The sequence below is a fragment of the Parambassis ranga genome, chromosome 1 (genome assembly GCF_900634625.1).
Source record: "Parambassis ranga chromosome 1, fParRan2.1, whole genome shotgun sequence".
Taxonomy (NCBI): Eukaryota; Metazoa; Chordata; class Actinopteri; family Ambassidae; genus Parambassis; species Parambassis ranga.
This window is the reverse complement of record NC_041022.1, coordinates 20710623-20826052: the sequence shown is the minus strand read 5'-3', so window position 1 is coordinate 20826052 and position 115430 is coordinate 20710623. Positions and strand designations below refer to the sequence as shown.

At 42.0% G+C, this 115430-nt stretch overlaps 12 protein-coding genes across 14 annotated transcripts; 8 read left to right on the top strand and 4 right to left on the bottom strand.

Moving 5' to 3' along the window:
- The first annotated feature begins 6752 nt into the window (after positions 1 to 6752).
- LOC114435461 (histone H2B 1/2) lies at positions 6753 to 7271 on the top strand. The gene has a single exon (XM_028405141.1). The coding sequence runs from the start codon at positions 6769 to 6771 to the stop codon at positions 7141 to 7143; it is 375 nt and encodes a 124-aa protein (XP_028260942.1). The 5' UTR covers positions 6753 to 6768; the 3' UTR covers positions 7144 to 7271.
- A 2993-nt stretch (positions 7272 to 10264) lies between these two features.
- LOC114431891 (histone H2B 1/2) lies at positions 10265 to 10810 on the bottom strand. Its single transcript, XM_028399570.1, has one exon. It carries the CDS (start codon positions 10792 to 10794, stop codon positions 10420 to 10422), a length of 375 nt encoding a protein of 124 aa, XP_028255371.1. The 5' UTR covers positions 10795 to 10810; the 3' UTR covers positions 10265 to 10419.
- Positions 10811 to 11787: 977 nt separating this feature from the next.
- LOC114431901 (histone H4) lies at positions 11788 to 20623 on the bottom strand. 2 transcript variants are annotated; one of them, XM_028399584.1, is made up of 5 exons: positions 20230 to 20623; positions 17975 to 17998; positions 17414 to 17431; positions 15184 to 15521; positions 11788 to 12160 (listed from the first exon to the last, which is right to left on the bottom strand). In XM_028399584.1, exons 1-5 carry the CDS (start codon positions 20513 to 20515, stop codon positions 11840 to 11842), a joined length of 987 nt encoding a protein of 328 aa, XP_028255385.1. In that variant the 5' UTR covers positions 20516 to 20623; the 3' UTR covers positions 11788 to 11839. The 2 variants fall into 2 exon arrangements, with proteins under 2 accessions (XP_028255385.1, XP_028255380.1); XM_028399579.1 differs by lacking the exons at positions 15184 to 15521; positions 17414 to 17431; positions 17975 to 17998 and having other exon boundaries at positions 11788 to 12151; positions 20516 to 20581.
- On the top strand, positions 15882 to 16293 carry LOC114431883 (histone H2A). The gene has a single exon (XM_028399558.1). It carries the CDS (start codon positions 15891 to 15893, stop codon positions 16275 to 16277), a length of 387 nt encoding a protein of 128 aa, XP_028255359.1. The 5' UTR covers positions 15882 to 15890; the 3' UTR covers positions 16278 to 16293.
- On the bottom strand, positions 16887 to 17906 carry LOC114431874 (histone H1-like). Its single transcript, XM_028399546.1, has one exon. The coding sequence runs from the start codon at positions 17882 to 17884 to the stop codon at positions 17285 to 17287; it is 600 nt and encodes a 199-aa protein (XP_028255347.1). The 5' UTR covers positions 17885 to 17906; the 3' UTR covers positions 16887 to 17284.
- Positions 20624 to 25475: 4852 nt separating the features above from the next.
- Positions 25476 to 32752, top strand: nptxrb (neuronal pentraxin receptor b). The gene is made up of 6 exons (XM_028408214.1): positions 25476 to 25595; positions 25781 to 26493; positions 28415 to 28838; positions 29648 to 29889; positions 30609 to 30788; positions 31755 to 32752. The coding sequence occupies exons 2-6, from the start codon at positions 25786 to 25788 to the stop codon at positions 31998 to 32000; spliced, it is 1800 nt and encodes a 599-aa protein (XP_028264015.1). The 5' UTR covers positions 25476 to 25595; positions 25781 to 25785; the 3' UTR covers positions 32001 to 32752.
- Positions 32753 to 37827: 5075 nt separating this feature from the next.
- Positions 37828 to 40868, top strand: LOC114436139 (dynein light chain 4, axonemal). The gene is made up of 4 exons (XM_028406255.1): positions 37828 to 37925; positions 38397 to 38476; positions 39251 to 39334; positions 39491 to 40868. The coding sequence occupies exons 2-4, from the start codon at positions 38405 to 38407 to the stop codon at positions 39653 to 39655; spliced, it is 321 nt and encodes a 106-aa protein (XP_028262056.1). The 5' UTR covers positions 37828 to 37925; positions 38397 to 38404; the 3' UTR covers positions 39656 to 40868.
- A 6150-nt stretch (positions 40869 to 47018) lies between these two features.
- Positions 47019 to 73277, top strand: LOC114426009 (extracellular serine/threonine protein kinase FAM20C-like). The gene is made up of 10 exons (XM_028393139.1): positions 47019 to 47530; positions 47900 to 48075; positions 49678 to 49756; positions 50257 to 50349; positions 50556 to 50671; positions 50803 to 50983; positions 51472 to 51581; positions 72637 to 72718; positions 72823 to 72882; positions 72998 to 73277. The coding sequence occupies exons 1-10, from the start codon at positions 47019 to 47021 to the stop codon at positions 73275 to 73277; spliced, it is 1689 nt and encodes a 562-aa protein (XP_028248940.1).
- On the top strand, positions 52634 to 72336 carry dnhd1 (dynein heavy chain domain 1). The gene is made up of 44 exons (XM_028414713.1): positions 52634 to 52691; positions 52768 to 52975; positions 53145 to 53342; positions 53443 to 53646; positions 53753 to 53863; positions 54010 to 54166; positions 54285 to 54536; positions 54752 to 54853; positions 55185 to 55275; positions 55411 to 55610; positions 55692 to 55935; positions 56109 to 56266; positions 56818 to 56943; positions 57076 to 57352; positions 57539 to 57666; positions 57852 to 58050; positions 58126 to 58214; positions 58335 to 58389; positions 58686 to 58811; positions 58907 to 59004; positions 59105 to 62162; positions 62304 to 62427; positions 62536 to 62692; positions 62791 to 63049; positions 63131 to 64673; positions 64866 to 64968; positions 65111 to 65225; positions 65320 to 65506; positions 65686 to 65764; positions 66035 to 66163; positions 66207 to 66413; positions 66571 to 66993; positions 67088 to 67511; positions 67661 to 67759; positions 67850 to 68026; positions 68251 to 68429; positions 68686 to 69705; positions 69790 to 69964; positions 70084 to 70158; positions 70281 to 70506; positions 70613 to 70704; positions 70785 to 70934; positions 71196 to 71803; positions 71914 to 72336. The coding sequence occupies exons 1-44, from the start codon at positions 52634 to 52636 to the stop codon at positions 72334 to 72336; spliced, it is 13113 nt and encodes a 4370-aa protein (XP_028270514.1).
- A 999-nt stretch (positions 73278 to 74276) lies between the features above and the next one.
- On the top strand, positions 74277 to 80698 carry baiap2l2b (BAR/IMD domain containing adaptor protein 2 like 2b). Its single transcript, XM_028413462.1, has 14 exons — positions 74277 to 74399; positions 74547 to 74622; positions 75242 to 75328; positions 76128 to 76189; positions 76732 to 76803; positions 77308 to 77397; positions 77516 to 77647; positions 77966 to 78058; positions 78322 to 78424; positions 78696 to 78903; positions 79416 to 79481; positions 79675 to 80008; positions 80095 to 80138; positions 80482 to 80698. Exons 1-14 carry the CDS (start codon positions 74346 to 74348, stop codon positions 80555 to 80557), a joined length of 1497 nt encoding a protein of 498 aa, XP_028269263.1. The 5' UTR covers positions 74277 to 74345; the 3' UTR covers positions 80558 to 80698.
- A 442-nt stretch (positions 80699 to 81140) lies between these two features.
- Positions 81141 to 105982, bottom strand: pvalb7 (parvalbumin 7). Of its 2 annotated transcripts, none has more exons than XM_028401739.1 (5): positions 105791 to 105982; positions 82527 to 82595; positions 82231 to 82360; positions 82017 to 82126; positions 81141 to 81767 (listed from the first exon to the last, which is right to left on the bottom strand). In XM_028401739.1, the coding sequence occupies exons 1-5, from the start codon at positions 105795 to 105797 to the stop codon at positions 81742 to 81744; spliced, it is 342 nt and encodes a 113-aa protein (XP_028257540.1). In that variant the 5' UTR covers positions 105798 to 105982; the 3' UTR covers positions 81141 to 81741. The 2 variants fall into 2 exon arrangements, with proteins under 2 accessions (XP_028257540.1, XP_028257530.1); XM_028401729.1 differs by lacking the exon at positions 105791 to 105982 and adding an exon at positions 85155 to 85283.
- Positions 90064 to 111143, top strand: ncf4 (neutrophil cytosolic factor 4). Its single transcript, XM_028401715.1, has 10 exons — positions 90064 to 90476; positions 90788 to 90872; positions 90968 to 91127; positions 95971 to 96041; positions 96687 to 96814; positions 99631 to 99682; positions 105899 to 105997; positions 108566 to 108717; positions 108804 to 108869; positions 110802 to 111143. Exons 1-10 carry the CDS (start codon positions 90448 to 90450, stop codon positions 111007 to 111009), a joined length of 1050 nt encoding a protein of 349 aa, XP_028257516.1. The 5' UTR covers positions 90064 to 90447; the 3' UTR covers positions 111010 to 111143.
- Positions 111144 to 115430: the final 4287 nt, after the last annotated feature.

Genomic DNA, 115430 nt, shown 5'->3' with positions numbered 1-115430 from the left:
AGATGGATTATTGCAAATTATTTCACGTGTGTGGTATCAACATTCTATAATGTAGCCTTTATGTTACAACACATTAGTTGTACTTTGTATTTGTTGTGTCCAGTACTGGACAATGAGTCCCACCCCCTGCAGGACACCCTGTCAGCACTGCAACAATATATTATATAGTTTCTTTTGATGATGTATTTTACAACCACTCTAGCTCCACTCATCTGTGCAACATGTATCCTGCTCTAATTTTTACTTATATTTTTTTGTGTGTAAACTTTATTTTAATTAGTAACTGTTTTTGCTCTTTTCACAAAAACACACAAACATGCAAAATTATTCACCGCAACATCCACAAAGAATCACAATGCACAATGTATGAATCAAGTACCCACAGAAAGTGTACTCTTATTTCTGTGTAGTCAAAGATTCTTACATATTCCACCGATATATATACCAATTGAAACAGACTTAAGGATTTAATTATATTATTTTTCAGGTTTATCTACACAGGAGTTTGCAAAGCATAAATCAGTCACCTACTGCATTTTAACTGAGTATGTTGCAACTAATCATTTCATTCAACACCTGCCTTTTATTCATGTATGTGCTGGTATTAAAATTAAATTTAACCACATATTAACTACAATATAATATCCATATGCAGATTTACCTATCATGTTTGTCATGATAAATAAAACTACACTAATCTAAATAGCTTAAATTAAAATATTGTGATTGTGCTTTATATGGGTTTGGTAAAAATCCAGGACACAGCTCATTATGTGAGAGTGTGCGGCTCTTAAAAGAGCCTTTGGGGGTTTGTGGGTCTCCGTCTTTACTTGGCTTTGACGGGCTTCTCGGTCTTCTTGGGCAGCAGCACGGCCTGGATGTTGGGCAGCACGCCGCCCTGAGCGATGGTCACTCCGCCCAGCAGCTTGTTGAGCTCCTCGTCGTTGCGCACAGCCAGCTGCAGGTGACGGGGGATGATACGAGTCTTCTTGTTGTCGCGGGCAGCGTTTCCAGCCAGCTCCAGGTTCTATTTCGTATAGGCTTCGCCCTTTAAGGCTATCGCTAGTGGGTTTCATCCCTTCGCGCGCATGCGCAGCACTGAAAGATTTAATCACCGCCCACCTATTACGTGGGCCTCACCTCGGTCTCACCTCGAGTATAAATTGGACTGAGACCGGACAATCGGCTCCCATTTTTCTTCAGCGTAAGCTGCAGCACTAAGAGCAAGCTAAGAGCGAGCTAAGAGCTAGCAATGACGAGCAATAGCGAGCAAGAACGAGCAAGAGAGTCCGCTAAGTCCTCGGATGGCATCAGGATCTGCCCGGTGTGCCAGATCGGCTTCATCATGAGCTTTGATCTGCATGCCCGTTGCGAATCCTGCCTTGGCCCGGAGCACGCCGGCCTGGCGCTAACTCCACTGGCAGCGTGCCCCTATTGCAAGCTCCTTCCCGAGGACGAGAGGCGGTGGAGAGCAGATGCTTTCACCGCTGCAGCAGACGCAACTTTTCCCGTGGCAGATGACTACCCGTTAGAGGACGCTATTGCTCTTTTTGCAGAAGGGTCGGAGTCGGACGACTCTGCCCCACCTTCACCACATTCTCCTCAGGTCGATCCCCCTCTCCGGATGGAGGGGCTGGATGATGATGATGATAAGGAGATGCCTGGGGTTCACTCGGGAGTCCCCGAGGTCCCCGCTTTAATCCTTTCTCCCTTGCCGGCAATAGGCGCTCTCGTCAGGGATCTTCCTCAAATGATTCAGCGTGCGGCAGCGCTCAGGAACCTGACGGTGCCGTCGGCCGAGGAAGTAATTCCTCGGGACGAGATGGGAGGGCGTTATGCTTCAGTACACGCGGCTAGACGGGACCCTGTCTGGCCACGTTTTCCTGCTATTGTGCCGTATCTGTCGGGGGCAGCGGCAGAACCTGGGAAAATAAAGGCGCCGGTCTCTACCTATTCTCCCATCACCAAGGTAGATGGGCTCACCGCCTCTGGTTTTCCTCCCGTCCCTCCCCTCGACCCCAGCCTCACATCTCTGTTTGGAGTCAGGGCCAACGTGCTGAGCGGACGCCGGCCAGCCCTGCCCTCCGGCAGAGATCAGCTGATCGCACGTTTCACTGACCGTTCTCATCAGTGTGCTTTTCAGATTAAAGCGGCAGCCAACAACATTTCTCTCCTGGCGTTTGCTATCACTAAGCTGACGGAGGATTCCGATCACCTTTCTGAGCAAGCCTTGGAGCTCGGCAACCTTGCCAGCGCCATCCTGAATCTGTGTGCATCAACTGCTGTCTGCGCGGCCCGGATCGCAGTGTGGCAACAGCTGATTCAGAGGAATATGTGGCTGCACCTGTCATCCTCCATTCCCGATGCTGTGAAGAAGGAGTTATTGGAGTGTCCCATCAGCTCGGACGGGCTGTTCGGTCCTCACCTCCAAGTGTTGGTGGATCACATGCAGAAAGCTTCTGAGGACGCAGAGAAAATTAAGAAGCATGTTGCTCGAGCCCAGCGCTCCTCTGGTCACTGGCGGGACCGCCGGGACCCGCGCCCCAGGCAGAGACGCCCCCCAGTACCTATGACGGCTGCGTCTCAGCCACAGCAACCACTACCTGCTTCTTTCAGTGCTCCACCGCCGTCTCACCCGGTGCCCGCGGCGGCACCCCGAGGCAACAGACAGCGGCGGCCGGCATGCACTTGGTCTAACCCTCCTCTGCAGCCTCCCAGGAAGCAGCCCAAGAAACAGTGACGGTGCGGGGGGGATATGTGTGATATTGTTTGTAAGGATGTTGGGAGTGTTTCTCCCCGTTTTGAAATAAAACACGTACATCCTGTTGAGAGCAATCCTACAGCTCAGGCTGTCGCACACATGTCTCCCACACAGTGTGAGCCTGCAGTCTCTAACCTTTCGGTTACGATACAGCAGGAGCTCATATCACACAAGCAGCACGTCTCTCTGTCTTCACCTGTGCCTCTCTCTGATGAGCCGTCACACACACAGACGCTCTCAGCTTTGCACAGTCTCTCTCCTCCTCACTTACCAGTGAGCGGGGATGAGTCTCCCTCTCTGTGTCATAAGCCCTGTCTGTCAGCACAGCGGCACATAAATGACTTTTCTGACGCCGCTCCACATCTCTCGGGGATGGCAGCGTGCGCTGCGTCTATCCCACAGACACATGACTTGCCCTTTCGATCGGAGCCCCCCATGGGTTGCCATGGCAACGGCGGCAGGGGCTCAGACAAGGGGCGTCTCCGTAGTAGCGGCGGAGTGTCAGACAGGTGTACGCCCGCTTTCAGAGCGTTACTCAGAGTGGCGGCGCGTATGTTCCCTGGACAGATGGATGGACAGGCTGAGCAGCAGAGGTTACACTCTACAGTTCGCCACAACACCTCCGCCCTTCAACGGCATTCTGGAGACAGTTCTCTCCTCCCCAGGCCAGCGTCAGGCTCTCCAGGCGGAACTGGAAGAGCTGCTGGTGAAGCGGGCGATTTCCAGGGTTCCGCGGGGACAGGAAAATCAGGGGTTTTACTCCCGTTATTTCCTGGTTCCGAAGAAGACAGGGGGAATGAGGCCCATTCTCGATCTGTCTTACTTCAACCAATCAATAATGAAAAGACCGTTTCACATGCTGACTGTGAATCAGGTGCTGGAATGTGTGCGTCAGGGAGATTGGCTCACATCCATAGACCTAAAAGACGCGTATTTCCACGTCCCCGTTGTTCCAAAACACAGGAGATACCTGCGTTTCTCTTTTCTGGGGATCCAGTACGAGTACAATCGCCTTCCGTTCGGCTATTCTCTGGCTCCCCGGACTTTTTCAAAGTGTGTGGAGGCGGCGCTGCGGCCGCTACATATGTCAGGGATGAGAGTGCTGTTTTACCTGGACGACCTGCTGCTGCTGGCTCGGTCCAGAGAGGAAGCTGCGTCACACACAGAGCGGCTAGTGAGCCACCTGTCGAACCTGGGGTTTATGATAAACTGGGAAAAGAGTTCCCCTGTCCCTGCTCAGACGGTGATTTATCTGGGGGTGGAGCTGAACACAGCCGTGATGAGAGCGCGGCTCTCACAGCAGAGAGTGGAGGCGCTGACGGCGCTTCTCCATCGTGTGTCACCTGGCAGCGTTGTGACAGCGCTCTCCATCATGCAGCTGTTGGGCATGATGTCAGCGGGTCATGCCGTAGTTCCTCTGGGACTGCTTCATATGAGACGACTGCAGAGATGGTTCATCCGTTTGCGCATCGATCCCGTACATCAACGGAGACGCATGGTGTCGGTGCCTCCCTCCGTAAGTCCCGATCTTTCTTATTGGAGGAATCGACAGGTCCTGTCGGAAGGTGTGCTTCTGGGAAGGGCAGTGTCACACATCTCAGTGTTCACAGACGCATCTCTGTCAGGATGGGGAGGAACGTGTCTGTCTCAGGTGGTGGGAGGACGGTGGCCGGCGCGCCCGTCACTCCACATAAACGCGCTGGAGCTTCTCACCGTGTGGAAAGTGATCCAGCATTTCGCCCATGTACTGCAGAATCAGCATGTTCTGATTCACACAGACAACAGAGCAGCAGCGGCATACATAAATCGACAGGGAGGAGTGCGCTCCGCCCAGTTGTTACACATAGCCAGACGGCTGCTGCGCTGGGCGCACACACACCTTCTCTCTATCAGAGCGGTGTACGTCCCAGGTGTACTGAACAAAGGAGCGGATGTGATGTCGAGGGGAGGTCCTCGTTCCGGGGATTGGAGTCTCCATCCCGATCTGGCCGGGCAGATCTGGAGCAGGTTCGGAAGAGCGCAAGTGGATCTGTTTTCCAGACGCGAGAATGCGCTGTGCGCTCTGTGGTTTTCTCTGAGCGCACGGGACAATCCTCCACTGGGAGTGGATGCTTTTGCGCATCGACCGTGGCCCAGGATGCTTCTATATGCGTTTCCTCCAGTCACACTTATCCCTCAGTTTCTGGACAGAGTGAGAGTGGAGCAGCTGTCGGCCATTTTAGTGGCGCCAGTGCGCACGAATGCGTCGTGGTTTCCCTGCCTACAGCAGATGTTATCAGGCAGTCCGTGGGAACTACCCTGGCGCGGGGACGCGCTCTCACAGGCAGGAGGAGCGATCAGGAGCTATCCCATAATAGGCCAGCGGCTGTGGGTCTGGCCGCTGAACGGGAGCGCCTAGAGAGACTGGGTCTCTCCCGCGAGGTTGTGGGGACTATCCAGGGTGCTAGAGCTGAGTCTACCAGAGCCTCTTACTCTGCAAAATGGTCTGCTTTCCAGCAGTGGTGCATTGACAGGAGTGTGGATCCCACCAGCTGCCCCCTGCCTCTTGTGTTGTCTTTTCTCCAGCGGTTGCTGGACAGAGGCTTGGCTTTTAGTACAATTAAAGCCTACGCGGCTGCGGTGTCTGCCTGTCATGAGGGTTTTGGTGACAGAACAGTTTTTAGCCATCCTTTAACAAAGCGTTTTTTGAAGGGAGTGCGGAGACACAGGCCTGTGTCCCGCTCCTTTGCTCCCCAGTGGGATTTGGCGTTAGTTTTACGCGCACTAACCAGGGCGCCCTTTGAGCCCCTGGATACAGTTTCACTGAAGTTTGTGTCTCTTAAAGCTGCTTTGTTGTTGGCTTTAACATCTGCAAAGAGAGTCAGTGATTTATCTGCCCTCTCTGTGGCCCCCTCCTGCCTCAGGATTCAGGGGGATGGCAGTTCAGCTGTATTGCGTCCTAATCCGACTTTTATACCTAAGAGCATCACTAGCTCTTTCAGATCCAGGGTGATAACGTTGGATGGTTTTTTCCCTCCTCCTCACAGTTCTGATGAGGAGAGGACATCTCATCTTCTCTGTCCGGTGCGCGCGTTGTCCTGTTATGTGGCGCGCACAGCTGCTGTGCGCCGCACGCAGCGTCTGTTTGTGCATTACAGAGTTCAGTCTTTGGGTCTTCCTTTGTCTGCTCAGCGCCTGTCACACTGGCTGTGTGAGGCGATCTCACAGGCATATCTGTCATCTGATGCTGTCCCTCCAGACAGGATCAGGGCACACTCCACCAAGGGGATCTCATCCTCTGCGGCTTTGCACAGAGGGATGACAGTGGCTGATATCTGCTCTGCAGCATCCTGGTCCTCCCCCTGTTCATTTGTGCGTTTTTATCTGCGGGATGTTTCTGGGTTATCCATGACCCGCGCTGTTCTGGGTTTTTTGTCAGAATGAGCTGTGCTGTGTTCCTCCTCCCGGCCTGTTGGCGGGTGGGGCACGTCTCTCTCCCTGTGCTTCCTTCCTCTGTTTTTTCGGCACATGGTGATTGTGTGACTACACTGCTGTGTTATTGTTTCGGTGTAGTGATCTGGCAGGTGTGTGGTTATGCTTGTGGTACCGTACGGACCCAGTGAGGCATGGACTACATCCTGCTTCGCCTTTAACCCACTAGCGATAGCCTTAAAGGGCGAAGCCTATACGAAATAGAACGTTGGTTACGTATTGTAACCCCAGATTCTATGAGTATAGGCGCAGCCCTTTAAGCTGTGGGCCTCACTGGTTCCTATTTTTGGCTGAAGAAAAAGCCGTTTTTTATTTGGGAGCCGATTGTCCGGTCTCAGTCCAATTTATACTCGAGGTGAGACCGAGGTGAGGCCCACGTAATAGGTGGGCGGTGATTAAATCTTTCAGTGCTGCGCATGCGCGCGAAGGGATGAAACCCACTAGCGATAGCCTTAAAGGGCTGCGCCTATACTCATAGAATCTGGGGTTACAATACGTAACCAACGTTCGTTGCTGAGAAGTACCGAAGAGTCAACATGCCTGAACCCGCCAAGTCTGCGCCCAAGAAGGGCTCCAAGAAAGCCGTGACCAAGACCGCCGGCAAAGGAGGCAAGAAGAAGAGAAAGACCAGGAAGGAGAGCTACGCCATCTACGTGTACAAAGTCTTGAAGCAGGTGCACCCTGATACCGGTATCTCCTCCAAGGCCATGAGCATCATGAACTCCTTTGTGAACGACATCTTTGAGCGCATCGCCTCCGAGGCCTCTCGTCTGGCTCACTACAACAAGCGCTCCACCATCACTTCCAGGGAGATCCAGACCGCCGTCAGGCTGCTGCTGCCCGGTGAGCTGGCTAAGCACGCCGTGTCTGAGGGCACCAAGGCCGTCACCAAGTACACCAGCTCCAAGTAAACAGCTGCTGCTTCAACCACAACCCAACGGCTCTTCTAAGAGCCACCCACTTCTTCCAAAGAGCGAGTCCTAGCTGACATTTTATGTTTTAGATTAATGGGATGTTGCAATTATAACGCTACAGATCTTGTTTAATTATTAATTCTCTAGTTGCACATAAAATACATTCTATAAAATATCATATAACCCTAAGGGAACAGAGTGATATGTGTTCCATAGATTATATGTAAGTAAATCATGCTGCAAACAAAAGAGAACTGTATAACAATGTCAGTGATGCTCAGTGATGGTAACAGTTAATTTTATCTGCATGTAGCCTAAATATTGTGAATAAATATTTCAACAGCTTCATTATATTAACCATAATGAAGTATATTATATGTATTTAGATTATTCATTGGATTTATTATAGAATTTGAGTAAGGTAAAGTAAAGCAATTAAGATTTATTGCAACTAGTGATATATGTTAGGGGTGGGCGTGAAAATTTCAGTATTGACCAGATACCAAGTACAGGGCCAGTATCGCCGATACCGATACTTTTACTTTGGAAATTTCATGATCATACAATGATTATTTTTTGCCGTCTTTTTGCCTCTAATTAGTTGACCATGATTAGAAGAATAATAATACACAAACATTTGTTAGCTGCAAAACTATAACTTGTATGAAATTATAACTTCACAATCATATCAGCGATGCTCCTTGTGACAGCCATGGCTCTTTATGAATCATTTAGGTTAAATAACATAATAAAGATGATTTGATAAAAGTCACCTATATGCATGTAGCCTAAATATGAAGAATAAAGGTCCTTCTACAGTTAATAATAATTATACTAACCATACTGAAATACATATTATATAAACTTATATAATTATATTATTAGTTATATTTTGGAATTTGAGAAAAACATTTATTTCAGCTGGTGATATATGATGACTGTTTAGTCGTTCTGCTAAAACCACATCTTATCACTGCACTTAGAAAGACATCATTAATTCATGCTGCAGATTACTCAGTCTGAACTTTCACTTCTTTAAATCATCTACCTGGAAATCCATGAGTGTTTTGCAGTAAAGCCTTTGTCAGTGACCACTGTCTCTGGTTTATGTTTGGGGATCAGCCTCCTCCTCCCTCTGTTTACTCTGCAGCTCGAGGTCTTCGGGCTCTGCTGCTTTATGTTTGTGTAAATTAGTTGTGTTTCCACAGTGGCAGGTCGCTTTCCTGCACACATCACAAATTGTAGTTTCGTCTCATCTGTGCTGTGGACAATCACTTCACAGCAGTTACACAATCAATGTCTTGCTTGAATCAGTTTATAATGTATAATGCAAAACACTGAAAAAATAAATTATGATGGATTTTCATAGCAACAAGCAATTTTATAGCAACAACAGAAAAAAAAACAAAGCCACTAAAAACTGCTGTTAAAATGCTATTGTGCAATTAAGGCTTTACCAATGCACCTAAAATCAATGTTCCCCCTGTTTTTATTTTATAATTACTCAATTATGCTATGCTTATAATTGGCTATGCTACACATTCTTGTTTTTTTACTGTTAAAATCAGGTTTGTTACTATATAAAAACTTTGTAGTGTACACAGTAGGGGTGGGCGAATTGATCTAAATATCAATAGTATCAATACTAAAGTTGGGATCAGTATTGAATCGATACTGGTGTGATGAGATGGATTTCTCTCCTGTACCTTCAGCACATTTGTATTTACTCAGTTTATGATAAGCGCAAAGAAGAAACTGCCACTTGTGTGCTGTGTGCAGAATATGTCACTGTGGCAACACAAACATGAAGGAGGGAGATCCCCAAGCACAAACAGACAAACAGCCATGACTATCACAAGGAGCATCTCTGACATTGTTATAATTTTAAAGTTACGGTTCTGCACATTTGTTCGTAGCAAGTGTGATGCAGTCAAATAGTCCATTATGGAATAATTGGACTCTACTCCCTTGGGATTATCTAATCTCTTTCATAGAATCCATTTTATGTACTACTAAAGAATTAAAATTAGGGGTGGGCGAATCGATCTAAATATCGATAGTATCGATACCAACGTTAGGATCAGTAAGTACTCGATACTAGCGTGCTGAGATCGATATTTCTGTGGAAGTTTCTCTTCTATACCTTCAGCAACTTTACTTGTATTTACTCCTCTCTCCTCTCACTCCTCTCTCACTCTGCTCAGTGCGCAGGCACCCCCGCCCCTCCCCCTCATTCCCCACTCTGCCGGAGCAGACGGAGCTCCTGATTGGCTGTAAAGTACAGCTAGCATAATGGAGACAGCAGAGAGGAAGAGGAGCGCTGTTTGGAGTTATTTCACAGCGACAGACGAGAAGAAGAAACTGCTACTTGTGAGGTGTGCAGGAAAGCGACCTGCGACCTGTGGAAACACAACTCATTTACACTAACATAAAGCAGCAGAGCCCAAAGACCTCGAGCTGCAGAGTAAACAGTGCGGAGGAAGAGGCAGATCCCCAAACATGAACCAGAGACAGTGGTCACTGACAAAGGCTTTACTGCAAAACACTCCAGGTAGAATATCCAGGTAGATGATTGAGTAATCTGCAGCATGAATTAATGGTGTCTTTCTGAGTGCAGTAATAAGACATGCAATTTTAGCAGAATGACTGAACAGTCATCATATCACCAGCTGAAATAAATCTCGTTTTTCTCAAATTCCAAAATATATCTAATGATGCAATTATATAAGTTTATATAATGGTATGTATTTCAGTATGATTAATATAATTATGCTTTGGTGATAACTGTTGAAGGATCTTTATTCTTCATATTTAGGCTACATGCAGATAGGTGTTAAACTTTTATAAAAGTATCTTAGTCATGCTGTTTCACCTACATGATTCACAAAGAGCCATGGCTGTCACAAGGAGCATTGCTGACATGTGTGTGAAGTTAAAATTTCAAACTTATACAGTTCTGCACTTTTGTTTGCAGCTTGATTTACTTAACAAATGTTTCTTGTGTATTATTATTATTATTATGCTAATCACGATAATCTATTTAAAGGCAAAAAAATATTTATGATCATGAAATTTCAAAGTAAAGTATCGGTATTGGTATCGGCGATACTGGCCCTGTATTTACTTGGTATCGGATCGATACTGAAATCTTCAGTATCGCCCACCCCTAATTAAAATTGAATAAGTTTATCTGTAGCTTTATAGGACTCGCTCTTTGGAAGAAGTGGGTGGCTCTTAGAAGAGCCGTTGGGTTGTGGTTGAAGCAGCAGCTGTTTACTTGGAGCTGGTGTACTTGGTGACGGCCTTGGTGCCCTCAGACACGGCGTGCTTAGCCAGCTCACCGGGCAGCAGCAGCCTGACGGCGGTCTGGATCTCCCTGGAAGTGATGGTGGAGCGCTTGTTGTAGTGAGCCAGACGAGAAGCCTCGGAGGCGATGCGCTCAAAGATGTCGTTCACGAAGGAGTTCATGATGCTCATGGCCTTGGAGGAGATGCCGGTATCAGGGTGCACCTGCTTCAAGACTTTGTACACGTAGATGGCGTAGCTCTCCTTCCTGGTCTTTCTCTTCTTCTTGCCTCCTTTGCCGGCGGTCTTGGTCACGGCTTTCTTGGAGCCCTTCTTGGGCGCAGACTTGGCGGGTTCAGGCATGTTGACTCTTCGGTACTTCTCAGCAACGAATTACTCTCATGGCTCACAGCGAGTCCTCTTATACAGGCTGCATGCAAACACCACTGTGCAGTTCCCTGGCTGTGATTGGCTGAGCTTCTCAGCTGAGTACGGGTGAAAGGTTACCTCAACATGGAAGCGGTTAAAATTATTGCGGACACTGTCCATGGAAAGAAAAGGCGGGCTGTGCCTGCAACACTGTGTCACTGCTGCACTAGTTGTCATATCTTGTAGAATGTGCTGCGTTGTGTTTTCTATAAATATGCTATGCAAATACACCGTCTCTACACAGATACAGGAAAAAGTGTGTGTGTGTGTGTATGTGTGCTGCAGGGAAACAAAAAATCAACGTGGCTGAAGTGACTCACTTGGTCCTCGGCAGCATCACATAATATTGATTGAACATTTAGTGGCATTAAGACTTCATGAAGCACTGAACCATTTTGAGACAGTTCCTTGAATCACACACTGCTTTGAAGCATTTCACAAAATCGGTAGAAGAGTGACATCTGCTGGCCGTGTCCAAACTGCTCAAGTGGCGGACTTGAAACCCTCAGGGATAGAATCACTGTCTCGCGACACTTGTGCTTCACAAGATCGAGAAAACGGGCTCGAGCATAACATCACTAATACACCTTGTATGTTCACATGTCTGTTCCGCTTGGTAATGCTGCTGCGAGAAAAAAACTACAAGACTTGTATCGTGTTTTTTTTGTAATCGGTTCTACAACAGAATACGATAATTTGAGAACTGTCTATTATATATGTAGTGTCACTAGTGTATCACAGTGGGACAGACAAAACCGTGTTAGAATAGAAATTCTTTATTCATCCAAATTTCACAGCAATATACAGGCGCTGACTGATCATATTAACTATACATCTCTAGGCAAGATCTGTTTATGTAGTATTTATGCTCTGAAATAAATGAACCGGAGATCATTAATATAAGAATTCAGCTCTTCATTGACAGAGTGTGTGGTCCTTAAAAGGACCTTTTGTTTTGTGTTGTTGGATCTGTCACAGTTTAACCGCCGAAGCCGTACAGAGTGCGTCCCTGCCTCTTCAGAGCATACACCACATCCATGGCGGTCACAGTCTTCCTCTTGGCGTGCTCGGTGTAGGTGACGGCGTCACGGATCACGTTCTCCAGGAAGACCTTCAGCACACCGCGGGTCTCCTCGTAGATCAGACCAGAGATACGCTTCACTCCACCACGGCGAGCCAGGCGGCGGATAGCGGGCTTGGTGATTCCCTGGATGTTATCACGGAGGACTTTACGGTGACGCTTGGCGCCTCCCTTACCGAGTCCTTTTCCTCCTTTGCCACGTCCACTCATGTTTGCTAGGTGATATACTCACTGACTACGAAGAAATCAACGTTCACAAGTATTTATTTCTTGCTTGAGGACGTGGTAGAAGACAGAGGCGGGCTTAACCTTTCTCTATGGGTTTTTTCTGTTAGCGCCACCGTGTGGAAAACAGCTGGAAACACATATTGCGTGAAATTCTACACAGAACCATCACACTTGTTTTTTTTAGTTTAATGCACGCAGAGCATTCAAAAATTATAAAGAAGGTTATTTCCTGCTCTTCTATGTTCTTGTTTCTTCATGTGATAAAAAAATGCACAGATGAGTCAAATTCACAGAATGTTCTCACCGATAAATACGATTCTGAATTGGAAAAAAATATGTCAGAATCAGAAATACTTTATTGATCCCAGGGGGAAATTGCTTTCATTCCAGGTGCTCCATGTATATTCAAAAAGACAGGTTAGAAATATAAATAAGGTAAAGTAGTAAGCGTAAGATAAAAATAAAACATAAAACCTAATAAATTCTAATGTATTCCAACCTCATCGTGGTAAAGTCATAACTCAGGATAACATTCATAGAGCACTTGAACAACTCAGGACATACAGGGGTCACCAGGCTCCATGAACATATTCAGATGTGATAAAGTGAAGGGATGCAGTGTGTCAGCTGCTCTGACAATGGTGTAGTTACAGAATATTGTTATTCTTATGGTTCACCATATGTTCTTATTGACAGCAGATATGTTTACAACGGTGCAGCAGTCACTGACGATATTTCAGAAACTACAGTGCTCTGTACTGCTCTAAGGCGCTCTGTACTGCTCTGCACTACTCTGCTCTGTATCAAAATGCACTGCTGTATCCAGACAGTCCTTCAGTAAAAGTTATAAATTTATCTGATGTCCCGTGAGCTTTCCGACCAAAGCCCTGCAGTGGTCAATCAGGCAAATTTAAAATCAGCATCAGAGGTCACGATCCTGAACAGGTACATATGGGTGGGTTGTATACAAAAATAAAAATGTACATAAATACTGCAGTGACTTTAGAAAAAATCTGTGTTTTTGTCTGAGCATAGCTGTGCTAAAAGTACAGATACCTGTTACACCTGTGTCTGAGGCCATGTCGACAAGTGCCTATACCTATACTATCAGCCCTACACACTATGTTTAAGGTTAACCACCATATTTTCCGGACTACAAGTCACACTTGGCTGGGTATGTGACTTACATGAAAAAATATACAATTAGTTGTCCTGACGTCCCATTACAGATATAATGGTAGCTGTTCTGTCCCTCTCCTGATGGTCCTCTTCCACCTCCAGCTTGTCCACACTTTGCATAGACTACAAACAACAGCATCAGAGTGGAGAGAGAGAGATACCAACAGAGCAGAGGTGAGAAAGGCCAGGTGCAAAAGCAAATGTGCTTTGAAGCACTTTACTAGTCACATGTTCACACCCACTGAGGTCCTCCCCCACATAAACCTAATCAAACACAACTGAAGAAGCTGCTTGGAGGAGCAGTAAAACATCTTCAATGAACTCTACAAGTCCAGATGCCTCACTTCAACCTCTTGAATGAAAACAACTAAGCATCTTGAGAAACTTTATCAACATGTTGCTCCACCTGTGCTGAGTGTAGCTTTTATCCCCTCAGCTAAACATTGGTGCAGTACATCATGCTCAATCAGGACAGCAAGACCAGCTTCTCTACAGCACCATCTGCTTGTCTCAGGCAGACCCTGTGTACTCCAACATCCCAAAGCTAGTGCTGCCTCCAGGTGAGCAGCTCATCTCACATCAAATAGTCACTGTGTTAATTGACTGAATGCTTTGTTTTTCCCTCCACAGAACAAGGTGTGATGAAAATGAAGATTCATGTGCAGTGTACAGCACAGACAACAAAAAATGAACAAAACGAGTGTATGTTTATTATAGTCACACTGCAAAAGCTTCACATACAAAAGTATTCCATTCACTATTTACCTATATTATAAATGTTACATTTGCAATCACTGTAATCACAGTGTAAAATGTGTTCATTTTATTTGGTTGTAAATTGATTACAAGTTACATTTTCTGAAGATTAAAAACCATTTTCTAAAACTTACAAGGAGCCAGAGCAATGCTTTTTTTTTCTTGTTTGCACTTACTGTGGCATAGGTGTTTGCCTAGGGTGCCTCCTGCTGGAGGGGGCATTGCTACAGGTAGAGAGGAACCGGCAGGATGGATTTTTGCCTCTGAGGATCCTTCCTGTAGGGATTAATAAAGTATATTGTATTCTACTGCATTCTATTCTATTCTAAAATCAGGGTTAAAAATGCAACTGAATCCAGTAATCAGTATTTTGCCCATGGCCACAAACAAGTAGCATATTTAATATTTTCTCCTAAGTTAGACTTATAATAATAATAATAACAATTAACAAACAGCACAGCAAACAGTACTGTAAACCATAGTCCTGACTAGGACACCACGGTGGACAGAGCCAGCTCTGGACACCTGTGCAGAGGAAATTAAATACTAAATTCATATATATATATATATATATATATATATATATATATTTTGCATAGCACCACTTTGTCCTAGTGAATACTGTGTGTGTGTGTGTTTATGTGAGTGAGAGAGAGCCCAACAGTAGCTGGCATCAGCAAACCAGCAATGACAGCTTTGACAGTAGATATCCAGTTGGAAGTGTCAGGGAGGTCATGTTTGTACTGAAGCAGGAGAAGCTTCTCATCAACTACACTGCTGAACACTGTAAGAAATCAGAATATGAAGTGATTTTTTTAACATCAGGCCAGAAATATAAGGTCATGTTGTAACACATAATGTATAATTTCAGTAGTACAGCCTGTGCTTTGTGTTTGTTTTAGTTGGACATGAGATCATAAAAAAATAAGGATCACGCTCCTAAACAGAGTGAGGTGGCTCTTAAAAGAGCCGTTGTTGTTGTTGTTTGTGGAGCCGCAGACAATTTAAGCTCTCTCTCCGCGGATGCGGCGGGCCAGCTGGATGTCTTTGGGCATGATGGTGACCCTCTTGGCGTGGATGGCGCACAGGTTGGTGTCCTCGAACAGGCCGACCAGGTAAGCCTCGCTGGCCTCCTGCAGAGCCATGACAGCGGAGCTCTGGAAGCGCAGGTCGGTCTTGAAGTCCTGAGCGATCTCTCTGACCAGGCGCTGGAAGGGCAGCTTGCGGATCAGCAGCTCGGTGGATTTCTGGTAGCGACGGATCTCTCTCAGAGCCACGGTACCGGGCCTGTAACGGTGAGGCTTCTTGACGCCGCCGGTGGCCGGGGCGCTCTTACGGGCAGCCTTGGTGGCCAGCTGCTTTCTGGGGGCTTTGCCTCCGGTGGATTTACGGGCGGTCTGCTTGGTTCTTGCCATTTCTTCTTTCTCTGAACAACAGAAAAATGTACAAAGAAAGAGAAGACGCGCACCTTTTAAAGTGTGGGCCCGGCTGTGAAGCTGTGACGCTGCTTCAGACCTCCGGATCCTGATTGGTCAGCGGCTCCTCGTGGAGCTCAGCCCGCCTAGAGGAGCGGCCTCGCGCCTGAAGCTGCGCTGCTTATTGGAGAACAGTCTGTTCAAATCGCCCGCTGAAATGGAGAGCGGCCCCCCTGCTGCTGCTCCGCTGAAACCAGTCCTCTGGTTGGCTGTGAGGAAGCGTCTGCGCGCTCTGAGACATATAAAGGAGAGGCTCAGCTTCCTCAGACACAGTATCTCTGAGTTAACGCACCAGAAAACATAATCTAAAAATGAGTGGACGTGGAAAGACCGGTGGCAAAGCCAGAGCTAAGGCCAAGACCCGCTCCTCCCGTGCAGGGCTGCAGTTCCCCGTGGGTCGTGTCCACAGGCTGCTGCGTAAAGGTAACTATGGAGAGCGTGTGGGTGCCGGCGCTCCCGTCTACCTGGCGGCTGTGCTGGAGTACCTGACCGCTGAGATCCTGGAGCTGGCTGGAAACGCTGCCCGCGACAACAAGAAGACCCGTATCATCCCCCGTCACCTGCAGCTGGCTGTGCGCAACGACGAGGAGCTCAACAAGCTGCTGGGCGGAGTGACCATCGCTCAGGGCGGCGTGCTGCCCAACATCCAGGCCGTGCTGCTGCCCAAGAAGACCGAGAAGCCCGTCAAAGCCAAGTAAAGACGGAGACCCACAAACCCCCAAAGGCTCTTTTAAGAGCCACACACCTTAACATAAAGAGCTGTGTCCTTATTATTTCCAATATTCAATATATTCAATAAATGCAAAATACACCCAAACAAAACAACCTTACACCAAATCAGCAAATTGTTGTAGATCAATACATCTTGCTTAACTCTTCAAACCTTTGTAAAAATTATTGGTATCATGGTATTTTTGTACCAAACAGTTAAAACAAAGCATCATATTACTAAGCACACAATGTGCCAACTGCACACTGATTATTTTTTGCTTTCTCTTTGCACAAGGTATGTCCATTTGAGGTCAAACTTTTGCCATAAATAATTCTGTAAACACAGGGATTCAAATCTCAAGTGATTTTTTATTCACACACATCAAAACAAACAAAAGAAAACAAACAATTCCACTGAAAGAGAGTCATCTATTGGACCTGTGTTTACAGTTCAGCAATATTATATTTGCAAATTGTGTAGAAATTGTAAAATGTAAAAAAATTGAGTGTAAAGCAGTGTTTTTGCTTTTAGTTTTGTAAACTCAGTGAGTGGTTTTGCTGTAACTATTAATAGTAAAATTGTGAAACACCAACAAAGAATCATTGTTAGTGTTTAAGCATTCAAAAAAATACTGTAACGGGTATTGCACAGATGCGTGGAGGTAGAGTGGTTGTAAAACTGTACATAGTGCATCAAAAGAAACTAAATTTGTATTTATTGTATGGTGTGGTGTATGAATATTGCACTGGGAGTGTTATACGTAGTGTTCCTTGTACAGAGGGTGGAGAAGTGTCACTGAAGCTGCTCTGCAGTGCTGACCGGGTGTCTTGCAGGGGGTGGGACTCATTGTCCAGCATTGGACACAACAAATAATGATCAATATCATCACAGCCAAGATTGAGACTGAGACATTCAAAACCAGTAAGGATGAGCTCTTTGTGGATGTTGTGGTGGCTCTTAAAAGAGCCTTTGTGTGTTAGCAGTGATCTCAGCTCACTTCTTCTTGGGTGCTGCCTTCTTGGCTTTGGGCTTAGCTGCGGGCTTGGCTGCCTTCTTTGCGGGGGCCTTCTTCTTGGCAGCGGGGGCCTTTTTGGGAGCCACCTTCTTGGGGCTCTTGGCCACTTTCTTGGCCGCTGCGGGCTTCTTGGCCTTCTTGGGGGACTTCTTAGCAGCTGCTGGTTTCTTGGCTGCCACCTTCTTGGGCTTCTTGGCCGCTGCGGGTTTCTTGGCGGCTGCGGGCTTCTTGGCTTTAGGAGCGGCTTTCTTTGCGGGCTTCTTGGCCTTGGGCTCAGCCTTCTTGTTCATCTTGAAGGAGCCGGAGGCCCCGGTCCCCTTGGTCTGGACCAGAGTCCCTTTAGCCACCAGGCTCTTGATGGCGATCTTGACGCGGGACTTGTTCTTCTCCACATCGTATCCTCCGGCAGCCAGAGCCTTCTTGAGGGCGGCTGCAGACACGCCGCTCCGCTCCTTGGAAGCGGCCACAGCTTTGACGATGAGCTCGCCGACGCTGGGGCCGGACTTCTTCGGCTTGGAGACCTTCTTCTTGGGAGCTTTGGCCGGAGCGGCGGCTGGAGCTGGAGCTACTTCTGCCATTTTCCGTGTTTGTAGTCGCAACGCAACGAGTCAGAAAACAGTAATGACACGGTCGGAGCAGGAGGCGGTACTTGAACACATCATGAGAACCGTGGAGACTCAATCCAAGCCTGCCTCCTCCGTGCAGGCTGAATGTTTCCACTTGTGTTTTCTGTGCGTGGATAAAAGAGTAAAACTGAGTGTGGGAGCAGCGCTGCAGGCTGACAGTGGAGGAGCTGATAGCGGACAGTGTCTCTTCATGTCCAGCTCATGTTCAGCTCTGATCATCGCTGCACTTTGTTGCTGGAGCCTCCAAAGCTCAGAGAGTCCGCGCGCTGCGCAGCGCCTTTTCCCTCTTCTTCCTCTCATAAATGATCTCAGATGCATCAGAGCTCCATCAAAAGCTGTTTTCCAGCTGAAACACATGTTTGTTCAGAGACTCAGAGGAAAAACAGACATCTGCTGACCGTCACTGTGTCACAAAGTCACGTTGTTGTGACAGCAGCAAACACAGATGGTGAAGGCGCAGGCAGGCCTCCACACAGACCTGCTCATTGTCGATGCTTATAGTGCTGACGTCGTTTAATGTGAATAAATGTCTATTCAGACTTCTGCTTCACCCTCATCCCAACAGAAATAACACTGCACTGGTTATACCTTACTTTGTTTTGTCCTGGATGATAACTGCTTTGGTGACGCTCACAGAAATAATCTAAAAAGCCCCAAAAATGCTGTCCATTCCAAATAAAGAATTATTTATTTCCCATGTGAATTATGAAAAAGGCATAAAAACTTCCTCCAGTTCAGATCACAAGCAAATTCATTCTTTATACAGGAATTTATATGCACATCCTGGGACACCTGATGTCATGAGAACTAAAATAACATATTCTCACAGAGAACAATCTTTTCACATAATCAAAGTTAATTACCGACTTTTAAATTTTCTGGACAGTATAAACCTAAAGTCACACAGGCAGCCTTAAAACATGCTGATTAGTGTTAAACTATTATGAGTTATTATCTTGCTTATGAACCTCATTGGCCTAACTCAAGGGGAGGCTAACCTGTCTTCTACCTCTATCCTTGACACAAATACTGAAAAAATCTTCAGTATTTCTTTCATCGTCTTCTAGTCAGTCTCTTCATAATCTTGGCACATTGGTCACAATAATCCCTTCATCAACATAACAGGGAACATCAGTTACAAGCTGAAGTCACTCTGACTACAGCTACACAATCTTTGGCTCCTGCAAACATTAAAGAGTGAAAATAAGATGTGGATTTAGTTTATTGTATCATTGTGGAACTTCAGCTCCACTGTTAGGACCTGTGCTATCCACAGTGGTGGAAAGTAACTAAGTATTTGTACTTCGTTACTGTACTTAAGTATTTTTTTATGTATTAATACTTTACTTAAGTAAAAATAATAGTGCATACTTTTACTCCATCACTCCACACAGTGAAAATGCTGAATGCCTGTTTTTTTCTGGGTACATTTCACTGTGTGTGAGTGTGTGAGTACTTTTACTTTTAATACTTTAACTACATTTAAAAGTAACTACTTAAGACTTACTTAAGTAGGATTGTTGATGTAGCACTTCTACTTTTACTTGAGTATATATTTTGCTGGGTAATTGTACTTTTACTTAAGTACCAAGCTTCAGTACTTCCTCCACCACTGCCTAAACCCAGTTAGTGTCAGTGGACTGAACTGGGTAAAATTCAATCATTCAACAGTCATAAATAATAAAGGGTTTAAAAAAACACCCATGTATACAAAGAGTCCTGGTGTGATCAGACTGACTGACCGACAGACACACTCTCTCTCTCTCCGTCGTGTTGATGTTGGATTAGCACTGATTATTCTGAGAGCTGGTGTACTTGCTGACGGGCTTGGTGTCCTCAAACACGACGTGCTTAGTCGGCTTACTGGGCAGCAGACTTTATTTTGATGGGCACACCATGCGACCAATCACATGCGAGGGCAGACCAGTACGTGAAAGAGAAGAGGGGCAGGTGCTACAGAGACTGCCAGAGCAGTGGTAGAGAGGAGGTACACTGACAGAGAGTTGTGGGAGCTGGTAGGGAACTAAAGGAATGAGCATAAACAGCATCTGTCTGCGTTAACATGTATTTTTGTGAGTATGCACAAATTACAATAATTAGGCTAATGAGTTTAAGCATCGTCTTACTTAAGACGTGAATTTATTTTCTGTAAAAACAAGTATTACTGACATCCTGGGTTTTTTAGTATGAATAAAAGATTCAGCTCTTCATTGACAGAGTGTGTGGTCCTTAAAAGGACCTTTTGTTTTGTGTTGTTGGATCTGTCACAGTTTAACCGCCGAAGCCGTACAGAGTGCGTCCCTGCCTCTTCAGAGCATACACCACATCCATGGCGGTCACAGTCTTCCTCTTGGCGTGCTCGGTGTAGGTGACGGCGTCACGGATCACGTTCTCCAGGAAGACCTTCAGCACACCGCGGGTCTCCTCGTAGATCAGACCAGAGATACGCTTCACTCCACCACGGCGAGCCAGGCGGCGGATAGCGGGCTTGGTGATTCCCTGGATGTTATCACGGAGGACTTTACGGTGACGCTTGGCGCCTCCCTTACCGAGTCCTTTTCCTCCTTTGCCACGTCCACTCATGTTTGCTAAGCAAGTTTTAGCTCTAAGTAATGATTAAGGCGCTGCTGTCGCAGCCATTTATTTGTTGTCTGAGGACGTGAAAGCAAACAGAGGCGGGCCTGACCTTCTTCTTCTGTGTGAAAAGATGACCTGGCCTCTAGCGCCACGTACTGACCAACAGTAGTAAGGAAGGAGGTTGGAAGGTTTTATTAAGATTAAGAAACCTTTATTAGTCCCACAATGGGGAAATTGCATTTTTGCAACGGCATACAGACAGCAAGGGATAAGTTAAGAAAAAGATATATACATTATAAAATAGACTCAATCAAAAAAACAGTTTACATATTAATGTTTAATTCATCTCCAAAATCTTCTACATATTTATCTGTGTCAATTTTTGCCTGGTGCACGTTTGTATATTGTTTTCTAAGTAGTTGTGTATTAATATTTAAATTGCACTTCATATTGGTAGTAATCACGACGGTAAACATATTAATATTATGATGTATAGTGTTTAGATCATATTATAATACAATAGTATTAATATTTGCAAAGTTTTGAAGAAGACTACCGGTATAAACCATATGGTTTCCACGGCAACGGACGTCACGTGTCGCCTCATCAAGCTTTTGGTTTTGAAGGCTCCTCCATAGACTCCCATGTTAAAAATGACGCAGAAATTGCTTAATATTTGAAAAATTATAATTTCTTTTAAAAAAACTTGTTGACCCGAAATGTCCTCTGTGAGATGAACATTTTGATAGTTGAATGGCTGAAATCGGTCAATATATGCTGAAGATACGTTGCGCCAAAAAACGTACCGAAGAAGAAAAAAGAGGGTGAAGAACAAAAGTTCGATTGCCTAGCAATCAAACTAACTAAACAATACCATGAAATTTAATTAAGGTTAAGACACAAGACTTATCCCGCCTGGCTGACAAGAACACCCCCATTAGATTTATTTGTTGTTGCATTTAATTTGTGATTTACAGGACTGATGATGAGAGGCTGCATCTTCTGGCATTATGTGATAATATTCTTGTTTCAACCACCTAAAAGCTCAGTTCCCAAATGCCCCACAGAGAGGCGCTTTTGAGCAGCACTGATGCCTTCAGAGTAGCTTCTGACTGATGTCTTAAGGAGGATTGTGAGGGCTGGGGTGACATTGGGGTCATCACGCCTGGCTGTTCATCTCTCTGTGTTTTGATGTTGAGATGCATACTTAAATCAAACAGATGTATTCTTTTCTACAGGCTATGTTTTATTAGATTCTTCTCCTGTTTGTACTGCTGGGTGTGTAATAGAGATATAAAGGTGACACATCTGGAGTCTGTCTTCTCTGTGTTCTCCTTACTTCTCATTCCCTTTTCGCTTTGGCACCACTGAGCTTATGAGCCAGATGGAACCAAAATAGTCATCACGGTGGGATACCAGTGGCCCACATCTGTCTGTGTGTGTGTGTAAGTATGATCAGCCACCACTGGAGATTAATCCACAATCTGGTTACTGGTCGCTGCAGTGTAACCTTACTGAACTGGTGTTTGAGTCCCTGGCTGTGATGGATATTTAATCTTTATTTCAAGCTGCATTTCTGACTGTTAGGCTAAACTGAGGCTAAACCAGTACTTCACATTTCTAATTGGTTTTAAAGTCTCACACTTTGTGTTTAGTGATGTGTCGCAGTCTTTCAAAGAAGCAGATGCAGTCGGCCCCTTAAGTGTGTTGATTTTTATTTTGGTTAGTCCATCAATCCATTTTTTAAACCTGTTTCATTCTGTACAGGGGTGCAGAGGTGCTGGAGACTCTCCCAGCTATCCACATACACCTTTTCAACTTTTTCAAATGTGTCTCAGCTCTTGATACTGGCGCAGCTGAGGGTTGAGTGCCCTGATAGATCACTTTTTATTTACCCACACACATTCCTTTATTTCAATCAAGGTATTTAACCTAGTGGCCCTTTAGTCCTAAGTCCACGTTGTTCAGGCAGACCTTCATGGTTTCCAAATGAAACATGAACACATTTTCACACTTTTGACCGATAGCAGTACCCAGAGGTTTAGAGAAAAATATGGAGACATTGCTGTCTGATGAATTCAAACTTCAGTTAACCCCTGGCTTCTGATCTACAGTAGCACAGATGTGTGGTTAAATGCTAAAGGGCCTACACTTGCACTTTTGTACATATAAGTGGTATTCAAAGCACTCTGCAGTTTCTGATTCCTCCACCGACACACACCAGCTGGATGTTTCTCAAAGTCGAGGTACAATTCTTTTCACATCAAGATGCTGCATCAAATCCCAAAGGAGTAGTCCTTCGCGGTCCTTTGTTCAGAGAGTTTTCAAACAAAAGATGCTTGTGTATATCTTGGTCAAAGCACACAAACAACAATGTGCAAAACTATAAAATGAGAGCTTTCACTGACAGCAACACAGCCCTCATTAGCCGGTTCCATTGTTTGATCTCTAAACATCAGAAAAGACTCCTGCCTGGGCTGACTTGGAATAGATAGTGATTAGAATGTTTTAACTGCACGTGGACATGCACACATGCACATCAGTGTGCCATTACAAAGCAGCTATAAACAGATTTTTAGTGTTGTTGTTGAAAACGCTTTGAAGTCAGAGGCAGGTCGATGGAAAAAAAATGCTCACTAAAAAAATGCTTTTTTTGTCATTTCATCAGAGAGGAACTCCTGGAAATAATTCAGTGGTTTCTTATCGGAGGTTGGATTTCTCTTTAATGCTGTGCCAACTGGCAGATTTACCTCCCTGACTGGCAGCAGGGTTTCTCCCATACGTACAGTGAACCGGTGAAGATCTGTCCTGCACTACATGTTTGCATTATACACTGGAATAATATCAAGAACAAAGTCTGCAGATGTGGTTTAGAAAAGGTTTTCTGATGAGAGTGTTTGCTTGCTGGGCACCACAGAGGAGTGTCTGTGTCAGTTACATCATTGCTGTTGGCATCAGTGGTGGGTTTGTTTGCTGCTGGGACGGCCTCTAGGGGAAAACATGTACTTCCTCCTCCTCAGACCAAAGACCTTCCTGTCCTAGGTCTCATATCTTAAGGCTGTTTTCCTTCTTGTTGTTCTGTTGTACAACACCGTTTCTCCTCTTTCTTCTTCGGTCTGTGTGACCTATTTTTTCCTCTCAGTTGTGCAGCATACTCAGACATGCTTGCTTATTTGTTCGTAATGCAACTTTCATGTCACACTCGTGCATATAGCACACACACTTCTTCTTTTTTATTCTTCCATACGTTTTTTGGCGCAGCGTATCTTCAGCACACATTGACCGATTTCAACCATTCAAATATCAAAATGTTTCAAAAAAAAAAATAAAGGGCCACTGATTTTTTTTTCTTATTGCCAAGATGTAGTTTATGTAACCAGTAAATGACAATACACATAGTTGACAGTTCTACAAACACTAGCCTGAAAAAATGTTTTAGGTTTGATGCATTTCACCAGTTTTCACCTGTGAGAGTGATTAAATGCTAAACTTATGGGTTGATTAAGCACTGCAGCGAGGGGCTAGCTGGCATTTACTGTAGAATGAAACCCCTTATTCCAAACAGCAGTGATCATCCTACCATATAAATACATACTGTAAATGTACATTATTTTATTTATTTATTTATTTTTTTACTACTTTAGTAATCCCAGAGGGGAAATTGCTTAAGGCTGCTGCCACACACCAATGAGTGCACTGGAGGCAATGCGGGTAAAGTGCCTTGCCCAAAGATAAACAACAATGACTAGGGAGGAGTTGGGATCGAACCACCAACCTTCCGGTTATAGCCCTGCTCTACCACTGAGTCACTGCTGCCTTCAAAAATTAAATTATTAAATTATGTATTTATTATTTTACCACTTTCATAAATTATAAAGGCTTGACACTCACAACACACAACAACAACAACAAAAGTGTCTGCACTGATTAATAATATTACTGGCAAAAAACTGGCAAAACAGGTCATTTATTTTAAATCAACATCCTCCACATTTGCCAGCTGTTCCCACACATGCCTGTGATTTATGGAGTATACTATACTATACTCAAAGTTTTCCATCTCAGGGTCACATTTTAACACAGAGCTTGTTGAACCTGCTGTTGTGATGTGCATAAATAAGCACAACTTTTTCTTCAGACACCCAAACTATTCCCTTTGCACTCAGTATAGTTCTCTTCTATAGTTTTTTTTTCATATTGGTCCAATAATTGAACTAAATGAATACTAATTAAATTCTGATTTTTTTTCTGGCGTCCTATAGATTGTATATCCAGATGTACTCTAGACATATTATTTCATCTATGTCCAAAAAAAGTCTTTTTTTGACGTCTTCTGGACATCTTTTTCCTATACGTCTAAAAGACATCTTTTTTTAGGTGTCCACAAAAGGGGTTCTGTTATTTACTTGTACCCACATGTCTGAAAGTCAAACAAGAAATGTGAATTTTATAAAGCCCAACGAGAATGCAACAACTGACAGGGAAATGTGCCGCAGCATCAGGAGAAAGAGAGATGAGATGAGAGAGATGAGGGTAAGGAGGAGGGCAGTGGCGATGCTGGGCTCAAGATGTGTGACCTGACCCAACTCTACTGCCTGTTATTGATTTTTGGGTGGTCGCTTTGTGTTTAAAAGGCACGCCAGAACTTGACTTAGGCCAGCGGGCTGTATTTACACAGGTCTGGTGTAGAATGTTAAATAGCGACATGATGAGTTCATGCAGCCTTTGTCAGAGGCTTATTTATTTAATTATTCCTCATTTCATAGTGAATGTCCAAAAGCTCATTTTAGTTGCGCACACACACACACTCTCTCTCTCTCACTCACATTGATCCATCACCGCCTTGTTTGTTCGCGCTGCTGCTGGAGATTCACCTCTGCTCTGACGCATGCCCACAGCCTCGCTCCTCCTCTCCCAGCGGTCCCCATGGTAACGCACGGAGGAGAGCAGCTTAGCAACGCAGAGACGGAGAGAGAGCATCTCTAGTCCAGACAGCGCGGTGCCATTAGTAGCAATTACACACTGAGACAGAGGCAGCAGGACCGTAGCATCGCTGGAAAACAGCTGTGGATCTGCAGCAGGATACGTGAGTGTTACATTTTACATGGAACGCTTTAGTTGTAATTAGATGACTTCCGCTAAGTAGATCACGTTGGTACTCTGCAGTCTTCCTGCATGCTGCTCTCTGTAAGCCTGTTCCAGACATTTATCTGCAGCTTCCTGCATGCAGTTGTTTTTCTGAACCGTGTGTATCTCGTGCATTGTGTCCAGTCATAATGAAGTTCGTGGTGGTGCTTGTGGGAGCGGGCACTCTGGCCTTCCTCGGAGCCGTCATCTGTATCATCGCCAGTGTTTATCCGAGAAAACGAGCCCCGGCTCTCGGCGACAACAGCACCCTGGCATCGGAGACGCTGCTCGAGCCCATGGAGACGGGATCGGTAGCTCACGCGGGACCGCTGGGCGCTCTCCACGGCGCCGAGTCATACGATGGAGGGAACGGGCTCGGCGGAATCGGCCTGGAGGTACCCACACTAAATGAGCTCAATCTCGGAGAGGGGACGGGAGGAGGAGGTGGAGGATCAGCCAAACAGTTCAGCTTCAGCCGACTCATCTGCACTCCCATACCGGTCGGAGAATGCAAGGGTAAAGATCTGAAGCGGGAGCAACAGCAGGCGGATGAGCCGCAGTATGAAACCGAAGATGAAGACCTCCGGACAACCGCGGAGGAACTCCGGCAGATGGTCTTGCAACAGAAGGACCAGATCTCGATGGACCAGAGGACCATCCAAGAGCTGACTGGAAAGCTAAGTGAGTGTGAGAGCGGACTGGAGGACGAGAGGACTGTCCCCGAGCGGAGCATCGGGGTCTGGGGGAATCGCCGCGTCATGGCCGGTGATGATGTGAGCTCTTCTGCCGTAGCACGGGCCGTGGAGGAGCTTGCCAGGGCCATCATGGACCTAAAGGACCGCATTGAGAAACTTGAGGTAAGTTCTTACTGAGACAGGGTAAAGAAACTTAGGCAAAACCTGTTGGTCTGACTGTTTCTCCTCCTGTTTGAGTTTTGTTTGACAGCAGGTGTTTTGGAGAGATTAAACTCAGCAGGTGAGACACTGTGGTCCCGTCTGAATTTGGCTCATATGGCATTTAACAGCCTATATGTCATTTCTACAGTGCAGTTTAAGACATCTGTGATGAAGGTGGATTAATAATGTTGGCTGATGTACATTAAAAGATTAAGATTAAGCAGAGATGATGCCGATATGACAGCAGTGAGACCTCAGGCCTGTGTGCAGTGGCCTCTGTGTTCATGTTGTATCCTCCTCTAACGCCCTCCCTCACTTCTTCATTCTTCTCTTTCATCTTCACCTTGTCTCTCCTCTGACAAGTGAGTCATGACACAGGCAGCCCCTCACGCCTTGCATAAGATTCCCATAGACCCGAGGGAAATCTTTCCACCTGCTGGCTCTCACACCCCTCTGCTCTCCCCCCACCCCACCCTACCACACATCATGCAGGCGCCTCTACCTCTGCATCCAATAGCACGGCAGAGACATAAATAAAAGATGAAGCTGGACAGGAAAGAAGGGGGTGGTGGTTGAGGAGGAGGAGGAGGAGGGTCAGGTTCTGTGTGTGTGTGTGGGTGTGTGTGCTGAGATTGAGACATAGACAGGCTTATAACTGCACAACACACACTCACACACACTCTGCTGCATCACAGCCCTCTCCAACCACAGTCACTTACAAGGTTGTGTCAGTCAGTGCAAATTTATATCTGTCCACATTCTGTCCTGCCTCAGCAACTCTCTTGATATCATATATCACCCTCCCAACCGTCGCATCCACACTCAGCTCTCTCTCTCTCTCTCTCTCTTTACTGCCGCTTCACCAACACCTTTTTTTTCCAACTTATGCCCTGCATACTAATGCCACTACTACTAGCAACACAACAGCTGTGCTACAGATTTATTTATTTTCATTTTGGCCCTGTAGTTCAAAACAATTACCAACAATAATATTTACCACAGCAAAGACAGGAATGGGCTCTGCGTGTTGGCTCTGTCCTCTTCAGGATCAGGATTTCCTGACATCACTCGAGGATCTTTACTAACAGCATGAGGCAAGATACATTTACCCAACACACACAAAGGAAGGTGAGGCTCTGATTGTTATTGTGTTTAGCAGTCATTCATTTTATCAACCATCTTAAACTTAAAAAGTAAAAAAAAAAGAGTAATAGTATAGTAAATGAATTAATACATACAATACATCACATGGGAGATTGAGTTACACAAATCTGAATTCACAGTCACCACAGTCAAATCTGAATTCACAGTCACCACATATGACATAGAATAAAAATGAGATGATATCTAGCTGTAAAGGCTTAATATACACGACTCAGTTATAACCCCTAACCCTTGTTAGAAGTTGTATAGAAGCTATACATTTTTACACGTTTAAAAGGTGCCAGATATCACTTTTCAGTATTAATGCGTATTGCAGAGGCCTGCACAAAAGAGGTTCTGATAAATGTAGTAGACGGTAAGGTTTTTCCTCTTTGCTGCTCAGCCGTGTGATGCATCTTCCACGGTGGGTCACAGTTGCCAGGGTTTAAGCCTGTTATTATTAATATAATAACATTCATGGTTGTCTAAAAGTCATTAGATTAATTCTTTGAGGACCATAATTGTCAGTCAAATATTTCCATGTTAAATATCTTTTGAAATCTTAACCTTTTGGATCTGGAAAATCTTACTTCCCCAATGGAAACAAGCTTAAAAACATTTTTTTTTGTCCTTGCTGCTAGATCTCCTGTTAAAATGTATCTTATCAGCTGTGTGTGTGTGTCTGTCTAAACTATTAATTCCTAACACAGTCTTTATTTTTCTTGCCTCCACTCTGCAGGCGGAGATAGGTCCTGCCGCCTTGAACCTCACCGACACATCTGTGGGCGCAAGCAGCAGCAGCAGCAGCAGCAACAGCGTCAGCAGCAGCGGCAGCAGCACCGGCAGCAGCAGTCCAACTGGCCACTCTGGCAAGGCTCATGTTCCTCCTGTTGGCAGTGCTCCCTCCCCGCCCGCAGCGGCTGCTCCAGGGGGGCGGCGTCCGCCTTCACCAGCCTCCTCTAACCCCAAGACCTCTGCCAAGGGCTCCCCTGGGCGTGGAAAAGGTACCTGGAGGGTGGAGGACCTGGAGGGGGAGCTGGAGAGGAAAATAAAGATGCTGGAGAAGGAGCGACAGGCCATGAGGAAGGAGACACAGGGACAGCACGAGAAGATCAACCAGGGCATCGACACAGTCACCCACAAAGTCACCGAGCTGGAACAGAGTAAGTCTGCAGGGAGAGAAAGAGGAGGAAGAGGAGGAAGGTAAAGATAGCAATGGTGGTTGTATAAAAAGAAGGAGGGGATGTATGGATGGATGAACTGCACTTAAGGGGAGGTAAACAGTTGCATTAGCTAGCTGATGTTCATGAGAGCAGTGCAAGAAAAGGCTGAAATAAAAGTTTAACAAGCACAGCGGGTGAACTGGGTCATCGCAGCAGCAGAGAACACACCGTAGATCAAAATAAGATCATTAATGAGCGCTGAGGGGAAGTGTCAATCGGAGCAGGGAAGATACATGTAAGTGAAACGATCTGAAATCATTACTGTAAACTTCAGATAGTCCTCCTGTGAATGTGGTTGGTAGGAAAGTGATTTGGAAAAGTCATACTCACTTTAAATACTTGTTGATGACATTTCCTGGAGACTTCCTTAGAGGATCAAAGTTACTGTGGGTGAGAACTCTTGGAAAGTAAAGATGTTTGATAACAGAAGTGGAAGTAGATCTAGAGACTGTGAGGTGCCAAGAGGAAGGTTAATAAGGGAAGAAAAAGGACGTCTCTGTTCTCTTTTTAGCTCTGTCATTCTCTCAACCTTCCCCACTCCTCTGCTTAAAGAGCTGCAGAGTGGCCTCAAGTTAGAGAGACAGATCATTAACTGTAACACTCGCCAGTGAGTGTGTGCCTGTGCACAAACTAGCAGGGACAAGTGGGAAGAGAAACGCCACTGTCCCTTCTTTAAATTGGCCATTAATGCGTCATCCCTCTCCCCCTTGCCGTCTGACTGTTTCTCTCCTTGATCTGTTTCTCCAAAGCTCTGACAGAGCCATCGTTCCCCGAAGGCTTCGTCCTCTCCTTCCCCATGCGGACCAACTACATGTACGGCCTGGTCAGAAAAGAGATAACTGAGATGTACGCCTTCACTGCCTGTCTGTGGCTCAAGGCCAAAGAAGGCGGTATCGGGACCCCGTTCTCCTACTCTGTGCCGGGGCAGCCCAACGAGCTGGTGCTCCTCCAGGGAGTCCACAATCCTGTGGAGCTGCTCATTAACGACAAGGTACCAATGCCTGATAGTTTTTATACCTGAGGGGGGGCAGGGAAAAGCGGGAATATTTAGGCCCTTAGGTTTCCTTTTAACATTATATTTCTGGGAAAGGGAACAGCTGGAATGTCACAGTTATTGTTTCATTCAATAAAATATTATATATTTTATTGAATGAAATAAACTAACTCTCCTGAGTGTGTCCGTGTTTGGATCCCAGGTTACGATTGATTCAACAGGACGCTGATTAAAAAGAAAGAAAAATCCTCCTGCCGCAGAAAAGGCAGAAGTGAAACAGATGGTGCCCTTGAACAACAGATTAATAATGTAACAAACAATAAAAAACAACATAAAAAAAAATACAAAGAAACTGAACGTGTCTGGGGTAGTGATTTAGCACAGAGGAAAAATAAACAGCACTTTGTTTCTACTCTTTTTTTTCTACAAAAATCTTCTATGATGTTGTGAATAAAAGAAAAATGCTTTGTGGTAGTGGGACCCACGGCAAGCATGCTTAATTGAGAAGACATGCTGCAACACTTGCCGTGTTTGAAGCTGTCCACTGGGTGTAGTTTTCTTGACACAAACCATCAGTTTATCTACATTCTGCTCATGTTACTACCTGCACTGGCTCAATATTCAGTGTAAGCCCGATGTGTTGAAGGTTAGCGTATGATCACTGCTGTAAAAGGCAGGTCTAACCACAGACACCGTATGTATTCTGTGACTTTTAGGTGGCGCAGCTGCCGCTGTCCCTACCGCAGGATGAGTGGCAGCACATCTGTGTCAGCTGGACCCTCAGGGATGGGGTGTGGAAGGCCTACCAGGGGGGGAAGATGAAGGGGAGAGGGGAAGGGCTGGCTGCCTGGCATCCAATAAAACCAGGGGGAGTCCTGATACTCGGGCAGGAACAGGTGAGATGGATGGACGGATGGACGGATGGACGGATGGACGGACGGACGGACGGATGGATGGATGGATGGATGGATGAATGGATGGATGGAGGACAGACCTAAAACAATGGTAAAAAGATGGATGAATTAAATGTCTTAGACAGATGGAGTAAATGATGGATAGGTGGTTGGATTAACAGGTGGTGGAATTGTGGGTGATGGACTCAAATGGAGAAAGAGACGGATGAATGACACATGTTTAGACAGACAGATATAAGGGCGGAGGGAGCACTGGTTTAGGGGATCATTATTGGCTTTTCACACATGAACAGATAGAAACCTAATGGTGTTCGGACTCCCTCTCTTCTTCATTAGTAACACAACTGCATTACATAACTGTTATGAAATATGACATTATCCTCCTTGCAGTGTCAAAAGAACAAGCTCAAAGCTTATTCTGCAGGCTTCGTCCCTGCATAGAGGATAAAATAGAGCTCAGCAAGATGATGCACTGATGCAACAAGACTTGATTTAATGGATAGTCTTTTTTAAAGAGAAGTACTTTAATAATCTCCTGTGAGGATGACTGATGTACTGCTGTTGTGTGTGGATGGGCTGAGTAGAGGAAAATCCCAGGATGCCCCCCCCAACCACCACCACCACCACAAGGGTGCTCTGAAAGAGAATAAATATTTTTCATCTTATTTAAGAGGAATCCTCAAATCACAATATTTATGAGTGGCTTAAGCTTTATCTCCATTTTCATGATTATTTAACCAGGAAAGATGTTCAGTAGTTGCCTGGTGGGGCTGTGTATACAAGTTACAATATAATATAAAATGTGGAATTTTTACAGGAGGTAAAAGGCCCTAAGATCTCAACCCAGGTCCTAAAAGATGCATTTCATTTAAAGTAGTCCTAATGGTTCCTACTTAAACTCCGCCTCCATATGTTCCATGTTATTGATATTATCATTCTACTTCCCAGGATACACTGGGTGGTCGCTTTGATGCCTCCCAGGCCCTGGTTGGGGAGCTCTCCCAGTTTAACCTGTGGGACCGGGTGCTGAAGCCCGCAGAGGTGGCTGCCCTGGCAGAGTGCAGCTCCCCAGCGCTGGGCAACATCGCACCCTGGACCGACCATGACGTGGATGTCTACGGCGGGGCCACCAAAGAGTCCCTGGACCCGTGCCACGCTGCCCAAAGATCCAACCCCTCCAGCTCCAAACAGTGAAGGGTTGGCCCGATGATGGTCACATTGGATAGGTCAATCTATTCAGGAGTTTAAAGCCGTTATCAAATTGCGGTATCTTTGCTTGTTTTGGGGTAGGAAGCTTGCAGATGGACTGAAAAGATGACGCTATTAAGTCGTTAAAAGTGGTGTTTCTGTTTTGTTCTTTGTGTTGGTGTACACGCTCATGTGTTTACTTCTGCAGTGAGATACAGTGAGTTTAGTCACAGACCTTAGTGAGGGCTACATATGGCATGAACCTTTTGATGGAGACATAACAGATCGGTTGAATGTAGCAACCTCTGGTTTAGGTCGTGGGTTGGTTAACCAGACAGGATTATTCAGGCAGAGGGTCGTGATGGGTTTGAATGGAATGAACCTTTACTGATGCCACATCTAAGGGTTTCTTACTTTTACAACACAGTGGCACAAACTTCTTTTTCCTCATCTTGTGTCCAGTTGATTGTGTTACATGGTCATTTCTGAGATGCTCTCGTGGTAATGTTGATTTTGTCACTCAATTGGAAACAGAGAACGTTTTCTTTTAAATTGTATATGATCCTGTTGAGTAACGTATGTGTGCTTTTTAGTTTTCTATATTGCATACCATGATATGGTAAAACAGTGGACTTGTATGTGTATAATGTGTAATGTACCTCTGCTGTTGTTACTCTGTACAATCCCCCCCCCCCTGCTGTAGCCTCACATTTCACAGTCAGATACAGTCAACTTGAAGGATATCAGCTAGAACAAAGCAGTGCTCTCAACCGACCTGTGAAATAAACATGTCTAACTAAGTGCCGATCAGACACTGTCGTTATAATGTGTTATAATGGTCAAAACTTTAACTGTAAAGCAGAATGTGTTCTTGCATGAGTGTTTTCAGGAAAGTCACATATTTCCTGCCACTGATAAAAAAAACAACAAAACAAAAAGAGTAAAAATGTTTAAATGACTGTGTTTGTGTCCCCACAACACACAGGTGTGTTTTTTGTAAATCCTCACAGACAGAGAGGGACGTGTATGAAGTGGATGTCTGGCTCTGTGCTGTCTGGAAAGAACTAGCTTCACTCAAACTACAGAGCTTTGTTTCAGTCATCATTAGTCATTACAATATATACCTTTTTGTATATATATATATATATATATATATATATATATATATATATATATATATATATATATATATATATATATATATATATATATATATATACAAAAAGGACACATAAAACAAATGCAATTAAATTGCCGCATCAAAGTATGTTTTTGTGTTAAACACTTATGTTTTTGTTTTCTTACTTTCAAGGAATTAAATCATTCTTCATAACCATATATCATAAAAAGTCTACATTTGTGCAATAAATAAAGAGATTATCAGAAGGACATACAAAAATTCAAATTTCAATTGAAGTTTTTCATCCCTGATTTGTAAGTCATTTGATGTCAATGTGTAAAAAGAATTTACTTTAACTTAACCACTGATGAATCGTTAGATAAACAACTATAGTCAGCTTAATCATCTGTATGCACCACATATACAGTGACCACAGAGCAGATTGGATGTGTTGAATGTATTCAGAGCAGGACACCACAGAAAAAGAAGGTAGAGCAAAGCCAGACTACTGTGAGAGCGTGAGGATTCTTACTACACTAAAAGTGGGTCCAGTCAACACTGTGCAGCAAAATGAAGCATCGTTTCTGTTCACGTATTACCTCAAGACATGAGCCCCACACACAATTTGACCCACGTTGTGAAATGTATTCTCTCTCTCTCTCTCTCTCTCTCTCTCTCTTGCTGATGGCTGTGCTTCTCCTTATTTGCATCTTCATGGATCTTCTATGATGTTGTGAAATATAGGTGGATTAAAAACTAATAAAATGGCTGTGACAACATTTCTGTAGTTGTAGTCATAAAATGACATGAAAAATGTGCATGTGTGTGTTTGTCAGGTGTGAGTGCAGCTTATTATGGCTTACGCCTGTCAGCTCATCAGGATTACACCTCAGCTACGCAACTGCAGTGACCTCTGTGCACATGATTGTGTATCCTTGACCTAAGAGGACCTTTAAATGCCCTATAATTGAATGATTTATGTCATGAGGACTTTATGGCTTTGTGTTGCCATGAGGAATACACAAGTCATATTTCTCTTATGCTGTGTCCGGATGAAATTAGCTGCATTTGTGTGTGTTTACATGGTATACAGCAGGGACACCAGAGACAGTCTGGTCTTTGATGTAGACATAATAGATTACTCATAAATTTAACTGTGACCGTTGATTCGTGACTGCTGATCAGCCCACACACACACACATTTCTTGCCATTCTGATGAGCCGAACTGTGAACAGATGTGTAACCTCCCACTGATAACATTTCAGAACATTATTTTTCTCCCTAGCTGGGTTTCCTCTCTTTTGCACAAATTAGTTGACTTCTTGTAAAAAGAACAAATCTGTATAGCTTGTACTGGCTGCTAATGAGCACTATTTCTTCCTGAAAGCCCCTGGCCTTGTTGCCCATGTTGACTACTTGCTACTGTAACTCAGCCTCAGTCATGTTCTGACAGTATAAAAACATGATGAGTGAAACAGATTTTAATTAGACTGATTTTCTGATGGTGAGTACTTCAATCTGTCTTTTTTTGTTCTAAACCTCCCATGAGGTCTTGTTGGCATATTGTTTGCCTGAACAAGAAGAAATAAGTGGGATGTAGGAGTTATGGAAGAAACTTTTTAATGTATACTGTATATGACAATGACATTTTCTCCAGGCATTCTGTTGACACCTATTGGAGTAGCCACTGTAACATCTTAAAAACTTGCTAAATTAAAGAGATCCCAGACCATCACCAGGAAAATGATGTGCTGGTGTCACCATGGTAACCAAGAAAATGTTAGAGAGGCTTGTTGCAGATGATTTTAAAACGTGTGTTAATGTGAAGGGGGCAAACTCTTCTCCTGAGAATGAGTGGTTTTGATGATTATTCATCATGTGTGATTCACACAGGCCTATGTTTAAAAAAACTGGATTGGGCTTTTGAATGATTGTAGGCTGAAATACACTAACGCTTTGTTATTTAGTTTCCTTGCAGTGCTGGAAATGGTAGACCAGCAGGTGAAATCTAAATTTTTACTGTCTGTCTGAACACACCTATCCTTGTTAGCAGCGAGGCAGCTCCAGAGGGAAGTTTTCTGAACCCAGATGTGACCATAAAGTATAAGCCTAATTTATGAAGTGAGAGAGTGAGTCAGTCAGCGAGTCATCAGCCAGTCACTGTTGGATAATCAGTCTGTCAGTGAGTCATCTCGTCAGTGAATATTTTTCTGATTCTTGGCTCCATCTTTTCTGTTGATCTCGCCTCTGTCACAGCTTGTTAGCAGAGTCACATGGGGTCTTCCTCTCCCCTCCCCAACAATCTGCTTCCTCTGCTGCTGAATTATAGATATACTTCATTATCTCTCTCTGAGGGAGGTGTTTTATTATGAAAATCCTCCTCTCCCTTCATCTGTACCAACTCAAATATTCATTTTTACAGAAAAATCATCATCCCTTAATCAAAATCTTACTCAACACCCCCCCCCCCCCCCCTCTGTAGCACAGGAGCTCTCCTTATGACTACACAAACAGATTACAGAAGGATTCCATTGTCATGCTTCACTTCCTTGTCACACGCTCTGTAGTCGAAAGTCTTCCTTACTCACATTATTTCAGTATTCAGCTGATCAGTCCTTCACCTTGAACCGCATCACTCTGTGTCATCCGTCATCCAAACTGTTTTTACTGTCTGCATGGGAGCGACGTCGCTTTTATGTTGTTTCTGCTGAACTCTGCTTCATCTCATACTTATCATTAAAAATTCACACAACGTTTTCCCTTCTTGATAAATACTTTCCTCAAGGTCTTTCTATCACTGCCGCCTCCTCATTTTTTATTTATTTATTTTTTTTATCTTGGCATCTTTTCAGAACACCTTCTGTCAAAAACACCTCCATCTCCCTCTCGCTGTCCTTCTGCTTTGCTCTGGCGTTCTCATTTCAGCTTACCCATCAGCCCTCTGGCACTTTTCTTTGTGAGTCTCTCACCTGGATGTGCAACACTCCCTTCTTTTCTCTATCTCACTGTATTTTAAGAAGCTGTTTTGTGTTTATGTTCGAAAGTGTGTTTATTACAGTTGATGATTTTTTCTTATGTTTGATCAATGTGTAACAAAATATACAATCTGTGGCACGATACCCATCATCTTTATAAAGAAATCATTTACATAATGATGATTTGTGTAAATATTGGCTTGGAACAATCACATGATTGACTGAAGAAACCTTTACACTCTCCTATCTGCTTTATCTCAAGAATCCAGTGCTACTATTAAATGTTAGGATGTCATTTCTTTTCCATTTCAGCGTTCTGTTGAGATTTGATTTGATTTTTAAACACAGAATGCAGAAGCTCCATAAGGTGTTTGTAAAACAATCATCGATATAATTGTACAGACTTTCTTATTTTGTCAGTGCTCTATCAAGAATACAAAACACACACATTACATAAAACAGTAGCCTGACTGTGAAAACTAAATTCTGTTGCTGTTTTAATTAAATTGATGACCTTGTAATGTTGATATCATAGTGTGATTGAATGTACTTTAAAATCTAACTGGGTCATACGTGGGGCTGTCAGACCATGTGTGTGTGGCTCTTGGGCTGTTTTTGTATACCAGCTGGGTCAGTTAGGTTAATCAGAGACCCTTCAAACCATTTCATAACATAATGCATTGATGTGCAATTAGGTAATGGGTCAGTTTTTTTCCTGAACCCATGCTAAACAGGAGATAAAATGGCATATTATAGTACACATGGGGTCAATGACTAGTTGATTTTTTTTCTTCTGCCTCCATAAAGGGAAAAGGACAAGGACAACTGAAAAGAGAAGAGAAGGAGAAAAAGATTACCATGTGATCTGATTGCTTGTCCCTAAAGATTGATTGATAATCCACTCTAATCCCCAGGGGAGCTATTGTTTCAAATTAATCCAGATGCTTGTGGTGGAATTTCAGGCTGGGTTATTCCATGTGAGGCTAAAAGCACATCCCAGGGTAACAGACACAGCTCTCACCCAGAGAATCTGGGACTATCTCACTTTCAGAGCTTTGTGGCTATTTCTGATGTGAGTTTGGGTTTGTGTGCAATGTGTGTTGAGCAGACTGACAATTCTGGGTCAAAACTCTCCACCTGGGGATTCCACCCAGATGTTTCAAGCCAAATGTGGGTCAGAGTCAGTAAGAGGGCTGATTATGTAGGATGGGTTTACTCACACACAGCCTGATAGGCGCTGGTGTCACTTCTGAACAGACAGGCATACAGAACATTAGAGAGTGATAGAAAGTATCATTTAAAAGAATGTCACACATATTCACTCAAGTTCTGTTTTACTTTAAGTTTTATGTTATTGTGTACTCAAACTCATTTGCAATGCTGAGGCACTTTAAAAATTTAAAATATCACTCTACATTAAAAATAATATACATTATATTATAAACACATAATAGTATATATAACCTAACACAGAATCAGACATATGGGTCCATCCTATGTAGTGATGACATAGCATATATATATATATATATATATATATATATATATATATGTTATGTATCTATATCTATGTACAAAGAAATAAAGAGAGAAAGAAAAGGAGGACAGAAGCTATTTGCACCATAAATAATGGTTTTATTTGACCCTTTAGTGAAAAGAGCGTAGCGGCGTAATGACGTCATATTTTTACGTGATTGACAGGTAACAAACCAATAGGAACGAAGTAAAGCTGCAGTGGGCGTGGTTTCCTTACACGGATATCTCTTGTTTAAAATGTCTCCTTAACAACCGAGCAGAGAGTCAAACAGCAGAAGTTTACGCTGGACAAACTCGTTGTAAGTAACACACCACCGTCTATTTTACTAACTGTGGAAAACACAGTCTAACTCATAATATGCCGTCCGTGAATTTAAAGACATCGACTTCGGGGTAGGAATCGTCAAACCGTAGCATCAACTATTTGTGTAAAAAACAGGCTAAGCTAATTAGCTAGCTAGTAAAACCTTGCTAGTTACGATAACGGATATGCTAAAGCTCACTCAGGTTTACAAACAACACGCGTATGTGTCAGTGTTGTTGAAACGAATAATCGCCCTTTCCAGTGTAAACTACGTGGGAAACTTGCTGTAGCTAGCTAGCAGTGGCTAAGTGCTGTTTGCTACTACATTTGGGTCATGTTGCAGCGTTATTAGCAGCAGATGTGAGCTTGCTCTGTAAAACTACAGAGCCTATGTTTTGAGTTATTGCTCTCGGGCACGCATTTAACAGACTTTGCAACTAACTGCCTTTTAATATGCATTTTGCAGGAGTCGGAATGGCGGGGACTGGTGAGGGAAAGAAAGAAGAGGCCGACTACAAGAGACTGCACAGCTTCCCTCTGATCAGGGTAGGAGAGGGGTGACATTGCATCTCGGTGCCTAACTTTGACAGGGAGCAGCTCTTTAAATGACAATGACGACATACACGTCAAAGTGTTTGGACAAGTCTAATCAAGTGCCTGCATGTGTATGTGAAGCTTCCCGATGACCCAAATTTTTGACCCAAATATTCACAAATGCTGGTCCAAAACCCATTGGTTGTGATTCAGAGCTTTAACCCAGCATTTGTTCTCTAACTGTAACCTGCAACAACTGTTGATTATAATTATGTTTTCAGGCATACAGGTAGTAAGAGTGAAAGTAACATTTACATGTATATTTATTAGTTTGATTGCCGTTGCTATGCAACAATCAATAGTTTGATTATCGTTGCTAGGCAACAATCATTAGTTTGATTGCTGTAGCTAGGCAACAGTCAAACTATTGTTCTTCACCCTCTTTCTTTATTCTTCCATACGTTTTTTGGTGCAGCGTGTCTTCAGCATATCAAACTTACATTTTCTTCAGGAAATGCCCTTCTCTAGTATTATTTTCTACCATAACATCAAAAGATGCATATGCATATATCACATTAGACGACATCAAAATCGGTGTGTATATGCTTTTTTTTTTAACCTGCTTGCAAAACGTCATGTTATTTATATATAACATGCCAAAGTTTTGGTGCATCATATACAAATAAACAACACAACCATAGTCATGTTAGTTAACTAAACACCAACTACCTTTAGCACTGTGTCTGTAGAATTGTGAATATGTATACCTTTGCAATTTGTCTGCAGCACACAGATATGCCAGAGGAAATGAGGGTTGAGACCATGGAGCTGTGCGTGACAGCCTGTGAAAAATATGCCACCAACAATGAGGTGTGTATATTGTGTTCCATTTACTGTATATTTAATATTTTGCTACTGTTAAATCACTTCCAATAACACTATTCTGTCAGGGTTTTTATAATGTTTGTGCCGAGTATACATCATTGCTGATTGATGTTTTTGCCTCCTTACTGTTTCCCCCCCCAGAGTGCAGCAAAGATGATCAAAGAGTCTATGGACAAGAAATTTGGTAGTTCGTGGCACGTAGTGATCGGTGAAGGCTTTGGCTTTGAGGTCACACATGAAGTGAAGAACCTGCTCTACATGTTCTTTGGAGGGAGCCTGGCAGTATGTGTGTGGAAATGCTCGTAGCAACTAAGTTGCTGTCCCTCCTCCCTCTGACATGGTCACTGGGCTGGGAATCAACACCAGCTACCAGCCTGACGCTGGTTATACTTTGGTTGCAGCAGGTTGGTTTGTCACACTACCAGCCACTGTGGCACATAATAAAGTTCTCGTCCAGTTTGAAATTGTAGTTGGCAGTATAGGGCTGGGCAATTAACCGAAAATATATCGAACCCGACATTTAGACCCTCTAATCGACGTAATGTTAGTCGTGACGATTAATTGGGTACTTTTCTGTGCTGCCCCCTTGCTGTAAAAAAAAAATAAAATAAAATAAAAATGCTTTGTAGAGCACGGACAGAGAAATCTGTTTGTGTTCCAGAGGTGGCAAGAACAAAAACAAACTTTTCATACATCATGAGAAATGTTTGTGTGGTCCTCATACGGCTCTCCCACTGCAATTGAGATATTGATTTTAAGTACGGTAATATGGCCCAGCCCTAGTTGGCAGGATAAAGGGGAATTGTGAGTGTGACAGTCACTTTGGCTGGTAGGTAAAAATAGCTTCTTGCCTTGCTGTTACTGTTCTTTTTTTCTCTTTTTTTTATCCTTCCATCTGTCTTTAATGTCCTGCATTTGTGAGGATGCACGTGCAAGTAAGTTCAACTTTTACAAAAATTACAGCCAGCCAGGGTCTCCAAAGTCCTTTATCCTCATTCCTCTTCAGGGAGTGCGTGTGTGTGAGAGTTGAGTTTATATGTTTGTGTGTGCTGGACACACACTGTTTTTTTTTTTTGTTTTGTTTTTTTGTTTTTTCATAATTTCACGACATTGTCACCCTCCTCAGCAGTCTGAGCAGGTTTTCTGCAACACTAAGCCGTCCACGCCATATTTAACTTTTCACACGTGTCTTTCTCTCTCCAACTCGCACTAGTCTTTCAATAAAATTTGTAATATTTTTTATGTATACATATTTTGATGCAACTTGAAAAACTTCTTTTTAAAGACCAATGTCATCTTCTTACAACTCAATGCTCAGGATCTCCTGAGCCAAACACTGAACCTGATCCGCCTTTTCTCCTTGTAAAGGTGTTTGTTATAATCCCTAATACCGTCACCCCACTGGGTGACAATAGCAATGTGATTGTTTCATGTTGATGCCAGTTTTAATGATCCAGTGCAATGGACCATTGTGTGTAAACTGACCTGATTGTACAATAAACTGAGATGTGGTAAAACAGGAACTTAAACTGTTCTTCTTTTGCTCTCTACTATATTGGTTACTGGCTCACCGATGTGTTACATTTTAGGTGAATCACAGTTGTGATGTAATTTTTATGGCCCTTGCGGGGAAAATTTGTTAGGTAGAGAGTGCATCGCTTGTCCTTGGAAAAATAGTCATGTAATTAATCAGACAATAGTGACTGTGCGCAGCATTGGTCACAGTTACATGACACATTCATCCACCTATCCATCTTCTTTACCTGCTTTGTCCTGAATTACAGGGTCATGTTGGGACTGGAGCTCATCTATGTGCAAAATTAAATAGGTTTGTGGAGATCAAAAAATCCATTCCCTACACAGAGGAGCAATGTGGCGGCACTGTTTTTACAGAGCTTTTTTTAAAAATAGAATAGACCAACAAAGATGCCTCCAAAAATAGCCCACCAGGGTTTATGCTCAAAAAGCAAAACAGTAAACGCTGGGGGACTTGTCAGAGTGGATGATGCAGACTGTTTTTTTTTTTTTTTTGAGAAAGTGCTGAAAGATGTGCTGAAACAATGCTACATTTCTGTTTGAATGGCCTTTTCCATTTAAAATTGATGTATTTTGGGAAATGTTCCTGTCAGTTTGGCTTCAATGTCCCGGATGATATTCTTGTTAAAACAAACATGCAAGCTCAGCCAGTCCTGTGAGGGATCCTTGAGTTCATGTATGTTGCATTGTCAGGAGAAAAAAGCTAAATAATGAAATACTAAAGACAACCATTTCAACAAAATAGTAAAATAAAAGCAAGTCATGGGTATTTTAAGGACATTTTGTTCCTTGTGATTGCCTTAATGTACAAATACTATTTACTAATATATACCATACATACATGCCAGACTGTAGATAAGTTCTTCTCATCAGCTTAACTCAGTTTAAAGTCAAATGACCAGTTATCACCCAGAATACCTATAAACTCATTGTGGAGGAAATGTGCAGGAATAATGTTGATATTAACCTGCTCATGAAAACAACATGGTGAAATGAAGTGTCGCCATGAGTGCAGAGGGCAGTGTGACCCAGCAGAGGAGGGGAGGCTGGCTGGCTGTCACTGTTGACAGATTTGCAGAATCTGGCTGCTTCTGCCTCAGTGTTTGAATACTCAGAAGACCATGACCTCTTTTCAGGTCAGCCAGCAAACTTCCAACTTGTCATCTCAGCACTTCTGTTGTCTACGGTCTGTCACAATACTCTTACCTACACAAAAAATGGTCATACAGTGTGTAGTTTGATAAAATAATGTGAGAACCACTGACTGCACATGTTCAGCATAAACAACACAGCATCTAAGTTTAATGAGGGTGGTGGATTTGACAGGGATACATGTGGATTTGCTTGGATCGATGCCAGCACTAATACTCTGATAGATTTTCCCCCAGATTTACCTGCTTTTTCCTGTTTCCTGTGAAGGAGTCTGTATATATTCATCTGCTATTATTGTAACAACACTGTTTAATCTATTGAGTCTTGTGTCAGTAAACATGGTCGCACCCTGTGTGCACTTCATTCATTATTCACCTCATACACTCTGTATATATCTCCTCCTCCTTGTGTCTTCTCGACATTGTTAAATATTCATACAAAGAGCCACAGAGTCGCACTAAAGACTTTTGCTGCTTTGCTTAGTTTCAGCACTGAAATGCTCTTCCCAGTGCCAGGGAACAGGGCTAATTATCCAGCAAAAAGGGCTCAATGGAGCTTTTTGCTGGAGCTACAGATTCAGTACAGCATGAGGGAAATGTTAAATGTCAAGCACACATCTCTGTAATAAACCACAAATGATCTGAATGGTGCTAGTTTTAAATGCTGATGTTAACAATCTTGTAGAGTATCTCTTACAGTAGTGTAACAGCTATTTTGCTTTCCCAGTGTGACATAATTAAGGCTAACTGATCCTTCTGTGCGGACTGACTGACAGGACATAGCTTTTCATAGGATTCACTCCAGTATGTCCATATAGATCGTCTTAATGTGTGATTAGAGGTGTTGTGCATAAAGGTTTCTGCCTTCTCTCCAAAGTAATAGGACTAATGATGTTTCTCTGTTTGTAGTGTGCAATCTGTCTTTGCAGAAATCATGACCTGGTTACTCAGTGAAATCCATAAGCCTCATATGATCAGTTAGAAATGACACCATGCAATCAAACAGGCCTCTGTATGGGTATGTGTTGATGATATGATTCACTATGAGCTTTGAGAAGTACAGTCATTATTTATGAAAACAGCAGACGCTGGAAATGAACTTGACGTTTGCGATGATGAAACTTAAAAAAAATATGAAAAATGCTAAAATAGAGAAATGTATGGGTGAAAATTCAGCTGTGGAATCATTTTCTGTGAGTCCATAAAATGCTAACAGCAATTTCTTCTAGTATCCACTGAAGATACATACGGTGTTGCTCAAAAGTTTGGGAACACTTAGAATTTTCTATATTTCAGCATAAATTCACCCAAAACATCAGCCGATTTTCTGACTGTGGGGAAAAACCCAATCAAAAAAAACTAAAAACAAACAGAAATATTTCACTTTGTCGTGTATTTATTCATAAAAATGATCCATATATGTAACCCTTAGAAGTATGTAAGCATCACAGATTAGCAGCTAAATTAGAATCCATCTGTTCAGAGGCGTTTTCAATCAATAGAATATGAGTCAGTGGCTGCCCTGTCTTACTTGATGTAGTGGTGGAGGGCCGTGACTGCCATGTTACATATCCTGCTACAGCAACATGCAGTAGACAACTGGCCGTTAGTTAGAGTCTAACTTCCAAAGATGAATCTTCTGACTTTTGATGATGAACTTCAAACAGTTTTGTGCCATCGTGCTGCGTCCTCATTCGAAGCATCTCTGTGTGTTGGAAAAGCTGAGCGCTGTATCTTAGCAACGTCCTCACCACCTGTGAAGATGAGTGGAAGGTTGGAGCTTCCCAGGGTGAGTGTGTGTGTGTCAGAGGTTTAACAGAGAAGGAATCAGTTGGTCATTGAAAGTATAGTGACTGACAACTCAGAGAATTTAGTAGCTGGTAGTAAAAAATAAAACAAGAACTTGGGTTTTTTTTGAGAGTTCAGTGTGTGAAAGTGTACACTTTTAAACAGCAACTCAAAGATTCAGAGAGTTAAAGGGTGGAGGAGAAGTGTGTGTGTGTGTCAGAGAGCCGACAGATAGAGACGGAGGGACGGCAGAGGACACCAGAGGAGAGCAGGAGGGATAAATCTTTCATCTGAACATCGCTGCTGGGCTTTTTATTTTAAAATTGAGAAATGAAAAACGCAATCTAATATTAATATGAGTCTGTCTCTGTGTGGGGCAGCTCCCCATTTTGACCATCAGCAGCTGTGGCCATGCATTTCATTAGCTCGTCTTCAGACTAAAATAAAAAAAAAATGGACTCGAAGTTTTGGGGAAAATGGAGGAGGGCGGCGAAATGAAACCATGAGTTAAAAGAGACGGAGAGGATGAAAGATGAGCGGCGTCTGTGGACGAAGCCTCAAAATAGCTTGTTTATAATACATCAGTGAGGCAGGGACAGAGTCAGCGAGAGTGCATCAGACAAAAAATAAGTCACTTAAGGCACAGAAGGCTTTTAGGTATGCTGGAGTAAGAAAAATGAATCTTATTCATAAAGATTGACGCAGAAGACATTGATTTTTTTTTATTTTCCTCTTTGGCATAGCAGTAAAAGCTGTAAATGAAAGTAAAGAAAACACATCACGATAGTGAGGATCATGAAATATGCACACTCTAATTCCATACAGTGCTGCTATAACCTTGAGAACCATATGAAATATAAACCAGTTTACGCAACGCCGGATCAAAATGAAAAAAACAGGAGGGCCAAACAGTTCAATGTTAGTTAAACAAGCCCTCGTTCTGTGGGCTGCATCATTCAAACATCAAAATGAATATGATAAAAAAAAAATCCTGCAACTAAGGAACTGTAAGTGGGTGGAATTTAGCTGTTTTTTTTCTTATGAATAATGAAAGGCACCTTAGAAAAACAGAATCCAGGCTCAGGGTTATAGTTCAGTGTTATTCTGCACAAACAGCTTCCTGGTATTTGTTGAGATTTGTTATAGTATAATTTAAATGAAACACACAAAAGCTGAAAGCACGTTTTACATCAAGGCCTTACAGTGAAAAAAAAAAAACACGTTGAACCACACTTTTGTCCCTGCTGAGAAATAAATACATTTATGATGTGGTTGTACAACAGACTGTGTATATCTACTGTTATATTCAATGCAAAGGATGGACCCACATGCAGAAACGTGTGGCTGATCCAGAGGTGGGACTCACTGTGGCATCTGTTAGATGGATCACATGGAAACAAGGTGTTAACACAAGAGGACATACTTATTATACGTTTGGTATAACACTGGCTGAACACTCTCCATGGCACGGCCGTGAGAAGACATTTTAAAAGTTTATTGTTTACTTTAGTATAGTTTTAGCAATTTATAGGCACATGTATAATTTAAAGGATAACGAAAACAGAAAGTTGTGAAGGTGCACTTCTGTGTTGGTATCTTGCTTTGTTTACTCAATGTGTTACTCTTAACCGAAGCTCACCCAGCTATTAATTTGGATTCCTGTAAAACTAGTAACTCCTGATGTCAGCTTTTTACAACTTGTTTTCCCTTTGGCTCATCCTATGAGACACATTGGCAGCTAAATTAGTGCTATTGTTTATTCAGAGATTTAAACCTAGAGTCACTTACTAAGAGAGTGATTCCTAAAGCAAATATAACAATTAAAGTTCTCCAACAACCTTCAGTCCCACGGAGGTTTTTGTAATATGCATTTCTTTTAGTCCTCATTTGCATTTAGCTCACGTTGATATCCAAAACTTCAATGTTTTATGAGTGCTGCTGAATAATGAATGAACACGACCACCTGTGAGAATACAATCTAACTGTGTCCAATCCAGCATCAAAGGATCTTACAGCTGAGTCACACAGCCATATATATGAACTATATAGATACGTGTGACACATTTTCATTATTTCTCTCTGTTCAACATGGACACACACACACAGACACACACAGGCATGCAGAGTTTAAAGAGCCACACTTCACAGGAAGAGTGTTTCCTGCGGGACTCTCCTCCATAAGTCCTGAGGTGCCTGAATCAAAGACTCAGCCCACAAACACACACAGAATATGAAACATGAGTCTGCCTGGTTAAAGAAGCCTGCTTCTACGCTGCCTCTGACAGACTGAAGATATTTTTAACATGCATCTATGTTATCAAATGTTATCAAATAACACATTAATCCCTCTCTCTGCTTCTATATATTTTTAGACCTGATTACATTTTAAATCAATATACCTTTAATTAGCCTGGGTTGGTTCTACACCTGTATATGAATCACAGCCCTCATTCTACAACCAAGGCACAAGATGCAGTGTTACCTTGAACCCAGGGAAGTGTGTGAGACAGTAAAATAGTAATCAGAGGTGTGACAGCACTGAGGACTTCAGCTCAAAGGCACAGAAGTGATTTCCTGCCTGGAAAGAAGAGAACTCCATTCAGAGTGTTGGAATAAAGAAATGGTTCATTCTACAGTTGTAATGATTGAGCCATGTTTCCTACATGGTAATATTGTATTTATTTATTTTTGGGCTGAGTTTAGCAGGTGACCTCTGTAAATTTGTGTGTTTTAAATGTTCTTGTCATATATTTTTTTCCCAACAGCAATGAGTACACACTGATTTCTGTCCAGATCACATTAACCTGGCACCACTCCATTAGAAAAAAAGACAAACAACTGGGTGAAGGCTAACTGAATCCTGAAATGAGTCTTTTTTCTTATTCCACTGGGACAAACAGCAACATCGGCTGAGAGGTGTCAGGAACCATTTCAAAAGCAGGAAACTTTAGGTAAGTTGCTTTTCCTCTTGTCTTTGTGTCTATAAGATGTTAGATGTTGTTGTATAGAAAGAGAACATGTAGGAGGAATGACACTGATATCATACCTATAAAAGGCTGTGTTCTTTAATATGTCTACTTTGCTTGAAAGCTCGCATTGATTTGAATTATTTTTTTAGAGATATTTTCAATCATTCAGACTACATTTTCTTTTCTATCCTTCATGTATTCACTATCTCGACCTTTGTCAGCAGGATGATGTGGCGTATGCGCCGTCGCTCCAGGACAATCTGTCTGTCCTTGGCCTTCATCAGCATTTTCCTCCACCTCCTCCTGGCTCTTGTCTCACTTTCCACTTACCAGCAGCCCTGTGACACCCCACTGCCACCCAGGACACACATCCTGAGAGACCTGGCACGCACCAACTACACCTCTGCGGGGATCAGAAGTCCGGCTGAGACACCAAATGATGCCATGAAAAGAGATTCTTCTTATGAAGAAGCCAAGAATGAGACCAAAGGTCACATGCTCACACTTTCTGACAAAGGCTTGCCTGTGAAAGGAAGCAAAATTGATTCAGTCAACATGGCAGGCAGCAGTGGTCGCTATGGCAGCAGAGCTAAGACTTTGGAGTCTGATTTGTTAAAGCTGGAGGCGCTGTTTGACCATCCTCTTTACAAGATCCTCGGCCCTCCAATTCCTCAGGAGGACTGGTTGCTGAAAGTGAAACCAAAGGTCAAAGCTAGTGAGAAGAGCTCCCAGATGTGGTCAGTACGAAACTGTCAATCAGGGCCGCCCAAAGGCATATGCAAAATTTGCAGTCGCTTAGGCCCCCAAGAGCACCAAAAGTCCATGATCAAATATATATTGTATATTTTAAAAAATAACATTGATTAATACAAACGAGATGATATTACACTTTCAGTAGCGTGTATTACACTCAGTGCAGCCTATAGGATGATGAAGCATCTGATGCTAAGGTGGTGGTATGAAATTTTGCTTAGGGCCCCATAAAGGCTTGGGCCGGCCCTGCTGTCAATGTTCAAAAGCTGTTTGTACTGTCGCTTCACAGCTATTGTGTATAATTATGTGAATGAGAAGCTAATTGTTCATTCACAGAATGCCTTCTATTGCAGGGTGAGTGCCAGTCAGGAGGGCTATGAGGACGTCCAGTGGAACAGCAGCAGCAGCAGCCACCCTCCATGGCTGCGCTTCCACCTGGGTATCTCCCGCTGGCAGCTCTACTCCCACTGCGACCCCAACGTGGAGGCTCTGACCCAACAGCTCGCCACACAGCGCGTCGTCAGTGCAGGTGTGACACGCAGCATCTGAGTTGTCTTTTCATCTTTGTGGTCTACATAGAGCATGACCCCATTACACCACCACATCATATCACAGCTGTGGTGTTACACATGCAGCCAGAATGATGAAAACAAACAAATGTGTGTGGGAACTCCATAGTACCGTGACTTTAAGAGAAATAGATCTAACTGAGGCAACATTAAATTTAGCACTCCAAAAAATCTATAATGTCTACAGGGAGGGTGGATGCAGAGTAAAGAGGAGGGTTGTTGTGATTGTGTGACGCTTGAGGTTCAAGGCTAGACTTTCAAATGTAGATTCACTGTGAAGTTCACCTCAAATAAAGATGCTGTGAAGCTTTGAGAGACCACGGGGAGGATGAGCAGGAATACACCAGCCACCGGCCATGCGGTGAACTTCTCGGTGTCAATCAATCCTGCGTGCTTCTTTATATTTCTTTACTTTTCACTGTGTACTCATGAGTTTTAAAAAAAAGATTCTGGACAAGAAATAAATCTAGTTTAGAGGTCAGACTCAGGTGAGTCAAAAGTTGTCAGCCAATTGTGAGGCTGTTACTAGTAACATTTGGCAGGTAAAGAAGCTGCCAGTAAACCAGAAGGTGTGTATTGAGAAATTGACCCAGGTTACGCTGGTGACCTCTGGTACGACTTATCACCTTGGCAACCCAGAAAATGGAGGTTTTATAAAACAAAAAGCTGAGAAGTGGCTTAATTTATGTAGCCTTTCCATTTCATGTGCAATCCATGGATTGAATAGCAATATTTCTTTAAACCTTCCTAACATGAGCAACCATATAAGCTGTTGTTTATTCCAGGCCACTGCAGTTAAAGAGGAAAACCTTGAGTACACACTGAACACAGCAAGGCCATATTTTCATTGACTGAATACAACCTCTTTTAATTTGTATGCAGAACAACATGTTTTTTTTTTCAAAGGTAACCTTGCTTTAACAAGCAGTGACATGAATACAGAAAGGAAGAGATTTTTATTATATTAAAGGAAAAAAATCAACCTGAATCTTCGCTTAACATTGAAAGAACAAGGTCTCACACTCCATTAAACAATAGCAGTGCTTTAAAACATTGAAATACACAGTAACATCAATGTATGTATTTGTGTATTTGTAAATGTAATTCGATCCAAAACCTGGCATATTATGATGTAAAACATTGTAAATCAATGATGAGGCTGTTTTAATATTTAATATTTATTTATTATATTTATTTAATATTTATATATGTGTTAAAATGTACACATTCATATTATATACAGCTTAAGATGAGGGATAAAGCCCTTAATGCTATGTACAGGGAATTACAGGAATTCATTCAAATAATAGTATCCCGTCAAATGTAACAAAAGCCATGTGTGTGTGTGTGTGTGTGTGTGTGTCAGAGAAACAGAGATGGACACGGTGTGTATCCTCGAACTGATTGAACCGTATTCTATCTTGGCGATGACGCACATATTTTTTGTTACACTGTGAGTGCCCTATTAATGGCCAACGTGTTTGGTCACAGCATGGAATGTTGTGTGTGTCTGTGTGTGTGTGCGTTGTTGCTATGGTAACATATTCAGTGCTTGTTTTCAGTGCAGAAGTCTGGGGGGACGCAACTGAAGTTAGTGATGTCATTTCCTGACTACGGACAAGCCATGTTCAAACCCATGAAGTAGGTTGCAAATGTCAAAGTCAGTACACAGATCTTTCTCATTATCTCACCAAAGAAATGAAACAAAAAGTGATCATTAATGAGTCACTGGATTGTGATTGTAAATAAATGTTTGTTAGTTTGGCAGGGCTGACTAAACAAAACCTATGTGTATTTTAAATGTAGTCTTTTATCTCTTTTCTGGTGGTGAACTGAAGCTTTATTGATCTGTTCTCGCTTCAAAGACACCAGAATCCATCATTAAATCATTTTACCTACCAGCACAGGAGTGACCGCTACGTAAATCTGGTGTTTTACACACTATATCAAATCAAAAATAATGTGTAAACAGACTAAAGTCCTTGGTTTTGTCAAAAGATTCTTGTGGCATAGATCACTACCAGCCTCATTCACCATAGGAATATAAGACAATATTATGGCTTTTGTTGTATTGATTGCTCAGCCTTTGTGCTGGTAGTGTTGACAGAAATGATCTCTTTTATTGTTTATTTGTCTAACAGGCAGGAGAGAGATGAAGAGACCAACTACAATCTTTACTACTTCTCTGACTTTGAGCGACACAATGCAGAAATCGCAGCTTTTCACCTCGACAGGTACCAAGTCCATTTCTTATGGATGAAACACAATGGCAGAAAACTGCTGCAGCAAGCCCCATGTGTGAACTGATGGATAGAAGGGCCACATAATAAATTCCTGTTATGTAACATTGTAAAATACTTTATTTTCTCCTCCTGCCCCCGGCTAAACTTCTGTCTCTTATCTCTGCACTTATCTGTGTCCTCGTCCACTCTCTCTGCAGGATTTTGGGTTACAGGCGAATCCCTCCAGTGGTTGGTAGGCTGGTGGATGTGGTCAAGGAGATTAAAGACATCACTACTGACCGCAAGTTGGCTCAAACCTTTTTTACCTCCCCTGGTACACCTCACACACTGCATTCATACTGATCAAAATGTCCTCATCTCTGACCATTTTTACTTCTAATCATGATTTTGTCTTCTCTCACTTGTTTTTTTCTTACATTTCTGTGCTCCTCTGGCTCCCCCTAGTGGGCAATGTGTGTTTCTACGGCCAGTGTTCCTACTACTGCTCCACAGAGCATGCTGTGTGTGGCCGCCCCCGGGGCCTTGAGGCCTCCTTGGCTGTCATGCTGCCTGATCTCTCCCTGGCATCTCGCAGGTCCTGGAGATCACCATGGAGACGCTCCTACAGCCGCAGCAAGCTGGCAAAGTCAGTGCATACAGGTGTTATAGGTGTTAGTTATAAAGGAGTCCGTGTAAGGAATATTAGTTACATAGGCTATTGATAACTGTGAGTGCAGATGACAGCCAGGGTCACATTATAGCATGGCCAACACAGCAGGCAAGCTTTAACCATAAAGTGAATTTGCATGCACATTTGTCTGACATATCCAGATAATGCAAAAAATCAACCAGGATGCTAGTGTACTTACATTATAAAGCAGCTTATGTTAACTTTCCCTGGTCCCAAAGTGGCAAAGTAAAACCACTAGTATTTTGCTTGCCTTTGCTGTACAGATGTTAAATATGTCACAGAATATTTAGGTTAGGTGCTGCAGAATTACCTGACATCAGAACTACATCTGCACTGTCATATATTTCAGGATACTTTTCAGTTACATATCACATGTACTTCCTATGCTATGATAACCAGCTGGTGTGTTCCTGCTCACATCTGCCATGATGCCTTTGTTTCAGATGGGAGACAGAAGCTGACTACTGTTCCACGGTGAAAAAGACGCCACCCTATGACAAAGGCACACGACTGGTGGACTTCATGGATATGGTCATACTAGACTTCTTGATGAGTATGTGAGACGTCAGACTCAGTTTTCATATTGGGAAAATCTGTTTCCATGCAGCAGACTTTAAGCAAAGTAGGCCCTAACGAACCAGGACTTATTTAGTGGTGTGCTAGGAAAATCACAGGTGTTCCTAAAAACATCAATGATGGTACATGTTCAGCCATCATTAAGTTTATTAATTACACATGTGAAGTGTTAAAGGCTTTATAGGATGCTTACCAGTCTCTTTTACCAACTCTTTTTACTACTTCTGGAACATAAAATGAAACTAGTTGCCTTCTTTCATTAACGAGCACATACTAGACTACAAAAAAGCTGCGAGGTTAAAGGCTATGAACAGTTTAAACTCATAGTACTTGACCTTCACCAGCAGACCGACCAGCTCTGTAGACCAGCTGAGTTAGTTTGCGTTACCGTGGCAACGAGCCGTCGTCGTGGTTGCACTGACAACTTCTTCACAGCCAGGTAAGAAAGTTACTGAAGTTTGTATGTTCTTACATAGTTACCAGTCAGTTACCCAAAGTACCTATTAGGCGTTAGGACGGGCATATTAGCGTTTAACTGTGTCTGTGTTTAAATAAGCGCTGCGCCTTTGGTTTACAGCTCATTATTAGAGCTGGTAAATCAAAGCTAGCTTATCTAGCTAACAAAACACAGGAGTTAGCTTACTCGGTGGACGGCTATAAAATACCGCAGCCTAATGTTAATGAAGATTAAACACGTCATTATAATACAAGTACATTTTAGCTTTACGTTTATACATTTTAACAACTTTTTTTGTCGCCAAATGTATGTAGATTAACGATTGTTTACACCAGACAAAGACAGGGTATGTTTTGATTTTGATGAATCTCAGAAAAATGTGTGGAATACAGATCTAAAACTCGTACTGCGTTATTCCGATAGAAAATGTGTCAGTATTGTACGTTTCTTGCTGAACTAATCACTTGTTCTTCCTCCCTGTAGAGTGGAAGGCCATGTTTTGTGATATCCAAACCTGCTGATTGTATTCACAGAGACATCAGCAGCATGTCCGCTGCACCTTCACAGGACAGATGCCATGCTGGGTCTTCTCAGACCTGCGGCACAGACGATACAAGCCCTGGTTCCAGGGTTAAGAAGAAAAGGGCCCGTTCTCCTGAAGTCACGTTTCCACCTCTCTGCCCTGAGCCATCATGTGTTTCGTCAGCTTCTGTTAAGTCACTCTTCAGCCGTGCCTCATTTCTTAAAAATGTCCCCACTGATAGACCTGTATCGTTACTGGAACTGCCTCGGCTTGTTGCTGAAGTTGGAGTAAAGAAAGCCATTAGGGATGCAAAATGGAAAGAAGGACCTCGATTAATGGCCTCAGCATTAGGGACTGACATCCCCATCAGAACAGAATCAACAGCACAGAGGTAAATAAGAATTATTAAGGTTTGTTATTAGGGTCATTCTTCATTTAGTTTATGATGATGCAATTGGTCATAAAGACAGTACCTTCAGGAAAAAGAGTGAGCACCATCTTGATGAACGGAAAAAGTCGATGACTATTTAAATTCTAAATGAGTGTATTTGTTGTTTCAGTCTTACAGAGGAAGATGAATCAACAACAGTCACAATATGCGAGGACAACAAGATAAGAAATGTGAAAGATGGGAAAGTGACTAAACCAAGCAGATGCCCGCTCACTGGCACTGAGGTCGTTGACATCTTTGCACAGAGAAGAGACAGTGAAGGCTTTAACCTGTATTACCTGAAAGAAGTGAATGGGGATGTTTACAGGTAGAGTTGAAAAGCACCTTTTGTAGATCATCTCATGTTGTAAACATTTGACAGGAACGCAAACTGTTAAAATGGGAATGCATTTGTTCTTTGTTCATAGACCCTATGACCTACAGGTGGTCCATTCCAAAGATGCTGGCTCTGAGCACTATATCTTTTCTCCTAATACTGTGCTCCATGTGACAGAGAAGGGGTATGGTGGACTTGTCAGTCTGTCAGAGTGGTACAGAGAGTATGTGTTCTGGACAGCTTTGCAGGAAATTCCATTTTTCAGGGACTTCAGACTGCATAAAGCTTTTGCTTGGTAACACTTTTTGGCTGCACTTAAAGTCTTATTTCTGCAAACATCTGTCTTTTTGTTAACCTTCTCATTTTATGCTATGCATGTTTTTTTTTCCTTATTGTGCCAGGTGGAAGAGAAATGTGCACAACATTATTTTTCAGCGCAAGTGCAAGAAACTACATGATACACTGCTTGTAGCTGTGCCTCGGTTCAGAAATGGTCTTCATTTGTTCGCCAGGTGAGTTACAGCATACTTTAGAGCCTGGAGTACCAAATATGCAGTGTCTGAAAATCCAAGAGATACATTTTTAGTGTTCTTTTCAAGGAACATAACATACATTTGATCTAATCTTTAACTTGGAGACCATACCATATTTTTTACAGAGTAATTGAAGAACTCAAAGAGACACACTGGATGCCTCTTGATGATTCCAAAACATACACATTGCTTGCATTCAAGAGTGGACTGATAACCAAGAATCAAGATTGCTTACAGATTCTGAAAAAGCTGTCACAGTATCGCACTGCAATACTTAATGAGGTACTTCTTTGCTTTTACTATATAACATCGTTTCATCCTTATAAATTAGAATAAATACTATTAATTATTCAACAACTGAGAACATGATGCTTAAAATGCCACCATTTCCTATTTACAGGTAAAAGAAGACAGCTATAGGACACACAACAAGCTGCACCTCCTCTTAAATTCTGCTGAAAAACCAAATAGATGCAATGAACCCATTCACCTGCATCTGGCTCAGCGGAACAAGCTTAAGAAAGAGTTGGTCTGGTCTGAAAGCACCTTGCGGAAACTGGGGAACTTTGCAGCGCTCATCCATCAAATGATTGTACAAAGTCTGGTCACAGTCATCCAACAAGATGCCATGGCCTTTCTCAGCGTTGTAAAGGTGCTAAGAGAACATTCCTGAACTTATTTTAGAAAGCAGTCTATCGCACAGACCTGTCCACTACACAGAATTATCGATTTAAAGCATACAATTCTTGTTATTTTAGTTTTTGAGCATTTTCAAATAAATCACTTTTGCACCCTGTTTTCTAGTTACAGCCATGATAATGGAGGGATCAGATTAACTGAATCCTATTTATGCATTATTTTTGTCAGAGAAGCAATCCTCAGCAGTGCTGCTTCTTCCACACTGACCTGTGCTTCAGTGCCGATAATCAGGTGACTGTGGACCCTCCGATACACCTGTTCGAAGAAGCAGTAAGTGAAGCGCTCCTGTCGGCTGGCAACTCTATTATTCAGGTAATTTCCACGGTTACAAATACAGCTCCACTTATATCACATTGTACTTTGGGTAGCTGGTAAAAGTGAAACAGAAATGAAAGAAATTACAATCTGAGCAGTGTAAAGCAAGTGTATTTGAGCATACATGACTTTCATACATTTCATCATAGATATATAAAACTATAAATAATATTACAAACTTGCTTCACAGCATATTAAAATGTATTTCATATGTAATATTGACATACAGTATGTTGGAAGTGTTGATCACCACCACTCATCACCACACTAATTTCACTCTTTGTAGATGTGTGATAGTTGTGGATTCTTCCTGGAGATAAGCAACAGTGCATTCAGCTCTCTGGAATTAACCTCTGAGTTACAGCCTTTGATTACAGGTATAATCTACGTTTATGTATTTGCTGCTCCTAACGTTTCACTTTTAGTGTGATCTGAAAACAGTAATATACTAAAAATGTGTTATATTTTTGCCATTCATGATTTGGAGGACAAACTGTTTTTTTCTGTTGTAGGGGGGATAAACATTGAAGGGATGAGTGGCCAATTGCTTAAAGGCATGACAGCTTGCTGGCAGGTCCTGCCTAAAGAGGCGGTTCAGGGAAACATGGTACACAGCTGCTACTGTCCTCTCTCCAGAACCCACACAGAATGGCAAATCAGCATCAATGATGTTACAAAACATGTTGCAAAAGAGCAGGCCAAGATCATGCAGGCAAGACTGTTACTTCCAAACCAAATGTTGATACATTATTAGTAATCAGGTGAAAAATTCGACCATCTGTTTCCTCTGTAGGAAGCTAAAGTAGAAACTCAAAAGCTCTGTGAAAGCTTTGATTGGCTGGTGGATATCCATTCATTCACTAGTCAGTGGGGTCGAGCCTTTTTGGAATCTCTGAAGGGTCAACCGGCTTCACTGTATGAAGAGCACATACAGAAGGTGCATGGCTGGGCTGAAAGAATCAACACGGTTGACTCATCAATCTCCGTCTCCAATAAACTGTTTAACATCGACTGCACCCAAACAAAGGAATCTCTAGGTATGTCTTAATTTGTATCAATAATCTCCACTGTAACCTGGAGATTTAAAAGTCTCAGTTTATATCCTAGTTTGTCACTTTTCCTTGATCAAGTCAGCATAGCCTCAGGTTCTATTGCCTTATTATTATTTTAATGATAAATGCCTTTCTCCTCTTTGCTTTTGTTTCTACAGGGCTGCAGCTGAGGTCCATCAAGGAGGATATCCTAGATCAGCTAGCTGAGGAGCTCCATTTACAATCACAGAGCATCATCTTGGACTTGGAAAAAGCAACTGCTGAGCTTAAGACCGAACCACAAGACATGCATGAGCTATCAGAATTTGCTTTTGTGGTACAGATCTCTTCATATTCACACATATATACATCATTTTGAAACAATACATTACATTTATATAAAGTAGGAAAGAAGAAAATATTGTTGAGGAAAAGGTTATGCAAAAAAATACAGTAGATCAGCCTAAAGCTATGTGTAAGGTGCCAAAAGCATCCCAGTTTTCTGTAATTTACCTCAACAAGGAGGGTTGATGAAATATTCAAATCTTCTTGAGGCTCCTCTTTTTAGGCTTGCTTTCACTTTGTGACTGAATTATTCAAGCCAAAATCTCTACCTTGTTACATAAATGTGTTCTAAATTTGGATCCTATTTTTCACGAATAATCAGGTGATTCTTTGTGCATTTGTCCACAGCGATGCTGCTAGAAGGTGCCGTAGTTAAGCAGTATATCATGTCATTAGGAAGTACCTTTATGTTCATGAATTATCAGATTTTATGGTTCGTTCACATTTCACTTTCACTTTCGTGGTGGGAGATAATATATATTACATACTGTTTATTTTGTTAAAAAAAATGATCAAAACACAAATTGTTGCTTCTCTCTGCAGGTGAGGGAATCTGCAAAGATGTTGGCTGACATGCAGAAACGTTTGGAGTATGCTGACTCTATCCGTAACACTATCTGCATGAACTATAGGAAGATGACAGAGCAGGAGCTGATGCTGGAAAAAAAGGTTTGCAGAAACAGATATGAAAAATATTCATTGAATAACCACATCATAGAAGCCTGTCTTGGGTTTTAAAATGATTTCAGAACATTCCAGTTTGATATGAGTTTTTTCCTCTTCTATGTGTTGCATATGCAGATCCTGGGCTTGCAGGATTGCTTTGTTTCCCTGTTAAAGCAGGCAGATAGTCTTGTGTGCCACCGTCTTCCTTCAATGGCTAGTGCATTGGACACAATGTTCTCATTTTTGGTCTGTGACCTTAAATATACTGCCACTAAATCTGCAACTGGACCCTTCCTGGACCCTAACCAGAATGCTAAAGAGATGGTCTCTCAACTGAACTACATGTGTGCACATGTGCATACACTCAATGCGAAGCTGGAACAACTAAATAGGAACAGTCAGAACATGCAAGGTAAGGACAAATAAATTGTTTTTTATAAATTCTTCCCAGGATTGAAAGTAGAAAATTTAATTGGTAAAAAAAATAGCAAAATAACATCTTTTTCTTATCGTACATGAAGAATGAAAAATGTGTTATCTGTAAGTATTTATAAAAAAAAACTCTAATCTGTCAGACTGTTTTGTTGCTTCCATTTAGATTGTGCATTGGATTTGACCATTTTCACTACTGATGTTCAGAAAGTCGTAGCTCGTAAAGAGCTGTGGGAGCTCAGACATGAGTATACTGCATGGTTGGAGACCTGGAAGCAGCTGCTTTTCAGTGAGGTAAGATATGACATATTTATCGTATTTTTTGGAACAATATAACTTATTTTGATCACATGTTGTGTTGCGTTAAAATGCTGCTACTAAATAAATGCTTCACTTAATAGAAGTAAACTCTGTATTCATCTTTATATATCTATTTGTTTATCTGTCTACTTTTCTTATACCACTAACTAAAACATCAGGCTGTAGTGTCACAAGCACAATCAGAAAATTCCAAATGGAAGGACCAAGCTCAGTCTTTGAAGGATAACATACCTAACAATGATGCAGTGCTACAGGATACTTTAGGGATTTTGGAAAGTTTAAGTCTTCAGCTTCTCGTCATGGCCATACTGGAGACCCCCACACTTAAAGAAAAACACTTGAAAGCTATTTTCCAAGGTCAGAGACTGTGCCTCTATTATACCACATGCATACCTTACCCATTGTATGAATAAAATGTGTCCTGTTTCACAGACATGGGCATACTGTGTGCCCCAGAGAAGGTGACTGTAGCTGATCTCATGTGTCCACAACCTGAAATCCACCTGACACTGATTAACAAGGTCAGTACAGCAAAGCAAAGTTGTAGCCTAAGCATGTAGTGGCAGTGCTGTAAAATGATTTGACTGTGAAAAACACTTTCTTACATCAACTGATACTTACAGTGCCTTTTGCTTTCTCAGATATGCAGGAATGCACAAGCTGAGTGTAACATGGAGCAGACCTTCCAAAAGCTTCGTCAGAGATGGGAAGCAAGACTTTTTCAGCTGGATGAATTCAATCTCCCTGTTTGGCAGCATTTTCAACCAGAAAATGCAGTAACAAATGAAGAACCCACAAAAAGCACAGTTTCAGCTGATCCAACTGCAAGTTTTATCATCACAGGTACAAATAAATAACATGCTAGCAAAATGATGTTATACTGCAAATGTAGCCACTGTTGCTGAATTCCTATGCTGTCTCCCTTTCCACAAGGAATGTGTAAAAGCATTATTCTGCTCACAAGTTTCAGTTTCATATGTACTCTCACTCAGGTCTAGAAGTACTCCTGACAGAGTTGGAGAATGATTTGATGACTCTGTCTGCCATGTTGACATCCCCATACAGTGTTGACTTCAGGGTACATGTGCGAGATTGGTTGCAGTCGCTTAAAGAACTTGGTAAGTATGAGTTTTAATTACATCAGCAGACACTAAAACATTTGTTACATTTGTTACAGTAAAACACACTTTTTCTGTTCTTCCTTCAAATATAGAGGAGCTGCTTATTTTATTTGAACGATATCAGGAAATTTGGGCCTTCCTGACCAAAGTGTTTGGTGAAATGTTCTGTAGCTGTGAAAGAGTGGATCTGGTATGTCTCTGTGATATGGCAAGTTAAAGAGTTCTCACCTTTGGAAATGAGATTTGCTGTAAATCTAAGTTAGATTTATGTTGTTTTATGTTTTTCATAGGTGCAGCAATTCCAGCCACTTCATGAGATATTTAAGGAAATGATGCACTCAGTGTCATCTGACCCTCATGTGTTGAACTTTGTTTCCACGAAGGGAAACGACAGATTTCATGGCAGCAGCTTTTGCCAGATTCTTTTCGATGGTGTGTCTACAATGGAAACCATTTCTAGTGAGATGATGGATCTCCTTGATGCCTTCTGTAAACAGTGTCCCAGACTCTGGTTCCTGAGTGAAAGGGAAGCGATACAGCTACTCTCTTTTCAACAAACACCTTTAACACTGCAATCCTTTATATGCAAATGTTTTAAAGGGGTATGTGGGCTTGTAATGGACTGTGAAGTAACATCGGATACAAACAATGTGAGGAACAGCGAGACACCCATGAATGTGCTTGGGGTTTTTGGCAGCCACCAGGAACACATTACCTTTCGATCTCCTTTAGAATCAGATCTTGATGCCTTGTATTGGCTTCGTGCATTTGAGAAAAAAGTAAAGTTCACCATGGTACGCCTCATGAAACAATGTTATATTGCGCGACACCAACTTAACCCATCCAGTCCAGATTTGACATGTGACATGAAAGCAAAAGACATCCTACAAACTACCGCTGAAGAGATAAAATCTCTGCTAGATCTGCTTTCTGAGTATCCGCTTCAGTGCATGCTGGTGGTGGAAGAGGCTGTATGGTGCAGTGTTGTTCTTCAAACTTCACAAAAAACAAGCTCAGAGAGGTTGAGCAGCATTAAGGCATATAATGCTGCAAAACGGAAAACCCTTGGCCATTTTATTAGGGATGGAGTGACAGGTTCTAAAAGTGTGTCTCTGTACACAATGATGTGTCTGCGTGCTTTAGTGCAACTTACAATGAAGCATGAACAGCAGCTATCTCAACTCATGGAGGTCCAGTGTGTGCTGGAGTCATCATTTGAGTGGCTAAGTTTTATAAAGTATCAGATGAGCTCAGAGGTTCAGAATCTAGGGGGCAGTGAGGATTCAACATGCTGTGTGGATGTTTTGGGCCATAGGCTCCAGTATGGCTTTGAGTACTCTGGTCCAGAAGATTTGGGGATGATGTACACTCCTTCCACCTATCGGGCAGCATTGGGGATTCTCCTCTCTCTGACAAGCTACAGATGTGGGCTTGTGAGTGGGCCTTCCATGTCAGGAAAGAAACATACTGTTATCCAGTTAGGAAGAGCACTAGGGCGGCCGATTCTTCTTCAGCAGTGTTATCCAAGCATGAAACTTGCTGTTGTTCAGCGGTTGCTGCTAGGTGCTCTCCAAACAGGATCGTGGCTTTTGCTGGACTCAGTGGACATACTAACACAAGGTGACCTGTCATTACTGGGACAGAATCTAGTAGACATACGTCAGTCCTTCTCTGAGTTAAGGAGACGTACAAGTGAGAGAATGAATGGAGAACCAGAGGACCAGATGACTGGGGATGGGGACACTGTAAATATCACTGTGTCAGAATGCTCTATGGTACTTACAGGGAAAAGCATTTCTGCCAGTCTCAACTATGGATGCATTCTCATCTCATCCAGGGGGTACTCATCCAAGATTCCAGAAAGTCTGCGATTTGCAACCAGACCTATTGCATTAACACATCCGGATTACAAGATCATTGCAGAAGTGATGCTAACATCTATTGGTTTCTCAGATGCAATGTCTTTAAGTCACCGCCTGGTGTCCCTCTTTATCCTGGCCAAAGATTCCAACTGTCTTCCTGATTCCTTCAACAATCATCAGAGCTGCTTTCTTGACATCTTGCAAAAGATCATCTCTGCTTCTGAAGTACACCTTCGACAAAATGTAAGGCAGCAAGATTCTTCAAATAAGTGCACATGTTCATCTACAGAGCAAGCTGAACAAATGTCTTCACAAGATATGGCTGTCCAGCTTTTTGAGGAGGAAGACAAAGAAACATATAAGATTCCCAAGATACCCAGATCTCATTCGTCAGTCATACAAAGTGTCATGGAAGAGACTGCCATTGTTAAAGCAATTCTTTGTGTGTTGATACCCGAGCACAAGAAGGCCTCAAAATTCTACATCATTTTTAAGGACACATTTCCTATAGCATGTCAGTTTCCCCTTTACCAGCAATATATTGATGAAGCAGAAAAGAACCAACTTCAAAGTGCAGTGACAGAAGAATTACAACTAAAACAACTTTGCTGTGACACAGAAATATATAGCTGTGCTCTTACACTCTACCACACCATGAAATTCTCACAGGCCATTATGCTTATTGGCCCCACAGGAAGTGGAAAGACAACTTGTTACAGTGTTTTGGCTGTAGCATTATCTATTCTTGCTGCAAAGGCAGAGGAGTCTGAGTTGAAAAGTGACAGACCGACTAAAGGAGGTAGTCATCAGGCATGCCCCCAGGTGTCTGTTTCACATTGGAACTCTGTTGACACTTTGGTCTTGTTTCCTAATGCCATGTCCCAAGAAGAGATATTTGGGTACTTCTGTGAAAAGAGAGGATGGCAAGATGGAGCTTTTGCAAAGGTGCTAAAAGATACAGAACGACGAGCACACACACGTTCTGAAATTTGTAACAACAAGAAGGAAAGTGCGAAGACATCCACGGTTAAGTGGCTGGTAATGGATGGGGAGCCTGTGAGCCCGCCTGGTTGGTTGGACTACTTGACCACTCTCTGCAGTTCTCCGGATTCATTGCTGTGTCTGTCATCAGGTCAAACATTGCCATCAAAATCACACCTCAAAGTAATCATGGAGATGACTGACCTATGTGATGCAAGTCCATCTGCTGTGACCCGCTGCAGTATTGTTTATTTCACTGGGACTGATCTCTGGAAAGTCGTGTGGAAGAAGGAAATGAGTGCTCTCACTGTTGAACACAAACTGGATCAAGGAATCAAGAAAATGTGGGATTGTCTGGCTGAAGATCTTTTTTCTGTCACTCTGCTTGAACAAAAAACTTTGACATCTGCAATCCATATTAAAAAGGAATGTTGTGATAGTTCTACATATGGATTGCAAGAGATTCTGTCATTTGTTAGGATCCTGAGGGCCCTCCTTCAGTATTGTGGGACAGTAGTGGAACAGCCTGACGCAGTACCACAAATATACAAAGGAGGTAATAAAGTTACTCAGAAGCTTAGATTCTTGTGACAAAATTGTAATTATGGTACCTTTATTAAAACCGTATCACTTATCGTACCACTAGATACACTTCTGCATTGCACAAGCAGCACCCCAGAAACACATGTCCAAAATAAGCGAGAGCTTCTACTCAGAGACCTTTTTCTCGTGGCTTATGTTTGGGGATTCGGCGGACATCTGCATTCTTGGTAAGCAAGTCACCAATTGCATCATGTCCACAAATATTCAATGTTAGTATGTACTTGCTATCTAACACGAGTAACCACTGTGTCTTCTTTGCTTTGTTTTTACTTTAGTCACTGGCCACAGTTTAACGTGTTAGTCCGCAAAGTTCTGTTGAATTGCAGATACAACATTGTGGTGAGTGACGATGAGAGCGTGTTTGAACAGTTTTTCTGCATCGACAAGATGTACCTCAAGGACACGCTGTTGACAAATCCCAGCATTCCAGAGGTTTGTCCTAAATATTGTTTGTGATGTAGTGCAAACATTTAAGAGATAATTAATTCATTGAAATTCAACTCACATATGTTTTTTATGTACTTTCCTAGTATAAATATTACACATATCTCCTGAACATCATGTTGAAAGCAAACCAGCCTGTGATGCTTGTGGGAGAGCCTAATTCTGGTAAAACAACCCTGTGCAACGCTTTGCTAAGTTTTGACAGGCCACACATTGGCCTATTAGTCAGTCCACTACTGAAATCGAGAGATCTGCACATTATATTGAAAGGCATCAACTGCCAGAGGAACTCCAAGACAAAACAGCTGCTTCTGTTCATAGATGATTTGCATGAAGCCCCTTGTGGTAAGTAACAAAATTTAGCTTGGGAGAAATGATTTGATTACATTTGATTATGATTTTTTTTCTGTCATTTTTTTTTCATAGATGTTTTTGGAAAGATGTCAACAGCTCTTGAGACATTAAGACAGAGTATTTCAAAGAGGGAGATAATAATATTTGACAACTACTTCTTCAGACTGTTGAGTTCTGAGACCATCAGCTACATGGCTACATGTTGTGTCTCTCGATCGAGCATACACCACAACAATGTGGTATCCTCACGGCTCTTACGTCTGTTCTCCACCTTTGTACTACCTAGCCAATCTATAGATGTTATATTATCTATCTATTCTCCATGGTTGAAAAGTTGGCTCAAAGAAATGCACATTAGTGAGGCAATGACATATTGTATCATCACTGCTACGAAACATCTGTACCATGCAGTATGTGACCAATTCCAGCCCACTATGGCAAGGCCCCATTTCATATTCTCCCATCATGACCTTCAGAAGGTGTTTCGAGGAATGTGCCTGTGGCAGTCTGACACCCCAAACACAACGAGCATTCAGAAAATGGAGGAATCAAAATCAGGCTTTCCTCCAGCCCTGTCAGGGCTTTCAGCATCAGTTCTTAACATAGTACATCTTTGGATGCATGAGTGCATGCGTACCTTCAGTGATATGTTATGCTCAGAAGATGAAAGAGAAGCTCTGGTGTCACTCATAGCCAAGACAGCAGCAACATGCTATGGAATTAAATTGGCTGATGAAGCCCACTCTGACAGATTAGATGGCCTACCTACAGTCACAAGCCCTGCTGTTCACATATTCCCTACGGAAATATCATGCACCCGTCAGCTAACAGGTCTGAATCCAGATACACTAAATCTGTCTCCCGAAACTAATGGCCAATTGCAGCTAGAGAAAGGTCTTACATTGACTGAACCACTCCTTCACTCCGAAAACTGTTCCCCAGAAGAGGCAAACCTAAAAATTCACCCTCTGCGACCCCAGATTCTTGAGTACACGGAGGACAAAATGACAAGACTTCTGTATGGTCCTGATCTCTCTGAGGCCCTGAGGTCTATGAACCAGCAACACACGTTAAAATGGTGCAATTCGTACCAGGAACAAAACCTTGATATGCTGCTGCAACAGATGTGTGAACTCATGTCCAACAAAGATGAAGATGAAGAAAAAAAAGTTGATTATGACCACAAGTTTACAACCCAATACATTGTGCACAGACAAAGAGTGTGTCAGCTTTTACATGTCATTCGGGCTTTGCTCATACCTGGAGGTCATGGAATACTGATTAGCTCAGACAAAGGAACAGGCCGTAAAACCACTGTGCGTTTTGCTGCCTACCTTATGGGCTCTCATTTGATGGAAGTACATTCTGATAACGAGAATAAGCTGCATGAAATCCTAAAGGAAGCTGGGAATCAAACTAGAGTGAAAGGAGTTAAAGTTATTATACTGGTCCATGAGGAAATCAGTCGACATACCCGAGAAGAAATACTGGTGGCGATGGCCACCAGTTTGTATCCAGGACTCTACACAGATGAGGAGTTGGGGAACCTTGTTTCCAGAGAAACTGCAGAGAAAACTTCAAGAACATGCCGCATGGACCGCTGGAGGTTTGAGAAGTAAGATAAAAAGTCTTATCTTATCTGCTATCCTTCATCTTTGAACTGAGGTTGTAAGAATAGCGGTGTACAATTACTTACTGAACTGGGTTCCTTGCAGGAATCTTCACTTACAGTGTAGCTAAAATAATATATAATCTATAAATAACATTTAAACCATTTTGTTTTTCATATCTGTTTCTTTTTATAAAGGTACTTGAGCAAAGTCCACAGAAATGTCCATGTGTTCCTGTTGATGCCATCCATGTCAGACAGCAGTGAAAGGCCCACTGGCAATGAAACTCAAAATTGTACTGTAAGTTTTTTCCACACAAAATGCACTCACACTCAAAAACACTCACTGTGTTTTTTATTATACAGTATTTGCCACCAGTGATTTTTTTACTACTAAATTTTTTACCATGAAGTACCCATTTTTTAAGTTTAATATCGTTCAGGCACAAATGGCAAAGGCCCTAAAGCTCAGCTGCTGTGTGGAGATGTACCAGCCATGGTCGTACCAGTCTTTGGTGGAGGTTGCTGCTCAATGCTTTAAAACCAGTCTACATAAGAGTGAGTCTCCCAACTAAAGTTTCTAATATTTACTAGCAGTGTTTATTTTGTTTTTTTGTTTTCAAAACTGTCTTTTCATTATCTTTTTATTCAGTGGTCAGCGAAAGCACAGAGAGCAGCCTGCCAGTGGTAATGGCACAAATACACCAGTCTGCATGTCAGTATGCTTCTGTTCTTCTAAGACATCAGCCTTTCAGCCCCAGAACTTACATGGAGTTCATCTCTCATTTTGGTTACCTCTGCAACCACCTGCGCAAGCAAAGGGAGAGCAAATCCAGCAGGTAGTGTTTCTTAAACAGTAGTTTTTAGCCTACAGTATACCTACAAGAAACAAAATATATTAGATAGACATCTGACACTACAACTCAAATGAAATGTTAGCCATTACACTAATTGATAACTAACTTATGTTTAAAACAAAATCAATGCTTGTCTACAAGAATACAATTTTATTTTTCAGAGTTGCCACTCTTCTGTCACATTTGGAGAATAACGAGAATTTAATAAGACTGAGGAACAAGGTTGCTGAGACACAGCAGGTAATGTAGAACAATTTAGTATTTGCCATTTCAGTGGGGTCACCAACCTGTATGTGTTCAATAACTTTGTAACAATATAACAATATTTACAATTATTATATTTAGTGCACTTTAGTAGTTTAGGGAAACTGAACTCTTAAATGACTTTTAAAGTCTCAGTTAATATTTACATATAGACATGTTCCAATATGTTTACTTTATAACAATAATATATATGAGTATGCTAATTTAGATATCCTTTTCAATTTCCGTTCCTTTATTGTCCTACAGTATGAAGAAGACCTTCTCAGGGCTGTGCATGATCAGAAGAACCTACTTGATAAAGCTGTGGAGAAATGTGTAGAAGAGGAAAACAAACTACAACAATTAGTCCAGCAGATTAATTGTGCACAAAAACAGGTATTTTTAACTTAATTTTTTAATAGATAAGCTGCATCCCAAGCTACATATTAAATTATTATTTTTTTCACAGTTAAAACCAGGCCTCAAGATTCCTTGTTTGAACCTGTCTGACCTGGAGGAGGTGCGTCACTACAGAGATCCACCTGAGGGGGTGGTGAGAATTCTGGATGCCATTTGTTTACTATTTAATCGTCCTCAAGGTTGGGAGAGCGCCAAACAACTTATTGGACAATCCAACTTTTTCCAGGTGTGTAAGAAAAGTTTTAAAAAAAGAAACCTTTTTTTAACCATAGAGACTGAATTCAGTATTATTATGTAGGCTCACAAGATCCATCGTTCATCAATATTTAGGAATCCTCTAAGTGGCCTGTTGATTTCCTGCTAATTTACTTCCCTCTTAATAGGAGCTGGAATTTTTTGACCGCTACACCCTGTCAAATGAACAGCTGCAACAGCTTGGAGTATTAGTTCACAGTCCTCAGTTTGTACCAGAATCTGTACGAGAGGTCAGCAAGGCCTGCGAGTCCTTGTGCCGATGGGTCTTGGCTGTGTATGAGTGGTGCAGCATTCAAGACCGACCGTTGGCCAAGCAGCACCTAGAGGTACTGGCTCGCAAAGGGAGGCAAGGTTTACTTTACCTGGCCAATCAGAACAAGGAGGAGGTATACAAACGTCTAGAGGATGTAAAGCTTCAGCTACAGTTTGTACAAAAGGATCTGGAGGAGCTTTTGCTGCAGGTTCATAAAGCTGAGGACAAAGAAAGAAAAGCTTCTCTCGTTGTTGGGCAGTTGGAGATTCATGTCAGAGACTGGAGGATTGCTGCTCAGGTAGTACAGGATTTTCATAACTGGACAGGTCTTAAACATATCTGTTGATAATTTTTTTTCATTAAACAGTTGTAATTATTTGTTTTCCCTTTAGGAGGTAGAGATAAGTCATCAAAATGTACCTGGTGATGCCCTTTTCCTGGCTGCAATGATCTCATATTTAGCCCCCTTTGAACCTGATACACGCAAAGAACTGCTGCACAAATGGAAGGAACTATGTCAGAAAGGAATCATCAACATAAACCCTAAGGACCCCAGAATCTCTCTGTTTCCACACATGGACACGGCACCTGTTTCCCCCTCTGTTGGCTTTCCTATCCCTGTGACTGAGAGTCTGCAGGTGCCTCTGGCTCAGGCATTAGGGATGGATGAGTGGCAGCTTGAGCACACTCTGTCCTCCAGGATGGTGGTGAAGTTGTTGCTGTGGGGCTACAGAGGTGCCCATATCCAGTGCTGGCCCCTACTGGCAGACATCCAACAACATCTGGAGATAAGTTCTCAAAACGGGCTCATTACAGGTATGACCTTCCATTCACAAAAAATTTCCCTTTTATTCTAAGTAGTTGCATATCCCTGTACTGTGGTTGTATTATGTGACTGAACCATTATTGAAAATATAGAGAAAAGTCTTTACGATATTATTTCATGTTAAATGTCTGCTTTACAGGACAGTATCTGAACCTTGAGAATGAGACTGAGTTTGGGATGGTGATTTGTGCAGATGATCTGAAACTGCTGGACAAGTTGGACCATGCTGCTGAGAAAGGTGAATTAGACTAGGGTGCAGAAGTATACAGATGTAGTATTATAGTGAATTATTGCAGCCATATCGTCAATCTAATTTTTTGTTTTGCAGGTTTGAGTGTCTTGGTTACTCATATAGAACGTGTAAAACCTAGTCCTCAGCTTCTGGCCAGATTGGCACGTCCTGCTAGATATTGCTTTCCAGGATTAAATCAGACTGACCAGCAGGTCCACCCAGACTTCTGCCTTTTCCTCAGTACTCATCTTCCTGTCAGACTACTTAGCAGTGGTAAGCATGATTATCATAGACAGTTCAAGTTAAAGTTCTCTTGTAAGGCTAAAGATCTTCCCACATGACATGTGATGCATATATTTCTGTTATAGGCAAAAGTTGTAGTTGAAAAAAACTTGATCATGTTAGAGTCTTGTATGTAAACTAGGTCTACTGTACACTATTTATACACTTTATTTTAAAATTAGTATTTAAAATGTGTCTTTACTCTTATTCCACAGAGATCCATGCGTCCATCTTGGCGCAGGTACATGTGGTTGACCTCTCTCTGAGCTCTGAAGAGACCCAGAAGCTGATGCTGACAAAGCTGCTGCAGTCTGACTGTCAAACGCTGCTGAGTCAACATTTGCGATTACAGAATTACAATAAGTTGCTGCGGAAGAAACTGGTCACAGAGGAGGTAACAAGATTGGCTTGTAGTATTGTATCAAGCTTATACTGTTAACCAAGAGTAGTGAGCAGTGATTTGCTTCTTTTCTGTCAAACAAAACATTTTGTTTAAGTATTTTGTAAACAGAATCTGTGATTGTATATGCAGATCTTTCATTTTTTGCCTCTGTTTATGCTTTCATACTAAATCTACATAATGAACACACACAGTTATTACCTTTTCATAGCTGCTATACATTGAGATATTGCAATTATTCTTATTTCAGGATGCTCTAAAGGACTACACCCTGCAATATGTCACAGAGGATTCAGGTGTTTTTCCTCGTGTGGTTGCTTGTCAAGACGTAATAAAGAAACTGAAAGCTGAGATCAGGCAGCTACGCGAGGAGCTGGAACATTATGAGTCCCTGCTGGCTGCTTACCGCCACGTAGTGAGGCTGGCTGCTGCCCTCTATCAGTCATTGCAGGCAGTGGCTTCTCTCTCTCCTACTTACTACTTTTCCCTCCATGGCTTCATCACAGTGATGCAAGAGGCGTTCGCTGTACAGTGCCGACCATTAGTGTCAGATACAGTTAGGGAACTACCAGGGAGAATCATTTTTGAGATCATGAACAGGATGGTATCTCAGCTGCTGATGCAGTACAGGCCTTGTCTTTTTAAGTGCCATGCTGCTGTTCTGAAGCTTCTGTTTTGTTTGGATCTGCATCAGCACAGCCAGCTTTGTTCTGAGGCTGAGAGGTTGGCCTTCCTTAGGGGCCTTGAGGACATTGACCATTCTGTGACTCAACCCAGTCCTTCTTGTCACACTTTTTTACAGTCCCATAGTACTCTGCCTAGCTGGGTATCACCTGATATCTGCTCAGAGCTTCTGTCCTTGGAAAAGATTTCTTCCTTCAGAGGGCTGATTGCCTCACTCTGTGCCTCACCCATACAGTGGCAGGAGTACCTTCACTTCCCTTCATCTACTGTGACAGGGCCTGTTCCCTGTCGCTCTCACTCCCATTTGTCCCTGCTGCAGCGGGCTCTCCTCTGGAAGACCATGCTCCCAAACTGCCTGGAGGGAATCGTGGATGCTATAAATGCCTACCACCTCTGCCTGTCTGAAAAGGCAGCAGATACGGAGGCTCCATATAGCGGGAACCCAAAGGCCCTCTCACAATATATTAACAAAAATAAAGGACCAATCATTCTTGCATTACCCGATCCAAAAGGAGAGAACAGAATAAGCATCCCGCCTCTTCGTTTAATATCCCAGTTGGCCAACTGTGAAGCAGAAACAAGACAGGTGACTGCATACAGTTTTAGTTGTTTTGACTTAATATCTCTCATTTACTTGCCTAATTTTTTTTTCTTAATACATATTTTATAGGTTCAGGTGAAAATCATTACATTTGGTGCACTTTGTGACAGCCAGCTCATCCTTTCAGTACTGGACAAAGCTGTTAATGATGGCCACTGGTTGGTTTTTAACAACTGCCACCTATTGGAACAGTGGGATGATACAGTAGTGGCTCAGCTCAGTCAGTTGATCACCTCTTTCGAAGGTAGGTTGTCTATTAAGGATCAGTTTATATTGTTTTCGGACCAAATGCTCACTATAAAATCTTATCATTTGTGTATTTACCTGCCTACCTGTTTATATGCCTGCCATTCTATTACACAGAGAAGCAATGCCCGATTCACCCATGCTTCCGATTGTGGTTTATAACTCAAGAAAATGCATCACACTCCATACCAGGTGTCTCTGTTATATTCCTATATTTTTATAGTAATGTGTCAGTTTCACCTGTTACCTTTTACTTTTAAAATACAGTGTACTTTGTGATGTTTACTAATGATTACATTTTTCTTACTAAATAGCTGCAGTGCGAGTGTGTGGCCTGGCTCTGGTCTGTGACTCTCTATGGGATCTGAAGGAGGAGTTGAGCTTCTCTTTCCAACAGGTGCTATCCAGCGTACATCCTCAGTCACTATCGGGTATCACAGCGGACAGCATGAACCTGGTGCTCCGGTGTGCCATCTTCCACTCTGTCTTGTTGCAAAGGCAGACCTATAAATACGTAGGCCAGGGAAGAGTCTATCACTGGTGAGAAAATAGATTTGTGATATTAGTGACACTAAAAAAAAATCAACATTTATTGGAATGAAAAGATATGTTTTTGCATGTGCATGTTGTTTTTTGTGTTTTGAAGGAGTCAGGAGGATCTCCTTGCTTTAGTGGATGCTTACATATGCATTGCCAATCTCTGCCAGGACAAAGCTAAGGCTTTACAGTTTTTAGCAGGTGAGTCATCCTGAAAATGTGAAAATAAGAGTTAAAAGTGTCTCATCAATTTATTTTCTGTATGCTTTGACCATTCCCAGTCAATCTAGTGCATGGCGGCCAGGTGATGGATTCTGCAGATATGGAAGTGGTGGAGAATGTTGCCAAGATTTGCCTCAGCAGAATGTCACCTCGCTCGGGCAGTGGACCGCACATCCTTTCAAATATCATTAGTGATTCAGGCAACTTTGGTAACCAATCCATAACTGTTATCTAATAATATGATGCATTCATGCAGGCTTTTTGACATGTAAGTCAGTTTATCAATTATATTTTTGATTTTTAGCTGAGGCTGTTACACAGAGGAAGGTACTGCACCAAAGCTAGACAAAATTACTACATTTATATAATGCAAGGGGCAAGGGATAATGAAAATCATCAGAGCCTCTTTGTTTGTTGGCTTTTCTGTGTAAATGTTAAGAATTTATTTAGGATGTATTTTGTATCCACAGATTTGTCCCGAGTACGTCAAAGTTTGGGGAAAAATCTTCAGGATTCAGCAAACATCTGTGAACCTGTCATGATGGGCTTCAGTGTGGATGTGGCAGCTGAGATAACCAAGATCAATAGCCAGAATTTGAACATATTAATGAAGGCCTCCCAAACTCCTAGAGGGGCAGTAAGGAGTTTTAAAACCAAGCATTCCACAATGCCGTCCTTCATCCATGCCAAAGACAGACTGCAGGCTCTGAAGAGTTATCTTGCACACAGGAATGAAAGTGCTGTTGCAAATGCAGGAGCTGTTTCTCAGAGTCCCCTTCATGACTTTTTCCAGGCTGAGTTGGATGATCTCATTGATTTGGTATCCTTGCTCCTCTCACAGCTCCAGCAGCCCGTTCAATACACGCCAAGCTTCCTCCTCGAGCTCAGTGACTTGTCTCGCTTGGAGAGGAGGGCAGAGTTGCTCAGTGCTTATCTCTGGCACCACAGTACTTCAGATCCACCTCGTGCCTATCGACTATCTGCTTTCAAAAATGCAAGAGGCTTCCTTGTGGCAGTGATGAGAGAGGCAGCTAAAGCACATAAAAAATATATCAGTGATATGATGCTGCATTTTGAGGTAAAGCATACACATTATTCTAAAACAACCCTCTAGATTTGGAAAAGTTAGTTTAATATGTATGTACAGGTCATTCAGGGTGTTAATGTAAAATGTTTCTTCCTCTCCAGGTTCTGTGTGATAGCACATATGCTGCCTCGCTTTGTCATGATGCAGTGTATTTGTGTGGCCTGAAGCTGAAAGGGGCGTTGTGGGATACAGAGCATGGAGCCCTACAAGAAACACTCTCTCCTCAACAATCCTCAATGCCACTTATTTGTGTCAAGACTCAAGTCAGGAGCACAGACACTACACAGGATACCTTGTGTTGTACAAGTTCATATTTAACAGATTCCAGGAATGTCACGTGTGCGACTCACCCGAGTTCTTCTCAGTTACCAGTTTACCACTGCCCTCTCTATCTGGAAAATGAGCAAGAGAGTGGAAACTGGAGACTTGCTGATGTTAACATTATCACAAAGGTTCCCCTTCCTGCCATGTTAAATCCTGTTTTGTGTAGCTTGAGAAGGGCGAGGCTAGTCAGCACACTGTGACAGTACTGAACTTTTCAACCTGCTGTGATGCAACAAATGCATCATCAAATGCAGTGATTTAGAGCCATTAGAGTATTATGTAAAGTCATTGTAATTGTCTTTATCAATAAAACTTACATTTGGTAATAGAGGTTTTCTGGCATTTTTTTTAAGCTGGGATTCACACAGCGTAAAAGAATGCATTGAAGAAAGATATGAATGAAATATGTTCAGCACAGAATGGTAAACATGTATATAGTAGCCATTGGTTCAGGCTGGAAATGTAAAGTACTGCACACATCCTTCTTTCTCTTTCTCTAGGTAACATGGACAGACACCACTATGAAACATTTGAGAAGTTTGGCAATGATACTTTTCTGCTGCACCTTGACAATGGCAGGGCGTGAGTATTTCTGTTCCCCTTTTCTATGTGTTGTTTGTAAATTGATGTTACTGTACCTGCTACAGTTATTGCTATTGGTGTGACTAGTCCTATCCTTACTGCAGATTTGGACGTCATTCCAAAGATGAGCGTTCCATCTTAGCTCCACTAGAACAGTGCTGCAGGTACAGGCTAGAAAATTCATTTCAAAATTGTTACTGTGTTTACTGTAGTGTCTTATAGATATGATCTACTTTTTTTCTTTTTTTCTAATTGTTTTTCACTTTGGTCTTCCTTCAGAATCCGTCGCTCCACTTGGTTACGCCTGCGTCTCCTTTCTCTGCCCCAGTATCGCATCAGTGATGTTTTGAGGGCCTCACTGTCCCGTGATACCCTTCACAAGATAGCCCCACTGTTGGCGGAGCCTCACCTTGCTGCTCTTGATCGGCGTTTAAAAACTGTGCTAGAGACTGTAAGTCGTTGCCAAAAGCAACACAGAGGGGATGGCGAGGAGGTCATATATAATGACATGGCTTATTCAAAAGACATGGTAGAACAGCCACACACCGCATTTGTATGATATTGGCAGTGAGTAAATGTGAAAAATGTGAATATATATAATAACCAGAACACAACATGTACTGAAGTTTAAAGAGAAACACATCAACTAATGATGCCTCATACAAATTGTTAGCCAATGTAATGCTGAGATATTGGAAAGATAGTGATTTTTGTCATTCTGTATTGCACTGCAAACTAGACTATACACTATAAAAAGCAGCAAAGCTCTAAATGTGCCCTTCATTTGAATGTTCTTTTCTCTTTACTCACTGGGTATCTGAACTAACTGCTATTATAGTATTGGAAATTATAGGTTATAATTAAATAAATAATAATAAAAAAATGTATTTATTTTCTTTTTATTTACTTTACTGTTTCACTATATATACACTAGGTTATTATATTTCTCCATATAGTCCATAAGTCTTTATGCACTGGGGATAAATTAAATTCTTGGTTAGACGTTTTAAGCTTCTGATTCTGAAAGCAGTATCAAGCAGCAATAAACAATAACACTGAACAGCACCTTCTGACATTTTAATCAACACAAAGAGTCAAAAGTCTCTGTACTTAATATGAAGCTTGTTTTTACAAGTTTGTTTCAACAAAGTTGATGTCCTCCCACGGGTGTGAGTCTACGTCACAGCCAGTTGGGCAGCTGGCTGTCCTCCTTCTCCTTTCCTTTCAGGGCTCCTATCAATAATTTACGTGGCCTGGCCATATCGATGGCACCTACTCCCTGTTCTCTTACGTGCTCTTGCTTGCTCGCTCTTTCCATGAAAACCTCTGATGACGGGGGCGGGGGGTAAAAGATCTCATTAACGAATGACTGAAACAGGGAGAAGAGAGGGAGGAAAGCTCGATCATTCTATCAGACAGGTGTTATTGGTCTGTGGAACAGCAGCAGAAACAGTGGGACTGCAGTGAAGGTGACTTTCACTGCCTGAAGACGAGCAGATACAAAAGGTGCAATAAGGGCTGGAGCACACCCAGAAGTTTGAATGGGAATACAGACAATATTCTGACAATATCTTTTTCCAGGTTTTTTTTCTTGTTTGAAGTCATTATTATATAAAACTCGGTCGCCATGTCGGGCATCAGTAGTGATCAGCTGCACAAATCCACTTTAGCAGTCTATTCGGTGAGTTTGTCTGGTCATTCTCTTCTGTTCATTGTATGGAAACTCAGATCAATACTGTATTGTAAGCTGCAACTGTATGTTGTCACCTGAACTTACAGCTTCTTTGTTGTGTTGCTTGCTTTGTATATTTTGTGTGTGTTACTGTAGAACCTGATGGAGCACTTCAATCCAGGCCTTCAGAAGCTTGTTGCTTTAGGAAGCAGCTATGTAAAGGCTTTCCAAGGTGAGTGAGTTTTGTTTAACTATAATTTTGTTATAATAGTGAAAGTGTTTTTTTTTTTAAATTACAGTAATAACAATTACAGTATGTCTTGTATTAGGCCGATATTTAGCATATCAGAAACAAAACTAACCAACAACAGTGCTGTGCTTGCTTCTAGTACTGCTCTGGGCCATCTTTGGAGATAAGAGTTAAAAATAAAATATTAAGCAACTTTGGACCTTTTGTGTGTATCACATCATGTTTCCTTGTATGACTTGGCTAATCCTTCCTGTCTACATTTCTCCAATCTTTATCATATGTGTTACATTGGTAATTGGGTGAGCAGCATGCATTGTTAATGCACCTCTCTGCCTGATAGAACGAGACTGTCAGTCACAGGGCAACAGGGCAGCGTGGTAAAACTATACCCGCTGGCATGGGGCTTTTCCTAGACCAAAATCACATATCACATGTCAGCGCTGCAAACCCTGTGTTCAAAATGGGTAGAAAGCAGAATTGATTGACACAAATTAAGGATCATTAAGCTGGCTGAGATATTACTGTAGAGCTCATAGGTTTATAATGTTGAGTATTTGAAATGTTGAATTTGAAAAAAGCTACATGTGTGTGTGTCCTGTAGCCTTAGCTGTATGCAGTGAGGCCTACTTCAGTGCTGTGGCTAAAATGGGTGACCAGGCACTCCGCACGCTTTCATCCCGCTCACTTGGTAAGAGTGTGTGATCAATGATTTCACTCTTAATCTCAGAATCTTTTAGAGAAGTGCTCCATCAAGTTAATGTCAAGTCTAATGATACTGACACATTCTAGATTATAACATCACACACACGGTAACCTTAAAAGTTTGTTCGACGCTCTCTGTGTGTTCACATGCAGTCTTGTTATTTTGTACGTATATGCTCATCTTCATGTGTGTAAAACACTAGTGCATGCGTGAGCGCATATCTTCCACAAGTGTCACTTTCGCTCTGACCCTGGGGATGTGTGATAGCATTGTGTTGTGGTAATTTGCATGATGCTAACATGTCCACATTAAGAGTGTGTGGACTAGGGCATCAATGCTAGCACACTTGTGGTTCTGCTAAGTTGGCTAACTGAGAAGGTCAGGGAGCCACAGCGTGACCAGAGGCCCGATTGAGTAGCGGCCCCTGAATTATAAACGAGGAAGCCTTTCAGCTGCACTCAATTCATTAGCTCAACCACAATCCATGACAATAGACAAGGCCAGAGGCACCCATGATATAAAAGCTTTGCTAAATTTCCAACATCTTAGCAGTCCAGTGGGTTGGATCTAAAGAATCTCTGGTTGACTAGTGCTGAATTGTGTTATAAGTCATATCACATTACTTGCATTGCCTCAAATTGAGTGTTTTGTTGCCAGTTGATGTAAATGAGTGATAGCATTACATCACTGGTCAAACACATCACCATATGTTTTGCATGAGATTTCATCTGTACCTTAGAAGCTGCATAGATTTTGGTCAGGTCTTTTTTTTTGCTTCAAATAGGAGATGTCCTCATCCAGATATCAGAAACACAAAGGAGACTCACTGCAGAGATGGAAGGAGTGGTCAGTACATTATTTCAAAGTAAAAACCCTTTTATATTGTTTTTGTGTGCATTGTGGGATATAAGAACAATTTGCATTATTGAGATTGCCTTATTGGAATTTCTTTAATTAGGTGCCAAGCTTTGAGTCAATTTGAGTCAAGAATTTAATTATAACAAAATTTCACTCAGATATCTAATAAAATAAAATACTCCCAAAAATCCAAGGTCTACTGCTACTTAGTTATCCACACTAATACATACGTATGAGGACATTGGTAGTTTTACACAAGCCTTTTGGGAGACCTGTTCATCTTTGCATTGTTAGAAATTCACACTGCCACTTACAGCCGTGTGCTTAATTGTTGTGGCATTCAGTGATGTGGATAATTAAGTGCTTGGTCGCAGATTAAAAAGTTGGCCTGAGGATGAAGCACATTTGCATATAGATTTAGTCAAATAACACAATCAGCCTGATAATGAAAAACCAGTGTTTGAAGAAGGGGGCAGTTTCCACTGTGATATCGCCTCTTCAAAGGAACGTTGTCTTTCTTCCTGCTACAGTTTCGCTGGTTCCAGGTCGAGGTATTGCAAGCAATGGAGAAGAATATCAAATTGGATGAGGAGTACATTGATGTGAGTTTATAGCCTTAGGAGAGTGGTGTTTTTTTTACATTAATTTTTAAAACCTGACTGGTCTTCAGTGAAACAAAAATTCTTTGTGGGAGTAAGATATTCATCATAGTATACGTTTGAACAGAGAACAACATTCTTCACACATAATCCATTAAACAAAAATATTTTAAATTATTAAATTTTTCTGAGCATGTCAAATCTCATTGTAGTGAGTCAACTCCTTCTCCAGTTGAGATTCTAAGTTGTTCTAAGTTGTGAAGCTATTGGACTCACGATCAGTTAACATTTAAGGATTCATTTGAATAAAACCATTGGTACTGTAAGCCAGCACTTACATTTTAAACAAGCTACAATGCCTACTTTCCTTGTATCAAACCCACAGTGCCTGACAGCGGAGTTGCTGGAGTTGCTGATGCTTTTATTAATATATGAACACCTGACCAAGCATTGCATGACCTGCTGCAGCTCTTACAAACTCAGGAAAATATGTCTTCTGTCATGCAGGGTAGTCGCAGGGTGTATGAGCTGGAGGTGAGGAACCAGGCAGAGGCTTTGGAGAAACAACTCAGACGAGGAACCTTTAGAGACTCACTGGTAATGAGATACTCTGTTGTAATAAATAATGTACAACAGCATCCACATACACATTGTGGGTAGCACAATGGTACCTGTCTACCAGTATGTAACTTTTTTACGTGTATGGGTTTTTTAGGAAAACAGTGAATACATGTTGTACCTGAGGCAGAGCCAGCAAGAGATCCTAAAGGAGGAGGAGAGGAGGTATCGCTTCTTAGCAGAGAAACACTGTGGCCTCACTCAGTCACTGCTCTTCCTAATAAACAAGGTATACACACACATAGCTGCACATTTCTCAAGCAGATTGAGGCTTGTGGTCACAAAAGTAACCTAACATAACCCAAAGAGGGGTTAATGCTTCATATTATCAACATTACAATCTATCAGATGAAAGTATAGTTAAGTGAAGCTAGAATTAGCCACAACTTTTTATTCCATACATGTAACAGTGTGTAAATTACTTCATGATGTGATGAAACTCAGTCTCAGTGTTCATTATCTCATTTACTGAAGCGTGTGAGTTAATCTTGTTGCAGCCTGATCAGCTAGAGACTTTATGAGGGTTTACCTGTCTCATCTCTTTCAGACTGGTACATCTCTCCAGCAAAAAGCAGATGGATGGAAGGACAAAGTGAATGAGAACAGAGGGTCCAGAACACATTTAGAGCAAGAGGCACAGGTACCTCATTATGTGCTGAGAAGGTCATTAAAAAATGGTAACATTTGCCTTCATCATCAGTCAGAACCTGTGAGGTACTGGCTGCATATGCTGCATCAACATCTGCATGGTGCAAATTCGACTAAAACTGGATGACTTGTTCATGGTTTATCAGCTGCTAATGACCTAATTGCACACTGAAAAAAAGACCTTTAGAGATTTTGAATAACAATTATGAGAAGACACATCAGTCAAGTTCAGATCTGTATGTTGTGTCTCCTCAGCTGCGAGGTTCAGTGAGCTCTTTACTACAAACTGTAGCCAGAGATGAAGATATGTCCTGGGCCAGACGGGAGCAGCAGGCCCTGGGCCGAGTGCCGTCTAGAGGTAGGAGATACTGCATCTACAAATCAAAACAGGGTTTCTTGAAGAATTTGCTGCTCCTCCAAGCAGCTTCATCAGTTCTAACTGTACTGTTTGACTGTTTCCCTATCAAACAGTTAAACCTGATGAAGCAAAACGTCTTCAAGAAAACTGCACAAGTCCAGATGCCTTGCTTTAACCAGTTGAATTAAAATGACCTGGAGGACTGAGGACCTCCATCAACACATATCTTTTATATTAACACCTTTCTTTTCCATCTTTTCTCCTCATTCAGCACCTTCTCCTATCCCCAGCCGCTCTCGCTCCAGTTCAGTGGGGGAATCTCTGGGTCTGGGAGGAGGCAAAATCATGAGAGCCCTGGTGTCTCACCCCTCTTCATCCAACCCAAAGCTTCTGCCTTTCAACAGGGGGGAGACTGTCACCGTACTGGTGCAAGAGCCACGTAATGGCTGGCTGTATGGGCGCACTGACAGCAGCCTGCGGTGGGTAGAAAGGGTTTTTTGTGGAGGAATCACACTTTAAAGCTCTGTGTCAAATACACAGCTAGAAGAAGACGAACTACTTTCTGTGACTCGGGCTTTTGCATTTCTACATCCCTACCCCTCCTAGTCACGACAAGGATGACTATTCTGATAAGCACACTGAAGAATTCTTTAATTATAAGAACCAGAAAAAAATGTCTCACTGTTGGTTAGTTTACTTGTTTGGGAAATTGGTTGATGGCCCTGGAAGGAGAAAAAGAAATGTCAGCAGTATACAAAAGTTGAGTCAGTATTCATCAACAATTCTTCAAACCCACGCTGGTCTGCAAGTGTCATAATGTGAAGTTTGAGATAAAGTAAAATAAAATATTTTGAATCTGTACAGCTGTTGATAGACATTTAAAGACAGTATGCTTGTACATTAATTTAACAGTAAGTTTTTGAATTATGTATTGTTTGACAGTATGTAGTCTGAGTTTGCTGTTTCCTAATCTGTATCTTTTAATCTCCAGTCAGGGCTGGTTTCCTGCTGCATATGTGGCAACTATTGAGGATTTCTCCAACACTTTAACAACAAGGTAGGAATTGCTGTCAGTCTGCAAAGCAGAATTTTTAAACTGAATGGTTGCCAACCTTTCTTTCATTGACTACTGATATGGATTACACCGCAGAATATAAAAAAAACTCATAATCAGATTACTGCAGTGCAAAGAGGAACCTTTAAATAAATTGTGATAAAAATTCCCATATGTGCTTCTTTTACCCTCTCAGCGATGGTTCCCATAGAAGCCACAGTATGAACAATCTGGACTCATCTGACATCTACACAGACCAATCAGAAAGCAAAAGTTATGGTGATATCCCGCCCCCGGCCACACCCAACCGTAGAGCCTCGGTAGACTTCCGTCCAGTCTCTCCATTGCCTGAGAAGAAGGCAGAGCTGGCAACAGAGACCAAGCCTAGTCAAACCAAGAGCCACAACGAACACCCACCTCCACCACCTCCTCCTCCTCCTCCAAGTCAGAATCTCAGAAGGGGCTCAGCAGATTTTCGTCCAATCTCTCCGCTCCCTGAAAAGAAGAGTGAATCTGCATCTGATGTCCAGGTACTATATGATTAATTCTAATGAGTATTTTTAAAACGATTCTCACTTTTTGTGTTGTTGTGACTGAGAGATATTTTTTTTCATAGACATTATCGCCACATGGACCACCTGAAAACCCACTGTTCCCCAGGTAATTCTCAGTGTGTATGGACTGAAAAGATCCTAAATCAGCAGTGAATATTTTTATATTTTGAGTATTATCTTGGAAGAGAAAATGGTCAAACAGTTAGATCTTAAATACAGGCTCACGCAGCATTTAGGGTTGTAGTTGTGTTTTTGCATTCAGTTAAAACTGGTTAGTATACACCTAAAGGACACCTCTGAGGCACGCTCAAATGCTAAAAATCTGCCATTCTCTGCATGGAGTCTGGTGTATCTTAACAGAGAGTGTGTAAGTGGTTTATTTGTGTGCACAGAGAGCAGTTAACCGTGTGGGGTATTGTGTAACATTTTCCATCATCCTCTCGTTTCAGAGGCACAAACCCATTCGCCACTGTAAAGCTGCGGCCGACAACGACCAATGACAGATCTGCCCCTCGGATCCACTGATCTGTCAGCGCTCTTGCAGGCAGGGTTTGTAACCAAGGCTGCAAGATCAGGTTGTGGAGGCCGGAGATACATTTTTGTTTTGGGACAATGTAATCTAATGAAATATGATGGCTTGTAGCTGGAGGACCAGAAGAAGACTTGATGAGCGTTTGTACAGTATTAGAAAAGTTGAGGTATTTCTTGCACCAGTTAAAAAGTGATACTGCAGCCCATTTAAATAATTGATTAGAATACTTAACAACTCTGTACAGTATTTAGGATTTTATGTCAAAAGATTGTGTCCTTATAGTAAAAAGATTTTAAGGAATAGTTTAATATTTTTTGGAAAAACCTATATTGCTAGCAACTAGTTAGCTTAGCACAAAGACCATGCGGCCCCTTGGCAGAGCCAGGCTGCTGTGTCCTTCTTTGTGCTAAGCTGCTCTACATGATTACAATAACACTGATCATCTCATTTGAAGTTAAGCAAGTGCATTTCCCAAATATTGAACTTTGTTGTGTCCAATAACAGATGTACTTCCATTGGGTTGTGTTTAGTGTTTAGTTATTTTTGTGTTCACTGTGAAAATAAGTAAAGAGACAGTTAAGTAAGTTTTTTTTTTATTATCATTCCTTACTTCTTTCTCTCTTTACAGCTCTCCTTATATATGATTTTATTTACTACATGATCTGATCAGAGGCAGGGAGAGAGGAGGAGGACAAGATAGAGGAGAGGAGGTGAGGTGAGTGAGGTGAGGGAAGGTGGGTGAGGAAGAGGAGTAGGAGGAAAGTGTGCTGATATGTGAACATCCAGAAATAAAACCAATCCAGACAAAATGCACTACCTGAATACACAGAGAAAGGAAATTAAGATTTAAGGAGTCTTCATAACATCTACACCGTCTACAACACTAATACCACCTGTTTTTAGTTCACAAGCTATCCTTATGATGTTATGTTAAATATATATATATAAAAATGAAAAAACAAAAATGAAACTGGTGCCTGTTAATGCCTGTATGTTCCTCCTCATTATAACTCCCCGTTGGCCTGTTTTTTGGTAGTGTTTTGTAGACAGCAGGCCTGGTCTGACTCCATTTGCGGGGTCCAGAGGGAGGTAAGAAGAGTTTGACGGTGGCAGTTACAAAATGTGAATGCAGTGAGGAAGAGGAGGAGTAAGAAGCATGGGGGTGTTCGGCTTTCCCCTACTCGTGCACCAAGGCCTCAAACTCTGGAAAAAAAGGGGGAAATGCGCATAAATGATCCAATAAATCCTACTGACTTACTCATATTTTTTTAGCAAATTTAATGACAATAACTCAAATAAACTGATGTTATCAAATACAATGCAATATTTTTCACAAAAGTTCTGGCCAAACATGTTGTAGCATATTTTACTGTTAAATACACCATTCACATTTTTGTTATTTTCGAATATTGAGCCCCTAATTATCATCTTCAGTGCAGTACATTTCCTCACCATCGATGCCGATCTTTCCATCTCCATCTTTGTCTGCAGCTTGGAGGAATGCTTTTGTCTCAGCATCAGTCAGATCTCTACCATCCTTAGCGAAGCCCTTCAGTACAAACCTGAGAAAAGTGCAGGGTGTATAAACACACAATCATCTGCAGAACTTCCACTCTGCATCTGCCTCTCTCACTTGACCTGTTTTTTGTGTGTTTTAACATCTTACTTGAGCTCCTCCTCCTCTATGAATCCACTGCCATCCACATCAAGAACTTGGAAGACCTTCTTGACATTTTCAGCTGACATGGCCTTCATTCCCACCATCTCGAAGAACTTTTTAGGGTTAAATGTTTCTGCTACAATAGGCAAAGGATAAGACAACAATCCAGTCAAGTCACATCCAAGAACGTACTTGTACAGAGGACATGAACAACATTTTGTACGTGTGTAGTGTGTGAGTCTCTAAGGCTTGTATTTTTTTAGGTTTGTGTATATAATTGTGGGTCTACAGTGATTACAAACCTGTAAAGGCATCAAGAGCTTTCTTGATCTCCTCAGTTTTTAGCAGATCTGTCATTGCCATTTTGCAAGCTGGAGAGAGAGAGAGAGAGAGAGAGAGAAGAGAGGACAAAAAACAGCATGATGTCAAAAATAGAGTAAAACTAGAACCAGGAGATGAGTGTGGACAACACCATATACACACACAAAGATACTGTAGGTCACAGACAACATAAATCCCAAATGTATACATTTATGTGCCCACTTGTGGCTGAAAGTGTGGAGTTCTAAGTTATACACAAATACAACTCGTTAAACTGAGACCCGGTGGCCTTAAGGCCTGAGGCGTGACTGGGATTTGTGAAAAACTATAGTGTCAAATTTAAGACATGGACAAAAATCATGTATCATATTGTAAAATCATGCACATGCACAAACACCAGGCGCTACCACTTCTGACTGGAGGATTGCTCCCTTTGCAAGGCCAGTATTTACAATAGTAACTAAAGTATTAATAACAAAACTGGAGGTTAGAAAAAGCCATGTTTCCCCTCTAACAATGTTGGCAGTGTGTAATGCTTTACTGAAATAGACACACTCTATTTAGACACAGTAAAGCAGCAGAGCTGGCTGCACTCATCTGACGCTCTGTTGATGTTTTCCAGACTGTTTTAACCATGTCCAGTATTCCATAGATATCTAAGCACATCCATTGTGTTTTATAGGACTATTACACATTATTGTGCAGCTCTCTGTGTCCACCACAAATGCTGTACACTGCTCTGTTGTGCTATCCTGGTCCTGTCATGTCCTTTGAGCTGCATTAGCCTGTAGTTGTCAGTAGGTGTCAGAACTGCGCTGAAGGATCTCAGTCCGCTTTTTATCGCTTCACTGCACTGAGATAAGTGTTGAGTGGTCAAGACAGATGCTTGATGGATGTGTTTTGTGTCTGTAGGAGCTCCAGTGTGTAAGCAAGAGTGTCATGCATCGTGCCTCGGTGAGGAAATGTGTAGCTGTGATAGTCCCACTGCAGGTTGCGCTGTCTTCACCTCAATAAAATCCCCATCGTCCCTGACTATCAATGACACAGTAAAAACAGACATTCACCATCGTCTTTCTTTCTCAACTTTCTTGGCATCTGTTACGTGTCTTGTGTTTGGCAGCAAACCCCAATTAGTGAGCATCTATTTGTGGTTTTTGAGATGTCTTGAGATGTGCAAATTTATTTCTGTCTCTGAGATACTGTCATACAAATATAAAGCCTTGATGTCATCAGCTAAAGATGGGTCTGGTCAACAGAAAGGGCACAATCCATAAATTTATCTTTGAGAGGGGAACTATGCTGTCAGTTCCAGCCTGTCAGGTTGTTCTGATCTTGTCAAAGTTAAAAACAAAAAATTAAAAAAAAAAACATGCATCTCAGGCATCCTTGAAATTCACATGGCTGACATTTCTTCAGCGTAATGCAAAAGTTCACAGGTGGTTTTTACAATCACTCAGACTTTGTTGTTTGTACATTGAAGGTGCGGTCAGAGAACCTACCCTGTACTCTAAAGGTCACCAGCACATGCAGCAGCCAAGTTCTAAATGTCCTTCATTATAAACCCTTTCCTCTTATTGGTAAAAACGCAGGGCAGACACCAGTCTGTGGTTTATCCTGCAGTAAAATATATATCCACTGTCATGGTTAAGTGAGCTTATATTTTAGCACCGTAGCATCTCTATTCATCAAATGACAGACCTTCACTGGGGATTGAAAGCCAATTCTTGCTTGTAAGTGTGCTATAAATAAACACAGTTTCCTCAGAAAAGTAGCTTCACCTCCAAACTTTATTAGAGGGAGCTTGTGAAGAGCAGTTCAGAATAATAAAACAAACAAAAGCTGATTATATTATTCATGAAGTTGCATGTACACATTTTACACCATGAATTATATTACTGCTAAAGATAAGCTTTGTCAACTTAACAGTGCGAAGCCCATTAAAAAGCATTAGCCTGACGTGACATGACATTCATACACCATTAGGTAAAACCAGGCTGTAGTCATAAAGTTTTTTATGAACCTAGCTGGCTTCCCTTTTTATGACTAGTCCTGTCAACATAGCAACAACAATGAAAAGCATGAAAAGCATGAATTAACCACATTTAAAGTCACAGTTACAGTGACATAGTTCTGTGCAGACACCTGTTCTTGATGGCACATGGCCATGAAAACAGGCATTAGACACACACCTGCTCCTTTCATTTGGTACAAGTTAGAAAACAATGACAGAGCCAACACGTCACATCATGTAGGCTACAGAGATATGTTTTCAATTGTTATGAGAAAAAAATAAATCATTGTATTGGGTATCATGAGAATGTGGAGCTCACAGTATTGTATGATGTAGTGACAATGTTTGACCATGTTTTGTAAAAATCCTGCAGCTACTACAACATATTTTGTCACCATGTGCCACCGTAGCCTTAAAACTTCACATAAGCATAACTGCTTGTCACAGATAATCACAGCAATCATTAAGTTCCATTTTCTGTGGCCTACAGCTCATCCTAACATCTAAATCTGCACACTTTTTCAAAAAGCTATTTTCCAACACATCCTTTAATAGTTTTCATTGGTGTCTCACATTTAATATTTATTTTCTGTCTTACCTGGATGAAGGGGTGGATGAGTGCAGCAGAGAGGAGAGACAGAGGGTGATGGAGGGAGACCGAAGAAGAGAGACGAGAGAGAGAGGGCCGGAGGTAAGATGAGCAAGTTGATGGGGGGGGGGGGCACAATAAGACTTTTATAGCTGCCTGTGAACATATACACACTTACCCCGTATACCCCCTGCGCACCAACCACATCCCTATTCTCTCTATTTCAAGAGGTGGGAGGGGGGGTATGTCAAGACATGACGCAGGCACACTGTTGGCCTAGTGTGATCAGTTTCTCTGCTGCTCTAACAAATAACACACCGGCCTATTAATAATACCACTTTATCCCTCTGCCTTTGGGCCTTCTCTCCACCCGGGTGTTTTGTTTGGCAAAAAATCTCAATTTTTTTTTGTTGTTTGTTTTTTTTACCCATATCTGATTCACTCTTGTCATCTTTTGTACTTTTTCTTCAATTAATAGAAAGTACTTCCATTGTAAATGACTTCCATTGTAAGCATTGGGTGATACAGTATCTATAGTATCTTTAATGCTTCTTCTGACCTCCCCAAAGGCATCCTGTCTTTACCCCAAACAACCTCTGCTCATCACTTCTCCCACTTTCTGCACATTCATCTCACCGTTTACCAAATCTCTATTTTATGCCTCCTTTCAATTTCCTTCTCTAACAACAAAGTGCCTTCCTTGCTTGCTTATCAATCTCTGTGTAGTTCGTTTGTGTAACTTTGTGTCTCTTTTCTCTCTTATCTTCTAGTGTGTAGACATCCTGAGCCCAGTTAGTCAAGGCCAGTAGAGAAATAAATTTGTAGTAGGTGTGTAGAGGAAAGGTATTTTACTGTGAGCACTAAATGAGATTTGTTGCTTTTGAGGCTTCTAAAATGCTGCTATGGTATGAAGTATTCAACATAAATATTTTCAGGGAGGAAGTGCAAAATCTGGCCCAGTATGAGTGTGCTGATTTCACTGGTTCGGTTTTAGTACGGACTGTTAGTACAGTGTGTAGTGTAAGGGTATGATAAAGTAACCTGACTATGCAGGTACACTGATAGTATATTATATTCTAATACTGTATCTGCACCTGTGCTCCATAAAGTAGATAGAGATTATTCTCACTGCTACAACAGTTTCTTACAAATAAAATATGCACATAGCTTGTTGAAGCTTTGTTACTTCACTATACCAACCATTAAAAAACAAACAAGCAAAAACATTGTCTCTGTCTGTGTCCTACACTGACCCTCTGTTCTCTCAGTGTTATGTCCCGAGACTCTCTTAGCTCTCTCCTCTCTATTGAATTACCCCCCCATCAGCACTTTCCAGCAGTGTAGAAAAATAGGATCAGGAGGGGCGAGGACAACATGCTGGAGGGATTTGTAGTGGGTGGAGAGGGTCATGAGGGGAGGACAGAGAGATGCAGAGATATGTGGCACTGACAGCGGAGGGAACAGAATAAACGAAAAGTATGTGGTGAGCAGACTAAAACTGAGGTCAACCAAAACACAATAATGTTTTCATACTGTAATGACAAATACACAAAACGATTTACAGTATGTCCACTGACTGAGACAGACAGTGACAGATCAGAGAAGAAACTGAGAGGAATTAAATGTGTTTTTAATGAGCAGCTTGCTGTTCAGCAACAGGTGGTGCATTAACTCATGGCAGAGGAAGCCACCAGTGCGTGTATGTGTGGTGTTGATATCACTGGGGTATCCCTCGTCTACTCACCCAAAGATTAGCAGATATTGGTGCTATAAATAAACATGGGGGAACCCGGTGTCCGCACTGATTTGAGGCCCCACAGAGCAGGAGAATCAGATGTGAGTGTGTACAGTGAGGGCTCAGTCTCCTCAATCACTCAAGAAAGAGGCTATACATAAAGTCACAGAAACGTTATCTGGACAGTTATCCAGGAGTCGGCAGCAGTAACGAACCAACAGATAATTATTACCTGACTCTGCAAAACTACAGAAAACTTACATGTGCTGCAGCTCCCTCTCTGTAAAATGTTGTAGTAATTCAGTATAACAGCTTCTGTCTATAGGTTAAGTAAAGCATGGATAAATGTGACATAACTCAAGCATTTCTTTAGACTCTATATAAATAATACAGAGTCCTCTAAAGCATCACTTGGAAAATGACTCACATTGCACGGCGATGTCTGCAAATCTTAGTTTGCACACATTTGATTTAATGATTTGGCTACAGCAACGCTCTGAAACTCGTGAGGTCAAAAAGCACAGCAGAGTGGGAGAAGGAAGCCCCACAGTTTTCCAAATGTGCACCACAGGCTCTGGTTTTACTGTTATATTTAGTCTTAATGTTACTGCTGGTGTGTGTGGGGGAGTGTGTGGGAGATTGTTAAAGGAATGCACCAAGTTGTTGAGAGTTTTTGGCCTGTCACACAGCCAACCTGTTAAATAATGAGACACCACATTTTCACATGATCTGAGAGATACCAGTTATGATAGTGCTATGATTAGGGACAGAGGATGACCAGCATTGTGTCGAACTTAAAACAGTATAGAAAGATAGAAGAAAGACAGGTTTAGTCATGATTTGACCAAATCACAGTTTACTTAGAGCCTACATTTTGCAGTTGATAAGAGCAACATAGCCAAATACTGTACAGATGCTAGCAGCAGGTAGCGCAGATGAAAATGGAAACGTTTCCAGGGGACCCCAGAAAGTGATGAACCAGCCTCAACTACGTATTAAATGCTAAGGATGTGACCAGAATGTTAATATAAACCAATGCACCCTGGATTACATCAGTTTATCCACCACTACTGATGACATGGCAGACTTTCAGAACTACAAAAGGCACAAAGCATAACGAGTGTCCCAGCCAAGCCCATGACTTTTTTGGGGTCCACATGTGTGTCTCTCTGCTTGTGTTAAACACTTGTGTTGAGTTTCTGCATTAGGTGATGTTGTGTGTATTTACAGTCATACTGATGTTGATGTTTTCTTGAGTGTTATGCTTTGATCAAACATGTTGATGTGTGTTTAACAAGACACTGCAGTTCATTTCAGTCGTGGCTTTCATATTCATTTAGTTGGGCAGATTAAAAAAAACAAGTTTCACATTGTACCACCTGGTGTATCTTACTGACACTTCACAACATAAAGCTCAGTGTTACCTGCTTCCTCTTTCTTCTCTTCTCTACTTCCCCTTATGATGTTGCTATGGCAACTGGCTGTCAACATGATAAACACAATCCGTGTGTGTGTGTGTTGAGACGTCTGTCACTCTCACTTCTTCTGTTTCTGTGTGTGCGTTACTACCTGTCAACCCAATGGCTTATTGTGTTTCATCAGAAGATATTCTACGGTGTACTTCGGTTTCAAAGTTATATTCCAAGGCTAGCATGCAATAAAACATACAACACACACACACACATACACAACTCCTTTCACACATATACACATTCACAATCCACAGATTCTCTCACACACATGCACACAGGCACAACAGACTCTAGCAGCTGGCCTGACCTTGAAGATAAATACACCCTTGAAAAATGTTTCTGCAATTCATGGCTGGCGATGGTGTGTTATACGAGCAGCGTTTCAGAGGATCCATCTCAGCCTGCGTGAAAATAGATATGGACTCAATATGTGATGCACTCATACACACTCCGTCTATGCACCATCGCACTTGACTACACTCTTTCTCTCTCGCACACACAGTCACTCACGCACTAGTTTTCAGGCAGATACTCACAGCTGCACACTCACTCTCCACATTATCCCTCTCAGCGCTTTTTTTTCTTGTAGTTTTGCTTTTTACAAATAATATTTTGAGTACAGTGACACTGTGGAAACAGTAAGTCAGCCAGTGAATGCGCCTTTAATGCACCTTGTTTGGCATAGTGCTGTACTCTCTTGTTTTGGGTTTCGTCAGTGCGTGTGTGTAATGTGGTGACTCAGGTGTTACAGGCTGTGGATGATGTTTTCAGCCATGTGATTGGAATTTACAGTGTTGCGTTGGACATCTTTATTTCCAGTGTTCAGAGAAGACACAAAGACACACATCAGTGGCTTTACTGACATCTAGTGTTAGAAAATGTAAGTACTGCAAATGTATTATTACACATGGGTTCCTTGATTTAATATACAAAACTATGTGCCCTCAGATTATTTCCCTGGTCTGTGTTTATAAATATCAATAACAATAGACTGCAGAGGATAAAGGGTGTCTTGGAGGAGATGTTCTATCTGCCTCAAATGAAATAACAAGTGAAAGAGATTGAAGGAATGTCAGCACATACACACATTGCTAATAGGTATGGGGAAGAGAATAAGTTCAATTTCAATGAGCTGACATTACGTTTTGACTTTTCGGGCGCCTGCCCTCTGTAGGGAGACACTCAGGTGTTAGTGAAGAAGGTCCAGTAAAGTAAACATTCGTCAGGCAGAGAGAAATCCATTAGATTAACAATCTGCATTGTGGGATAGTCACTAATCAGTCGGACTGAGTGCACAAGGTATTTGTTTATGATAGATGTGGCACATACACAAACACGCACAGGAAACTGAGCTTTTAGAAGTGTTTCAGTAATGATCAGTAAAAGGCCAAATCCTGAGAAGTGTTTGGGGGGGGTCCCAGAGCTCAATGTGGACACAAAGCTGCTATTTTTAAACCTGCTTGTAAAACTAATTTAAAAAAGTTGCACAGAATAACAACAAAATACACAAACAGAGGCAAAATGAAGTGTAAGAAGAAAACTGAGAACATTTTGTCTTCCCTGCATATTGAGTGTGTATAAGTCTTTGTGTGCTTCCAGGTCTACACCACCTCCAATGCAAAATATGCACTAACAATGATCAGACCTTGAAAAACTGGGCGAGGTTACTACTCTGCTGCTTGTGATCCAGAGATGTAAACACTGATTGGATGACGCTGTACTGCAGATTGATAATGGCTTTTTAAATAATGTGAGAGGGTACAGGATGTATGCTCTGTGCATGTGTGTGTGTCTGGTGAGGTTGGGGTTTTACGGACCGTATTTGAACTCCTCACCATCTGTACCTGCTGCAGGTGTGCTCGGACCTGCGACTTTTCGGCCGTCAGTCGACAGTATCATCACATCTGCCTCGTGTCTAGTGAGACCTCTCTGCTGTTTTAGGGAACTCTCACTTCCTGTTGCCTGTTTCCGCACGGTTTCGCCTTCAGACCTTTCCAGACCCAGCCAGTCAGTCAGTGGGTGCGTTGTTCGCTCATAAAGAGGCAACTTTCTTAGCGCAAAAGTTTCTCTTTTGGTCCGCACCTAGCGCAACATCATGTCAATGCAGCAGATACGCGACGAAAGGTGAGTGTTTGACTGGAAGGAACCGTGCGTAGAAGGTTCTGTAGCAAGCATTACACAGTGAGTAAAAGCGGTGGGTTGTTGTTATATCTTAGTTTTTATGTTGTTGTTGTTTTTTTTGGTTGCCTAAGTATAGCAGGGTTGTGAAAGTGTAGGGGGACATTCCACAGCAGCAAATGTATTTCTGCAAAAAAAAAAAAAAATCACAAGATTAGGATGATCTGAGGTTATTTTGCTCTCTTGTGCAGCCTGGATTTCAGATCCTGTGCTTTTTAAAGTTCGTGCATATAAAGCCTTTTGTCTCTCCTTCATAGTGACTTTGATCAGCTTCCTCACAACATCCCTGTCAGTGCCACCATTGCTGACATTGAGGAGAAAAAGGGCTTCATTGACTACTTTGTAAGCATATAATAAATGACCACAAACCTTGGACTGAGCTTATAAGTCCCAATTTATGGTATGCATTGCTCTTTCATTTGTATTTTCCCTTCCAGAGGTTTGCGATCGAGGTGAAGACTAAAGGAGGTGGTAAATATCTGATCTATAGGAGGTACAGAGAATTTTTCAACCTCCACCAGATCCTTGAGGCAAGATACTTCCCTGAAAATCCAGAGAAACCAGGTCCCAACACCTGCATCCTGCCCTCTCTGCCAGGTGTGTGTGTGTGTGTGTTCACAGCACTCATAACCGCAGTAGCATGCCAGCAGAAAATTTGAAGTGGTGTCATATTTCACATTGTTCAAATACATGTGAGTCAGACGCCTTAAAATCAACAGACCGCTGACTTTAGGCTGTGTTCTTTAACCCTGATGTAAAGAAGAAAGGCAGGCATGAGGAAGTCTCTGAGGCAAACTATGCAAAGATTTTGACTTTCAGTTTTGTTAAGTGGCTTATCTGACAACATTAACTGTAGTTACTTTGACTTGGATTAACAAACAACATATTGATGATGCATGCATTGAAGTCAATGAGTGTCATAGTTTTGCAGATGATTAATATGAGAGGTCATCTAATTTTAGGGTAAATTACAGTGTTTGATCGGAAAAATGCTAAATATTTCTTTGTTTATTTAAAATCATTTCCAATCTGGAGAGTTTCACAGTGGTCTTTCCCTGTATGGGTTCTGCTGCTGACTGTACACAGTGAACCGTGTGCTTTCTGCCTTGTCACTCTGTAACCTTCACCTTGGAATGCATACTCATCCTGCTCTGCTTCATGCATATGGAGGGGAACAGACTGGGTTGACGGTGACAGCTGGCTGGGTTTCTCTCCTTCGGCAGAAAGAACTGATTCTCTAAAATGGTTGTAGTGCATGTGTTGGACACAGAGCTGGTTTTGTGCCTGAGTATTCAAAGTGGACTGAGACATGATTGCGTTTGCTTGATGACTGATAAAAACACATTAGCTGCAGATGAAATCAAGCAGAATATTGCAAAGAATAATTACTGCTGCGGCTGTTGGAGATGTGATTACAGTTTTAGCCAGAGTTTGGAGTGAACTAACTTTTATGTAAATCCAATTCTCTTTAAGCCACAGGGGTAAATGTGACAACATATTTTCACTACCCATTACTGCATAATAATGTGAAGCCTGAGCACTTAAAATGCTGCATTGAAACCCTGGCTCTCCTCCAAGATATCTGCCAACATTTACAATCATTCTGTCTGTTGAACCCAATGAACCCTGTTTCCCTTCTTTTAAGGTCTTTAGCACTCTTATCTTTTGACACAGCTGTAGCCTAGTGTCATGCTGTCTGACTAAATGTGGGAAATTCTGCAGCAAGCAAGGTCAGTTTGAAACCAAATATCATAAGACTGTAGTAAGTGAGCACGGTACATTTCACAGACATGATTGACATGCAGACTAACTGAAAAAGAGCAGATGGATAGAAGGACAGATGAATGCCGCAGGGAAAGAGACACCATGATGGGGGAGGGATGCAAGACATCCATCCATCCATCCATCCATCCAATTTTAAGGGGCTTATCCTGGCCAGGCACATGAGGGGAAACAGCTGTGTACAGATGATCAGAAACCTGCATATTGTGATTAGGGATTGAGTAACCAGATTACCCATGTTCAATGTAAATACCATATATAAACCCTGGTAGATTTGACTAGAAATTCATTTAGATTCTGTTTGTTTCTAAGTAGCCTGCCCACACAGAAACTATGGAAGCCGGTTCACAGTGTTTCCCACACCAGAGCAGCTGTCCGCCATACTGCTGAGCAGCGTGGGTCTCACTCACCATGTGTATTTATGTTACACTTACTGTTCATAAACATAAATGTTGACTTTAATTTCAACTTTTTTCTCTCATATCTAGTCTGTCCTGGTCTCTTTTTTCTCTTCAAAAACTGTGACTCAGAGGAAATATTGTCTCACTTCTCGTTGGCTTCTAAAGCAAATTGCTTTTGTGCTGAATGTAAGTCAGAAATAGAAAAGAGATATGAAATGCAACCAAAAGAGCACATCCTGGACATTTTATTGATCTAAGGTCCAAGAGGAAAGAGTCACTGGCCCATGTAAGTCAGCTGTTGTTAAAACTGATTAAGCTCTGTGGTCAGAAGGGCCACAACCAGACTTTAATGGGTTAAACTAAACTAAAGTGATTCTAGTTTTCAAAAATGTCCTCTTATATAAAAACAGTTTCATAATTTTAATCTAATTGAGTGGTATTTGATAAAAGGATTTGCTTCCCAGTCCACAGAACACAATCTAACTCTTCAACTCTAAAGGCAGAGAAACTTGACAGAATACATTCAGGCCCAGTTATGCGCTGTGCTGTTTTGTTTGTCCTCCCGTCCTCATCTGCTTGGTGACTTTAGCTTTATTCATCTCATTGTTTTCTCATAAGTCTGTCGGTCTGGGAGCTGCTGTCAGTGTCAGTATTGATTATCGGAGGCTGGAAGCCAACATCTGCACCAATAACAGCCTGAAGAGCATAAATGGGTGGCTCGGACCATTGATTTGGAAGAGATGAGCACAGCGTGTGGTGTTTGTGAATGTGTGGATTGCACATAGATGGAGAATCAAATTTCATTGCACTGCAATCACTCTTAAGTTGCATGCAGATGTATGCCTATTGACTCAGTGGCTGTAGCTGAGCCATTGGCTTGTTATAAGGGTGGAACAAATTTAATGTTTGACCTATTCATCATCATGCATCACTAGCACCTGACATGGATGAAGACTTCAACTTCTGCTGAAACTGTCACATCATAGGATGATATTTGAATATATCTCTATATTTTTTTTCTACCAAGCTGTAAGCATGTTTGTTTTTGCTACATGGGACATTTTAACATGGAGATCTTTGGAGACTGACTCATTTTTGGTGAGTCGTTGTGAGGATCTGGAGTTTCTGGGACTTTTGTGTTCATTTCTCGTCACATACGTTGCTCCTCAGTTTTATCCAGTACATGCTCTGCTGTCTTTTCTAAGTGTCTTTTGCTTCCTTTGATATTTACTTTATGTTTTGTCAGAGTGGTTGGGTTGCGTTTGTGGCAGATTCAGCAGTCATGACATGAGCCTCATACACACATCATATTTAATGTAAGACTTCTGGGCCTTAAATGTGTAAAAGGTATGCACACAGAATGCAGAGTATTTTGTTGTTTGTGCCTCTGAGCTGTGTGGAGGTCATTAGAGAGCTGAACTGAAAGCATGAGCAGACACTCCTTTGTTTGGAAAATGCAGGCAAGCCCTTTAAAAGCATGCACTAAACATTCACATTTGTTTGTGTGCATGCCACGGTGCTGAATAAGTGTGAACAGATTATTATTGTAGCACATTGGCATCATGGCCTCTGTGTGAAAGGGGCTATAGAAATGATTTGATACATGCAGGATATAATAACTTTTTAAATAATTTGTCCACATTTTTGTCGATATTATATAAAACATAATATGGACATATGCATCTGGAATTCTTCGTGGACCCTCAGGCCGTATCTCATTGTCTCTGGCTATATTGGGAAAGTTCTACTTTTCTACAAACTCTGATTTAGCATCTGCCACTGAGGAGTCTGCTGGATAATATTAGATCTGATGGGTTTAATTGCAGTGCCAGATCTCATCAGGATGGAAAGGGAATAAGAAAGACAGGGGGGTGAGTGGAGGGAGACAGGGGAGGATGGGTGATGGGTGTTCTGGCAGAAAAAAAAATAATGGAAAGGAATGTAGGTCTCTCTGGTCCAAGTGAGAAGGTTCAGATTAATGAGAAGTAAATAATTGAAATTAATACCAGAGTCAGAGTTTGAATCCTTATTTCCTTCTCAGTGGCTTTTAATATGAGCCTGGTCTTTATGTGCTATTTACCTATGTAGACCTTCTGTGATAATATTACAAGGAATTCAAGGTCAAAAGAGCACTTGACTCAATAAGGCCGGAGGAGATGAAGAGCGGTGAGTGGATGAGTGAGTGATTCCTCAGAGAGTGAGTAAATGAGTGAATTTGTGTCTGTGAGGGACTGAGTGAGTTATCAGGCTCCAGAGTGAAAGAGCAGAGAGACGGCTGAATATTGTGGCTGAGGGTCATTAAGACTGTGCTAAATTTGATTTAACAGCAGTGTTAGATGGCCTCGGATGAATTGTTGGGGCCTGATTTAGAGTGTTGGAAGTGTGCTCTGCCTCATCATTTTTAGACTTAGTGTGGTATAATGGATGAAGGGTGATATGATATGACATTATTAAGAGGGATTTGGTTTTCTGGGTGGGCTCTTGTCTTGTTTGGAACAAAATAAATGTTTGCCATTAAGAAATGTATGAACTGATGCTCTGGGACGGATCCATCCATCAGAGTCTCTCAGACTAAAACCCTTTAAATCCAGTGTCTGTTGGATGGATTACTATGACATGTGGGACAGACGTGCATGCACAATCCATTTTCTGAATCTGCTTTATCCTGTACTACAGGGTCACAGGGGAGCTAGGGCCTAGCATCAGCTTATGATAAGAGTACACCCTGGACACCCTGGACAGTGCTAACATAGACAAAACAACTCATGCACACACTCACACCTACAACACATCCCCTCCGTCCATCCATCCTCTGAACCCGCTTTGTCCTAGGGTCACAGTGGGGGCTGGAGCCTATCCCAGCTGTCTAGGGGTTAGAGGTGGGGTACACCCTGGACAGGAGAAAACCCGCACAGGCACAGGGACAACATGTAAACTCCACACAGAAAGGCCCCACAAGATTCATGCCAGGAGCTTTCTTGAACACCGTGCATGTCCTCTTCAGGAGACAGAACTGAAAATAACATGTAGATGCTGTGCTTCTGCGTAGTAAAGTATTTTGACATGCTGAATCTAGATTAATGTGGTTACAGCCCTTGGTCCTTTACAAAGCTGTCATCACAAGTATGTACAAAGGATTGTCAAAAGTAATAGAAGTCATCAACATCAGGATCAATGTGTGAATATAGTAATATATTAGATGTTTGCTCTGTGACTTTTGTCTGCAGCATCTTTCATTTCTAAAATGTCTTTTCTAGGAAAAGTCTACATTGGAAACAAGCAGGAGATTGCAGAGAGCAGAATCCCTGAGCTGAACACATACATGAAGGTAAATACCCCCCACCCCCACTTTCTTTTTCTTGTTTTTTTACAAAGGAGAGAATTGTCGGCATGCTAATTGTCTTCTGCAGCATGCAGTGCAGGAGCCTACAACTTAGTGGGCTGAACGATGCTGTAGGTGGATAGCACTGACTCGGATATTTCAGCAGTAGTTTGCAGATGGAGCTCAACATGTAGGCGTTGCTGCTCTCTTCTCTTTGCTCTGCCCTGTGCCCACATCACGTCTGACTGACTGTAGTTGTGGGACTTTTGACATGTTTCAGTGTTGCTTCATCGCTAAAAACATGATCAGGTTCTCTTTCTCCCACTCACTCACTTCTCTTTTATGCTTTACTCTCTTTTTTTGCCACAACCTACATGGCTCTCACTTTGCCACACTCTCTCGCCTTCGCTCTCCTTGCGTGTAATGTTTCTCGCCTCATCTCCTCATCTTTTTATCCACTCCTTCCAGCCCTTCATGTTGACTCTCCCACCACCTTTGTTCTCCTTCATCTTCATCCTTCTTATCTCCACTGACATCTGTAATCATCCACCTTGATGTCCTTGTTTTTGCATTTCTCCCTCATCTCCATGAACTCCCTTCCGTTCCACCACTCTTGCCTCACTCTCTCTCTCCCTCTCTCTCTCTCCTCAGAGATTGCTGGCTCTGCCAACATGGTTTTTGCTAGATGAAGCTCTCAGGATGTTTTTCTACCAGACAGATCAGGACAGTGAACACCAACCACGAGCCCTCCGACGCCTCCGCCCACCGACGCGCAAAGTGTAAGCCCCACTGCTGACCATCCAGCCATGTACTCTTTGAGTGCATTCACATTGAATAATGACAACATGCAGTGCACTATGATTACTCAAATAATGATCTCTTAAAGTTGATTGCAAAAAAATGAACTATTTTTAAACCCTCATGGCTGCTTTGCAATGTAGCAGAGAATTCTAGTGTGGCTGGAGGGTTGAACACCAGACCACACAAATAGATCAGCTGGTCATAGTACACTTACTGCACCATAACATACCATACCATACTATGCCATGCCATGCCATGCCATGCCATGCCATGCCATGCAAACAAGTGCATGTTGTACATGTAAAGCTTGATTTTTGGTTCTGCATTGCGCCTATGTGGAGCCTCTTCTGTAGCCACTGCAAGTGGCCTAATAAGTGTTGAACTACTTTTACAGAAATACTGCAGTGCACATTAGCTTTAGAGGAGGGTGGTGAGGTGCTTGACCGACAACTTAGAAACAATGAAATATATTGCAAAACATATTGTGAATGCAAGTAAGTAAAGTTAAAATAATTCATGTATTATTAGCTTTAAATACAAGGCCACAGGTTCAGGTCCTGCAGATATGATGTAAATCTGGCCCAAAACCTAAATCATCTTTAAGCTGGGGACACACTACATGATTTTACCAGTCTTAACTGATTTTGAAAAGACTAGGAGCACACACTAACAGACTGACTTCCGCAGACTTTTCATTGGCTGTTGACAACGGGATGTTGACTGCATCCAGACTCGGCCCGAAAAATTCAAGTGTTTGAATGGCTGAGGTCAGGTCAGGTCTGTTCCCCTCACACACTTGCAGATTCATGTATCTACCCCATCACAAACTAACAGATTTAAGTGCCGACCACACATGACGACTGACCCTATAGTGCAGACTGGTGCAGACTTTGCCCCGACAGGGGCAGTGGTGTAAAATTGCATGAAAAATCATGTAGTGTGTCCCCAGCTTTAGTGTAATTATAATGTTGGGCGTTGATGGTTTATTGAGCCATAAATTGATTTGCATGTATTCCTATAACAAAAAAAAGACACATACAAAACATTTTTGATAAAATAAACGTTGTTAGAGCAGGATTGTAGGAACAGCAACGACCTCACTTTAAACCTAATATTACAGCTCATCTATTATACTTGTGCTTTACTTTAAGGTTAACATGGGTCCTCTCTTAGTGACTCATAACTCTTTCACTGGAGTTATGAATGTCCTTGTGCAAGATAAAAGAGAAAATGTTTCAAATGTTTTCATCTCAAAGCTGTCTCATCAGTGATTAGCTCAGTAAATTGAATAGTGAAGGTTGTTTAGACAACAAATTCAGTTATGCAGGAAAAGAAAAGAAAAGGTATGGACAACACTTTTGTATTTGTTGATAACAATATGATAAGCCACAACCTCAACATTTGACAGCTTCTAGAAGTAACACCTTCTTAATGGGGAGGCTTTCAAAAATCAGCAGAGATACAACATAAGCTGAACAATCACTGACAAGTACTTTAGAAGGTTTAGAACACTCCAAATTTTCCAGTTTTGAAAAAATTCAAGCTGTTCAAGCCAAAGGTTAAACAAAATAGTTAAGACGACCTCAAACTGTAAATTAATGTACATCATGAATGGGAAGTGAGGCAAAGATATATACATTTAGCATTGAGGAAAATCCACTTTCTTCTTGTTACCCTTACTATGGTCTGCTTCCTCATTCATAATGACTGTTCAGGCTTCTGATTGGCCTATTTCCCCTTGGTTGGGTTACAGCAGCAGCAGATGTGCCAAATGGTGAATCTCCCAACAGGAAATTATGCAAAGGTAGAGGCTTACTGCTTCCCCTGCCTTTATTTATATGAGCATGTAGTCACTGTGATGGGAAATTTGAAGAAACACTGGCATTTCCTTTCTTGGGTATTGCCTCATGTGTCATCCCATTTCAGTGGAACCACACACTAGGTTTCAAAGAAACCTTTAAGAAGAATCAGCACCGGTTTACTTGCTCTCTTGAAGTAATACTTTTCTCTTACATACAGGTACCTGTGGTATTCATGCATTTTGTTTTTGCATAACACAAATAACAGAGAGGAAATACCTGTGTTATTATTTATGATTTATGACCCATGGGGAGCTGAGATGTTTCAGACTTATGTGGGGTGACTATATTTGGGTCTCTGTTTGTTACCTTGCCACCATATCAAACCACTATGAGTGACACTGAAGACTGTCCCCATGATTATATTGTAGAAGGAAAAAAATGGGGCCATAGTTCAAGAACTTTTCAATAACAAAGCATTTAACTAGTTCATTCAGTCTCATTTAACTAGCAATTTAATGAGACACCCTCAACCTATCCGCCACCAAGGTCATGTCACATCTTATTACAGCACGTGGTGGTGTTGGGTGTTATTTTATGCAGAAAGGTGACTGCTGAGGACCCACTACTCCTGTGCTTAACCAGCTAGCTTGTCATTTAGTGCCTAAAAATGACAAAAAACAATATCAAGTCTGTACACTCTGTGTTCACTACATTTTGGGGGTTTCTCCAAGCATTTTGTTTTACATTACCTCCGACTGCTTCTACAATATATATATATAAAAAATATGTTACGATTCACCAACTAAAGGCCACTTTGAGCAATTCAGCCAAAAGCCGATGAGGTGACATAACCTGTGCTGGGTAAAAAATACAATTTAGATTCTGACAGTATCATTAGAAGACAACATATTAGACATTTTCAGACAAATCCTGAAACAGTCTAACTTCACATCGTTGTTCTTGACTTTTCTCTGTCCTCCCTTGTCTTGTAGGAAAACAGTCAAACCACCAAAGATGGACCTCTTTTCCTCCCCCAGAGCTGAGGTACAGTATGTGTACAGTAGTTACATATTCTGTTGTTGCTTTGGTTACAATCACCATGGCCACCCACAGAGTAACAACCTCTTAGTCCAACAACCACGCAGAATGCACTACATCACCCTGATTCCATATTATTCTGTCAGCACCCTCGGCGTGACTGAAACTCATGACACACACATGTAGCTGTAACTAATAAAGTCCCGGCCAAAGCCATGCACACAAACATATTGACTGAAGTGACAAATCAGCGTGACTCCATTGACCCCATCAATAGTTATCTCCTCGCTTGACTTCATTTTTTAATTTCTGTATCCATCTCTTTTCATATTAGCCTCCCTCATCATATTCTGCTCTTCCTGCTCTCCTGCTCTTAAACATCCCTTATGTGTGTCCTTTCTGTCTCTTGTCTCTCTCTCTCTCTCTTTCCAAGGTTGCAACTGTATCCCACCCCCCCCCCCTCCTTTATATCCTCCCATTTATATTCCATTCACACCCTCCTTACAGGAGCTGTGAAAAAAAGCAGAGAAACGCTGTTTATATTTTTTCGTCATTTTACCTAGAAGCTGATGTGGTTCAGGTGTGCAGTGCGGGAACAGAATCCGGTCAGAGGATAAGTAGTAATGACCTGTCAATTAAACTCTCGATGGAGGTTTTTTGCTCTTGGTACCGTCAGCACAATCCAACACTGACCTTGTACACTCACACACACTCGCACACACTCACACAGGCCTTACTTGTGAGACTACTGTCTCAGGGTTCCCTCATAATAATAAAACAATATCTAAACCTTCCAACAGTGAGGAAACGCTGAGAAGTCCTCACCTCACAAACTCAAAAGGTCATTATTTTAAAGGTCTAACACTCTATATGGCCGCCACTAAGAGTGTCCACCTATAAACATGCTAATACTCTATTCTATTTTTAAAATGAGTCTATGTGTAGAACTATGTGTAATGATGTTTGTGTAGGAGTAGTAATGTTGATAGTACAGTCAGCCTGGTGGATGACGTCTGGTGTGTACAAATCTGCACTGCAAAAAAATGAGTGTCTATGCAAAGTTATGTAACCCTGAACTAAGAAGATACTACTTCCTATCCCCGTCAGGATCATGTGTTCTACACACATGTTGGTGATGCTGGCTAACCAGTGCCTGTTAATATGCGCTTACACCATGATATGGCTTTACGTAAAAAAAATATTCACTTTCTTGACTGCCGTCTTCTTTTTTCTTTTTTGAATTTCGTAATAGTTAGTGATTACATGGCGGTGCAGTGGTTAGCACTGTGCCTCACAGCAAGAAGGCTCTTGGTTCAAACCTTTCAGCGTGGTGCTGTGTCCTCTCCAACCTTCTGTAGATGTGCATGTTAGCTAAACTGGCCATACTTTGTGTGACTGCTTGTCTGTCCCTCTACTATGCACTTCCAATCGACCACTGATAGCCAGGATAGGTTATCTAGCCCCCCTTGACCCTCTTGTGGTTAATATTTTGCACTGCATGTTTTAGGTACAGACAAATCTGATTTGAGACAATAACATTATCAAATGTGACAATTTGCTGCTTTTTGCTTTCTTTTATTATTGTACTCTGTAAGTCTTTGGACAGATACTGTACGGTTTTACTTTTTTTTTACATTGTGTGTGTGTGTGTGAGGTTGTCTGGTGCACCTTTGCTCGGTTGTATAAGTGGCTGTGTCAGCACAGTGCACAGCCTGCACAGCACAGTGAGTATACATATGCAGCTGAAGTGTTTTGGTTCTTGAACTGTGCTTTATCTCTTTGCAGAAGCATTTAACTTTTTCTCACCTTGCTCCACAACACAGAGAAAAGTTGCAGCTCACACACACACACACACATATGCCACACTAAACTACTCTCCCCTCCTCCCCTCTCTCCCACACAGAAGTAAAACATTGGTGTACTCTACTCATGAAGCTGCCAACCTACTCAACATTTATTTTAGCTCTTACTCTCTCTCTCTCTTTCTCTTTGGAAAACTGCATCTTCATCTCTGTTTTTGTGCACGTCCTGCTGTGTGTGTGTGTGTGTTCTCTGCACCAGAAAGTGGCTGTTAAACTCTGTCCAAACAGTGATCAATGGCCGGCCTGAGCCTGATGGATAAGAGGAGAGCCGCAGGCATTTGTCACAGCAGAGTTGGTATAAGCTACAACACTTCATTGCACTCCACTTAGTATTAGCTCAGGCTTAGCCCCAAACGGTGTGATGAGTAATTGTTGTTGGCTGTGATACTATGAGCTTCAAACAAGGTCAATGGGACAGGCTGCTCTCGCTTAGCGTGATTTTTTAACGATGCACAAGCTGGAGGGTTGGTTTGTCTGATGTGAAAAATTGGAACAGATGAAGGAGCAGGAATAGATAAAGGGCAGAAAAGAGGCAGAGAGTACATTGCAGAGGCAAAAGGAGGAAAAAAAGTGAGAAAATTGAAAATTAAGCAGGTTCTAATCGACTGGGTCTCAGCCCATCTTCTTTGCACCGAGAGCCATTAATGCAGAAATTAGATCCTATTTTAGATAAAGAGCTGCCTGAGTAAAGAAAACGCAAATGGCTTGGGATGAACAGGATGTACAGCCACCTTAATTTTCCACCTTATTATAAAAGTGAAATTGTGCGGTAGAAAAGTCATCGATGATAAGATAACTATAGATTAAGTAGTGTTGATAGCTGTGCTTATAAGATCAAATGAAATGATTTAGATTTTGACTAGTTCACCTCAGTGCATGTGTTTTGGTTAGGATAAGATGATGACTGATGGTATGCATTAGCAACTGTCTATTGTGTTTTTATCCTGCTTACTGCTCACATAAGAAGATCTCACCCAGTACTGCAGTGCAGACTCTATGCCTCACAACAATTACTGTTCATTTCAGTCCCATCACTCACATTAGACTACTTTTCACAGCCAGGTGTTTTCAAATGCAGCATGTCCACTCTGAGCTAGATGCTTAGATTTTAGAATATGGAGTAGATTTGTTTTGTCCACCTGATTCCAAATAAACAGTCTGCAGGATCAGGTGCAGTAGTAACAATTAGTAGGGCTTTAATTGGACTAAATACATGGACAAACAGTGTCCTATGTCCGTGTTACGAGTGCTCGTACCACTGTTAGATTTAAACCTAATTGTTTAGAGTTGGGAATTATTAATGACAACATTTACTAAATGAATCAAGGTGTCCTTTAAATGATGATTTATAGGTCAATAGTATACTGAGTTGTAGTCTAAAGGAGGCAGGCCGTCAGATTAGCAAAATGACAGAAAACAAACAGCAGCCAATGTGTTCAACTGTCCAGCCCTTCCACCCAGAGAACAAACTGAGGTCTCATCCTGCCAAAGTGCACGATTTTAAGGGAAGGTTTTGTCATCAAATAAAGCCACACCAGATTTTATAGATTCATGCAGAAAATCGGATGTGCTAACAGGTCTTTGCAGAAATGGGCCATCTATTTAAAAAAAAAAAAATACACTTTCATTAATTGTCAGTGTCAGGAAGAGAGAGAGCGAGAAACCCAATTCTCATCTCCACCTCCCTATTGCCAGACTAACGAGCTGAGGGTTTAACAAGCTCATTAAGGCAGGGTCAGTGCGAGACTAATTGTACTGGATGATTGCTCCTGTGGCTGATTGAACCCAAGGGTTGTGTGGCTACATTCTGAGGACACAACACTAAATACCTGCCAGGATAAAAAAAAAACCAGTGTAGGAGACAGAACGTTATGTTATTTGTCCTCCTTTGCATGGCTGGCCAAATTACTGAAATGCATCCGAGGAGGCTACAATGCAGGGTGACATCTGGAGAGAGATTTGTAAGGACGAAAGCCATGTCTGCTTATTGATGTTGCTGTGGGAGAGAAACTGGTGCCTGTGCTTCTTCTGTGATCAATTCCACTTTGCACATATGTTGCCTGCAAATTCTACCAAGACATTAGACTGGGATTGAACTGAGGGAGAGAACAACTGTGATGGTGTTGATTCTATAGTGAGGCCCAGTGTTCACGCTGAGATTGAAGTGCCAAGGACTTAACGGATTTCAGTGAATGCAGAATTTATTTTTTTTACAGGAAAAAACAAAAAAAATAACAAAAATAAACAACAGTTAAGTCCACTTATCAAGTCAATTAATTGATTAGTTGGGAATATCTTGTGGTGTTTGATATATAAAAGAAAGGAACATCTTGTCGCAGACAGGAATAGAGACAAAAGGGAAATGACAACAAAAAAGGATAAGAAGTAGAACAAAGATGGTGAGGTTCGGAGGAGAAATTGAAAGATGAAAGGAGGTAGAGAGAGGGGGATTTGCTTTGTCACATCATATTTGGTGTTTGTGTTGGAGATAGTGGCTTATCACCTCCAACACATTTTCACATCATCTATAAATTACAGCCAGCGGCGGGTCAACACTATAATAAACCAGGGTCTGGAATAATGCATTAAAAATAGCAGCCCTGGATTCAAAGAGTGTGTAAGTGTGTGTCTTTCTTCCGTTCTGTGTGTGTGTGTATTTGTCCTCAGGGTCAGGGTAATCTCAGCGGATTGTTAATCCAGCCAGCTCCCTCTCTCCCCAGCTTCATTAATCTGCCACCAGGCTGTGTCTCATTTTCTGTGGACACACATTTCTTTGCAACGTACACACACACAAACCCATTCATTCACACACACACACACACACACACACACACACACACTAACAGTCACTTTAGAGGTATAATCCTTAAGACTTTTAATGTTCCAGCCCAGTTTTTGCAGAGATCTGTCTATATGGTTTCAATTAATTCCCATTTAGTATTAATCTCTGTTTAGTTAACTAATGTCTTTCCTGCCCCTAGTGGTTAAAGTTTGTATTGTTTAATTTGATTTTAAACCTGCACTTATTTATATTTTTAGCAATTTAAGGATGCCATCCTGCATTTTTTTATTATTCTGAAATACATAGATTTATGCAATATATTCTAATATCATGCCGATAAGCTCACTATAACAATGCTGATGCTAAGCAAATGTTAGCATTCTAGCTTTTGCTGATTAAACTTAAGCCGACAGAGATATAATCACTGACAAATCTGAATATGTAGCATGAGGTAAAGTCAAAACGATCCGTCTAGAGAAGGGCTCAACTGTGTGCATAACAGTGCCTGCAGCAATAGTTGAGGAATTTGAGTCAAGTACATGGTGATGTCAGAGATCTGGATAATATGGAGACTGAGAGTTCCATCCCCTAAAAATATAGAATAGTGTAACACTGTGGGCCAAAGACAGCAGAGTCCCTCTACATGTCCTATTGTCCTCTAAGGACTGTCATACAAACAAGTGATCTACCAGCACTCTGCATCTTGTGTGCCTCTGCTTAACTTTAACTTTTCTTATCTCCTCATCTTCTGCCTCCTCATCCTCCTCCGCCTCAGCCTCCTCTTCTTCACCTACCTCCCACTGCTTTAACGCTGCTTATTCTTTTTTTGGTCTTGCTGTACCTTCTCTTGTTTTACAACCTCCTACTGTAGTAATAATCTTTCTTTCTTTCTTTCTTTGGATATAAACAAGACAAACATGATGAAACACATATGCTTGTTTATGGATGGCCAGGTTAGACTTATATTCAGCACTGCATCATTATCATCCGTCTGTTTGACCCTGGCACACACACACACACACACACCCCTTTGCGTTACAGGCTATGCTCCCTTTGAATTGCAATGTCCTCCCACGTTTAGATGCACAACTACTAGCACATGCATGCTGTATTGCATGTATGTATGCTTGTTTCAATTTAGACTGATTGACAGTTAAGTAGTTGCAGATGTGCTCATCAGCTGTTTTTCATGTTTTCTGTTCTTTTTTTTCTTCTCTTAACTTGCACACACACATTGTGTCATGAGACACCATCATCAGCAAGTATACCAAAGCTCCACATTCCCATTACACACACATGCAGGTAATCTTACACTCCCAACTTTAGTTTTTTTGCAAAAATATTTGCTTCTTCAAGCTGAAAAGAAATCCTTTCTAACATCTGTCTCTCTCACACACACTTTTTGCCCGCCTCTCTTCCTCTCGCTTACCCTCACACATCCACCAAAGTAAAGTGTGTGAAAAGTCTTACCTGTCATCTTTCAATCTTTGTGTTGAGACCGCCCGTCTCTGTCTTCCGTTGTTCAGTTCTTCTCTCACTGAGTTGCGTGTGTTTCTTCTGTGTGTGTGTGTCTCTCAGGCGATGTTTGACTTTCGCGGCAATGGCAAGGCGGAGTTGAACCTGAAGAGGGGAGAGGTGATCTTCCTGCTGCGACGAGTCAACGCAGACTGGCTAGAGGTAAGTACGGAGAGAGGAAGAGAGCAGGAGAGGGAGGTGGGAGAGAAAAAAAAAGAGAGAGAGAGAGTGTCAGGGAAGAAGAAAGAGAGAAAGGTGGAGAAGGACAGGCAGGGGAAGAGTGGGAGAGTGGAAGGCAGACAGAGAGTGAGAGGGAGGGATGAAAAATTTGGAAGAGGTGGAGGGGGAGAGAAGATGTAAGAGGATGTAGGAAGAGAATGATGTGGAGTGTGAGAGGGATCCAAGGAGAGAGGAGAGGGTGAGAGATGAAGGAAGGAGGCAGAAAAAAGGAGAGGAACACAGTGGTGGGCAAAATGAATAGGCTCAATGAAAGAGAGCTGACAATGAAGAGAAACGGCAAACACATGAGTTTATGTAACCATAACCAGCTACTCAGTAATGTTTTCATCAGCTAAGGCGATTGAATCAGCCGGCGTTTAACCCGTCCCGCTGAGGTCATGTAAAGGAGTGCACATGAGAAAGTGCATTGGGGGATGTTTTTTTTTTTTTAACCTAACCAAGCTAGTGATAGTGATAGAAAGTGTGACAGTTTCCAAAGACAACTTCCCAAATAGCTTCTTATACAAAACTGTCTGCAATGTCAAGTTTTGGGGGGACCTGTCATGTTGGTCTGAGAATGTGTAGCTATGGAGTGTTTGTGTCTACATAACAGCAGCCCTGCATGTGTGGGATGATAACCAGCTGTGTGCTAGACCTCATTGTTCAACCTCGGTTCTCTATCATACTGGAGCTAGGTTACATTTCCTGTTGAAGTGAACAATCAAATATGTATTTTTAGGTTGGAGTTGATGAGTCTTGCGCCATTGGTTCACACTGTTCCTCCATCACTGTAGTTTTCTGAGGTGAGAGGTGAGCTTTGTTCATGATGTATATGATATTACACTAGCCTTACAAATTGGCAAAAGAAGTACAGGCCCTTGACATAAGCAGTCATGTTAATTTTAGAGTACAATAAAGCGTGTCATCCATATTTAGCAGCAGCATAGACCTACTGCACTGACCACAGAGTACCTCCACCAGTGTCAGGAGCACCCTGCTCCACTTTCCTCATTCAATGAACAAAGTGTCCTGATTACACACTTAAGATTTGTATGCGCAAGTTGGCGCAACAATGGATGTTTTAATTATAGCTGCTCAATATAATAATGCAATGCTGCAACACAGATGCTGGCAAATTGTTGTTGTAGAAATTGTGCTCTGTCAGAGTAGTTAGGTCAGAATATGTGTTTAATAAAACTGTTTGAGGCTCTGAGAAAGAGTGGGAGAGAGAGGGAGAGAGAGAGAGAGAGAGGAGGTGGAAGCTGCTGCGGTGGGAGAGGGAGAGAGTTAGAATCAACATGGAGGAGGATGAACTTAACCTGCCCCTGGCTCTCTAGAAGGATCCAAAAAAACTCGGAGCAGAACACATATTTTTTGTTAATCCTTATGCAACACTGCAAAATGCTGTGTTGTTCTTTTTTTGGCAGCATTGCATCCATGCTAGTAATAAGTGTTTTGTGTTTGTGGAGGGTGGGTGAGGTTAATGCAACACTTACAACTTGTGAAAAGTTGACTGAGTGCCTTTGATTTAGTCAGTGGACAGAGTGGCTGTGGGTGGAAAGCGTGACGAGTCCAACTGGCACGCTGGTGCATCAAGGTAAATGTTTCAGAGACAAAGAGAAACACAGCAGCTGCAGGGATGCTGTGAAATACAGACTTCATCAACATATTTTATTTCAACCAGATCCTTTCTAAAGACTACATGAACCACAGGAGTTTTAAGAGATCTGAATCTGAATTCTTTGAAAACTAGTCCTTCAGACACCGTATTCTACAGCAACCTGCAGTCACCAATCAGTGTACAAGAAGAAATGTCAACACTGTCATGATCAGATTCAACTGCTGTGTGAACACTGTGGCCAAAACAACACTGTTGAGGGGCATTTCTTGCAGACAGGAAACATGACATGACAAGTTTGTTACACAGAACCTCATAGGAATCAGGGCTTTTAGAAGAAGTAGGCTATCATCACACCTTCATACCTATGTGGATTTGTGTAAGACTGTAGTCTTCTCTGACAAGATGCTGCTGAAGTAGGAACCACACACTGTGCTCTCTTGATCTTATGTTCATTGCTTCAGCAATAAGGTGTATTAACACCACCTACTATAACCAAAGAAAGAAATGGATGTTATCACTGCTGTTTGATATGGACAGTCGTTGGTTCAGATGGATTTTTTTACATAAACCTGCTGCTTGGTCTGCTGTTAATGTGAAACGAAATCCTCTGCATGTGTTTGTGCAGACTAGCACACTCTGACACTAGGGGTGTATTAAAAGGCTGTATAGTTGTATCGAGTGCTTCTAACATCAACAACATAATATGAACAGAATAATTAGCCAGGAAAACGTCTCTCTAGACGCGCCTCCATGCTGCTTTCTCCTGTTTCTCTCCTTTAAACGATCAGTCTTTCGTCAGCGCCTGATTGCTCCCTCCTCTGAGATTTTATGTGTTCTCTCATCACATCTTTACTTCTTCTTCTTCTTTTTCTTCTTCTGGGTTTCTTCAGGGCACGGTGAACAATCAGACAGGTATTTTCCCAGAATCCTTTGTGAAGATCATCAAGCCCCTCCCAGAGAGTGACTCTGAGGGTGAAGGTGGAGGCTACACGTACAGCTGTCTCCGCTGCTTCCTGCTCACCCCCTCTGGAGTGGACACCAGGTCTGTGTGACATTAAAGGGTTAACAAGGTGTCCTCAGATTGATGCGTTGAGTGTGTGCTGAGCTTTTGTCATCCTTCTTACACAGAGATGTGTGTGTACAAGAGGACCTCACCATCCAGCCAACGTACTATGACCTGCTGGCTCGCATGAGGTAAAAACAAACAAACCGTATCTATTTATCTAGTGCAAGAGGAAAAGGAGGAAACAAAGGCGTGCTTCCATTTACACCCAGAAGGGTAAACATTAGCAAAATGTTAAGGGGCTGATTGTTGGGGAAATGATTTTGTGCAACCTCACACCTGTGAGCAAATCCTAACACCTTTCAAAAAAATGTGATAATGGCAAATCTAATGAAAGCTTGTGAAGACAAGTAAAAGAGGTAGAGGATCCAGATTTATCACATACTGACCCTTTCTGTTTTTAATGGCACCACGGTCCACCAATCTGCCGTGTAATTCAAAGACTGTTATTAGAGCTGAGGTGAACGTGCGGCCGCATAAGCAGGCAGCTCCTGATCTGAGATGGCCCTGAACCAACAGTCACTATGAATTATTCTGATACTGAATATGATCTGAACAAGTGAGTTATACTGTATAGAGATTTACCTCTGTACTTTTTTACATCAGACTGTAAACACTTCTGCTGTAAAGATGGATGATTTAACATGGAGGTCAGCTTGGATCGACTCACTTTTAGAGCCAGCCTCTCTACCACTGCACTTGTTTGTTTGCAACTGAAACTGAACTGAAAGTTAAGAAAAAAAATCCTTATTCTATCAGAAAATTAATAAAAATGTGAATGTTTTAAATACACCAGGAACATAGTTGGATCCAAAGTCCTAATATATGAGAGAACGACAACAGCAACTGACTGAATGGCCACTTTTTTAACGATCAACACATTGGTTCATGTCCCACCTGGTGATGTCCTCTGTTGATATTCTTAAGGTGTCTTCCATGTTTTTTATACCAAGTTACACATTTTCTGATTCAAAAACATCCTCTCTATTTTTCTCAATGAATAGTTTTTAATTCATACATTTTAATTGAGAATTCGAAAGTCGTTTTGTTGTGTGTAATATGATTTATTGCATTCATTTCAATTAGACTTTAAAAGCTGCCAAATTAAATCACAAATCTGAGCTTTTGTTCTCTGGTTAACACAGATTTCCATATCTGCTGTTTCCTCCTGAGATGTACTGATGAACTGAGCTGATTACTGACCTTTGTGAGAGCACACTCAGCATTTCACTTGTATGTGAGGCGGCAGGGCAATTCCACAACAAAACAAGGACGAGTATAAATCCATTAATTCACTGTCCCACCCTTAGGGGCAGCATATTTGCACCGGTGCATTGCAAACCTGCCAATTTCCAGTTGCCACTCATCACCACTCGTCAAATTAGTACCTGGGGACCAGCGGCTCTCCCCCACCCCTCTTCCTCCTCTCTGACAACACCACCATCAGTGGATGCATATGCTCATTACACTATCATATCTGTTCTCCTCTGTCTCCTTCTCTTTCGTTCTGCTGCTCCCTCTATCTCTCATTATCTAGCAATTTAGATAGGTGAGCGCTACGATGATTAGCCCTCCCCATTCATAATCAGTTTCTGCCGCTTATCTGCTCATTATTGTTTTTCTGTGTTCAGGCCTATTGTGCCCTGGAGTAGGATGGATGGGACCCTGGTCTTGAGTTTTAATATGGCTTAGAACTGATAAAGGGAGGCAGGGAGGGTGAGGAGAGTGTGAGAGGGGGAGGGTGGCGAGGAGATGGTTAGCAATATGAGAGGCAAGGGGCGGTTGTGTTGAATACCATAAGCAAAAAGGAATAACATATCTGCAGATGTTGTAATATGGCTCCTTCCCAAAGCTACTGTAATAATACCATCGAATTTCAGGAAATAAAGTGAGAGAACGAGTGTTCTCAGTTTATAAATTTACCAATTTCTTTTCTTCTTTATTTCTTATGTTGCAGTAAAAATGTGATCAACACACATATATTTATTACATTCAATCATTTGCATCTGTTGCCATGGAGATGATAGCAGTAATCAAAATCACTATCCCCTTGTCTCCGGCAGGAATGTCTTCAAGGTGGATGACATCGCCCTGAACTACCGCGACTCTGAGGGTGACCTTATCCGCATCCTTGACGATGAGGACATCCAGCTGATGATTAAGGAGAGCAGGGGGCAACAGGGCGACATCAAGAGACCTGTCAATCAGTTTCCGTGGGAATTGCATGTGACCATGGCCTCTGACCTTTCTGTTTACAACACAGAGGCCTGAGAAAAGAGCGAGAACCATATTTAACCATACTTAGTATTCTGATATGAGCAAAATGAACTTGACCAATACAACAGTATTGTACTTTGACATTCATTGCCAGCCTAAGTCATTAAATACATACTGCATACATTTCACTTAGCATTAAACTAATTTTTCCCATGTTGCTTCTGTGAGATTTTGTCTTTGTGTGCAGCGGTAACCTCTCAGCACAGGGAGGCTGAGACACTTCAAGCTGTGCTTCTAGACTTTATCGATCATCTGTTACACAACAAGTTCAGACAAAATCCAGGTAAATCTCTCTGAATTTCATAGTACAGCACTTTTTCCTATTCCACTGTCTGTGGAGACGTTATGCACTGGTTGCTACGGCAACTCAGTGCATGGCCTTGGGAGGATAAACTTGAAGTTGAAGTTTCTGATGCTCCAGATAAGAGTCTAAAAAAAAAAGCGGCTGACCGCGAGGACATAGCTCTACATAACACTACTTGTTGTAAAGAGTCCAAGGCTTGTCTGCAGAAATATTTACAAAATGAAGAGAGTTTTCCCACAGACATACATAACACATATTTTAAAAACAACAAGCGGAAGAATCATGCACACAATGGTACTTAAAAAGGGACACAAGAGTTCTGCACTGTATCTTTAGCATCAGTGCAGAAGAGCACAAATGTAGAAATAAAACTGCACAGAGTGTGCACCTGTTGCTATATAATAATAATCCATCAGACTCATATAGTGTGTTTTAGGACACTCAAAGGCAGTAGAAACGCACAGGAACAAACTAACATTAACAGCTGGAGTGGGAGTAATTAGGGGAAAGCCAGTTTGAACAGGTAGGTTTTGAGCAGTGACTTGAAGGTGGATAGGGAGTCTGAGTTCCTGATGTTTTGTGGAAGAGAGTTCCAGAGGGTTGGGGCGGCGGCAGAAAAGGCTCGGTCACCCAAGGTGCAGCGCTTTGTTCTGATGGGGGAAAGAAGGTTGGAGTCAGTGGAGTGAAGGTGATGGGTAGCAGAATGGCGGTGGAGAAATATGGCCACCCTTTACACATAAATGTTTATTCTTTGAGTTTTTTTTACCCAAAATGCTGTGTATACAGTATGAAAGAAGAGAACTGCAGCAACTCCTGTGATGACGATTACATTTGGTGCTTTTTTAAAAAAAAAATATTTGCTGATGTTTAAGTTTGTAACAAAGAGCTCTGCTGATTGTCTGACGGTGCCATCAGGCCATGACCCTCTCAGTAGAGCTCTGATGTCAGAGATGACACAAGCTTTTAAGGAGCATCACCGTGTCCCCTTTGTTAACCTCTTCCTCCATCAGAAACACACACTCTGTCCAGATGTCTTGTGCACCATTTTATACAAATTTCACCAACACACTTGGGGAATGTTTGCACATCAGCACTGGAAATTCAAACTACATTTTCCATTTTAACAAGGTTTAAATGCAAAGCATCAGACTCACTGACGACTCTCGGTCTGTTATGAAGTTGTGGCAGAAATAACTTTCCAGTTGTGTGTGTGTTGCAGGGAGCACGCTCGCCTCCTCCATGTCTGTTCACGCCCTGCATGTGTCTGTGTTTTTCACTCTCACTCGCCTCAGGATCCTCAGATATTGCCTTTGCTGGCAGGACAGTTTTTCCTCATCGCTAATGCAAAGTTATTCTCCTCATATTCCTTTTTAACAACCTCTCGCAGGCACAGTGAACGTTACGCATCTTTAAAAGTTGCTCATCACACCAGAATGTGTAAATGTAAACACCCTGACTTCTATTGAATATTCACTTTTGTATATTATTCTTTTTTCTCTGCATTATTGTAAAAAGATAGACAACTTCAGTATGTTGACACTGTAATGGAGCTGACAACAACTTCATCTTCTCTGATTTTTCTATACCCTAGGAGCCATTTTTTTGTCAGTTTGTAGAGAAATCCAACTTATTTTCGACACAAGCTAATTTGTAGCCACTAAAATCCTGTTAAACTCTCCATCTCAAAATCCAGCAGGGATCTCAGGACACATGTAACTGTAAATGGTGCTTTTTCAGGTGTTAATGGATGTTTTTGTGACAGTCTGCTCTGGTGTGGCACAGTGCGCTGCCCTGCGAGGCGCTTACATGAATGCACTTCACTGTAATTCGCTCTCTAATGCTGTGCTGATGAGTCGTGTTAAGCAGTGTTGTTGTATGCTGAAAGCAGACGAATATATATAATATATAAATATACATATATCTATACACATGCCACAATATTTACACATAAACACAAGCCAACTCACACAATCTCTCACACTTAATTTAACAGAGTGCAAGCCAAACGGGACAATTAAATAGATAAAGCGGACATGTCCTTGATAAACCAGTTTATGTGTGATAACTTTATACACATGTGGTTTTCATTACATCATCTGGCTTTTTCATTTCTGAAGAGCCAGCAAGGCTTTCTTCTTTTCAGTGATTGAGGAGTGCAGCGCCATTGCTTTGACCTTGAATAAAAAATAAATGTGATGCTCTGTGATGCTCTTCAAAATGCAGCCATGCCTCATGAAGACAATCACTTTTTATTGCATGGAGATGTGCGATTGTTTTGTCTTCTTTTGTTTTTTTTTTAAAAAAGAGGAGCGGACACTCTGCTGTCACTGTGCTGTTAGCCCGCTGGCACGTCTCCCACCTTTATTCAGCTGGTGCTCTCAACCAGGACAACCTAACGGGGAGTGAGCAGGTCGGGCTTAATGCTTCATTCAAGGACACACACCAGATTGTTGTTTTGTGTTTAAGGGGAAACAAAATGTATTCTTCTTTACACATTACAACTATATCTATATCTATATATTTCAGTCTGTCTGTCAGACTAGCCTGTTAATGTGTCTTTCACTGCCATGCATGTCTCCTCACATCATAACCTCGTCAGCCAGGCGGGGCAGACTCTACTAAAGTTGCATGTTCTCCAGTCAACCTTTGCTTAGAATTTAATTATCAACATTCATCTTTGCTGCCATGCTGGCCTGTTGTACATTAAATTAGGCTCTTAATGAATGTCATTAGGGCCAAAGTCATGTCAGCCTGCGAATCCGCCATGTACCATGAAGCTTCAATGAAACGTGGGCCACATGCTTAAGTAACAGAGAGGAGGAAATAAAAGAGACTGTTTTTATTTAGCATTTTTGACAAGTTTTATATACTTTCATTATTTAGTAGTAATTAGGTTAAAAAATAAAACAACATTATTAGGTTGATGTACATAGAAAAATGCTAAAAGAAGATGAGCTGGACTGTTTTCAGCATGTCTGAGTGGGAGACTTATCAAGCTGAGCAGAGTGACAGCGTTGCACAAGTGAAACTGTATTGATTGACGCAGGACCAGGCACGAGGCAGGCCAGGTGTGAGGCAGGCCAGGTGTGAGACAGGCCAGGTGTGAGACAGGCGACGTGTCGCTGGTGTAGCCGCAGAAAAGATTCAAGAGAGAAAACAAGAAGAAAGTCAGGGAGCTTCACCACAAGACCTGAAAAATGGCTGAAATTACCAAGAATCTGACCGCGCAGGGTTCGGAGCACATCCTCTGGAGAGCTGCTGAATGCTCAGTTGCACTAAATATAGAGGTGCTCTGTATAGCAGGTTAATTGAGTCACATTTCCTTTGGACACACTGGGTCCATGCTGCGCCGTACTGTACAGTCACTGTCTGTTCAGGGACAGGACTCGAACAAATCCAATAGGGGGATGGCAGGAAGAAGGTCTTACTGTACGAACTTGTAACGCCTGTCTGCCTATAGCACACTGTGTCCACACAACTTTCTGTTCTTACACACAGATAAATAATTGGGACTATTTAGAGACTTTTTTACACTATTGAGAACTGTGGGCTATTTGCCTCTGACAATAGATTCATTCCTTAATGCTAATGTCTTTATTTGCATGTGATTGGTGTTCATTTTGATGTTTTGCTTCTTCTTTACCATCCCCGACCTTTCGTTCACCTTCTCCTCTTTTGATTTCTCTCAGTTGGCAGCTCACCTCATATAAATCTTCACCTAGAAGACTTTTCCATTTACAGTAGGTGCCCTGCACAAAGGCTAGTTACATTGAGTCCTGATAAGTAAGTGCTCCTGCTGCGGCTGTTTTTCATTGTGGATTTTGGAGATTGCCTTTTTTCTAAATTGCATTATTCCATGATCCAAATTGCTTTTAGAAGAGCTTTGCAGTCAGGTGAATGTCCATTTAAAGTTTCCTGGTAAGCTAAATCTGGTCATTAGAGTGACTTATGAAGCTTTTAAGACAGAAAGCCTAACATTCGCTGAACATGCACCTTAAATTAAGCCGTACACAGTTTCATCTATTTAAGGTCTTAAATGTGTGTTTCGATGCTCTCTTGATTGTTTTATATTGGGCCAGTGTTTGCTGTGTAGGTATATTGAAGAAGGTGA

Coding starts and splice junctions, on each gene's coding strand:
- LOC114435461 (XM_028405141.1), top strand. CDS start 6,769: ATGCCTGAACCCGCCAAGTCTGCGCCCAAGAAGGGCTCCAAGAAAGCC.
- LOC114431891 (XM_028399570.1), bottom strand. CDS start 10,794: ATGCCTGAACCCGCCAAGTCTGCGCCCAAGAAGGGCTCCAAGAAAGCC.
- LOC114431883 (XM_028399558.1), top strand. CDS start 15,891: ATGAGTGGACGTGGAAAGACCGGTGGCAAAGCCAGAGCTAAGGCCAAG.
- LOC114431874 (XM_028399546.1), bottom strand. CDS start 17,884: ATGGCAGAAGTAGCTCCAGCTCCAGCCGCCGCTCCGGCCAAAGCTCCC.
- LOC114431901 (XM_028399584.1), bottom strand. CDS start 20,515: ATGAGTGGACGTGGCAAAGGAGGAAAAGGACTCGGTAAGGGAGGCGCC. Junction 17,999..20,229: donor TGCTCTGAAGAGGCAGGGAC/GCACTCTGTACG, acceptor TGCACGGAGGAG/GCAGGCTTGGATTGAGTCTC. Junction 12,161..15,183: donor AGGACACCAACCTGTGCGCC/ATCCACGCCAAG, acceptor TGAGTATATCAC/CTAGCAAACATGAGTGGACG.
- nptxrb (XM_028408214.1), top strand. CDS start 25,786: ATGAAGTTCGTGGTGGTGCTTGTGGGAGCGGGCACTCTGGCCTTCCTC. Junction 28,839..29,647: donor AGTCACCGAGCTGGAACAGA/GTAAGTCTGCAG, acceptor GTTTCTCCAAAG/CTCTGACAGAGCCATCGTTC. Junction 29,890..30,608: donor AGCTGCTCATTAACGACAAG/GTACCAATGCCT, acceptor TGTGACTTTTAG/GTGGCGCAGCTGCCGCTGTC.
- LOC114436139 (XM_028406255.1), top strand. CDS start 38,405: ATGGCGGGGACTGGTGAGGGAAAGAAAGAAGAGGCCGACTACAAGAGA. Junction 38,477..39,250: donor ACAGCTTCCCTCTGATCAGG/GTAGGAGAGGGG, acceptor ATTTGTCTGCAG/CACACAGATATGCCAGAGGA. Junction 39,335..39,490: donor AATATGCCACCAACAATGAG/GTGTGTATATTG, acceptor TTCCCCCCCCAG/AGTGCAGCAAAGATGATCAA.
- LOC114426009 (XM_028393139.1), top strand. CDS start 47,019: ATGATGTGGCGTATGCGCCGTCGCTCCAGGACAATCTGTCTGTCCTTG. Junction 50,984..51,471: donor AGCCGCAGCAAGCTGGCAAA/GTCAGTGCATAC, acceptor CCTTTGTTTCAG/ATGGGAGACAGAAGCTGACT. Junction 72,883..72,997: donor CCACTAGAACAGTGCTGCAG/GTACAGGCTAGA, acceptor GTCTTCCTTCAG/AATCCGTCGCTCCACTTGGT.
- dnhd1 (XM_028414713.1), top strand. CDS start 52,634: ATGCCATGCTGGGTCTTCTCAGACCTGCGGCACAGACGATACAAGCCC. Junction 56,944..57,075: donor AGCTGATGCTGGAAAAAAAG/GTTTGCAGAAAC, acceptor TTGCATATGCAG/ATCCTGGGCTTGCAGGATTG. Junction 70,705..70,784: donor GGCTTTACAGTTTTTAGCAG/GTGAGTCATCCT, acceptor GACCATTCCCAG/TCAATCTAGTGCATGGCGGC.
- baiap2l2b (XM_028413462.1), top strand. CDS start 74,346: ATGTCGGGCATCAGTAGTGATCAGCTGCACAAATCCACTTTAGCAGTC. Junction 77,398..77,515: donor GAACCTTTAGAGACTCACTG/GTAATGAGATAC, acceptor TGGGTTTTTTAG/GAAAACAGTGAATACATGTT. Junction 78,059..78,321: donor ATTTAGAGCAAGAGGCACAG/GTACCTCATTAT, acceptor GTGTCTCCTCAG/CTGCGAGGTTCAGTGAGCTC.
- ncf4 (XM_028401715.1), top strand. CDS start 90,448: ATGTCAATGCAGCAGATACGCGACGAAAG. Junction 96,042..96,686: donor AGCTGAACACATACATGAAG/GTAAATACCCCC, acceptor CTCTCTCCTCAG/AGATTGCTGGCTCTGCCAAC. Junction 108,870..110,801: donor GACCTGCTGGCTCGCATGAG/GTAAAAACAAAC, acceptor TGTCTCCGGCAG/GAATGTCTTCAAGGTGGATG.
- pvalb7 (XM_028401739.1), bottom strand. Junction 82,127..82,230: donor ATAGAGGAGGAGGAGCTCAA/GTAAGATGTTAA, acceptor CACTTTTCTCAG/GTTTGTACTGAAGGGCTTCG. Junction 81,768..82,016: donor TGGAAAGATCGGCATCGATG/GTGAGGAAATGT, acceptor CTTTTTTTCCAG/AGTTTGAGGCCTTGGTGCAC.